This window comes from Glycine soja, chromosome 14 (assembly GCF_004193775.1).
Source record: "Glycine soja cultivar W05 chromosome 14, ASM419377v2, whole genome shotgun sequence".
NCBI lineage: Eukaryota > Viridiplantae > Streptophyta > Magnoliopsida > Fabales > Fabaceae > Glycine > Glycine soja.
The window spans coordinates 12,358,209-12,502,387 of record NC_041015.1 but is presented as its reverse complement, the minus strand read 5'-3'; the positions used below and the strand labels follow the sequence as shown (position 1 = coordinate 12,502,387).

At 35.7% G+C, this 144,179-nt stretch overlaps 6 protein-coding genes, 2 long non-coding RNA genes and 2 pseudogenes across 11 annotated transcripts; 7 read left to right on the top strand and 3 right to left on the bottom strand.

Moving 5' to 3' along the window:
• Window positions 1–35,183: 35,183 nt before the first annotated feature.
• Window positions 35,184–36,590, top strand: LOC114383826. The gene has a single exon (XM_028343559.1). It carries the CDS (start codon window positions 35,184–35,186, stop codon window positions 36,588–36,590), a length of 1,407 nt encoding a protein of 468 aa, XP_028199360.1.
• A 2,217-nt stretch (window positions 36,591–38,807) lies between these two features.
• Window positions 38,808–39,383, top strand: LOC114383825 (uncharacterized protein Mb2253c-like). Its single transcript, XM_028343558.1, has one exon. It carries the CDS (start codon window positions 38,808–38,810, stop codon window positions 39,381–39,383), a length of 576 nt encoding a protein of 191 aa, XP_028199359.1.
• A 10,963-nt stretch (window positions 39,384–50,346) lies between these two features.
• On the top strand, window positions 50,347–68,776 carry LOC114383442 (annotated as a pseudogene).
• A 7,184-nt stretch (window positions 68,777–75,960) lies between these two features.
• On the top strand, window positions 75,961–79,194 carry LOC114383301. The gene is made up of 4 exons (XR_003660458.1): window positions 75,961–76,930; window positions 77,155–77,228; window positions 77,839–77,893; window positions 78,110–79,194. It is a non-coding gene; the product is annotated as an uncharacterized LOC114383301 (long non-coding RNA).
• Window positions 79,195–81,702: 2,508 nt separating this feature from the next.
• LOC114383218 lies at window positions 81,703–88,509 on the top strand. The gene is made up of 4 exons (XR_003660423.1): window positions 81,703–81,862; window positions 85,455–85,528; window positions 86,878–86,952; window positions 88,473–88,509. It is a non-coding gene; the product is annotated as an uncharacterized LOC114383218 (long non-coding RNA).
• Window positions 88,510–90,459: 1,950 nt separating this feature from the next.
• On the top strand, window positions 90,460–91,028 carry LOC114383824. Its single transcript, XM_028343557.1, has 2 exons — window positions 90,460–90,780; window positions 90,861–91,028. The coding sequence occupies exons 1-2, from the start codon at window positions 90,460–90,462 to the stop codon at window positions 91,026–91,028; spliced, it is 489 nt and encodes a 162-aa protein (XP_028199358.1).
• Window positions 91,029–91,404: 376 nt separating this feature from the next.
• LOC114383823 lies at window positions 91,405–92,623 on the bottom strand. The gene is made up of 3 exons (XM_028343556.1): window positions 92,592–92,623; window positions 91,894–92,020; window positions 91,405–91,821 (listed from the first exon to the last, which is right to left on the bottom strand). The coding sequence occupies exons 1-3, from the start codon at window positions 92,621–92,623 to the stop codon at window positions 91,405–91,407; spliced, it is 576 nt and encodes a 191-aa protein (XP_028199357.1).
• Window positions 92,624–94,684: 2,061 nt separating this feature from the next.
• On the top strand, window positions 94,685–98,699 carry LOC114384879 (ubiquitin carboxyl-terminal hydrolase 22-like). 4 transcript variants are annotated; one of them, XR_003660809.1, is made up of 5 exons: window positions 94,685–96,010; window positions 96,716–96,834; window positions 97,169–97,965; window positions 98,063–98,160; window positions 98,299–98,699. XR_003660809.1 is itself a non-coding variant. In XM_028344702.1 (4 exons), exons 1-3 carry the CDS (start codon window positions 95,241–95,243, stop codon window positions 97,942–97,944), a joined length of 1,665 nt encoding a protein of 554 aa, XP_028200503.1. In that variant the 5' UTR covers window positions 94,685–95,240; the 3' UTR covers window positions 97,945–97,965; window positions 98,063–98,699. The 4 variants fall into 4 exon arrangements, 2 of the variants coding, with proteins under 2 accessions (XP_028200503.1, XP_028200502.1); XR_003660808.1 differs by having other exon boundaries at window positions 97,169–98,160; XM_028344702.1 differs by having other exon boundaries at window positions 98,063–98,699.
• A 7,823-nt stretch (window positions 98,700–106,522) lies between these two features.
• On the bottom strand, window positions 106,523–108,411 carry LOC114385091. Its single transcript, XM_028345062.1, has 3 exons — window positions 107,739–108,411; window positions 106,861–106,987; window positions 106,523–106,681 (listed from the first exon to the last, which is right to left on the bottom strand). The coding sequence occupies exons 1-3, from the start codon at window positions 107,768–107,770 to the stop codon at window positions 106,523–106,525; spliced, it is 318 nt and encodes a 105-aa protein (XP_028200863.1). The 5' UTR covers window positions 107,771–108,411.
• Window positions 108,412–111,394: 2,983 nt separating this feature from the next.
• Window positions 111,395–112,965, bottom strand: LOC114383822 (annotated as a pseudogene).
• Window positions 112,966–144,179: the final 31,214 nt, after the last annotated feature.

Genomic DNA, 144,179 nt, shown 5'->3' with positions numbered 1-144,179 from the left:
TCTAGCTCAGTCTAACATTTCTCACATGTTCTAAATGGCATTTCAAGCTAGGGTTAACTCATTTTAACCTCCATTTATCACAGAATTCAGATTTAGTCTTTCAACTCTCAAAGCCTCACTCTTTTTCCACTCATAACACCACATTCTCACTTTCTAACCCTAGGTTAACTCTACCTTTCATCTCTAATAGTTTTCCATAAGCAATTTCAGCACATGAACATCACAAGCATCCTCATAAAAACCCTAAAACAGAATGGGTATGTTTAACTCATCCAAACATGGCAATTTCAACATGCTTTCAACAAGTTTCTTCACAAATAACTATCATGAAGCAGAAAACTAGCAAGACTACCCATCATATCTCCCAAAACCCCATACCCACGAAAATCAAGAGAGAAAGAAGTCCACCCAAACCTGAAATTTCGAAGTCCCACACGTAGAGACGCGCTTCACGACTCCGAAAATGTCCTCCTTTCGCGATTTGGAGCAGAAATGGGCACCAAAGGTTGAAGCTTTGTTGGGCAATAATGGTGGAGGAAGAAAAGAAGAAGAAGGCTGCGTGAGAGAGAGAGAGAGCTTCTGAAATTTCTTTTGGGCTGAGTGAGGAGAGAGAGAGAGGTGCTTTTTGGTTTTAAAAAGGGTTTTCTCTTTTTCTATTATTTTATTTAAGCTCTGCCATATATCCCCATCTGAGTGGAGCAAAAAGGGCCCACTTTCCCTTTTGACTGTGACCCATACTCAGCCACAAAAGTGAGAAAAATATGACCTTTGAAATGCTAAAATCCTGCCTCGGTTCGCGTGCTGTTTCTCTGGTTCCAGTTCCTCGCATTTCTCTGCGTCCGTCGGGGCCAGTTTTCGAAAGTAAGCAATATATATATCAAAACGCTTAGAATAAAACCCCAAGCGTGGTTCAGAGGTTGGTTTCGTTAAATTTTTAAGTCGCACGCAAAACGTTGATTTTTAGACTAATTAATTAAGAATTAACCCATAACCTCCCAGTTGTGGATTTCTCTTCCTTAATTAGCCTAACCCGCGTATCTTGCCCCCACTATTCCTACTTTTACCAAGAACATATATGCATATACACTGAATAATACTTATATATATAATCATTCAAAATACATTGTTTTCAAAAATTCCGGGTAGAAATTTCCAGGATGTCACAGTCAGGATGAAAGGCAAAGCCTGTGGTAACCAAATGCATCTCCTCTTCAGAATCAGGTCTTGTGCAATTGAATAATTTGGGTACCCTGACAGCTTATCGGAGATAGCTTGTCACAACTGAATAAAAGCCTGGTCGCGAGAAAGGTGTTGTTTAAGTTCTTCAAGAAATGTCAGGCAAGGAACCGATAGTAGCAACAAAGAGCTTGAGGGAGTTTTTGGGATTCACGATAAAGCATCCGTGACCATGTTGGTTTTATCGAAACGATATTGGATTGAGTAATCGTACCCAATGAGTTTGGTGAGGTACATCTGTTGCTCCAATGTTTGCACAACTTGGTTCATCAATTCCTTGAAACGACGATGGTCAGTAAGATTGGTGAAGTAGTGGCCCAATAGGTATTAGCACCATTTCTTTACCGCCGTGGTGATAGCGAAAAAGTCCCTAACATAGGTGGAAGCTCGAAGTACTTAAGGGCTGAAAGGTTTGCTGAAAAAGGCGATAGGATGCCCTTTCTATGACAAAACCACACCCATGCCAACGCCAGATGCATCTGTTTCCATGGTGAAAGGGAGGGTGAAATCCAACAAGAGTAGTGGTGAAAGCCTCCTTTAATGCATTGAAGGCATGTTGGGCGTCAGGAGACCAGTCAAAGGAATCTTTTGTCATCGGCCTGCTCAAAGGTGTCGTGATGGACGCGTACCCGTAAATAAACTGATGATAAAATTCGGTGAGGCCCTAGAAGATTACGGTATGGGTGACAACTGGATAGCTTGGACTTTCACCAAAACGGGTTCAACTCCTTTAACAGAGACTAAGTGGCCAAGATACTCGACTTGTGGTTGGGCGAAATTTTTTTTTGACAATTCTAAAAAGAATTGTCCCTCCAAAAGAACCCGGAAGGCCTTCTCGAGATGAGTGAGATGATCATGCAAAGTTCTGCTATAGATTAAAATATCGTCAAAAAAGAAAATGATGAATTGATGAAGGTAAGGCCGAAAAATTGCATTCATTGTCGCTTGAAATGATGACAGAGCATTGCACAAGCCAAATGGCATCACCTTGAATTCATAGTAACCATCATGCGTGTGGAAAGCTGTCTTACAAACATCATCCTCACACATCAGAATTTGGTGATAACCCTAAAAAAGATCTAGCTTCAAAAACCAAGTGGCACTGCCAAGTTCATCAAGGAGCTCATCAATGGTTGATATCGAGAAACGATCTTTTGATCGTTATCGCATTTAGTGCGCGATAATTGACACAAAATCACCATGTGCCATCATGCTTTTGGACGATGAGTACAAGTTAGGAGAAAGGGTTGGTGCTTGGTCGAATGAGACCTTTCTACAACATCGATTCAACCTAGGCTTCAATTTCATGTTTCTGAAAATGCGGGTAAAGATATGGGTGAACATTTACAGGCTCAGAGTTGGGAAGAAGATGAATATGGTGATTGGTAGGTCTCGAGGGAGGTAAAGAGTGGGGTGGTTGAAACAAAGAAGTAAATTTAGTAGTGAGGGTCTGAATTTTAGGGAGAAGTTGATTCAGGGTAGTTTGGGTTGAAAGGAGTTATGTGGGAATAATGCAAATATGGAAGAATTCACTAGCACCAGCCTTGTGGACTAGACGACGAAGTTATGGTGGAGTGATGAAGTGAAGGGTAGAATCTGTGTCGCCCTATAATTCAATGATTTGTCCACCACTGAAGAATTTCATAGATAGTGCATTGTAGTCAGTGAGAACATGGCCAAGAGATTTGAGCCACTGCATTCCTAACACTACATTGGCCCCACATAACGTAAGGATATGGAGGTTGATGGAGAAGGTGACATCTTGAACACATACTGGAATAGCTTCGCACAAGAGGTGACAATGGAGTTGATGTCCATTACCCACCATGACCTTGAGTGAAGGTGTGGTCCAGGTTGGTAGGCCCAAACTATGCACTAAATGCTCCTGGACAAAGTTTTGAGTGCTACCCCCATCAACTAAGATCACTACCTGTTGCTCTGCAATGTGGCCCAATAGACGCAAGGTCTCAGGGGCTAGGTGATCCAAAAGAGTGTGCAAGCTAATTTGGGCCGAAGGCGGAGTAGGGGTATCAGATGAGTTGGGTAAGAGGTCTATCTCAAGGTTATCTTCCTACAAACCCTCCTACTCATCTACAATTATAAGGAAGACCTTAGAGGAGCATTTGTGGCTACGATGGAAATTCTCACCGCAAGGCCAGCTCATTCGAAGACAATCTTTTGACAAGAAGGGAAGGAGGTTGTTTTTAAGGTGTGGGCAACAAAGGAGGAGAGGACGACGCAACAGAGGAGGAAGGTGGTGGTATGGTGAAGGAGGAAGAAATGGGTGTCGTTCGGCTGCACCACGAATGTCAATTATCAAGGAACTTTTCCTCCTGGAGTTGTGCTAGCCCAGCCACTTGAATCAATGTCAGAGGTTGCAAAGCTTGAACCTCATGACGAATCTCTGGTCTCAAGCCTGAGATAAAGCAACTCAAGAGAAATGATGGGGGAAGACCGATAATATGGTTTGCGAGGTCTTCATACTCAAAATGGTAAGCATTGACATTGTTGCGTTGAGTCAATTTGAACAATGCTCCAGTTGGGTCTTCGTATTGCGAAGGAGCAAAGCAGGTCTAAAGAGCCTAAAGGAAAATAGGCTAAGAGGTCAGCTGACCATTACTGGTCATCCACTAAAACCAGGCGAGGGCGTGACCTTCCATTTAGAAGGAAGCTGTGGTTAGGCGCTCGTGTTCTGGGGTCGAGTGGTATTCGAAGAATTGGTTGATCTTAAAGATCCAATCGAGAGGGTCAGTGCCATCGAAATGCAAAACTTCAAGTTGCATGCGATGGAACGAGGAAGGAGAAGCAAGAGGTGGAATGGCAAAAGAAGATGTTGGGGAGTGACGAGGTGAGTCTGGGATAGCTAATTTATGGATTAGCTCGTCTAATTTAAGGGTCATAGAGTGAAGGGTTTCGCTAAGGGATATCTGATGAGAAGTGAGTTTGGTTATAGCATCTTCGAGTCTGTCGAAGTTTGCCTTGGAGTGAATGGATTCTGCCATCAGACAATGACAACGAGAGCACCAAAATTGTTAGAGCAGAAGAGATAAAAGGGGAGAATTAAGCTTGGCTTCAAGGTCCAGTGACCTCTTAAGCAAGAGAGCCAGGATAACTAAATGTATTTTTTCATTATCTTTGCCTTATTACATGGGTTCTATATATAGTGGTATTGTAATAACAAAATTTGTAATTCTGTGATAACAAAATCCTAACAGAAAATAAGTGGAAAATTAAAATGGCAGACAAGATGAGCATAGGGCAAACACGATCAAGCACTACTGCTAGCTTAGCCTAAAATCTGTTAGACATAGTCCCTAAGGTACCTTGGAGTGGTAACCTTCCTCATAGATCTCTCCCTTAGTCTTGGTTGTGCTTGTGGTTCATTCTTTCTATCACGATAAGAGACGACGATTCAAGGAGAGAAGGTGACAGAGAGGAATGCGAAGGAACAAATAGCAGGTTAGGGATTGAAGTTTCACAGTGGCCATTGAAACACAAGATGACAATTTTTTTTTAATTTTTTAATTAAATTAAAATTTCAATTCATTAAAAAACAAATTTTATAATGATCAACGCTAATTATTTAACTGTCAACAAACCAAAATCGTTGATTGACAAACATATATGGACTAAACTTGAATTTTTGTCTTTTTAATTTTATAAAATATGTATTAGTACACATACATATGTGTTGTTGTTATTATTACTGGTGAAATAAAATTTAATTGACATATTAAAATTGTTTCATATTTATAAATGTAACTCATAAACAATAAAGTTTGGAGCAAATTAAAGAATAAACATGAAAATTAACATCACCAGTCGTAGCATCCTAAGCTAATTTATCTGTAACTTGGTTAGCTTTCCTGAAGATGTGATTCCAGGTGACATGTCCTAGATGGGCATGAATTGTTAGGATATGGGACGTGGTTATGCTTTTTTTCTATGGAAGGATATGGTAGAAATGTATGATAGAAATGATGGGAGTAGGAAGAGGATGAGTTTTCAGAAAATTGACACCTTAACTTGAATTATGCTTATTAGCTTCTTGACTTACATTACATGGCTTGCTACAACTTATGCCTTTATATAGGCTACATAGGTGATTTCTACACACTTCTATACTACTTAGTCCTAGAGTCTTCTAGACTCATCTATCATCTACCATCCATCTCTATAATGTTCTAGGTGCTTCTATGACTTTAGATAATAAGATATTTTTCTACATCCATGAAGAAGTTTCTACACACTACAACATCTTCATAGATGTAGAACTCTCTAAATAATGAACCACCAATTATACATTTGTCGCAACGTGCCCTACACGGGCGAGCGAGGGCGAGGCTCACGGGTGCGCTTTCCAAAGGAGGAAAGATGCGCGGAGTTGCCACCAACGTTTATTTGTGGAAAACATCGGAAAAATCGAAGGAAACCGGTCAAAATGAAAATTCTAAGTCCGGGAGTTGTATTTATGCTTGAGGAAGGTATTAGCACCTCTCACGTTTGTCTCAAAGGACAACAGCCTATTCTTTAGATTTGTGGAAATTGTGTTACCTTAACTTTTATTTCTTTTTATTTTTTGAGGTCGACAAAAGCGGGGCTTTTGCTCCTACGTACCCTCCTTTGGAGAGGAAATCAGACCTACGTAGTTCTTCCTTATGCGTGAATCAAGTGATTCTTTTTACTTGAGGGGTGATCATTTTAAGGCGTTGGACCTTAAAAATGATCCTTTTTTACTTAGTAAGAAACTGACATGATAAACTTTCAAAAAACCTATTTTTGTGGACGAGCTTGACTAGGCGAGTTGATCTTAGCCTTAGTTTCACTTTAGTTATTAGTCAATTCAATTAAGAATGAGAAGTCCTAAAGAGAAAACGTTCGATTGATCTTACGCTTTTATTTTACTAAAAGGTATTTTTTTATTATTATATTATTATTTTACCTCTTTTTTGATTTCCAACGTGGTTACGGCACGACCGAACGATCGGAATTCATTTTAACCAAAATTAACGGATGATACGATTCAAATGTTCGGTGGAAATTTATTTTATTTTTAGATTAAGCGAGAAATGACTTAAATAAACGGCTTAAGCACGTCAAAAGGGGGTATAAAAAGTAGACGAAAACAAGAATAAAAATACATGCAACAAAATGTGGACCACCACGGGTACATAGAATGAATTGAAAAGCTTGGTTTGAGGTACTTACCCATTGAAGACTGAAGAAAACGAAGAACGAACGATGAATCTTGAAGAACGGTCGAGAATCTTCGCGTAATTACTCACGGAAACATTACGGAAACGTTACGGAAGCGCCTCGGCTTGGATTTTCTTCACTGAAATAATTTTCCTCAGCAAATTCGAGAGAGAGAGAAGTGCCTAAGGGGCTGAACCCTTTTCTTCTTCACTTCTCCCCCTATTTATAGCAAAATAGGGGAGAAGCTTGCCGCCCAGCTCGCCTAGGCGAGCAAGGTTGCTTCCTCCAGAAGCAACAGCCTTCTGGAGGAATCTTCTGGAGGGCGCAAGTGGGCCTGGTTGCTATTTGCACCCCCATTTTTACTAAATACACCCCTTCTATTTTTTTGGTGATTCTTTTTCCGTAATGTTACGAAACTTTACGAATTTTGTAACGATACTTATTTTTTCTTCCGCAAGGTTATGAACCCTTACGAATTATGTATTTACTCTTTTTTAGCTTTCGAAGAAGCCACGGAAACTTACGGATTGCGCAAAAACACCTCTTTTCGACTTCTGCCACATTACGGAATTTCACGGATCGCGCAAGCCTGCTTCCTTTAGATTTCTGAGACGTCTCGGGACTTCATTTATTGTGCAACAAAGGACGCCAAGTATCTCAAAGCGGCTAACCAAAGATTGCATGTCATCAAGTAATAATCCCCGAACGAAATTAGGGTATGACAGTTGCCCCTCTTTACTTACCTCTCATCGGAGATAAGAGGAAAGCAAAGATAGGACACTGATTTCGTCCGTCCTGCCCCTTTAGCGATGACGACTCTCATCTCTACTTCTTCTTTTTTCTTCTGCACAAAACAAAATACAAACAACAACCAGAACAACGAATATAATACAGATATACACATATACACATACTTGGCGAAGGAACCGATCTGGAAAACAACAGAATAACGTGCTTCCCGGTCACCAAAAGCTTCACACTTGATAATGAAGAACACATGAACAGCGCTAGGCAATGACATTCATGGTGCTCCGAACAAAGGTGGAGTATGGAGGATTGCCTTGAGGGTCCGCACTTAGGCAATCATGAAACTCAGCTCCAAACTCGAAAGTGGAGGACACATGAACAGCCCTAAGCAAGAACATTCATGTGGCTCAGGAAAAGGATGAGAATGGAGGATTTCCTTGAGGGTCCTCTCTTAGGCAATCATGAAACACAACTCCAAACTCAAAAGTGGAGGACACATGAACAACCCTAAGCAATAACATTCATGTGGCTCCGGAAAAGGACGAGAATGGAGGATTGCCTTGAGGGTCCTCTCTTAGGAAATCATGGAACACAGCTCCAAACTCGAAAATGGAGGACACATGAATGACAACGCAATTCATTCATGCGGCTCCGGAAAAGGATGAGAATGGAGGATTGCCTTGAGGGTCCGCACTTAGGCAATCATGAAACTCAGCTCCAAACTCGAAAGTGGAGGACACATGAACAGCCCTAAGCAAGAACATTCATGTGGCTCAGGAAAAGGATGAGAATGGAGGATTTCCTTGAGGGTCCTCTCTTAGGCAATCATGAAACACAACTCCAAACTCAAAAGTGGAGGACACATGAACAACCCTAAGCAATAACATTCATGTGGCTCCGGAAAAGGACGAGAATGGAGGATTGCCTTGAGGGTCCTCTCTTAGGAAATCATGGAACACAGCTCCAAACTCGAAAATGGAGGACACATGAATGACAACGCAATTCATTCATGCGGCTCCGGAAAAGGATGAGAATGGAGGATTGCCTTGAGGGTCCTCTCTTAGGCAATCATGAAACACAGCTCCAAACTCAAAAGTGGAGGACACATGAACAGCCCTAAGCAATAACATTCATGTGGCTCCAGAAAAGGACGAGAATGGAGGATTGCCTTGAGGGTCCTCTCTTAGGCAATCATGAAACACAACTCCAAACTCAAAAGTGGAGGACACATGAACAGCCCTAAGCAATAACATTCATGTGGCTCCGGAAAAGGACGAGAATGGAGGATTGCCTTGAGGGTCCTCTCTTAGGCAATCATGGAACACAACTCCAAACTCGAAAATGGAGGACACATGAATGACAACGCAATTCATTCATGTGGCTCCGGAAAAGGACGAGAATGGAGGATTGCCTTGAGGGTCCTCTCTTAGGCAATCATGGAACACAGCTCCAAACCCAAAAGTGGAGGACACATGAACAGCCCTAAGCAATAACATTCATGTGGCTCCAGAAAAGGACGAGAATGGAGGATTGTCTTGAGGGTCCTCTCTTAGGCAATCATGAAACACAGCTCTAAACTCAAAAGTGGAGGACACATGAACAGCCCTAAGCAATAACATTCATGTGGCTCTGGAAAAGGACGAGAATGGAGGATTGCCTTGAGGGTCCTCTCTTAGGCAATCATGGAACACAACTCCAAACTCGAAAGTGGAGAACACATGAACAACCCTAAGCAATAACATTCATGTGGCTCCGGAAAAGGACGAGAATGGAGGATTGCCTTGAGGGTCCTCTCCTAGGCAATCATGGAACACAGCTCCAAACTCGAAAATGGAGGACACATGAATGACAACGCAATTCATTCATGTGGCTCCGGAAAAGGATGTTGGCGGGACCAAACGGTCTATCGAGTTTTTCCACCTAACAGGATAACATGCTTTTTGCAAAGAAAAATAAATCATTCGCGAGAGCACCACATCTTAGAGAAACAATATACTTGTGCCAAGGGTAATCTTCCTTACAACCGAGAATGAAGAGTAGGACGTCAACTTCTAGCTTTCAAATGAACACGTAGGGGAAACATGGGGCTAAGCTGAAAATAAATCACTCATGGTGTATAAAACTCACAAGGCAAGTGTCTTAACCTATTCCCAAACCAATAACAGCACCAGGACTCTATTTTGCACGCGACTTCCTATCGAATCATAGATCAAACGTACGATCACGGACCAATAGGATTTTCTCGAGGTCAGCGTTTTTGGAGAGGAAGCTGGGTGTTTCGGTCTTTTCCTCTTTGTTCATGTGGGGTGGGATATTGCCAGTCAAGAATGATTCTGAGTAGCAATCTGGCTTTGGAGACTTTCTATCCTCTTTCTTTCGTTGATCGAGAATTGCTTCTTTTCCCTTTTCGCTTCCTTTCGATCTTTGATCGGGAATCCTTCCTTTTCTTTCTTTTGTTCTTTTCTTTATTTTCATTTTTTCTTTTTCCTTCTTTCTTTCCATTTCTTCCTTCTCTTTCTCTTCACTTTTTCTTCCCCATCCCTTTCTTTGGGAAATCGGGTTTTAGCATTCCATTCGCTCTCCCTTGAGGAGATTTCACTGTCCTTTGCTTCGGGGGAAAGAATGAGGATTCCTTTTTTACAGGCCAAGGTTCAAAAAGGTCTAAGGTTGTGTTTAAATGGGGTCTTTTATTGTGGGAACCCAATCTTGATATCTGGGGCACAACAAATTTGGGTGTCAAGGTATCGGTCTCGGGCTGAACTCCCATATTACTCCACAAGGCACGCGTGACAATGATGATTTGAAAATAACGTGCAAAATTAGTCATGGCTACAGCCAGGTGGGCACTCAAGCATCCCGTTTATGGCATTGTGATACTACGGTTGGGAATTTATACAGACAGACCCAACGTTTCCAAATTATGTTCTTTCATCAGTTCAATGCATTCATCCATCCTTATCTCGGTTCATTCCGAAAAATAAACTCTTAGCATCGGTCCCTTGTTTCCAGAAGATGTGTTTGCTCTTTACGAATGATTCATACTTCTTAACTAAATCATGTCGATCTTTGCGGTCTTTCTTTCTTTTTACTTTTTGTTTTATTTTTAAATATGTTCACTAAAACTATACACTTGTGGTTCTTTATGAGGAAAATCTTTCTTTATACATCTATGACAAACTTCTTCCGTACACGCATTAGAACTCTTCTTCTTACGTCACACGGTCTATATACAAACCCTATTTACATTCAAAGATTTTCATTTTTCCCAACACACCCTTATGGTTCACACAAAGGTCTCTTCATATACACTCGTTGCTCACACACACAAGAATTCCTTTCCACGCATCATTTACACACAAGAATCCTTCTATACACATTTCCTTTTACATACATGTATAAATAAAAACCTTTTTCTTTTCTTTATGAACATGACTTTTATTCACAGCGCTTTTTCTTTTTATTAGGATTTTTGGTTCATTTTATTTTATTATTTTTAGGACGACGTTCCTAAAATGAAAAGAAACTCTACGCGGTTCCAGCATTTCAACAAACATTATTGACAACAACGAAACAAATACCGACGTAACAACTCAAGTGATATGTATGTACAAAACAAAAGTCAAAACTTGAAACAAACGTCAGTCCCTTAGTCAAACACAAAATAAGATGATATGTAACATAAAAAAAACAAATGGAAACAAAAAGAAATATGGATCAAGAGATCTCCCAATCATGTGGCCCCGCTCCCTCCTAAGAAATCAAGTAAATCGGTCATCTGTTAGTCCTCGCGGGCCTCATCTGCCTCGTCGGGAGCCTCTGCTGGTGCCCCTACTGGTGCCTCTCCTGCCTGGGCCTCAGGCCAATCTCCAGGCCATGCGACCTCTGCCCTGAACTGGTCCGGAGTAGGGCACAGAAAAGAAGTAAAGCCCTGGCTCTACAGGCTGAGACTCATCTGATAAAGACAATCATGGGTCTGTACATGTGCCCGGTGGTTGGCCGCCTGCTGGCGAACCAAATGCCGCAAATATTGCTCCGTGTCAAATGATCCGGCTGGACCAGCCTGATGAGGTGGCGGCGCGTCCACGGCCTGTGGTGCATCACCCTGGACCTGTCTCTGCGTGCAGTACTTCTCAATAAAAGCTCGGGTGATGGGCGGCCGAATCACCTTGCTAGGTGTGACGGGGACGCTGAACGACTGGCAGAGTCCTATGATCAAGGCGGGAAATCCCAGGGCCCTGTTGGACTTATTTGGATCCAGAGGGTGCCTGGTAGGCGCCATACCTGCAAAAATATAGATGGCATCAGTGATTAACTGAGCCACATGGATGCTCATCCGCGTCAAGATGGTGTACACCAGCTGACACTTCGGCAGGGGGAGGTCAAAATTATGATCGGTGGGCAGGATGTTGCTGAGCAGCAAAGTCATCCATATCTGAGTCAGGGTGGTCATGTTGGTGTGCATGATCTGCACCCGCCTCCCGGCAGCAGTCCGGGCAAAATCTTGCCCCGATATACATAGCAACTGGGCGATGGCCTCCTCATCGAACCCATCAGACTGGTTCCTCCTCTGGCCATACTCGCACTCCTGGCCCTCTTCCAGCACTAAAGGATATCCCAGGAGCTGGCCGATAACATCTGCATCAAACGGGATCCACTGACCCCTCACCCAGGACCTCATATCACGCACGCCCTCCTCTGTTGGCCAAGCATTGGCATAAAATTCGAGGACTATGTCTGGATCAAACTTGGCCATGGGGGTAACCAGTGATGCCCACCGTCGGCGACCTATTTCTTCCTGGAAATTGGTATACTCATCGTCCCTGAGCTGGACGCGTCGCTCTCGGAGAAATGACCATCCCTTGATGGCCTCGAAGCACTGCTGGAGTTCAGCGCTCCTAAAGCGGTGACTGTCATACTCGGGAGCGGAACTGGTTCCTTCAACCGCTTTATCCTTCCTAGATCTCTTTGAGGCGAGCTTCCTCGGGGCCATTTCCTACGAGAACAAACATTTAAAAGTTAGTTTTAGAAGACAACATTTATCTTAACGCAAAAAGGTCGTGCTAATCCCTCTGATGGAGAACGGACTCATGTAATCCATTTATACACACATGTACGTGTAGAAAATATCCCATTATTTATATCAACATACAAGGATATTCGAAACATTCTAGTTACCATACATATACATTTTTTTGGAAAGAATACTTACATGCATGCTCAAGGTATTGTGCCAAAATTACATATGTTCATATCCTAACTATTTTGCTACCACAAACTACCCACACACATTTGAAGTATTTTATTAACATGCAAATTTTGTTGTTCCATTCATATTTATTTATACATATATGCACATTGGAGAGCCAATCTCACATCACGCACACACTTGCATTTGAAAAGGAACTTTCATGTCATCTACCTACTCTTGAGGGGCAATTCCACATCATATATTCATTTGGGAAGCATTCTCGTGCCATCTTTGGCACGGGTACACATTTTTTTTTAAAAGGCTCCTTATGCTACTTATCCATAAATATACATATTTTGAAATGTATTATTTACTATTCATTCACTTTGCAAGGTATTCTTATGCCATATATTCACACACTTTGCAACATATTTTTATGCCATATATTCACATATATCTACACACCATTGAAAAGCATCTCCCACGTTACTTAGGTGCAAAGTGCCAATCATGGGGCAGCTCAAATCCTTACAAAAATGTCCCTATTTTCATGCTTTTCTAATCCTAAAACCAAATTTTGGATTCCTAGCCATAAGCATGTTTCCTTGCATTTGAAGCTTTAAAAAGTTCGGGTTTCTAAGCTTGGGATTACATTCGGGCACCTATTTTGACTTTCCCATGCTATCTCTACATACATAAAACAGCCCCACCATCCCAATTTTGCAAAATCATATTCATATATCATTGGGGCATTTCATCGAGCACTTGGTGGGCGCACGTTTAGACATAAATTGCAAGAGAATGGGAGCAATGTGGCATGCCCCATTGCTTCAGAATACAACCTAGGCTTAAGGCCTTTTCATTCAAATCCTCAATTCAAGAAAACAAGCACCAAAGCAAACCAAAACTGCCTTACAAATATAAGCATGTTCTCACAATTCGAGGCATCAAAAGATGAAGAAAGCACATCAATGGAAAGCAAAAACATCAAGGATGGAATACTTACTTGTTGGAGTGAATTGAAATACCAAAAACGAAAGCAAAATGCGATCAAAAGGCTTAGGGGAGTAAGAAACCGCAAGCCTTCGTGTTCTCTATCTTTTGAATGAGGGGGGGGGGGGGGGAGAGTTTTTTTGGATGCCAAAACATTCCCCTCCCTCGTTTTTTATAATTTAGGTGCAGGGGTTGCTCGCCCAGGCGAGCTAACCTGCCACTTTTTTTTTTTTTTGAGGGGAACATTAACCATGTCCCCTCCTCCCTTACGAGCCAGCGTTTGCCTAACTTGAACCTACTTAAGTTAGAATTAGGCGTTGATTACTTATTTAAAACAAACAAATAGTAAAAGAAACTGCGAACACAAAGGATAATGGGCTGCCTTGCAGCGACGTTCTCTGCTTGTTTAGCGTCGGGAAGGGGCAATGATCAGTCGGTCGTGACCCTAGCCCCACTTGCATCCGTCCCTATGTACCTGCAAGTAGGAAACAAAAATACGCGGCCAATCGTGACCAGTCATCGTCTTACCTTGGTTGATTTCTGCCATTGATTTGTCTTGACTTCTGACCGTGGCCTGAGACGATTCTACTCTTTGCTATCACAAGATATGTATGTGCATGTATGAATGCTTCTAATGCGATGATTTTATTTTAGTGAAGGCTAGTTAGGTTCAATTTTAAATAAGCGTTTGGGGCACCCCATACACCGAGCGAAGAGGGCTCAAGTTATAACAAATCTAAAACACAAAGTTTGAAACACCAAAGGGAGGACTAAAACCCCGCCCATCTTTTCTTTTCAAAGAAACGAGACAAATACAGTGAATGGGAATCCCTAGAGGAAACCAAAAGGAACGAGAAAAAATCAGAAATAAAAAACATGCAACGGTCTTCTCGATTGCCCCAGACTTCAAGCGTAATATCGTTTAACCACATCGGAATTCACTGGCGAGGGCAACTCCTCGCCATCCATGTGGGTGAGTATCAGAGCCCCCCCAGAAAAGGCTCTTTTCACCATGAAAGGTCCTTCATAATTCGGGGCCCACTTTCCTCGGTTATCTTTAACAGTGTGGGACATCTTCTTCAACACGAGGTCCCCCTCGTTGAACTTGCGCGGGCATACCTTCTTGTCGAATGCGTTCTTTATCCTTCGTTAATGGAGGTTTAAGGAGCACCTACTTGAAGCTCTTGTGCTCTGATTACCACTTGATGGAAGCTTGCTTGTGGAGCTTCTATGGAGGCTGGATCTTTGAGCTTCAATGAGGTCCTTTAATGGTGATTTTCCACCATGGAGATGCAGCGGAAGACAAAGGAGAAGAGGTGAGAGGAGGCGTCATCCACTAAGGAATAAGCCATGGAAGAAGGAGCTTCACCACCAAGATGAGCCTTGGATAAGAAGCTTGGAGAGAATGCTTCAATGGAGGAAAAGAAAGAGGGAGAGAAAGAGAGAGGGGGGAGCACGAAATTGAAGGAATAAAAGAGGGAGGGAAGTGGAACTTTGAAGTATGTTTCACAAGACTCTCATTCATCAAAGTTACAATAAGTGTTACACATGCTTCTATTTATAGACTAGGTAGCTTCCTTTAGAAGCTTTCTTGAGAAAACTTCCTTGAGAAGCTTCTTTGAGAAAACTTCCTTGAGAAGCTAGAGCTTAGCTACACATACCCCTCTCATAACTAAGCTCACCTCCTTGAGAAGCTTCCTTAAGAAGATTCCTAAAAAAGCTAAAGCTTAGCTACACACACCTCTCTAATAGCTAAGTTCACCTCCTTGAGATGAGAAGCTAGAGCTTAGCTACACACCCCCTATAATAGCTAAGTTCACCCCCATGACAAAAAACATGAAAATACCAAAAAAAAAGTCCTTACTACAAAGAATACTCAAAATGCCCCGAAATACAAGGCTAAAACCCTATACTACTAGAATGGCCAAAATACAAGGCCCAAACGAAGGAAAAACCTATTCTAATATTTACAAAGAAGAGTAGATCCAACCTTGACCCATGGGCTCAAAAATCTACCCTAAGGTTCATGAGAATCCTAGGGCCTTCTTTAGTAGCTCTAGCCCAAGCCTCTTGGAGTCTTCTATCCAATACCCTTGGGGGGTAGGATTGCATCATCCCCTCCAGCTTGGAAAGGATTTGACCTCAAATCCCGAGGTTCTTCATACTCTAGGCTCCTTCCCTCGACACCTGTAAAAATAATAAAAACATATGTATTAGTGGTGTTGGGTTTGTTAGAGTATGGTAAGGTCTGAAAACCCCTTTCATGGACATCTTCCCATGAGGGAACATGGCTCCTCACCAACTCAATGAGTGGTGCTACAAGTATAGAAAAATATGGGATAAAACTTCTGTAAAAGTTTGTTAAGTCATGGCAGCCCCAGATTTCCCTTATACCTGGTGGAGTGGGCCAATCGGGAATGACCTTTATTCTCTTAGGATTCGTGGGAACCCCTTGATCACTATTTAAAAAATTAAGGAAAGTAATGCAATAAAGTGTACCTTTTTCTGTATTTTATGTTGATTATTCCTACAAAAAAATACGACAAACCTAAGGTGTCCCATATGAGTACCTAAGTTTGTATTGAAACTAAAAATAAGAACAAACCTACCTAATGGGTCCCTATGTACACACACCATGAAGATGTTAGGTGCACGAGTGATTTTACAAAAGAGGGTTGCACCACTCAAAACATTCATCATACCACTTATTTTAGGGACTTGGTGCCTAATAATACCTATTTTGGGCACCAACAAAGCACAACGATTTAAGCTCTTGCGAACCAAACCATCATCCAACAACTTCTTTACTTGAGGAATAAACTCAAGCCCAAGAGGTGTGGCAATGCTAGCAAGTGTCTTTTTACAAAAGAGAAAATGTGGAGGTTGTCTAAGAGGGAAAGTTTCTTTAATGTTTGTCTTTATTGTAAAATGAGTTTCCTTCTTAGCTAACCTCTTGGAGGAGACACTTACCTCCTTACACTTCTCTTTAATCACTAATGGTTGTCCATCTTCTTGGGGGTAGATTTCTTCACTAGATTCTTCCCCTTTTGCTTCTTCACTTTCACTAGAGGAAGGTGAAGTAGTAGGCTCATCTTGGCTACTATAAATGTCTTGGCCCCTCATAATCATGGTTTTTGTGGTGGGGCATTGAGAAGTAATGTGTCCTCTTCCAAGACATTTAAAGCACTTTATAGAGCTAGTTTTCTCTTGTATACTAGCCTTAGGGGCTTTCTTTTCTATTGTCTTCCCCTTATCATCTTTGGGCTTAGAAGGTGTCACCCCTAAGATGCCTTGACCTTGGTTTTTCTTTGGATAAGAGTGAGAGCCATAAGATTTTGAAGTAGACTTCTTTTTAAGTTGTTGCTCTACCCTTATTTCCCAATCTAAGTTAGCCTCTACATTGTCCTTCCCATGGAAGTATGAGAGGTTAATGTTAGCCTCTTGAGGCTTTCTTTCCTTTTCTCTTCTATGGGAGTGAGGTCTAAGATGTGACCTATGCCTTCCTTCGTAATAGTCACGAAGTTCTTCACTTAGGCTCTTGCAAGAGTTATGACTACTATAGGAGGCATGTTTTTCTCTTTTCATTTCTTTCATTATTTTTCTTCTTTCTTCCTCTCTTATTTTCTTTCTTTCATCTTGACTTATTTCTTCCACTCTTTTTTTTCCTTTTTCTTTTCTCTCTTGTTTTTCTTTCCATAACTTGAGGGAACTCAACTCATCTAAGATTCTAGATAAAGGGTCTTTATGACTAGTACCCTTGCCATTAACACTAGATGAATGATGACTCATGTTGGTTCCTAAGTTGTGGTTCTTTCTTGTTGGAGGTTTGAAAACAAAAGGTAAAAGAAACTATGGTTGAAACTAGCCAAAATAAACACTAAAAGAGGTGACATACAAGGTAAACAACTAATTGGTAAAAGGAAAGCTATCTAGGCGGTTTGACAATGGAAGGTAAAGGAAATAAGCTATGAAAGTAAGCAAGAAAAGTAAACTATGTGAATCCTAAGAGTGTTTGGATGACCACATCAAGGTTCCCAACAAAACACTCACTATCCTAAGGAAATATTGCCTAAAATTATTACACACAAATGGAAGTTTGGTAACTTATTGGAGGCTCCCAACACACTTCCAATGAAAGGCCTTTTTGTTACAAAACTTGAAAGCAATAAAGGTAAGTAAATTGAAAATTAAAAAATTACAAAACATCCTCAATTTTGGTGGTTGTTATCTCTTTGGTGATTCACTCAATTTGGAGTGCTTCTTAGTCCAATAGCTCTTAAGGTGGTTGGCCCCTTACTTCTTGACTCAAATTCTTCAAGGGATGGCACCAATCCTCCTTTCCAATTCCCTATATGGCAACTCACAAACAAGGAAACAAAGAGACAAGCAATAACCAAAGACCAAAAAAAATGAAATGAAAGCAAAACCAATGGAGTTTTAACAAGACAATTTTTCAAGGATTATTCAACAATTAAAGCAATGAAAAGGACGTAGAAGCAAGCTAGGACTCAAAGAGAAACTTAGAATGGCTCTAGAGTAGAGTAAAAAAAACTGAAAAAAAAGACTCAACAAACCTGTAGCTTTGACACTTGTCTTCACACTAATTTTCAATATAAATTTCCAATTATAGAATAAATTTTGAGCCAAAACAACAAGCACACTTCCCTTTCACCTTTTTTTTTTTCTGGATACTGATTTTCCTGCCAACTTGTGTGATTTTTCTTATTTTTTCCTTTTATCCAAATCACTTTTTTCTTTTTTATAACTTGTTTCCAGATGTCTAGAAAATTCAGTAAAAATTTCAGCTCAAAATTCGAAGTAACCAATTCTCAGTAATTTTTACAAGTTTGTATCTCTAAGCTGCCAGCACCAGCGATTTGTTTCTTTAAGCATGGTATATTGATTGCCTTGGGCTTACTTTCAACCTTCCTATGTATGTTGAACTCACTAGGATTGTTTACCACAGTTTTAGGAGTTCAATATTCACTTAGGATCAACATTTCAGCCAGCAATTCAATCACCAAAACTCAAATTCACAATAGACACAATCATAAGGAAACCTAAAAGTTCAAGAAAAGGTTCACAATCAAAGACTCTCTAAGAATTTTGCATAAACATGTTAAGGACTAATTAACATGAAAGATTTGACTCAAATCAAATAATAGGCTAAAATAATTTCATACACTCATGAACAAATGAGTTAGACAAAGAAACAAGAAAATAAAATTCAGCACAACATAAGAAATCTTATGTGACAAGTTTCATGACTAGACATGACTTCTATGACAAAACTACAATAGGTGAACAAGTCACTCTAGATTTTTGAGGTTTTCTTCTACTTTAATATTTTTGTAAGAATTTTATGATTTATTTTTCATCCACAAAAATAACAAGACAAAACTCAAAGGAACCTAAACTCAACACATTTCATGGTTCAAGAACAAGAACAAGAAATTTGAACCATAGAAAATCAAATCTAGCTTTTATAGCAAGTTTAATCGGTGGAAACTCTAAAGAATCATGTTAAAAAAATTTAGCACAAGACATGTGAGGAGATACATGGAGAAAAAATGAAGAAACAACAATGGAAGAGAAGGTAAAGCAAAAAAATTAATGGAGGTTTAAGGAGCACCTACTTGAAGCTCTTGTGCTCTGATTACCACTTGATGGAAGCTTGCTTGTGGAGCTTCTATGGAGGCTGGATCTTTGAGCTTCAATGAGGTCCTTTAATGGTGATTTTCCACCATGGAGATGCAGCGGAAGACAAAGGAGAAGAGGTGAGAGGAGGCGCCATCCACTAAGGAATAAGCCATGGAAGAAGGAGCTTCACCACCAAGATGAGCCTTGGATAAGAAGCTTGGAGAGAATGCTTCAATGGAGGAAAAGAAAGAGGGAGAGAAAGAGAGAGGGGGGAGCACGAAATTGAAGGAATAAAAGAGGGAGAGAAGTGGAACTTTGAAGTATGTCTCACAAGACTCTCATTCATCAAAGTTACAATAAGTGTTACACATGCTTCTATTTATAGACTAGGTAGCTTCCTTTAGAAGCTTTCTTGAGAAAACTTCCTTGAGAAGCTTCTTTGAGAAAACTTCCTTGAGAAGCTAGAGCTTAGCTACACATACCCCTCTCATAACCAAGCTCACCTCCTTGAGAAGCTTCCTTAAGAAGATTCCTAAAAAAGCTAAAGCTTAGCTACACACACCTCTCTAATAGCTAAGTTCACCTCCTTGAGATGAGAAGCTAGAGCTTAGCTACATACCCCCTATAATAGCTAAGCTCACCCCCATGACAAAAAAACATGAAAATACCAAAAAAAAAGTCCTTACTACAAAGAATACTCAAAATGCCCCGAAATACAAGGCTAAAACCCTATACTACTAGAATGGCCAAAATACAAGGCCCAAACGAAGGAAAAACCTATTCTAATATTTACAAAGAAGAGTAGATCCAACCTTGACCCATGGGCTCAAAAATCTACCCTAAGGTTCATGAGAATCCTAGGGCCTTCTTTAGTAGCTCTAGCCCAAGTCTCTTGGAGTCTTCTATCCAATACCCTTGGGGGGTAGGATTGCATCAGCAGCTATAGGCAGGATTTATATCCATTACTTGAAACACCACATTGCAAGTGTGGGGGCCTATCTGAATGGGAATGTCGATTTCCCCCATTACTTCCCGCCGAGTACCATCAAAGGCTCGCACCACCATCGAGCTCGGTTTTAAACGTGACGCACTAAAAGGAAGCTTTTCCAAAGTGGTCTTCGGCATTACATTTAAACTCGATCCGTTGTCGATAAGTACCTTTGCGACAACGTGGTCCATACATCTCACCGACACATGTAGAGCCTTGTTGTGTCCTTTCCCCTCAACGGGAATCTCTTCTTCCATAAACGCGATGTAGTTGTTGGTGGTTATATGATTAACAATGCCTTCGAAACCCTCCACTGAGATATCATGTGCTACATGGGCATCGTTAAGAACCTTCATCAACAGCGCACGATGAGGCTCAGAGTTTATGAGTAGTTCAAGCAAAGAGATCCTTGCTGGAATTTTATTCAGTTGCTCGACTACCTTAAACTCGCTTTGTTGGATGAGGCGGAGGAACTCATGGGCCTCTTCCAAAGTCACGGTTTTTCCTTGAAGCCCCTCTTTCTTTTTGACTCCTCTTGCCATGGGAGGATCTACTTCCTTCGAGGGGGTGGCTATGTTTGTGGGCTCTTGGACCATGGGCGCCTTCCCTTTAGAGGGCAATTCCGCCGGGTGAGGGGAAGCGAACACCCGACCACTGCGGGTTACGCCACTGAGGCCGGTGATGTTGGTTATCTTAGCTGATAGGGAGTCAACTTCGGTTGCAACTCTTTCGCTGGACGCGGGAGGGGTATACTTCCACGGAACGGCCTTATCACTTTGATATGCAAATGGTGTTGGCTTGGGCGCCGCCCGCGGGTATATGGGTGTGGAGCCGGTCCCTTTCCTAATAAAACATATCACTAGGGCCTTGGGGGTTAGAGGAACCTTCTTCTCTTCTGACTGCATGCAAATTTGTGGTTCTTCCTTCCCTCCTATGAACACTTCAAGCTGCCCGCAATCCATGAGCCGCTGAAGCAATTCTTCCACCACGCGACAGGTTTCCATGTCATGCGACTCTCCGAGGTGAAACAAACATTCATCCCTTTCATCTCCACCTCGGGAGACCATGCACGCCGCTTGTAGTGATTGATAGATGAAACGTCTAGAAGTAGCCACGTCTCCCAACCTCTTTGTCCGTGATGGCCCGTCCTCTTCGACGGCGTTCACGCTAGCACCTCCATGACTAGCTAGCGGGTTGGTTTTAACATTTGGGCCTTCTTCCTGAAACGCTAGCCAGCCGGCACTAATCAGATGCTGCACTTTATACTTGAACGGGATGCAGGAGTCAATATTGTGTCCGGGAACTCCACTATGGTACACACACTTGGCACCCGGATCATACCACTTGGGGTAGGGTGGCTGGAGAACCTTCCCGGGTATGGCCACCACCAAGTGATTCTCCAATAATGAAGGCCATAACTCAGAATATGCCATGGGAATAGGAGGGAAGTTGTCTTTCGGGTGCTGTGCATATTTATGGGTCACGCCGGGGGCTGTATTATTAACTGGCCGAGGTGTGGCTGGAGCTGTGCGTTGGGCCGACGCTCTTTCTGTTGCGGGTGGTCCTTTTACTTGAGTCAGGAGGGAATTCCCGGCTCGGATTAAAAAATTTGGGGGATTGGGCTGGTATGAGCTTTGGATATTTTGGGGTGCTTTCATCCATGTTGGGGCAGTGGTGACCGCGTGGGCGTCTCCTTCCTTTTCCCTCGCGCCCACTGCTGGGGCTCTTCTGTTGTTGTTGGGGGCCATATTGGCAGCATATTCAAACTTGCCTTTTCGTAGCCCGGATTCAATCCTTTCTCCGGCGAAGACGAGGTCCGCAAAGTTAGCTGGCATGTAGCCTATCAGCTTTTCATAGTAGAACGTGGGTAACGTATCTACCATAATTGTGATCATCTCCCTTTCCGTCATGGGCGGTACGACTTGGGCTGCAAGATCTCTCCATCTCTGGGCATATTCCTTAATGGACTCATGCTCTCATTTAGTCATACCCTGAAGCTGGTTCCGATCGGGAGCCATGTCCGTATTGTACTGGTACTGCCTAATGAAGGCAGTTGCCAAGTCCTTCCATGATCGGATCTGGGAAGCTTCCAGATTGGTATACCATGCTACAGCTGCCCCGACCAAGCTGTCTTGAAAGAAATGGACCAACAACTTTTCGTCCGCAGAATACGCCCCCATGTTCCGGCAATACATCCGGAGATGCCCTTTTGGACATGTCGTCCCTTTGTACTTATCAAAGTCTGGTACTTTGAACTTGGGAGGGATGATGATGTTGGGCACAAGACATAAATCGGCCAAATCCGAGAATGGGTAATTACTGAGGCCCTCGACTGCTCTTAACCTCTCTTCAAGCGCCTCAATCTTTCCCTTATCTTCCGCAAAGGGAAAAGATTCTTTTACGGGTGTGGGTGAGGCCGGGATATGGCAGACTATGTTCGGCTGGGGTAGTTCATGCGGGGATGGATCTTTGAGGTGGAGCAGGGGGCCAAGATGGGTATCTTCTTCCCCATCGTCTTGTCCGGGATAGTCTTCATAAGGTGCGAGTTGCCCCTCAAAAGTAGGGGCTTGGCTTAAATCTTCCGGAGTGGCACGGGGGGTGAAGTCCGGAGGCAGGCCATAAGGATAAGCTTGCGGACTATACCTTCGACCGAACACGGCCGTGTTTCTGTCTAGGCCCGGATTCAAGGCGGGCTGCAGCACCGGCTCCCCTTCCCTAACTGTACTGGAGGCGGTTGCGGTGGCTTTATCCTCTATGGTTTTCTGGAGTTTTAACATGACCTCCGAGATGGAAGCCATTTGATCTTTTAAGGCTGATAGATCGGCCTTCATCTGTTCCTGCACGCCCTCTTCATTATCCATTTTTCTAGATCGAGTGTTATAGGGGTGCCTTGGTGTTTTCTTAGTTATGATGAAATTCCTAAAGAAATAAACAACGGTGAGTATGCCACCAAAACATGAGTATGCAAATGGATGATCGGAGCACTTGGATCCACCCCAAGATTTTTAGATAACGTAATGAGTCCAGAACTTCTCATTTTATAAAAAGAACAAAGCTTTCATCTAGCCAAGATTATACAAAGGTGTTACAAAAGAACCTAACGATTCCTAATTATATGGGCCATCAAATCTATCATGTGTTGACAGTAATTGATTAGCCCATGAATCTCCTCGGGGGCAGTACACACTTCGGCCATGGCTTTTGCTTTGGCTAATAGACGCGGGAGGTCTTGACTTCCATTCAAGGTCAAGGCGAATCTATCCATCCACATAGTCGCTTCTTGATGCAGCGCATCAATCACCCTCCCTTTTGCTTCTTTTTCGGCATACACTTGTGCAAAATCCTCCACTAGCTTTTGTTCATGGGCCATGGACTGGTTCAATTCTTTCTTGTATTGCCCTATGATGGCTAGCATGCTTTGCTCCGTGGCTTCCAAGTGTTGAGCCAAACTCCTTTTGGACCTCGCGCAAGCAACTAACTCTTCTTTTAAGATCATGCCATGCACCCGTGACCGATCTCTCTCCTCTCTTCGGAGCTTGAGCTCATTGTTGCTACCCCACAATGCTCCTCGGAATTTTTCTCGGCCATGTTCCTCCTTGCGGGCCCTTTTGGTTTCTTGTTCAAGAGCTCTTGCAGTGGCAGCGTTTTCCTCTTGTAACTCGGTGCACTCCTTCCGGATGTGTGTAGCAGCTGATTTGAACTTCTCCTTGGCGAGTCTCGCCTTCCCTAGCTCTAACTTTAGAGCTCGGACTTCTTCATCTTCCTCCGGAGCTTCGAAGTTCTGCTCATCGACAACTTTCAATTTGGAGATCCAACCTAAGCCCCGCGTGTGAATTCTTAGCCATCCATGATAACCTCCAATGACGCCGTTTCGGATTCCCCTAAGCTCCTTATCTTTCCTCAACGGACTCCTCCACGCCTTGTGGATTCTTTGTATAACCTTGAGACCTTGCGCGCCTAGATCCCTCACAAGGAAAGGCGAGAGACTTTCTTCGGTTGGCGCTCCCCTCATGGGATACCCTAGCTGTCTTATGGCGAGTGCGGGATTATAATTAATACAACCCCTAGTCCCTATCAGTGGAACATTAGGATAATCCCCACACGAGAAAAGAGCTCATTCCTTGCCTTCCTTCCAATGAGGAAACCAATTGATCGTGCTACCCCCTATCTCAGCCAAATGTGTGTCCCAAACGACTCTTCCTTTTTCGGCGCACAAGCGATAACTTTGAAGCGGACACGGGTGTCTCGTGTCTTGTCGGAACAGGTGTGAAATCAACCATACACAGAGAGCGGGTAAACAACAGACAATCCGTGCACTGTTTTTCTCGCACCTCCGGTCAAAGGTGTCGAACAAATCTGCCAAGATAGCCACCACTGGACTTTCCTTGCCATGGTGATATGCGAGGAAAGCATCAATGGCGGCTAAGTCTACCAAGCCGTCAACGTTCGGAAAGAGGACAACCCCAAAAATTAGCAAAGCTAAAACATCCGCAAACGGGCCCCACTTCTCTTGGCTCGCCATATCCCTTGCCTTGTCTTCCAAGTATTTCCGAGACAGGCCCACTACGCCGTTCCGAATTTGCTTTATGCGATCCAACTCTTTTGCTGAATCTCCAATCACAGCCGCAACCTTGCTCAAGGAAGGAAGAAAGCCGGAGAAAAGATACGGTTTTCTCCCCCCGAGAGGGCATCCTAATATCTCTTCAAACTCCTCAATAGTTGGCACCATTTGGAAGTCCCCAAACGTGAAACACCTCAACGGCAGGTCGTAGTATTGGGCGAGGGATACGACGGCTTCCGTAAATACCTCCGCTACGGTCAAATCTAGAATCTTCCCGTAAACTTTGCGGAAGGCTTGCCTTTGGAGGGGTCCCATCAATCGTCCCAATTCCTTGAGGCTAGTGACATCTAGACCTTTAACCTTGACTTGATAAAAACCTTTTGCCGTTTTGATTTGTCCCCATCATTTTACCTAAAAAAAAAGGGTGGATCAAGACTCCGACATGAATGATGCAATGCGTATGCATGAAACGGAAAGAAAACAACACAAAAGGGGTAATTCACACATACGAGACCGCAGAGATCCAATTTTAATGCTACGTTTTGGGCATGATGGCGCCTCAACGTAGCATTTAAAAAGGTTACGTATCACTCCAAAGAAAACAACATCACTAGCAAAACTATAAACTAGTGCTATTTTACAAAAAAAAATGCATGAGAACGAATGGCACGGAGCGTGTTTGCTCTTTGCCCCTATTTGGGAACCTAGGACAATATCTAGGGGTCTCTAATAACTACTCCCCAACAATTCATAACTCACACGGCTGTTTTCTAGAGGTATCATCACTCAAGATAACAATATTGTGGCGGTATGGAATACCAGCGACAACACATTATAAAGAGAGAAAGCTCTAGACGAGGTTTCACTATTATCAAGCAAGTCGGAGACCTAGCATGATGATAGATTCACCTCCACTCCTTAAATTCCCATGAACCCGGGTGTAGGGCCCCTTTTTTACTCAAACCCGTGGGTGCTTAGAATGCAGTGTAAAGAATGTGAATAGACAACAATTATTTACATTTTACACAGTTCAACAAATGCACACACAAAGTTTCACAATTCCACAATTCCTAAAATAGGCCTAACTCACAAAAAGGTCCCCAGTGGAGTCACCAACTGTCGCAACGTGCCCTACGCGGGCGAGCGAGGGCGAGGCTCATGGGTGCGCTTTCCAAAGGAGGAAAGATGCGCGAAGTCGTCACCAACGTTTATTTGTGGAAAACGTCGGAAAAACCGAAGGAAACCGGTCAAAATGAAAATTCTAAGTCCGGGAGTTGTATTTACGCTTGAGGAAGGTATTAGCACCTCTCACGTTTGTCTCAAAGGACAATAGCCTGTTCTTTAGATTTCTGGAAATTGTGTTACCTTAACTTTTATTTCTTTTTATTTTTTGAGGTCGACAAAAGCGGGGCTTTTGCTCCTACGTATCCTCCTTTGGAGAGGAAATCAGACCTACGTAGTTCTTTCTTATGCGTGAATCAAGTGATTCTTTTTACTTGAGGGGTGATCATTTTAAGGCGTTGGACCTTAAAAATGATCCTTTTTTACTTAGTAAGAAATTGACATGATAAACTTTCAAAAAACCTATTTTTGTGGACGAGCTTGACTAGGCGAGTTGATTTTAGCCTTAGTTTCACTTTAGTTATTAGTCAATTCAATTAAGAATGAGAAGTCCTAAAGAGAAAACGTCTGATTGATCTTACGCTTTTATTTTACTAAAAGGTATTTTTTATTATTATATTATTATTTTACCTCTTTTTTGATTTCCAACGTGGTTACGGCACGACCGAACGGTCGGAATTCATTTTAACCAAAATTAACGGATGATACGATTCAAATGTTCGGTGGAAATTTATTTTATTTTTAGATTAAGCGAGAAATGACTTAAATAAACGGCTTAAGCACATCAAAAGGGGGTATAAAAAGTAGACGAAAACAAGAATAAAAATACATGCAACAAAATGTGGACCACCATGGGTACATATAATGAATTGAAAAGCTTGGTTTGAGGTACTTACCCGTTGAAGACTGAAGAAAACGAAGAACGAACGATGAATCTTGAAGAACGGTCGAGAATCTTCGCGTAATTACTCACGGAAACGTTACGGAAGCGCCTCGGCTTGGATTTTCTTCACGGAAATAATTTTCCTCAGCAAATTCGAGAGAGAGAGAGAGAAGTGTCTAAGGGGCTGAACCCTTTTCTTCTTCACTTCTCCCCCTATTTATAGCAAAATAGGGGAGAAGCTTGCCGCCCAGCTCGCCCAGGCGAGCAAGGTTGCTTCCTCCAGAAGCAACAGCCTTCTGAAGGAATCTTCTAGAGGGCCCAAGTGGGCCTGGTTGCTATTTGCACCCCTATTTTTACTAAATACACCCCCTCTATTTTTTTTGTGATTCTTTTTCCGTAATGTTACGAAACTTTACGAATTTCGTAACGATACTTATTTTTTCTTCCGCAAGGTTACGAACCCTTACGAATTATGTATTTACTCTTTTTTAGCTTTCGAAGAAGCCACGGAAACTTACGGATTGCGCAAAAACACCTCTTTTCGACTTCTGACATATTACGAAATTTCACGGATCGCGCAAGCCTGCTTCCTTTAGATTTCTGAGACGTCTCGGGACTTCATTTATTGTGCAACAAAGGACGCCAAGTATCTCAAAGCGGCTAACCAAAGATTGCATGTCATCAAGTAATAATTCCCGGACGAAATTAGGGTATGACAACATCTACACTTTTTTAGATTAATCTTCAACATGAATAGCATGTACCAAATTATAACAAGGATGCAGACTGCAACAACCTTTATAGTTAATAGGTTCATCGCCAAGTGAGAATTAGAGTCCACTCGAATAATCCTAAAACCTTTATGCCAAGCCATCCTTAAACCAATAAGGATAGCTGTTAACTCAGCTATCAAGACTGAACAAACCTCCTAAATTCGATATGAAAACACATATAGGCACCTGCATGATCCCTCAAAGCGCCACCACAAACTGATTTCGTTCCACCTTCAGCCACGACACCATCACAGTTAAGCACCACTTCACCTTAATTTAGATGAACCCACTTGATATTCTTATTAGAATTCAAATGCTTAGTCTTTGCCACGGGTTTATACAAGACTACACTTGTTTCGAAAGCTCTTGCCATATTGCAAGCCTTATTAATGATATCCTGTATGGACCAAACATCCCCCTGAAAAATGAAAGCATTCCATCTCCACCACAACACACTAAGAATACAACCAAACAAAAGATTCCAGCACACACCATTGGACCGGAACCTCGTTAGAAGCATTAAAAGTCAATCATCAGCAAAGTAAAAGGCATCATAATTATCAACACGAATAAAATAATGCCATACTATAACGAAACTGTGACAATCTCTGAAAAGGTGAAACAGGGATTCCTCTTTCTCCTCACCTAGAGGGCACATGTTTGATTGAGTCAATCCCAACCGACTTCTCGTAGTATTGGTGAGAACACATTCATGGTCATGGCCGTGTTCAAACGTTTCAAAGCCTGAGGCGATTATATTTAAAGATTTATTTAATATAATTTGTTTATAAGGAAGTGTTTCTAAATTTTTACTATCAATATATAAAACCTTAAAAAACATTTAATTTATCTTTTAACATAAATTTTTAGTAGTTTTAATTTTGAAAAATAACTTTCAACAATAACAATAATTACAAGTATTACCAAATAACATTTTACAAAACATATATATATATATATATATATATATATATATATATATATATTTGAACAATATTTTTTTAAAAAATAACTAATATTTTTTAGTGAAATACAAATTTCTTTTCTCTATACTTTATGCAATATATTTATTTTAAAAATAAATCTAAATCTTTGATATTATAATACTTGATAGAACTTGAAATATTTTTAAGAGTAATACAACATTCTTCTCAAATTCATATTCATTCGAAGATTTTAATTGTTCACAGTCTTACTAATAAAAATATTAACATGTAATAAGTTTAACATATCATCGTTTTAATTACTTTAATGCAATTTTAAAATTAGAGTCTTACTAAAAAAATAGTAACATGTAATAAGTTTAGCATATTGTCAGAACCTAATTTCATCCGGGTATGATGTTTTTATAAATTACAGTGTTTGTCACCAGTTGCAGTGCAAGCTTGAGGGATCGCTCAAATTGATGTTTGATTGTTAGATCCGGGAACAAAAACCACAAGGAAAAGGGGCAAAATGATCATTTTCTAGAAATTTCTGGACCCTAGCTCGCCCAGCCTAGCATTTGGCTCGCCTGGGTCGTGAAATACCTTCAGCCTTAAGTAACCAGCTCGCCTGGGCGAGCTGATGCCTTCAGTGTTAAGAAACCAACTCGCTTGGGCGAGCTTTCCCTGCACCAAATGGCCTTTTCCTATAAATAGCCATGCAGGGGAAGGGTTTCAAGGGCTGATTCTCTGAGGAACAAAAGGAAAAACACAGGAAGAGGAAGAAAAGAAGCAAAAAGCGAAGCCGAGGTGCCGTCGAACCACGACCGTGGATCGTTTCCTACATCATTTATCTCGCTAGCCTTGTACCTTGTGCAACAGTCGGTTAGTTTTTCTTAAGATTTTGATGTAATCTATGTACCTTTATTAGGTCCTTTGTGAGATTATGTGTGCATTTATTTTCTTCACTTACCGTTGGTAATTTCATTTTATCTATAAGGCTTGATTCTAATCGGTCATTAATGTCATGAAATTGTTTTTTTAGTATGAATGGAAAGAAATAAACCAAACCAAGAATGAAAAAAAAAACAATTCACAATCTAGTTTCTGTGCACCAAATATCACTTAAGGTTGGTTCAAGGTCCAATGCTTTAACGACTTTTTTTTGCATTTAAAATAAATCTTTCAAAAGGAAACATGAGTATTCTTATTAAAGAACTATGTAGGTCTAATTTTCTCATTGCACTCGGGGATACGTAGGGGCAAGGGCAACACCCTTGTCATTAAAAAAAATAAAAAGAATAAATAATAATAATAAATATATATAAAAGAGGGAAAATAAATAATTTTGAAGTCATGTTTTGCACACTCGACCAAAGACTACCGTCCCTTGTGACGGTTGCGTGAGGTGCTAATACCTTCCCTACGCGTAAAAAACTCTCGAACCCTTCTTTTCAAAATTTGCATACCTCTTTTTAGTTTTTCTAATGTTTTCCTTAAATAAACGTTGGTGGCAACTCCCACTCGTTTTCTCCTTGGGAGATGAACACGCTTTTATTTTGTTTATTTGATTTTGCTGTCCCGTCGTAAGGTAGGTTGTGACAGATGGCGACTCCACTGGGGAATTGTTAGAGAGTTAAGCCATTTGGTTAGTTTGCAATTTTTTATGACTTTTTCTTTATTTATGTTCCCTTTTGTCTTTTATTCTTATGTTATGCTCACGTTCATGATCGTTTCATTCTATCGCAGTTCTTTTTGTGGTTTTTGCTTCAACCTCATTTCTTTTATCCTTTGTTTGTTCATACTTGTATATAACCTTTGTCATGTTGTTATCTCTTGGTGTGCATCTTTGTATCTATTACCCTCATAGTTAGAAATAATTTATGTCATTGAATCCTCGGGTAGACGACATGATGTACTTGTTGTATTTACTCGGGATTTGTCTGCTTGCTTGATCGGTAGGGTTTGTTAATTCTTAGGTTGCTCCGTGCACACATGACACCTACACTTTTTGCACACACATTGAGATATTAGGCCCTATGCCCGGGTCTATGTGAGCCATAGGGACTGGAGGTTGATCTGTGGTCATGCTGGGTCTCCAACTCGCTTGATAACAGTGAAGCCTCATCTAGTGTTTTCTTCTTTTGGTGATGCACTATCGCTGGTAGTCCCTACCACCACAGTGTTGTTACTAAGAGGATGATATCTCTAGAGGCTGGTAATGTTACATGAAACTGCCCTTAGGATTTGTTACTAGATAGTGAACTTTTGGATCCTTTCCATTAAGTTCCTGATTTAGGGACATGGAGCAAACTCACCGTGTTTTGTTTCCCTGATCGCATCATGCATCTCTTCATAACGTCATAATGGACATATCATTCATGTATTTACCACTTATCGTATTTACGCATTGCGTTTTGCATAAGTCATTACATTGTCATACATATTCGTTTAGCATGTTTTTGTTCTGCCAATCACATACCCTCTGTTGTCATCAGTTGCATGTTATGTTCACTCATGCATACTCCTGCCATATATTTGCTCATGCTTTTTGTTCTTTTCTTTGCCATCAAAGCCTCAATGAAGCGTGAAAGTTTGCACCGCGTTCTTAGTTGCATGTGTTGGGTATCATGGAAATGATTATAAACAAACCATGTTGGGGTTATACATTTCTTTCTGCCGACGATGATTGAAAGTCACATGAACATGGTACCCAATGCATTGTTAATAGGAGAGGGCGGTCTTTCGGGCATCTTGTGTCAATTTGATAAATACGTTTGTTATGCATAGCATAACTATGTCCTGATCATTCATCATATCTTCTCTATGATAGGGTGTTGAAGTATTGGAAATCAAAATTTTTATTCTTATGAACACGGGGTCGAACCAAGCGCAGTCTTTTAAGAAAAGGTTATATCAGGTCAAAGTCAAAATTCTAGAAGTAGCTAGTTTATGAAAGTTAGGGCAGCAGATGGATCAAATTCAACGTCAGTCTTTTAGCAAGATATATGGAAAGATATGGGATCTGGCAATGATAGAAGTGTCAGTTGAAGCCATTGCATCTCTTACCCAAAACTACGACTAACCGCTCAGATGCTTCACTTTTAGGGACTTTCAATTAGCACCAACCATAGAGGAGTTCGAGGGGATCTTAGGATGCCCGATAGGAGGAAGGAAACCATACTTTTTTTCTGGATACTACCTTTCTATGGCGAGAGTAGCAGGAATAGTCAAGATCTCGGAATGAGAATTAGATTGAGTGAAGCAAAGTAGGAATGGAGTAGCGGGAATACCGAGGAAGTGCCTAGAGGAGAAGGCGGAAACCTTGGCAAGCCAAGGAGAGTGGGTATCATTCATGGACGTGTTAGCACTACTAGTGTTTGGGACACTACTATTTTTGAATGTAGACGAACTTGCAGATCTAGCAGCGATTGATGCCTTTCTTGCTTATCACCACAGCAAGGAAAGCCCGGTCATTTCTATTTTAGCATATGCGTATGATACATTCGACTTAAGATGCGAGAAAAGTAGTGTGAGAATTGTCTGTTGTACGCCTACTCTTTATGTATGGTTGGTATCCCACATCTTTAATCATGGAAGTAGATCTGTTTGTCCCCTATAAGGTCATCGCTTGTGTTTGGGAAAGGATAAAGCAAATTAGGAAGAACTCTTGGCAAGCATGACAGGAGCATCCATTAATTGGTTCCCACGATGGAAAGAAGGGGGGCCAAGAGTATTATGCTCATGTGAAGGATTTCTAAATGTCCCTTTGATGGGGACGAAGGGTTGTATTAATTATAACCCTATGTTGGCCATAAAACAGTTTGGATTTCTAAATGTCCCTTTGAGAGGTGCGCCATCGAAGGAAACCATCATGCCTTTCATCGCACGAGGGTTCAATGAAGCTAATACGAAGATACTTCAGAAGATCTGTAAGGCATGGAATGAAGTAGGAAGAAAAGATAAAGAGCTTAGAGGAAGAAACAATGGTGTCATAAGTGACTATCACAAATGGCTGAAATCTAGAACGCAAGGGATAGCTTGGCTAAAAAAGCTAAAGGGTCTGAATGGGGAAGAAGGAGAAGTGCCCGAGGAGAGTGAAGAGGTGCAAGCCTTGAAGGCTGAGCTCAAAAAGACAAAAGTAGCAAAGGAGAAGCTGAAGGTGGCAGTCACTAGAGTTAGAAAAGAATGCGATAAGCTGAAGGATATCAACATGACCGCCGCTAAAGCGCTAAAGCGGGAAACAAAGAAAGCCAGAAAGGAGGAGTGGAGTAGAGACAAGTTTCGAGGGGCTTTGTTAGGCAACAATAATGATCTCGAACTTAGAAAAGCCGAAAAAGACAAATCAAGGATGGAGAATGTGATGTTAAAGGATAAGTTGAGGAATTGTCAGAGGTCAAAGGGAAGTTTGAAAGAGCAGTTGAGCAAGACGGAAGATAATATGTTGATAGTCATTGATTAGTACAAAGAGAAGGTGAACCTAGCTGCTAGTCATGGGCAGATGCTGAGAGATGAACAGGCAAAGGTTTCAGCCTTGCGGGTTGAAAGAGAGGTAAGGGAAGAGGTGATAGAGTTATTGCATGAAAAAGGCATGGAGTGGATGGATAGGTTTGCTCTCACTCTGAATGAGAGTCAAGAGCTTCCGAGGCTGTTAGCCAGAGCCAAGACGGTGGCTAACACATACTCTACTCCCGATGAAGTTCACAGTCTTTTCAATTACTGCCAACACATGGTTGAACTAATGACCCACATAATTAGGAATCGCTGATGTGTCCATGTTTTATTTGCGCTTTGGCTCTGACAAGATGAACAATGTTGTTTTTAATGAAAATTAGAATTGATTCGACCCTATGTTCTACTAAATATCCTATGTAAAATTTGCAATACTTCAACGGCATATCATTTTCATGCATACACTTTTATTGGTCATTGCATTGCTCATTGCATTATTTCCTTGAAATCAGAATTGTAATCATTGTAATAAAAAAGAAAGAACGCATTTTACGGCACCCATACCAAACGCGTGCTAGAGCTAGAATAATGAGTGAGATAGAAGAGGTACAGGAACAGATGAAGGTCGACATGGAGGCCATGAAGGAGCAGATGGCAACGATGATGGAAGCATTGATAAGCATGAGGAAGATGATGGAGGTTAACACTGCTACAGTTGGTGCTGCAAGCACTGCTACTAAGGTGGACCCGATTCACCCGTCCGATTTCAATTGAGTGGGTCATCCAGTCTTGGATGTAGTAGGCCAAGGAGGCGAGGCGGCGGAAAATGAATGTGGGCCCCATTATGTTCAGGTTCAGAGCAAGCATTCTTTTCCGCCACATGGTTTTTTGCCTCCCAATTATACACCACCCACTGTTGTGTATGCTCCTGGTGAGAATTTCAACAATTCTACACCCATACTTATTGAGAATCAACAACCCCAACCTAATCATGCCCATACTTCTTAACCCATGGGGGAAACACATGAAGCTCCCCAAGACCACAATCTGGACGATTTCAGGCCGCACCTTGGATATACCACTGAAAGGCATGCATTTCCTGGTGCCCCCACGCCAAACGCTCCGGGGGGGCCTCAGTATCAATCACCACCCCAACCCTTGCATTTTGCGATAGAAGGAGGGCCTTCCATAGTACTTGAGAAGGAAAGGATTGAGCATATGGAAGAGAGGCTGAGGGCCATTGAAGGAGGATGAAATTATGCCTTTGCTGACATGGCGGAATTGTGCTTGGTACCCGACGTGATCATTCCTCCAAAGTTTAAGGTGCCAGATTTCGATAAGTACAAGGGAACTACTTGCCCAAAGAATCACTAGAAAATGTATTGTAGGAAGATGGGGGCATATGCGAGAGATGAAAAGTTGTTGATGCATTTCTTCCAAGAGAGTCTTGTTGGGGCAGCTATTACCTGGTATACCAATCTAGAACCTTCCTGGGTCCGTTCCTGAAAAGACCTAATGGCTGCTTTCATTAGGTAGTATCATTATAACTCTGATATGGCTATAGATAGAATGGAACTACAGAATATGTGCAAGAGAGATAATGAATCTTTCAAAGAATGTGCTCAAAGGTAGAGAGATTTGGTAGCTCAAGTAGCGCCCTTGATGATCGAGAGAGAGATGATTACCGCGATGGTGGATACATTGCCAATGTTCTACTATGAGAAGATGGTAGGTTACATGCCTTCAAGTTTTGCAGATTTAGTGTTTGCTGGCGAGAGGATCGAAGTGGGTCTGAGAAGAGGGAAATTTGATTATGCTTCTACTACGACTTCTGGTAATAGGAGGCCTGGGGCGAATGGAGCAAAGAAAAAAGAGGGAGAAACCCATAACATGACTATAGCGCCCACATGGTCGAGCCCCCCGCAAACCCCTCATAACCCCATGTATCAGTATCCCCTACACCAATACCATTATTACTCAGCCAATATCGGTCCTCCCCCCTGCCCAACACCCCTCCAACCAAGAGCACATAACCAACCGCATAGACTTCCCTAACATCACCCACAAAATCCATTCCCTACACAACCCAGGCCAAATGCAACTCCCAATCCCAACATAAGCACCAACCCGGGAAGGAATTTCCCAGAAAGGAAACCTATAGAATTCACCCCAATCCCAATGCAGTACACCGACCTACTACCATCCTTACTTAGCAACCAACTAGCAGTAGTGAGCCTGGGAAGGGTTTATCAACCTCCATTTCCCCGATGGTACAAGCCCAATGCTACATGCCCCTACCATGGTGGCATCCCGAGGCTTACGTTTCAAGAGGATAGTCCCAATGTAAGAACTAATCTGCTTGCAAATCAAAGAAGCTCATTGGTGAATGCCGTTGAAAAAGGGGAGTCTTAGGAGTTGGAGAAAATAGAGGATGTGTTGACCCCAAGACGATTCATCTTGGAGGTTTTCCGTAAGGCTGGCATGGTTGAATACAACGGTGATAAGGGGGATCGGTCCCCGCTGCATCCATGGGAGTTGCATGATGTAGAGACGTGCTTAGTATCCAAGGAGCTGTTGCAGGGATTGATAGATGAAGGGCGAATTGAAATTGGCCGCGTAATGAGGGAGGAAGGAGAGGTGTTCATGCAGTCAAGTGACACCAACCTGGGTAAGCCTAAACCTTTGGTAATTCATTTTACCAGAGATGTTACCACTCAAGTGCCTCGAGGTTTCCAACCCGTTGTGGTGAGAACACCATCTCCATTCCCTTACAAAAGTGACAAGGCGATGCCATGGAGGTATGACATACAAGGATCCTACGGAAGGCAAGACGCGTCTGTCATGTGTGTTGGGGCTAGCATGCCGACTACTAAGATTACGAATATTTCTAGTATGAGTGGCATGATGAGTAGTGGGCATCTTTTTGCTCCTCCCGAACTACTGGCAAAGTCGAATGACAAGGGAAAGACGAGGGAGGATGTGGTCGAAAGGGAGAATGTAGGCCCTGTGATGAATAACAAGGCCCCTGTCAAAAAGCCCATGGAGGAAGAAGACAGTTTTGGCAAGAAAGAGATATTTACTGAGGAAGCAACAAAATTTCCGAGAATCATTCAGCAGAGCGAATTCAAGGTAATTGAACAGTTGAACAAAATGCCGGCCAGGATCCCTTTGTTGGGACTACTCATGCATTCTAAGCCTCATCGGAAGTTGCTGATGAAAATTTTAAATGAGGCCCATGTGGCGCATGACATCTCAATGGAGAAGTTTAGGAGGATAGTCAATAATATCACTGCAAGTAATTATTTGACTTTCACTGAGGAGGAGTTGCCAATTGAAGGGAGAGGGCATAATAAGGCTCTGCATGTGTCGGTCAAATGTGTGGATCACATGGTGGCTAAGGTGCTTGTGGAAAATGGCTCTTCTCTTAATGTCATGCCTAAAACGACATTAGACAAGTTGTTGTTTGACGCCTCGTACATGAGGCCAAGCTCTATGGTGGTCAGAGCCTTCGATGGCAGTCGTCGTGATGTGAAAGGGGAAATTGATCTCCCGATCCAAATTGGCCCATGCACATTCCAAATCACCTTCCAAGTCATGGACATAACTCCCACTTATAGTTGTTTTCTAGGTCGACCTTGGATCCATTCTATTGGAGTAGACCCATCATCTTTGCATCAGAAATTGAAATTTGTGGTGGGGGGTCAACTTATTATAGTATTAGGTGAGGAGGACATACTAGTAAGTTGTTTGTCTTCTACGCCATATGTTGAAGCAGCGGAGGAGTCACTAGAAACATCATTTCAAGCATTGGAAATTATGAATAGTGCTTATGTGGAGTCTCCTCCAATACAACCACATTTGCCTGATACCTCTTTGATGGTAGCTTGAGTTATGCTAAAGGATGGGTATGAGCCTGGAACGGGTTTGGGCCGGAATGGTGGTGGCACGGTAAGCCTGTTGAAGATTGCTAAAAACTGTGGGAGGTTTGATTTGGCGTACAAGCCTACAAGTGTGCTGACAAAAGGAGGATTGCTTTGGAAAGGAAAGAGAAAAGCTTAGCTCGTTTATAAGGGCGAGGACCCCAAGTGGAGAGGGTCCCTATTTGTCACATTAATGAGAGCTTTGTAAGTGCAGGATGGATGCATGAAGGTCGGGTTGCTATGTTGGATGAAGAGACTAATCAAGATTAGCCGAATTGGGTGCAGCCCTGTTCCCCAGACTTTGAACTAAAAAATTGGCAGATCATAGAGCAACCAAAGATTTCTGTTTCGAATCCGATGTAATCAAGTAGTTTGGATCCAATTGTCGTGCCTAGGCTTTAAGGGTTACCTTCTTTGTTGGGCATTCTCTTCTTTAATGCTCTAGTGACCATTAATATACAACCTTTTATTGATATATTTCCTTTTTCACTTTTTTTCGGTTCATTTCTCCGCATATTTATTTTTGTTGCGATTAAATGATTTACCACAGATCCTATAATGAGTCTTGTGAAAGTAGCGGAGGACCTGGATGTTGACTTTGAGTAGCCAGTCAATCAAGCCGAGGAGGAAGAAGATGAGGATTGGATATTCCCCCCAAATTTGAGGAGAATAGTGGAACGGGAAGAAAGAGAGATAAAGCCGCATCAAGAGAAGACAAAGGTTGTTAACTTGGGCACCAGTGGAGAGAAAAAGGAAGTCAAGATCGACACTTGTGTGTCTACTAACATCTGAGATGAGTTAGTGGCTTTGTTGTGAGACTACCAAGACATCTTTGCTTGGTCTTACCAAGATATGCCTGGTTTGAGCTCAGAAATTGTGCAACACAGGCTACCATTGAATCCCGAGTGCTCCACGGTGAAACAAAAGTTGAGCAGAATGAAGCCTGAAATGTCCCTAAAATAAAAGAGAAGGTGAAGAAACAATTTGATGCAGGGTTTTTGACCGTCGCCCAGTACCCAGAATGGGTTGCCAATATCGTGCCAGTCCCAAAAAAGGATGGAAAGGTACGAATGTGCGTGGACTATTGAGATTTAAATTGAGCCAATCCAAAAAGGATAACTTTCCTTTATCGCACATTGACATTCTCGTGGATAACACAACCCATTTTTCCCTATTCTCTTTCATGGATGGATTTTTGGGTTATAATCAAATAAAGATGGCACCAGCGGACATAGAGAAGACAACTTTCATTACTCTATAGGGAACCTTCTGTTATAAGGTAATGTCGTTTGGACTGAAGAATGCTGGGGCAACATAATAGCGGGCCATGGTGGCATTATTCCATGACATGATGCACAAGGAGATTGAGGTCTACGTGGACGATATGATCGCAAAATCAAGAACGGAGGAGGATCACTTAGTCAATTTGTGAAAATTGTTCGAGCGACTACGTAAATACAGGTTGAGATTGAATCCCGTAAAGTGTATGTTTGGGGTAAAATCCGAAAAGTTGCTCGGTTTTGTTGTTAGCCAGAGGGGAATAGAGGTGGATCTGGATAAGGTGAAAGTAATTCTCGAGATGCTCGAGCCACGTATAGAGAAATAAGTATGGGGTTTCTTGGGAAGGTTGAATTACATTGCTAGATTCATTGCGAGCCTCTTTTCAGGTTGTTGCATAAGAATCAGTTTTTTAAGTGAGATGATGATTGTTAGGTAGCATTTGAGAGAATTAAATGGTGTTTGATGAATCCTTATGTGCTCATACAAACAGTGCCTGAAAGACCTCTTATTCTGTACATAACAGTGTTAGATAAGTCGATGGGGTGTGTGGGGGGGGAGGGGGGACAGTACAATGAATCTGGAAAGAAAGAATGGGCCATTTATTACTTGAGCAAGAAATTTACAGCATGCGAGATGAACTACTCGTTACTAGAAAGGACATGTTGTGCCTTGGCATGGGCAACTCACCATTTGAGGCAATATATGTTGAGTTACACTACTTGGTTGGTATCCAAAATGGATCCAGTTAAGTACATCTTCGAAAAGCCCGCTCTCACTGGGAGAATAGCTCGACGGCAGGTTTTGTTGTCAGAGTTCGATATTGTTTATGTCACCCCAGAAGGTAGTAAAAGGGAGCCCCTTAGCAGATTATCTAACTTAACAACCCATAAGTGATTATTAGCCTATGCATCCAGAATTCCCTGACGAGGATATTATGGCCCTGTTTGAGGAAGAATGTGAAGATGAAGACATAGATAATTGGATTGTATGGTTTAATGGTGCATCTAATGTGCTGGGTCATGGAATTGGGGCAGTGTTGGTTTCGCCAAACAAACAATGTTTGCCTTTCACGGCTAGATTGTGTTTCAATTGTACAAATAATATGGCGGAGTACGAAGCATGCACCCTAGGGATCCGGGCAGCAATCAACTTTAGGGTCAAGTTGCTTAAAGTGTTCGAAGATTCGGTGTTGGTAATCCATCAACTGAGAGGTGAATGGGAGACCAGAGACCATAAGTTGATACCTTATCAGGCTTACATCAAGGAATTAATGGAACTCTTTGATGATATATCATTTCACCATATTCCTAGAGAGGAAAACCAAGTGATTGATGCTCTTGCCACTCTGTCGTCCATGTTCAAAATAGGCCCTCACGGAGATTTGTCATGCATAGACATCAGAGGCCACATTAAGCCTACACACTGTTGTTTGATAGAAGAAGCGGAGGATGGTAAGCCTTGGTATTTCGATATGAAATGATACTTCAAGGACAAGGAATACACACCCGAGGCCTCTGACAATGACAAGAGGACATTACGAAGGTTGGCAGCCAGTTTCCTCCTGAGTGGGGATGTCCTATATAAAAGAAACCATGATATGGTATTGCTTCAGTGTGTAAATGCAAATGAGGCCGAGCAGATACTATTGAAGGTGCATGAAGGATCCTTTGGCACCTATGCCAATAGGCATGCCATGGCCCGAAAGATTCTGAGTTGGGTATTACTAGATCACCATGGAGAGTGATTGTTGTGTTCAGGTGAGAAAATGCCACAAGGTCCAAACCTTTGCAGATAATGTTAATGCTCCACATGTTCCATTGAAAGGGTTGTTAGCATCGTGGTCATTCTTGATGTAGGGCATAGACATGATTGGGGCTATCGAACCCAAGGCTTCGAATGGGCATCGTTTCATCTTAGTCACCATTGATTACTTCACCAAATGGGTGGAAGTGGCCTCATATGCTAGTGTGACTAGGAAAGTGGTGGTCAGATTCATCAAGAGAGAAATAATTTGCAGATATGGGTTGCCCAGAAAGATTATCACCGATAATGCCACCAATTTGAACAACAAAATGATGAAGGAAATGTGTGAGGATTTCAAAATCCAACACCATAATTCAATGTCTTATCGGCCCAAGATGAATGTAGCAGTTGAGGCCGCCAATAAAAACATCAAGAAGATCGTTTAGAAGATGATAGTGTCATACAAGGATTGGCACGAAATGCTACCCTTTGCATTGCATGGTTATCGAACTTCTGTACGTACTTCTACTAAGGCAACCCCGTTCTCTTTGGTGTATGTGCTTCCTTTTGAGGTGGAGATTCCTTCTTTGAGAATTCTAGCGGAGTTAGGATTGGAAGAAGCGGAATGGGCCTAAGCACACTTTGACCAATTAAATCTTATTAAGGGAAAAAGATTGGTCGCCATGAATCATGGGCGGCTATATCAGAGCAGAATGAAGAGCACATTCAACAAAAAGGGTGCACCCGCGTGAGTTCAAAGAGGGGGACTTTGTTTTGAAGAAAGTATCGCATGTTTAGAAAGATCATTGAGGGAAATGGGCCCTGAACCATGAAGGACCATTTATGGTAAAGATGGCTTTCTCGGGTGGAACACTATTACTCATGAACATGGATGATGAAGAGCTACCTTTGCCTATGAATTCTGATGTTGTCAAGCGATACTAATCATAATGCTTGGGGCAGTTTAAAGGCTCGATGTTTGGGCCTCTCCAAAGACTCATTAGGATCTTCATGTTTTAGGCTATCATTGTAAACAATAAATCGCAACGTTAATAAATATGGATTGATGTTTTGTATCTTTCTCTCTTTAATGTGTCTTTTGCATTTTTTATCATCATTGGATATGAATGTACGCTCTCGTTTTTCTTGCTCACATGACTCGCACTCCGAAGCCAATGGACAAATCTGTTCGATCAGAAATCGCTCGTTCGGCACGTTCGGTAAGGGTGCCATAAGCGTTGATTAAAATTGAACAAAAACACTTGGTTAATTGTTGCACTAAATGAATGTTCAATATAAACACGCATGCGATTGCATCTTATCATCTCTAAAAATTTTGCAAGAAAAAAATGAAATGAAGAATGATCAGTCATTAGGGTTATGATAGGCGCCACGCGTGAGGCTTGAGTAGACCTAGGGGCAGATAGGAAAGGCGATACGAGCATTTCGTAGCATTTTACATAGGGCTCTGAATTGGATTGGATTGACCAAGTGTTTGACAACATATTCACAGCCCTATGTGATATCAACTCAAATTAATAATTTACATAGGGTTGTGAATTGGATTGAGAAGATTATTTGAGTTGTTAATGGGCAAGTAAACTTGTTAGGTTTGAATCACCACATTTTTCTTGTGAAGATTGGAACACTTAGGTAGATTGAATTTGTGCTTAATGTTGTTTAGGATTTGTGTTTTAAGACTGTTCTAGAGTGAACTTGTTGACATATTAGCTTCTTGATTGCTAGAAAAATAATATATATATATATATATATATATATATATATATATATATATATATATATATATATATATATATATAAAAGAAAAAAAAAGAAAGAAAAAAAATTCATTGGCTAGCTATTCTTTGAAGAAATAAAATTTTGCTAAAGTTATAGTTTCTATTTGTCTTTGTCACAGATGGCCTCGAAGAAACTCCCTGCTAAAAGAGCTAGGAAGACCGTTATAGGAGAAGGATCAAGTACGGCTCCACCTGTAGAAATCTAGTTTGATGGGCACTACTTTCGAAGTGAGGAACACCAGTGCCGTTTCGAAGTGATTAAAGATTGGTCTTTTCTCAAGAAAAGGTGGATCTAGCTAGCTGAGGGTGAGTATACAAAATTTCAGACGAAAATTGCTAGGAGGCATTAGACGCAACTGGTAGAGCCCATGGCTAAATATGATCCTAAATTAGTCATGGAGTTTTATGTTAATGTCTGGCCTACTAAAGAAGGCATCATGGATAAGTGTTCCAGAGTGCGGGCCCAATGGATTCCTTATGACACAGATGCTATCAACCAATTCTTGGGGCATCCATTGGTTTTAGAAGAGGGACAACGATGCGAATACACTAAGAGAAGAAGTCAATTTTCAGGTTTTGATGAAGAGGCCATAGGTCAACTACTTTGCTCCCCCAGACATGATTTTGCACGAAGCGTAGTAGGGAAGCGGATGCGAATCATGCGCACTAGCATGAATTTCTATTTGTCATAACATATGATTCATGGAAGTGATCTGAGCATTCTTTCTTTCTTTGCATTTTAAGCCATTGGCCAAATAGTTGTCCCAATGTACATTATTTTTGCCATTTGTAAGCCCTTTGAGCTAGACACTTGATTTTTATCGGAACACTAAACCTAGGATGAAAGTTTTCTACCTTACCTTAGGATAGGAGAGCATGAGTGTTTTCAGGGGAGATTTCTATCATTTATGTGGCTAGTTGTGGGTTTTGAAGGAAGTTAGGTATTTATCAAAAATAAAATAAAATCAAAAATAGAAAAGAGCAAAAAGACGAAAGGAAAAACAAGTTCTTTGTAATAAACAAACATCTAAACCATGTATAGAGTTGTTGTAAAGAGTAATAAGGAAGAAAAATAATTATAACTTGGTCAAGACATGAAAGGATAGGAAGTGATCGCTCATTTAAGTTACTAGCCAAATCTTTATGTCTGCTCTCCTATTCACACACACACAAAAAACCAAAGCAACCAAAGCCAAAATCTCCTACAAGTCCAACCTCAAAAAGACCTACTGATCCTTGATGATTATGTGAATTATCCATGATTTGGTGGAAAATGACTTGCAAAATCAATTTATGACATATCTGTGATTTGGAATTGAGATTAAACACTTGTTTGTGTGAAGTTTTGCACACCTTTGAGCGGTTTTCCTCTATTTGATTGAATCCAGTGTTTCTTCTGATGCTCTTTAGAAACAAAATGCAAAAATGTCTTAATCTCATTCTAGGTTCTTAGAATTCTATCTTTGTGCTTTCATTCCTCATTGTTGCTTTTTTTTGAAAAAAATGTTGTTCTAACTAGTTAGGAGGCTTGGTTCTTTGCCAATTATGTTCATATCTGTTGAAGCATACTTGTTTTATACTCATGCTAATGTCTTCTATTTTTATGCCTTACAAGACTTCAATGTCTTCCATTTTTATGCTTACAAGACTTCAATGTCTTAAGTTTTTATGCCTTACAAGACTTCAATGTCTTCTTTCTTCTACACTTTCAAAGACTTCAATGTCTTTTGTCTTTTACACTTTCAGAGACTTCAATGTCTTTTATCTTTTACACTTTCAAAGACTTCAATATCTTCTGTCTTTTACACTTTCAAAGACTTCAATGTCTTTCGTCTTTTACGATTTCAAAGACTTCAACATCTTCTGTTTTACAATTTTCAAAGACTTCAACGTCTCTTGTCTTTATCTTTCATAGGACTCAATGTCCTCTGTCTTTATTTTTCATAGGACTCAATGTCCTAGTCTTGGTGTTTCTTAGGACTCAACATCCTCTGTTTTTATGCTTTCAAAGACTTCAAGTGTCTTATGTTCTTATGCTATAGGACTCCAATGTCCTCCATTTTATGTTTTTAGGACTTCAAGGTCCTCTTTTGATGTTACAGGACTTCAACATCCTTTTTCTTTTTCGATTTTGCTTCTTTTGTTTTCTCTGGCATCTGGCTAAAAAGCTGGATCGCTCGAGTGAAATTAGTGTCATTATCTTTACTTATCTCTTATTTTTAATAAAAGATAAGTAAAGAGGGGCAACTGTTAAACCCTAATTTCATCTGGGTATGATGCTTTTATCATCCACTTGTGATTTTTTTATCATTACTAACTAAATTACGGTGTTTGGCACCGGTTGTAGCGCAAGGTCGAGGGATCGCTCAAATTGATGTTTGATTGTTAGACCCGGGAAGAAAAACCACAAGGAAAGGGGGAAAATGGTCATTTTCTGGAAATTTCTGGACCCTAGCTCGCCCAGGCTAGCATCTGGCTCGCCTATGCCATGAAATACCTTCAGCCTTAAGCAACCAGCTCGCCTGGGTGAGTTGATGCCTTCGACTGTAAGAAACCAGCTCACCTGGGAGAGCTTCCCCTGCACCAAATGGCCTTTTCCTACAAATAGTCATGTAGGGGAAGGGTTTCAAGGGCTGATTCTCTGAGGAACAGAAGGAAAAACGCAGGAAGAAGAAGAAAAGAAGAAAAAAGTGAAGTCGAGGCACCATCGAACCGCGACCGTGGATCACTTCCTACATCATTTCTCTCACTAGCCTTGTACCCTGTGCAACAGTCAGTTAGTTTTTCTTATGATTTTGATGTAATCTATGTACCCTTATTTGGTCCTTTGTGAGATTATGTGTGCATTTATCTTCTTCACTTACCGTTGGTAATTTTATTTTATCCGTAAGGCTTGATTCTAGTCGGTCATTAGTGTCATGAAATTGTTTTTTTAGTATGACTGGAAAGAAATAAATAAAACCAAGAATGAAAAAAAAAAAAAAACAATTCACAATCAAGTTTCTTTGCGCCAAATATCACTTAAGGTCGTTTTAGGGTCCAATGCCTTAGCAACTTTTTATTTGCATTTAAAATGAATCTTTCAAAAGTAAACATGAGTATTCTTATTAAAAAACTATATAGGTCTGATTTTCTCATTGCACTCGGGGATACGTAGGAGCAAGGACAACACCCTTGTCGATTCAAAAATAATATATATATATATATATATATATATATATATATATATATATATATATATATATATATATATATATAAAAGGAAAATAAACAATTTTGAAGTCATGTTTTGCACACTCGATTAAAGGTTGTCGTCCCTTGTAACGGACGCGTAGGGTGCTAATACCTTCCCTACGCGTAAACAACTCTCGAACCATTCTTTTCAAAATTTGCATACCTCTTTTGGTTTTTCTAATGTTTTCCTTAAATAAATGTTGGTGGCGACTTCCACTCGTTTTCTCCTTGGGAGACGAATGTGATTTTATTTTATTTATTTGCTTTCGTCGTCCTGTCGTAAGGTAGGTTGCGACACATATCATCGTTTGAATTGCTTTAAGATAATTATTTTAAAAGTTAACAAACTTATCATACATGATAAATTGTGATTGAATGATTGTGTAAAATTTTTACACTACCAGTTATAACATTTTTCTCATATTTATTGTATCATATAATAATTCAAATTAATAAATAATATATATTTTTTCAAAAAATTATACAAAATTTTAAGCCTTAAATAATTTGGAAAACTAAGACAACTTCCTAAATGGTCTTGCAAGTACCATGGGGCCCTATTCATGGCACAACTTCCACGACAAGCCTTTAATCCTCTTTGGACCCTTCCATTTGTCAACAACTTTAAACACTAAATGATTTGGAAAACTCATCGCATGACAAACCACTTCATATCCATATTTCATGGAGAAAGAACCATCACTTGAATGACTCAAAGCCATCACATCTTTATTGTTTGAAACCTGGGGGCAATCAAAGTGGATATTGCTTGCACAATATGACGAAGAACATAACCTTTAAAATTATTGCTCGATGGTGGTGGTTAAAGTGACAATCTTTACGTAAATTAAATATTTAAAATATTTAGTTTTCTATTTGGTAAATTTTATTGAGATTTTATGATTAAATAAGACTTTAATTGAATTTAAAATATTTTAATTTTGACCTTTCATTTTAATCTAACAAATGAGAATGACTGTTCTCATTCTCACATAAGAGAGTCATTCTCATATGATACGTCTTATATATATATATATATATATATATATATATATATATAGAGAGAGAGAGAGAGAGAGAGAGAGAGAGAGGAGAGACCAAATTAAACCGGTGTATCTTAAACAACTATTATATCATTCAATAATTTGATATAAAATGTGATTTTTATTGATCTAACCATTGAATTATATCTATATATTATCAATATTATTTGTGTTAAATTTTATCAAAATTCAATAATAATAAGAAGGTAATGAAATTATTTATACTTTAGTATATCTTGAAAAGTTTATATTAGGTCGATTTTGATCCATATAAATGAGGTAGCAAATGATTTGGGATTAATATAAAATTTTGAATATACGATCTATGTGAATGAACTTTCAATCCAACAATAAGTTTTAATAAAATATCATGAATTTGATATTGAATAGTATAATAGTTGGTCAAAGCTATTAGACCGGTGTATGTGTGTGTGTATATACACACACATAGAGAGAGAGGGATCAACTTACTCCTAGAGTAACTCTTTTTGAATTACTCCTCATTGCCTTCATTCATTTTCTTGAAATCTAATGGTTGTAATGAGTAGTTCACCATTAGATTTCAAGAAAATGAATGGTTAAGATGAAGAATAACTCTTTTAAAGTTACTTTTAGAGTAACTTGATCCCTCCACACACTAGTGATTCACTCATCCAACTAATAACCCATTAACCAAGTACACTTACTAGGTTAATGACCAGTCTAATTTTGATAGAGTTCTCTAAAAGTTAGGATACATTCCAGTACCTCTTGGGATGCACTTATTAATTTGATTCACTTGCATTTAATATTTGAAAATTTGGATTGATTTTTTTCATAATTCCCTCTCTCAATTAAAATTTTTTTTCAACACCTACACCATTGAAGTTTGTTGCAAGCATCTTCAATTCCCCCCCCCCCCCCCCCAAATCATGTTTCTGCTTCATAAATTTTGGCATTCTCCTTGCCATACCTTTTTATCTCATTATTCCTCCATGAGTATTGGATGATGACACTTCTTGTACTTGCACCATTGTTAGTTACCGCTAATATGATATGCCTCTTGACTTTCATATCGTCAACGAGACTTTCACACAAGGATCCCCTTGAATCCACCATTAGTTTCATCTCACTTCAATACTCATTTGAATGATTGTCTATTAATCACACCAATCAACTCTGATACCACTTTTTGGAAGAAATTCCCATCACGCAAAATGAGAATCAAATGATATAGAGAACTCAAATAACATCAAAAATAAAAAATGACGAAAGATGTATATTTAATGTTGTTCATCACTTCTTGCCTATGTATATAAGAACAACTAAACAAATATTCTCTATTTCAAACAAGCTTTTTGGGAAAACTTGAGAAAAACCTCCCTATTACAAGTTTTTTAGAGAAACCTTCCCAATTACATGACTCTCCTTTGGGTTGAATGATTTTCCAATTCTTGAGACCCTATATTTATAGTGAAGATTTATGACTCCATTAATAAATGTCTCACCTCTCCACTTACCCTCTCATCATTATGGTAGTGGAATTCTAAGAGTCAAGATATATACACTGCCTCTTAAAATGCACATATTCAATTTTATTCACTTGCATTTAGTATTTGAAAATTTGAATTGGTTCTAATAACAATTCCTTCTTTAATTAAAATATCCAAATCTCGTTGCCACCTTTTCAACTCCTTCCACCATCGAATTCCCCATAAACATTTTCACTATTCTTTTTGGCATGATTGCTACCTTCATATTTAACTAAATTTAATGTTCCAAATGCATTTAATGAAGAATTAAGTTACTTACAATAATATTATATATATATATATATATATAATTAATTTTGATTATTAAATATTAATTTTAATATTAGGTAGTAATATTCCATTTATGATAAAATTTTATTTTTAATTAAAAATTAAGAATACAAATTAAGTAATAATTTCATTATTATTATAATAATTACTTTATTATTATTATTATAATTATTATTATTGATAAAATAATATTAATAATGTACTATTAGTTTTATTCTTACCAATAATTAGTTTTCGAATGAGTTTTTTTTTAATTTTTATTATGTTATTTTATTAAAATCTTAAATATTTTATAGATATATAAATATTATAATAACATTGAATATTATAATAATTTAGTTAAATTTAAATAATTCATAAAGTTTTATTGTATTTATAACAACTAAGGATATATGTTAATAAATAAATTATATAAAAAAATATTTTTTAAATTTAATTAATAAAATATATTATATAATCAATTGAAATTTTTTTATATATATTTAGATAATTTAAAAGTAATATTTAAAAAAGTAATATAAAACTATATATGTATGTATATAACTCTTTACTATAGATTTTTTTATAGAGAATTACATCAACTACATTAATAATAATTATTATATATTTTTATAATAATAAATTAAAAGCAATAACAATAAATAGTGTTTTTTTAATTCATATAAAATTTAATTTTAATATTATATATTTTTTATTTTATAAATTCAGAGAATATTCTTTTTTTTACATTATAACTTCAGAGTATGAAATATTAAATATTCATTACGTATAATAAATATAAAATAGTTGTAAAGTATGCATTAATAATATAATTATTATTATAATTAATTAATAATTTTGTCTTTTTTAATATAATGAAAAAATATTAGCATATAAAACTAACATGTTAAATATTAAAAAAAATAGTAACATATATCAATAATATTTCTTATACATAAATAATACGTAAAATAATTAAATTATAAGATATAAAATTTTGATCACTTCATAATATTTTATATATAAATATCTTTTTTTTAAGCAATTATAGATTAATAAATTTAAAATATAGTAAGTAATAAAACTAAAATTAAAATTAAATAATAATAATAATAATAATAATAATAATAATAATAATAATAATAATAATAATAATAATAATAATAAACAACCATTACATTAAGAGAATATTTAATGCAAGCTGTAATGAGGTTAAACAATTCAAAACATTACCAATATCACATAATTAGAATCAATATCTTAAAAAAAAAAACAAATTACTGGATCTTCAAAATTATTAAAATATCATTTATGAATTTTTTTAAATAAAAATATTTAGACAAAATTCAAGTAGATATAAAAATAGTATTCATAGTAATAACACAAATTACATGGTTTCAAGTATATTGTTTATAAATTTATTAATGTTTCAATTGAAGTATGTAAAAATACTAATCTATTAGATAAAAGTCATTTTTTTAATAAATATTGGATTATAACCATATAATTGAATAATATTATATAATTTATTGAATTTTTAATAAATTATTCATATTAATATTTATATTTAAAACTAAAAATATTAAGAAATATTTATATATTTTCTTAGTCTATGACCCTGGTGTGAAGTATTTACCAATTTTTTCAATAAGAAATATCAATATTGGGAGACTAATTTCACACCCATATATTATAACTAAAAACATTAAATAAGGAATTGTTGATTCCTAGTTGGGTGGCCGTTTACTTGTAATTTTATTTTTTGTTTTCATTTTTTAATTACAAAATTGTCACTTTATTTTTAATTGGTTTTCTGTTTACAAGTATTTGTATAAAAAAAACACTGAAAATAAGTTGATAGTTTTGTAATTTAAAAGTAAAAACAAAAAATGAAAAATAAAGATAGAATTACAAGGGGTTCTTGTTTTACCGATAAATTTTTTCAGTCCCGAAAAATATAAAAGAGGAAAAATACATCTCACCTTTGTTATGAAGTAATAAAACAATTAACTCTTTGTATATTTTAATTCCGGGTAAGTCGTAATCTCAACTTTAAGCAATGTTTTATTATTCCCATGGGACATAAATAACTTGGGGAGCAAAAATATACATATATCCTCCTTATACCACCCACTATCCAATTATCCTCTTAATGTTCCCGTATGTTTTGGTAACAAAATCTTGGGACCCTGATGGGTTGTAGTGTCAGTTTTTGGATACTGTATTTTGTGGCTTTCTTGTGAATATTTTTACATTTGTAGTTACTTTGAACAGTTTGCATATTATTTTTAAAAAAGTTTAACAATAAGGATATTTTAATAATTATCATACATATTCCTAATAAAAGAATGTCAAACAAACATGTTTTAATTATTCATAGACATATAAAAAATATTTCCACTGTTTTTAATAGTTAATCAAACATATTTTTGTATAATATATCAAAAATAATATTCTCATTTTTTATTTCCAGAAATATTTATCTTTGAACTAAAAAATTATCCGTGAAATAAATATGGCCCCGAGGAAACCACCCCTAGTTTCCCGATTAAACAAGCCACGTTTATAATATCTGTCATCGACAAATTAATACGAGGCGTGTCCTATATTTCAGTTCTAAATTAGTACTTTAACTGTTACTATTCTTTTGTAGTTCCTGAAAAACGGCCTGGAGAGAACTGATCGGTGGAGGACCGAACAAGACTGAGCACTAAGTATTAGCAACATTTGTAGCTGTTCCTTGACCCTGTCTGAATCAACCTCACTAATCATATCATGTCATATATATATATAGACACACATAACCCAAAGTGCAAACCTCAAATCGAATCACTTGTTTATTCAAAATGGCTGGCAGTGGCACCTTTGCAGAGATTATAGATGGTGATGTCTTCAAGTACCATGCACAAGGCCAGTGGAACAAGTCCTCTTCTGGAAAATTTGTTCCCATTATCAATCCCACCACTAGGAAGATCCACTTCAAGGTCCAAGGTAATAATGTTAACACACCCTTTTGACCACAGAACATGAAAACCATGTCTTTACCATATCAATTCTTGGTTTTTGATCCAATACTTTAATTGGCAGATAACAACACACCTATGTATGTGATCATTTTGTTTTTCATGTTTTGTTGTTGGAATTCATTAGTAATAGCATGATGGTAGTCTTTTTTTTTTTTTAGTTTTGGTTTCAAGGGTGGTGACTTTGGGATATTAATCCACTTTAATTGAATCCCAAACAGCATGTACCCATAAAGAGGTTAATAGGGTCATGGAATCCACAAAAACAGCTCAAAAATCATGGGTCAAGACTCCACTGTGGAAAAGAGCAGAGTTGCTTCACAAGGCCGCTGCAATACTGAAGGAGCACAAAGTGCCTTGTTCAGGAGATTGCAAAGCCAGCTAAGGATGCTGTCACTGAAGTATGTGCATGTACAAATAGAAATTTTGATTTAGCGAGTATTTATCAAATTCAAGACTTTTCTTGCTTCCCTCCCCCCTCTTACATTCATGTTTAATTTTAGCATTCAAATATTATGCGAATAACATGTTAGGAACTCTTGATGGGAAATTAAGGGCTTATGTTGCATGTTTATAAGATTTGGCCATTTGGGTCTTGGCTTTCACTTAATTTATTAAATGCTGTGATTTATCTCTTGGTGTTGGTGGTCAGATCAGGGGATTTGGTGTCATATTGTGCTGAGGAAGGGGTGGGAATTCTTGGGGAAGGAGAATTTCTCATCTCTGATAGTTTTCGGGGCAATGAAAGAACCAAATACTGTCTAACTTCCAAGGTATTTTTAGAGGTGATGGTTCTAATACTTAGCATTGACTATGCTGTTCTTTTCCCTCACAAAATGTTGCATTGTCTAAAATTTTAGTCTCTAATATCATGTTAGAATTTAAACTTCGGACATAACTTAATCCTATAAATCAAACTTGTAAGATGAGGACTATTCATACTGTATAAGGACTATCCAAACCTTATGATGCAAGCTCCATTGGAGCTTGTAGGCCTAGGATCTTCTTCATCAATGGATTCCTTTGCTTCTTCGAAGATAAATGGCAGCGGAATGGAGAAGGAAGAGAGAGAGGAGACGCCACTTCAAGGAGAAGATAAGTCTAGAAGAAACTCACCACCATAGGAGGCCATGGATAAGAGCTTGGAGGAAGAAGGAGATGAATGAAGGGAGGGGGAGAGAAGAGCACGAAATTTTGTGCTCAAAAAGAGCTCTGAAATCTGAAGTTAATATTCAAATGATCAAAGTTGAAAAAAATGCACACACATGACCTCTATTTATAGCCTAAGTGTCACACAAAATTGGAGGGAAATTCAAATTTCACTTGAATTTGAAATTGAATTTGTGGAGCCAAACTTTGGAGCCAAAATTTCACTAATTATGATTAGTGAATTTTAGTTATGGTTCAGCCCACTAATCCAAGATCAATTCCAAGATTCTCCACTAAGTGTGCTTAGGTGTCATGAGGCATGAAAAGCATGAAGGACATGCACAAAGTGTGACTATATGATGTGGCAATGGGGTGTAGTAAGCAAATGCTCACCTCCCCCTCTAAAATTTAATTGGATTGGGCTTCTACCAATTCAATTAAATTTATTTCCAACCACACACATCAAATATCCACTTAGTGCATGTGAAATTACAAAACTACCCCTAATACAAAAACTAGTCTAGGTGCCCTAAAATACAAGGGCTGAAAAATCCTATATTTCTAGGGTACCCTACCTACATTATGGAGCCCTAAATACAAGGCCCAAAAATAATGAAACCTTAATCTAATATTTACAAAGATAAGTGGGCTCGTACTTAGCCCATGGGCCCGAAATCTACCCTAAGGCTCATAAGAACCCTAGGGCCTTCTCTTGCATATCTGGCCCAATCTACTTGCAGTTTTCTATCCAATGCCCTTGCGGGGTAGGATTGCATCATTCCCTCCCCCTTGAAAAGGATTTGACCTCAAATCCCGAGGTTCTTGAAACTCTGGGCTTTTTCCCTCAACACCTGTAAAAATAACAAAAACATATGTATTAGTGGTGTTTAGTATGCTGAAGTAAGGTAAGGTCTGAAAACTCATTTCATGGGCATCTTCCCATGAAGGAACATGGTTCCTCACCAACTCAATGAGTGGTGCTACAAGTATAGAAAAATACGGGGCAAACCTTTTGTAAAAGTTTGTTAAGTCTTGGAAACCCCAAATTTTTCTTACACTTGGTGGAGCGGGCCACTCAGGAATGACCTTTATTCTCTTAGGGTTCATGGGAACCCCTTGATCACAATTTAAAAAATTAAGAAAAGTAAAGCAATAGAGCATACCTTTTTCTGTATTTTCATGTTGATTATTCCTACCAAAACATATGACAAACCTAAGGTGTCCCATATGAGTGCCTAAGTTTGTATTGAAACTAAAAATAAGAACAAACCTACCTAACGAGTCCCTATGTACACAAATCATGAAGATGTTGGGTGCACGAGTGATTTTACAAAAGAGTGTTGCACCACCCAAAGCATTCATCACACCACCTATTTTTGGGATTTGGCGCCTAATAATACCTATTTTGGGCACCAACAAAGCACAAAGATTTAATCTCTTGCGAACCAAACCCTCATCCAACAACTCCTTTACTTGAGGAATAAACTCAAGCCTAAGAGATGTGGCAATGCTAACAAGTGTCTTTTTACAAAGGAGAAAATGTGGAGGTTGTCTAAGAAGGGAAATTTCTTTAATATTTGTCTTTATTTCAAAATGTCTTTCCTTCTTAGCTAACCTCTTGGAGGAGACACTTACCTCCTTACACTCCTCCTTAACCATTAAAGGTTGTCCTTCTTCTTGGGGGTAGATCTCTTCACTAGATTCTTCCCCTTTTGCTTCTTCACTTTTACTAGCGGAAGGTGAAGTAGTAGCCTCATCTTGGCTACTATAAATGTCTTGGCCCCTCATAATCATGGTTTTCTTGGTGGGGCATTGAGAAGTAATGTGTCCTCTTCCAAGACATTTAAAGCACTTCATGGAGCTAGTCTTCTCTTGCATACTAGCCTTAAGGGGTTGCTTTTCTATTGTCTTACCCTTATCATCTTTGGGCTTAGAAGGTCTCACCCCTAAGATTCCTTGACCTTGGTCTTTCTTTGGATAAGAGTGAGAGCCATAAGATTTTGAAGTAGACTTCCTTTTAAGTTGTTGCTCTACCCTTATTTCCCAATCTAAATTAGCCTCTACATTGTCCTTCCCATGGAAGTATGGGAGTTTAATGTTAACCTCTTGAGGCTTTCTTTCATTTTCTCTCCTATGGGAGTGAGGTCTAAGATGTGACCTATGCCTTCCTTCATAATAGTCACGAAGTTCTTCACTTAGGCTCTTGCAAGAGTTATGACTACTATAGGAGACATGTTTTTCTCTTTTCATTTCTTTCATTATTTTTCTTCTTTCTTCCTCTCTTATTTTCTCTCTTTCATCTTGACTTATTTCTTCCACTCTTTTTTTACCTTTTTCTTTTCTCTCTTGTTTTTCTTTCCACAACTTAAGGGATCTCAACTCATCTAATATCTTATACAAGGGGTCCTTAGGAGTAGAACCCTCACCATTAACACTAGATGAAGAATGAAGACTCATGTTGGTTCCTAAGTTATGGTTCTTTCTTGTTGGGGGTTTGAAAACAAAAGCTAAAAGAAACTATGGTTGAAACTAGCCAAAATAAACACTAAAAGAGGTGTGAAAGATAAGGTAAAAACTAATTGGTAAAAGGCAAGCTATCTAGGCGGTTTGACAATGGAGGGTAAAGGAAATAAACTATGAAAATAAGCAAGAAATTAAAGTGCAAGAAATGCAAACTAGGCGGATCCTAAGAGTGTTTGGATGACCTCATTTAAGGTTCCCAACAAAACACTCACTATCCTAAGGGGAAATTGCCTAAAATTATTACACACAAATGGAAGTAGGGTGACCTATTGGAGGCTCCCAACTTACTTCCAATGAAAGGCCTTTTTGTTACAAAATTTGAAAGCAAAACAAATTGCCAATTACAAAATTACAAAAAAAAAAAGTCCTCAATTGTGGTGGCTATTATATCTTTAGTATTTCACTCAATTTGGAGTGCTTCTTAGTCCAATAGCTCTTAAGGTGGTTGGCCCCTTGCTTCTGGACTCAAATTCTTCAAGATATGGCACCAATCCTCCTTTCCAATTCCCTATATGGCAACTCACAAGCAAGGAAACAAAGAGACAAGCAATAACCAAAGACCAAAAAAAAATGAAATGAAAGCTAAACCAATAGAGTTTTAACAAGACAAATTTCCAAGGATTATTCAACAATTAAAGCAATGAAAAGCACAAAAAAGCAAGCTAGGACTCAAAGAGAAACCTAGAATGGCTCTAGAGTAGAGTAGAAAAAACTAAAAAAAAAGACTCAAGAAACCTCTAGTTTTGGCACTTGTTTTCACAATAATTTTCAATTGAAATTTCAGAACTAGGATTGGTATAAAATAGGCACCAATTATAGAACAAATTTTGAGCCAAAACAACAAGCACACTTTCCTTTCACTTTTCTTTTTTTTTCCTGGACACTGATTTTTCTGCCAACTTGTAATATTTTTCTTATTTTTTCCTTTAATCCAAATCGCTTGGTTCTTTTTTTATAATTTTTTTCCAGATGTCTAGACAATTCAGTAAAAGTTTCAGCTCAAAAAACGTAGTGACCAATTCCCAGTAATTTATACAAGTTCGTATGTTCAAGCTGCCAGCACCAGCGATTTCAACCTAGAAATCAAGAGTAGTGTTTGTGTTGCTTAAGGCTTGGATAGTTACAATTTGTGTTTGCTTATGCTCAATTATCTTGAGTAACACAATTAAAGAGAGCTTAAGACTTATTTTGATTCACAAATCCAGCCACAACTCAGCACCAAACCTCAACTTCATCATAGGCATCATGTAGGAAACTTAGAAAGCAAAAAAAAAAGTTCAAGAACAAGACTACCTCTAGGAATTGATTTAGAACATGTTATGAACTAAATAACATGCATGAATTAGACTCAAAATTCAAAAGATAGGCTAAGAATGACAAGAATACATGAACAAATGTATCTAGAATTCAATCAACAAAATAAAATTCAACACAAACTTAGAACATAATGTGACAATTACTATGACTAAACATGACTCTAAGACAACATGGATTAAGTGATTTACACTTAGATTTTTGTGTTTTTTTTTCTAATCAATATTTTTGAACAAAATTTAGATCTAAAGGTTCAGCACAAGAATATTATGAATGAAAATTGATAGAACCTAAAATCAATCACAAAAACAAGATTCAAGAGTAGATCTACAAAATTTGAACCATAGAAATGCAAGAACAATTGTAGATCTAAGATTTAATCGGTTTTTTTTTTTTAATCTACTCTAAACAGCACCAAACCACAAGACAATGGAGGATATACATGGAGAATAAGATGAAGAACAAGGAATTAAAGAGAATTCACCGAACAAAAAGATAGAGGAAGCAAAAGAACATCACCTAGATGAAGATGCTCTTGATACCACATGATGCAAGCTCCATTGGAGCTTGTAGGCCTAGGATCTTCTTCATCAATGGATTCCTTTGCTTCTTCGAAGATAAATGGCAGCGGAATGGAGAAGGAAGAGAGAGAGGAGACGCCACTTCAAGGAGAAGATAAGTCTAGAAGAAGCTCACCACCATAGGAGGCCATGGATAAGAGCTTGGAGGAAGAAGGAGATGAATGAAGGGAGGGGGAGAGAAGAGCACGAAATTTTGTGCTCAAAAAGAGCTCTGAAATCTGAAGTTAATATTCAAATGATCAAAGTTGAAAAAAATGCACACACATGACCTCTATTTATAGCCTAAGTGTCACACAAAATTGGAGGGAAATTCAAATTTCACTTGAATTTGAAATTGAATTTGTGGAGCCAAACTTTGGAGCCAAAATTTCACTAATTATGATTAGTGAATTTTAGTTATGGTTCAGCCCACTAATCCAAGATCAATTCCAAGATTCTCCACTAAGTGTGCTTAGGTGTCATGAGGCATGAAAAGCATGAAGGACATGCACAAAGTGTGACTATATGATGTGGCAATGGGGTGTAGTAAGCAAATGCTCACCTCCCCCTCTAAAATTTAATTGGATTGGGCTTCTACCAATTCAATTAAATTTATTTCCAACCACACACATCAAATATCCACTTAGTGCATGTGAAATTACAAAACTACCCCTAATACAAAAACTAGTCTAGGTGCCCTAAAATACAAGGGCTGAAAAATCCTATATTTCTAGGGTACCCTACCTACATTATGGAGCCCTAAATACAAGGCCCAAAAATAATGAAACCTTAATCTAATATTTACAAAGATAAGTGGGCTCGTACTTAGCCCATGGGCCCGAAATCTACCCTAAGGCTCATAAGAACCCTAGGGCCTTCTCTTGCATATCTGGCCCAATCTACTTGCAGTTTTCTATCCAATGCCCTTGCGGGGTAGGATTGCATCACCTTATAAGGCCTATATTGACCATATCTCTAGTCGATATTAGATCTCAATGATATGCTAGACCCTATGCTTGTGATTGTAAATAAGGCATTATTTTGAGATATTTTCTGTGTGCAGATTCCACTTGGAGTTGTTTTAGCCATTCCACCTTTTAACTATCCTGTTAATCTGGCTGTTTCAAAGGTTGCTCCAGCACTCATTGCTGGAAACTCAATTGTGCTTAAACCCCCAACCCAGGTATGTGACTATTTATAGAGCATATACGTATTAATAGTTATAGTCTTGCTACTATATAATCTAAATTAAATCTCAAGTGCTGCATATGTTTGAAAGGCTTTATAAGTCGGACAACTTGCTTAGTTCTTTATCTTTACAGGGTTCTGCCGCTGCACTACATATGGTGCATTGCTTTCATTTGGTTGGTTTCCCTGAAGGTCTTATTAGTTGTGTGACAGGAAAGGGTTCTGAGATTGGTGACTTTCTTACAATGCATCGGGGGATTTGGTGTCATATTGTGCTGCATTAACTCCTACGACAGCTTAGTCCTAAATCCTAAACAAATGCTGTGAAATCTTTTGTGCCAGTGGTCAAAGATGCACAACTATAAAGGTTGCTTTGGTCATGGAATCGGTTGCAAACACTCTTGTTATGAAAATCAATGATAGAATTGCAAAGTTAACTGTTGGACTTCCTAAGATTGACACTGATGTCACACCAGTTGTCACCAAATCCTCTGCTAACTTCATTAAAGGGTTGGTAATGGATGCTAAGGAGAAAGGAGCAACATTATGCCAGGAATACATATGGGAGGGAAACCTCATTTGATCATTTACTACTAGAAAATGAGTTTTTCATGATGATTTTTTGACATATTCAAAGACGATTTTGAACCATCTTTAAAGTTAACATTGTAAAAAGTTAAAACTTTTCACGACGATTCTTAAAAAATCATATAAAAAAAACTATCATTTTAAGACAGTTTTTATGTAAATAACCGTCTTAGAAGAATAATATTCGAAAATGATTTTTACCGAAAATCGTCTTAAAATGTCATTTTTTTCAAAAAAATTTAAAAAATTTAAAGTAATGAATTTGAGTATAACGCAATGTATTCTTATGGTCATTCATTTCATATCACAAGTTTTATAAATGCTAAAATAATAATAATAATAATAGGCAAAATGTATGAATAAGACATTTAATAGATGGAGTTTGCCAAGCTAGCAATAAAATTCCAAAAGGCAACAACCTAAGCCAAGACCTGAATTTGAATTGCTAACATCCGTAGAAGCAACTCAAAATTTGAAACCTTGAAAAACATGCACTTAATTTGAAAGAAATATATCTATTACAATTGTATAATAGATTTTGTTATTAGAAAGAAATGAACTAGTGAGTGAATGATATAATTTATTCATTAGCACTAAATCCCATTTCTCTTTTTCTTCGTTATGTTTTTTCGTTCTGGACAAAAAAGCTATGAAACCATTTTGTTCATTCAGAAGAAATAATCATCCCACCAAAATCTACAGTGTAGTACAAAGGCATGCTCCATGCATGCAAAAATTAACTCTACCAATCATTATGGCTGATAAACCTCGAAAAGTTGAAGATCAACACTAGAAGCAAATTTTCCAAGAGTCCTTTTTACTTCATCTTACTTATCCACAACAATGTTGAATGAAAAAAGTAAATCCTGCAAAAATGTCAACAATGATGCATGGTCAAAAAGCCAGATGGATAAAACGTAGTTTTCTTGAAAAATATATTTATTCACAATAAAATGAGTAAAAAAAATGATATCAATGATAAGACAAAATCTATAGAGGTTTTCTCCAGGCTCAACCACTCCTCAGTGATGCTGATCACTACTCAAAAACCACATCCTCTTAGTCTTCTGTGCTTATTTTAATTTAACAATATACATACCTTAACTAAAGTTGTTAAGTGTTGACACTTGACACCTTGTTTATAACTAAACGAGTTTGTGTAGATCTCATTGTTTGGCCAATAACAACAGTTCAATCAAACTTCTTACCCACGGGCACAAACAAATGACTATTTGAATCTTGAACGAAAAATGAAATAGAGAGCAATACCTTGTGATGGTGTACACTGTTAAGAAGAAAAGTATAATCACAAGCAAGCTTTATTTTTTGTTGGATAGCCACACAATCATACAAATTTTGGTTGTTACGAAACTTTGAGGTTACAAATTCTATAAAACGTCTCCTTTTCTCTTCCTTCACAATATGTTTCTTGACCGCCTTGAGAAGAAGGCGATAAATGTTGTTTGGAAGGTGTTGGATCTCATTTGTTTCTATTAATATCCACAACCTACTTCCCTGCATAGGATGGCACACATTATAGAAATCTTGTTAGCAAAAAAAATCAAAATTAGAAACCTAAATGATGGGAGGAAGAAGGTATAAGAGAAAGATTACTACAGAAAGAGGAGTGCAAACTTACTTTTATTGAGACCCTTTTCAGTGGTATGAGCTGCTTCCATGGCATCTACATGGTAATTGTAGCGTCCCCAAAATAAGGACTGGTTAAATAGTAATGATTTAATTAACAAAAACCATGGTAATTTTTTTTTTCTTTTTCTTTTTCATTTCTTTCTCTTTTCACCATAACAAGGTTTAGAAGGAAAATCCTCACTATAGAGTCCTGAATGGCCAGTTCACAACTCTATTCGAAGTCATTTCTTTCTTACCGCTCATAATCTCTAAACTATTTTGTTGTTTCAAAAGGAAGAATGTACCAGTCATTACTTTAGGTCGTCACGTGAAAATAAAAGAATAAAATACAGTCGATAAACTCCTTTACAAATAAAGTTGCTAATGCTTTCTTTTCAAATAACAAGATTTATCATAAATGCATTCATCATTTAAAGCTGTCCAAAATATGGGAGTTTTACAAAATACATAGTGTCATCCAGAGCAAAGGTGTCCATAGTGGTGGTTTCAGCCACATGTATACAATCATCAAATTCCTATACATCAGGTCTACCCATACAAAAACAAAAGAGTAAACCTAACAGTCAGTCCTAGATACACCCACCCTCAAAAGTATATAAAACTAATCCATGGAACTGTCCACTCTACAGTGCGCTGAAGCGTACGCGCCGGTTCATCTGGATGCACCAATGAAGTAGCCGTGAATCGAATCGTGCCCCGAAATCAGCACCTTGTGTTGCCTTCGAGGGTCTCCCAAGCTCCATCTCACTCGATCATGGGTTAGCTGCGCCGCCATCACGATCTACAAGAAAGAAAAGAAAGGGGTAGACTCTTTCACAAGAATCTAACCATGCCGCAACACAATACTTCTACAAACCATTACATGCAAGTAAGAAGGGTATCTTAAGGCTTTTCATCTCTGGTAATCGATTACACAGCCTTGGTAATCGATTACCAGAGGCTAAACTTGAATTACACAGCCTCAGGACATGAAATATGCAAAAATGCACTGTGTAATCGATTACACATACCTGGTAATCGATTACACAGGCTGGTAATCGATTACTAGAGGCTTCCTTAGCTTCCTGACCTCGTTTTCAAGCCTGGTAATCGATTACACCCCGTGGTAATCGATTACCAGAGACCATCTTATCCCCCTGTCTTCATTTTTAAGCCTTGTAATCGATTACCCACCCTTGGTAATCGATTACCAGAGGCCATAATCCACATATCACACAAAATTCACAGCTGGCCAGCCACCACAAGCCTCCTTGCTTTGTGGTCTTTGTTCCTTTTATCTGTTGACTGCCAGGAGCTCGCCTATTTAGGTACATCACAGGTTCTCACTGACCGACTATGCCTGGGTTGGGTCGGGATTGGTCAAGCTTGGTTTTGGGCAATAGCACCCCACCTGACGTCCCCAAGGTCTCCTGACCCCCGCGACATATCTCCAGGTACCACTCTGTGGTCAACAATAAAAGCAGGAAGTTTCACCCTTTAACACTTCCTCATCTCAAGCTTGTAGGATTATGGGGTACCCATCACATGTGGTACTAGGTGGCGGTCGGGCGATGGTGCACAACAAGTTTTCCACATCCACAATGCGCGCATAAACCCACCATCCCCTGTTGCCCACCTCCAACTGAGCTCACGTACTCCCACGTAGCCCATATCCTCGTTTCTCTCAACACCGGGTCCCCATCAATCCTCCCAAGCTTCCACAACATCCAAGCAAAACAAAATTCAAACAGCACAAGCTATCACAGCCAAGCAAAACAGGGCAAAGCCAGAAAACTCTGCTCAACACACCACAAGCATTTTTCTGCACAAAGCCAAAATTCTGCTGCACCTATTTTGACAGCAAAATTATGCATAAGTGCAGATTTCGAAAATCACACTTCCTCTCATCCAATCTTGCCCAAATCAATTCCTACAAGTCCCAAATCATGTATCAACCATGTCTAACCCAAAACCAAGCTTCAAAACACAGCAACACAGAATCTAGGTGTCCAACACCCCTCTATTCAATGGGTTTTCTAGGTTTGAGAAGTGAAATTTAGAATGAGGTAAATTTGAAGCAAACTCTCACCTCACACAAGTCTATAACATCTATTTAGACTTGTTCAAACTGGATTTACACCTAAAATCTCACCGAATCAAAATTTGACTCTTCAACACCCAAATTTGCCCTAGAAATGGCTCTTTGTTCACTTTGGTCATTTGTTTTTCTCTCTAGCACAATCCAAGCTTTCTCCCAAGTCCTAATTGACATTTCAAGCTAGTATTAACTCACTTTAACCTCCATTTACCACAGAATTCAGACTTAGCCTTCCAACTCTCGAAGCCTCACTCTTTTTTCCACTCATAACATCACATTCTCACTTTCTAACCCTAGGTTAGTTCTACCCTTCATCTCTAACAGTTTTCCATCAGCAATTTCAGCATATAAACATCACAAACATCATCACAAAAACCCTAAAACAGAATGGGTATGTTTAGCTCATCCAAACATGGCAATTTCAACAAGCTTTCAACAAGAGTCTTCACAAATAACCATCATGAAGCAGAAAACTAACAAAACTACCCATCATATCTCCCAACACCCCATACCCACGAAATTTAAGAGAGAAAGAAGTCCACCCAAACCTGAATTTTCGAAGTCCCACTCGTAGCCACGCACTTCACGACTCCGGAAATGCCCTCCTTTCGCGATTTGGAGCAGAAATGATGGCCAAAGGTTGAAGCTTTGCTTGGAGCTTCAATGGAGAATGAAGAAGAAGAAAATGGCAACGTGAGGGAGAGAGAGAGCTATCTGAAAAGTGTCGGGGCTGAGTGAAGAGAGAGAAAAGCTTTTTGGTTTTAAATAAAAGGGTTTTCCCCTTTTTCTATTATTTTATTCAAGCTCTGCCACATGTCCCTATTTGAGTGGAGCAAAAGGGCCCACTTTCCCTTTTTACTGTGACCCACACTCAGCCACAAAAGTGAGAAAATCTGACCTTTGAAACGCTAAAATCCTGCCTCGGTTTGTGTGCCATTTCTCTGGTTCCAGTTTCTCGCGTTTCTCTGCGTCCGTCGGGGCCAGTTTTCGAAAGCAAGCAATATATATATCAAAACGCTCAGAATAAAACCCCGAGCGTGGTTCAGAGGTTGGTTTCGTTAAATTTTAAGTCGCACGCAAAACGATGATTTTTAAACTAATTAATTAAGAATTAACCCATAACCTCCCAGTTATGGATTTCTCTTCCTTAATTAGCCTAACCCGCATATCTTGCCCCCACTATTCCTACCCTTACCAAGAACATATATGCATATACACTGAATAATACTTATATATATAATCATTCAAAATACATCGTTTCCAAAAATTCCGGGTAGAAATTTCCAGGATGTTACAGTGATCACAACAAACCTACTTATTGTTGCCAACTGAATTGATAATTATATAATATACATGTTGGCAGAGATCATAAGATTACATATCCATTTCTTTTGGAAACAGCTGTTGTCATTCATCACTTACTTCGGAATATAGAATCACTTACTTCTGCCTTATAATTTCTTACCTTTACATTATTAGACTTGCATGTTGGGAATGACCCGAAATCTGCACCATCCATTCTGGCACTCATTTCCATCTTATGCAGAGTTTCATAAATAAATGAGTAGGTTGAATAACATTAGAACAAGTAATGTTAAATCATCTTATTAGTCTTCTAATACTCCACGATAAAAATTAAGTGTAACAACTTTAAAAAATTCAATAGATTTTTGGTCTAACCAATAAGAGAATTAATAGAAAGATATTGTAAGAGGATTTAGATTTACTCTATTGCAATATAGTTGAAGTAGTTTGACTCACCGAAGGAAGAACGTTTAGGCTACTGGGCTCCAATTGCTTCATAGAGTCATTATCAAGTAGAACAATTTATCCATGTTGTGGCTCAGGCTGCAGAGGTTACACCATGCAAGTGAAAGGAAATCCATAGTCATGAATGAGTTTGAGATAAAGGCATTTATACATTCTGAGAATTATCAAGTAATTTTCATCCCTCTCATTAAGGGACAATTAAAAAATTAACACTTCAAAAGCAAGATGATAAGTCATTGAGCAAAATCCAATCCCTAGCTAAAACCTAATCTGCACCAATTTGGTCGTACAATCTAACTAAGGGGAGCAACAAATGTCTTAAAAAACTTTACCTGTTTTCTATATCATTCCCCCCAGCAAGAAGAGCAAATGGCTGTAGCACTTGAGGGAGAGCGACACCTCCGACTTCTTTAGGTCTGGTGCTCATCTTGTAGATGGGTTGCACCAATCTAAAGGAATTCGCGCCACGTGGCACAATTAGATTCGACATCATTGTGTGGATTTGGTTTGCCGCTGATCAATTCTTGGCCATGCTCCACGACAGTGACTTGCATTTAGTGGTGGTGGTGGTGTTTTCGGCGTTGTGGCCGAAGGAGTGGCTGTGTTGGGTTCCCTTGACAGCGGCGTTGTTGTTGTCATGTAGCATGGCGGCGACGAGGGAGGAGAGCGCCTTCTAGGCGCGGTGGACCTGGCAATCACCGAGGGGCGTTTGTTTGAGGGCCACGACGGTGATCTCAGCGAGGCGTTGAAGATTCTTGATGGCGTCGTGGCCAAGGGTAACGACATTACAAACATCGAGGGACTTGATGAGGCGGTCGAGAGAGAAGTTCAACCTCTAAAACCTTCAGCGGAGTGAAAATGGCCTCATTCAAAGACGGAGTGAGCGGAGGCCAAGAGGGCTAGGGTGCAAGCTGAGCAGTTTGAACAAAAATAAAAACTCGCCTCATTCAAAGTTTCTGAAAACAACCGTCTTTGAAATGTTCCTTGTATTTACAAAAATGTCACTGATTAGAAAATAACGACAAGTATGAGAGAACCGTCATCGAGCATCAGTCATTGAAACTACTTTTTTTAGGTCGTTGCCCGGAAGCAACGCGCTGTATGGCTCGAGTACAGTGTCAAAAGAGCAAGGGCCGCTGCATCGCCGCCCGGATGTAGTGAAAAGTAAGCAAGGGTTCCCACATTTTCGTGAACGGGTGTAGGTAAAGAAGCTAGTTCATGACAGGAGGATTCGCTTTGGTACATGGAATATAGGCACACTTACTGGAAAATCTATGGAAATAGTGGATGTTATGGTGAGGAGGAAGATCAATTTTATGTGCCTACAAGAAACTAAGTGGACAGGTGAAAAAGCGAAAGAATTAGACAACTTGGGATTTAAGCTGTGGTATACGGGAAAAATCAGATTAAGAAATGGGGTAGGGATTATTGTGGACAAGGAGTGGAAGAAGGATGTCGTGGATGTAAGAAGAGTAGGAGATCGTATCATAGCCTTAAAATTGGTAGTGGGACAGGACACCTTTAATGTTATTAGTGGGTACGCACCTCAGGTTGGGTTAGCAGAACACTTTAAGGTAAAATTTTGGGAGGATTTAGAAGGGGTACTTCAGGATATACCCCAAGGAGAGAAAGTTTTCCTAGGAGGGGATCTCAATGGACATGTAGGTAGCGTGGCTAGAGGTTTTGAGGGGGTGCATGGGGGTTTTGGCCTAGGGGAGATGAATGGGGAGGGTAAATCCATCTTGGAGTTTTCGGAGGCTTTGGATCTTTCTATAGCCAATATATGGTTTAAGAAAAGAGCGGAACATCTTATCACTTACAAAAGTGGAGGGACATGTTCTCAGATAGATTTCTTCCTTATCAGGAAGCCTGATATGAAGTATTGCTTGAACTGTAAAGTTATCCCGGGAGAGAGCTTGACTACCCAACATAGAGTTTTGGTCATGGATGTAAGAATTAGAGATAGGGCAAAGAGAAGAAGTCCTATGGTAGCACCAAGGATCAAATGGTGGCACTTGAAGGGTGAGAAACAAGGAATCTTCCAACAAAAGATATGGGAGGGATGGTGTGGACAATCACAAGGAAGTGCAAATGATATGTGGAACAAGATGTCCCAAGAGATTATTAATGTGGCTAAAGAGACGTTGGGTGAATCTAGAGGTTTTGGACCTAGGGGTAAAGAATCGTGGTGGTGGAATGAAAGTGTTCAGAGCAAAGTTAGAGTAAAAAAGGAGTGTTTCAAGGAGTGGTCTAGGTGTAGAAATTCTGAAACTTGGGATAAGTATAAGATAGCTAGAAATGAAACCAAAAAGGCAGTGAGTGAGGCAAGAACCCAAGCTTTTGACGGACTATACCAAGCTCTAGGAACCAGGGACGGAGAAAGATCTATATATAGGCTTGCTAAGGGTAGAGAGAGGAAGACTAGAGATTTGGATCAAGTAAAGTGTGTTAAGGATGAAGAAGGCAAAGTCTTAGTGCATGAAAAAGATATCAAGGAAAGGTGGAAGGCGTATTTCCACAACTTATTTAATGATGGATATGGATATGACTCTAGCAGTCTAGACACAAGAGAAGAGGACCGGAACTATAAGTACTATCGTCGGATTCAGAAACAGGAAGTAAAGGAAGCGTTGAAAAGAATGAGTAACGGTAAGGCGGTGGGGCCAGACAACATACCTATTGAAGTGTGGAAAACTCTTGGAGATAGAGGTCTTGAGTGGCTCACCAAACTCTTTAATGAAATTATGAGGTCAAAACGCATGCCGGAGGAATGGAGGAGAAGCACGTTAGTTCCAATCTATATGAACAAGAGGGATATACAAAATTGTGCAAATTATAGGGGAATCAAGCTCATGAGTCATACCATGAAATTATGGGAAAGAGCGATCGAACGGAGATTAAGAAAGGAGACTCAAGTTACTGAGAATCAATTTGGTTTCATGCCGGGAAGGTCGACCATGGAAGCGATCTATTTATTACGGCGGGTGATGGAGCAATATCGCATGGACCAACAAGACTTGCACTTGATTTTTATTGACTTGGAGAAAGCGTATGATAGAGTGCCTAGAGAGATTTTGTGGAAAGCTCTAGAGAAGAAAGGGGTTAGGGTTGCATATATTCGAGCTATCCAAGATATGTATGATAGGGTATCGACTAGTGTTAGGACACAGGGTGGAGAGTCAGACGATTTTCCCATCACAATTGGTTTGCATCAAGGGTCAAGCCTTAGCCCCTACCTTTTTACCTTAATTCTGGATGTCCTCACGGAACAAATCCAAGAGATAGCACCGAGATGCATGCTTTTTGCAGATGACATAGTCCTCCTTGGAGAGTCGAGGGAGGAGTTGAATGAGAGGTTGGAAACTTGGAGACGAGCTCTAGAAACACATGGTTTTCGCCTAAGCAGAAGCAAATCGGAGTATATGGAATGTAAGTTCAACAAAAGAAGGAGGGTTTCTAACTCAGAGGTGAAAATAGGAGACCATATTATCCCTCAAGTCACACGGTTTAAATATCTTGGATCTGTAATACAGGATGATGGAGAAATTGAAGGGGATGTGAATCATCGCATTCAAGCAGGATGGATGAAATGGAGAAAAGCATCGGGGGTGTTATGTGATGCAAAGGTACCGATCAAGCTAAAGGGAAAGTTTTATCGGACTGCGGTAAGACCGGCGATTTTGTACGGAACAGAATGTTGGGCGGTCAAGAGCCAACATGAGAATAAAGTAGGAGTAGCGGAGATGAGGATGTTGCGGTGGATGTGTGGTAAGACTCGACAGGATAAAATTAGAAACGAAGCTATTAGAGAGAGGGTTGGAGTAGCGCCTATTGTAGAGAAAATGGTGGAAAATAGACTTAGGTGGTTTGGGCATGTAGAGAGAAGACCGGTAGACTCTGTAGTGAGGAGAGTATACCAGATGGAGAGAAGGCAAACAATTCGAGGCAGAGGAAGACCCAAAAAGACTATAAGAGAGGTTATAAAAAAGGATCTCGAACTTAATGATTTGGATAGAAGTATGGTACTTGATAGAACATTATGGCGGAAGTTGATCCATGTAGCCGACCCCACCTAGTGGGATAAGGCGTTGTTGTTGTTGTTGTTGTATTGTATTGGATAATGTTTGTCCCGATATGAGGATAGCATGAGATGAGCCATTTGGACCGGTTTTGCTGGTTATCAAAATATTTTTTGTTGAAGAAGGAATCCTCATTGTAATGCTAGCAATTTTGGCTTTCTAGTTGATCAATATGCATGCATACATGCAAAGGAAAAAAGAGTACCATCATTTAAAAAGGGGTTACACTTTTGTTTCCCTATTTTTCTTTTTACATGCAAAAGGAAGTGTCAGTTATAATCAGTTTTTCCTTGATGAATTTGAAACTTTGAACAGTTTTTTTTTAAAAGTAGGACCATCTTGTGAATCCTATGTACCCTTGACAGTTAAGTGAGATTGCCCAATTTGTTCAAAATTTGTTTTCATCATATTGATGATCAGTTAAGAGTGTCACAGCAAAATCTTGACTGTGTTCTCATCAGTCTAAAACGCGCCACTTATCCATTTCAAGGCAGAAAAGTTTTCATTCATCTTATGTATAATGCAGGGGTGTGTCTTCACAAGAGACATTAACAAAGCAATGTTGATCAGTGATGCAACGGAGACAGGAACAATTCAAATTAATTCAGCACCAGCCCGTGGACCTGATCACTTTCCTTTTCATGTGAAATATTTGTCCTCCATCTTGCTAAGTAGCTATAAAAATTTTGAAGGTTGTAATACTAATTGTAAAAAACACTTTTTATGGGAAACAAATTCTAAGACTTTTACGAAAAGAAAAAAAAGGAAAGCATTCCTCCTTTGTTCCCACACAACATCATTAATTGATGAGTTTAACTTAACTTATATAACTGCATCTGCTTAAAAAAGTAATTTTTTACTTATTTTAAAATTATATTTTTTAAGTTTAACTGGTCCCTAATAATTTTTATAAAGATTGATAGGTCATTGGACCCAAATACACCATTCACCTTGACCCGTTTGCTGGCGTAAACCAGCAAAGGATTGTTTGTGCCCAATGGCCTATCACATACATTCAATAAGGTTGGATCACTTTATCATGTCCTCTTATTAATTAATATTATGTGGCAATGAGGTAACTCAACTGATTATGAACTTCGTACTAATTAAAACTGTATGAAAAAAATTAAACTCAATTGATAGTATGAAATTTAAGAATGAATATAAAACCAAGCAGAGTCATAAATGTCATTTAGGAACATTTTTCTGTCTAAACAAGCAAATATGATTTGTGGCAGGGTCTGAAGGATAGTGGAATTGGTTCTCAAGGAATCACCAACAGTATTAACATGATGACAAAGGTTAAGACTACAGTAATCAACTTGCCAGCACCTTCTTATACTATGGGATGAGAATAATGAGATGTCTAACAAATAGTTTAGTTACTAAAAGTAGTAGTAATCACCATATAAAGGAGGTGTTTCCAATCTCCCACGTTACAACTTAGCCCTATAGAGTTGAGTAGAGGGAGCTGCTTGCATATACAAATATTATTTGTTGCAGTGCATGTGGATTGTTTTGTATGTTTCTATGGAGAAAAGGGTAATCACTATGTATAAGTAGGATATGAATCTTGAATAAATTATGGTTCTCCAACTTTACATTTAATCATGCATGGGTGTATAGATTATCGTGTGATATTCCCACGAAGATATATGTGTTATAACTTAAATATTGAGTTTAATTAATGGACATGTTGATAGTAAAACAGGAGTGTCCCAACATGCGAAATGGAAAAATAAGATATATTTTGCATTCAAAATATATTATAACAATAATAAAGAGAAAATTTAGAATTTTGTATCCGGATGTCAATTCTTGAAGTGTCAAAATTTTCTCCAATTATATGAAAACTCTACATGTATCCGTATTGAGACTAATTTCTATTATCTGATGAGTGAAACTCTAAATAACACTTTCTATTCGCTTTTTAGGTCTAGAAACTAAGTTTGAACTTTTCTAGTTTGTGTCTAATAAACTTTACTCTTGGACAAATGCTTTTGTTTATAGTGTTTAGCGATATGGATATAGGTTTTTTTAAAATGAAAGATTTGATTTTTATAATAATTTTGTATCTTTGTATCATTAATTTAAAATAATATATCTCATATCTCTTTATCTTAAAAAAAATTCCTGATTTAAGCCAAATATAATTTCCAAATAATTATATGACTAATTATTGTAACTAATCACATGATTTGATCCTACAAAATCTTTTTCTTATTTTGTGGACAATCTCCACATTTATGAAGAGGATATTTTTATTTATATTAATTATATTTTTGTTGCTAGCAAAGAGTATAATAATATTCAACTAAAATATTTATTTGATTAAATCAAGTTTCTTAATTTAATTATCAAATAAATTATTTTCTTATGTAAACATTAAAACACTCGTTTGTCTGTGTGTGACCATGTAAGTTTAATACCAAATCAGTAGTAAATAAATCATCCTTAATTTACTAATCAAGCTAGACGTCTAATAACACTTCTTAACGATTGTATAACATGAAGTAACATTATTTACATTCAAGAACCGACAGAAGAATAATGTAATATTTTCTTCTATCATTTACCACTCAAGGTTAACTCTAAAGTATAGTATTTTTTACAAACTCTAATAAGTTAACGAATTATATTTAATCAATGAATGGCTTAAAAAACTTTTTTCTTCTTTCATTCAATTATCCTGATCAAGGTGTTAATTATATCATAGAGTTCAAATTCATTGTCAAGAGTTGATGAATTTCTTCATGGTTAATCATTAATTCTATGAATATTTAATCATATCCAATATTTATTTAACTAATGTTTTAAGACTTTAGATGCCTGAAATTAAAATATAATAAATAACTATTAATAGTTATGATAATCTCATTTCAAATGAAATTATTAAATTTCTTCTTGAGAATTTTTTATTGACATATTACAGTAATATTAACTACTAGAAATTCTTAATTATTGAGTTAGTTCAATAATAACATCTACATGTGCATCATCTATACATGTAATTTAATAAATGAGATATATTAATTTTTTTTCAATAAAGGCAATCACATATATATGTTGGTCGATCGAGATTATTAACATCTTGTTCACAATAATTCTATGATCAAGAACAAATTAGATTAAAATTATAAAATACTTGTTTCTCATTATTATAATCTCTATCATTATAACAAGTTTTTAATTTTAATCAAGAACTTGTCAAATAAAAAAACTTAATTAAAAATTTAATAAAGCAATAAATATAATAATGAAATAAAGAATAGTTCTTCACTAAAATTGATAATACGATGAATTTGATTTTGGACATACACATTTATCCCCAACACATACACAATTAGTGTAAAAGTTTTTAACCAGTTAACCAATTAAAAATCATGTGTTTATAATTTTTAAGATAATTATTATCAAAATCAATAAATTTATCATAATTTGTGATTAGATTAGAAGACACTATAACAAAAACTTCACACGATCGGTATATATATTATTGTCTCTTAAATAAATACAAATAGAATGTGATGTATTAATCATAGAGAAAATCTTTCCTTATAATAACGGAGAATGCTATTTGTATACCAAATTAACAGTTTCAAGGTGAAGATTTCCTCCACTTTCATAGAACTGGTCCGTGGATGGAAACAAATAGCAAAGATCTTGTGCATTGTAAAAGTTTTTTCAATTATTCGCAAAACAATACACACACATATTGTCATATTGATTTAATTTATAATAAATGGATGTTTAAAACGTTGAATATTAGAAATTTATAAAAATCTTTTTTTATATATATAAATTGGTGTAGTAGCAAATCTCCTAGAAGGGGGAAAGATATAATACTTGGGGGACCAAACCAAATCCCAGGACAAACAAGGATACGAGAACCTATAAGCAGGAAGTTCCTATCTATACCTAAGAAACTTTTGAGAGATCAAAATGGATGGGTAATCCCACCAATTATAACCTAAATGTTGTGCACCAAAAGAGGCTAATCTATCAGCACGATCATTTGCCTCAAAAATTATTTTAATTGATAGAAGATTATTTTAATTGTGATTTACAAATGAGTTTAATTTTTATGCACTGTGAATATAATTTTTTTTTAAGTTAAAATGTACTAACAATATAATTTTTTTACAACTAATCTAATTACATTTTGACATGTATGATAAACTTGTTAGCTTTTATAATAATTATGTTAAAAGTCACACTTAAGATTTTTACATTATCAACCAATTAAATATGATTTTGAGTGCGAATGTTTCAAACACTCTCTCTACTTAGCCCTACGAAGAAGCATCGACTTGCCACACATTGTTATTCACTATTGGCTATTATGCATGCTCATCTTTTATTAGTATCATATAATCCACAAAACAATTTGTGCAATACAATATGATTCTAGGGGCCTACAACTCATTTTAAAGCTCAAATCATATTATGAATTGCTTACATGGCAAAAATCTTAATTTTAGGATGAATCACACAATTCCACGACTAAGTCACACATCTAAGTAGGTCAAGTTATGTATGGTCGGGTTCTAAAAACCCTAAAAAATTAGTCCCTCCCAAAATGTAACATTTCATAATAATAATAACAACAACAACAATAAGGCTAAAATATGTTTTAAGTTCCTAACAAATTAACAAATTTTGTTTTCATCCTAATAAACCTAACTAACCCTAAACCAAATTGAAGATCCAAATCTACAAGCTCCTCGATGGCCAAGGACACAAAGGAGAGGATGACAGAAACCTACATCAAGTCTTCATGCAGAGGAGGTCGTATTTGCATGTGATGCCTTGGTGGTGGTGCAGTGTGTTGTGTGTCGCACCTCCTCTGATGATGGCAAACCTCTCAGATCTCTCAAACCCATGTCTAAATCCAGATCTAAAGTTAGAAGCAGTAATGGAGGTTGCAAGAGAGGAGGAACTACAGGGACTCATCGAAGGTAGGGCCATTGTCGGCCAATCAAACGACGAGGTTGCTGTCAATGATGGCATGTGTGAAGTTGGAGCTGTAGTCGAAGATTTGGCTGTCGTGGGCGATCTAGATTGGGAACTGGAGAGAAAGGAATAAGTGTTTCATTCATAAAATTGAGATGCAAGGTCCCCAATAGTGTACTCTATTTTGCATGTGTTTGTATTTCTTCATATCTTAACTTTGTTATGAACTTCGTGGGTATGGTGATGTCACAATTGTTTACAGAAAGTTTTTCTTTAACCTCTATTTTTTATGAAAATGATAAGGTTCATGCCTTCATGCAACACTGGTTATGAAATGTTATTGGATCTTGATGAGGGAAATCACCAACATATTTGGTGCTAGACAGAAAGGAATAAGGGTTTTGAATGTGTTTTTTAACAATTTGTTTTGATTTAATTGACTGTGGAGATCTTGAATAGGAGAAAAATAAGATGTTGTGAATTATTTGGTTTATCTTGAATTTTTTTTAGCACTTCAATTCAGAGATCATGTTTATCTATTCATTTTTTGCTTCGATTGATTCAGGTGGTTTATCCACAAGAAATTGTATTTTAAATCTTTAAATTGATACTGGTGATTTTAAAAATTGCCACAAATCATTTTTTAAAATTTTTAACAGACACATCATCACTTTATGCATGCATTTTAACAACATGGATCTAAAACAAAAAAAAGTTAATATATCAGGGACCTAACGTAAAAAAACTATTAGGGGTCTAAAACAAAATTTGATTATTTATTAGGGATCTAAAACATATTTTAGCCTAATAATAATAATAATAATAATATGTTGATTTAATAAATAAAAAGTGTTAAAATTAAAATGATAAGAAATTTGGCTTGAGTGAGAAGAAATAATAGGATGTTATGAGACAATCCCATTAGGTACCCAATAGGGAAAGGAACTATTATGTTAAACCTAGAGACGTCTAATACACATATTCCACTTGCCATCTAAAAGGAGATAGAGAAATAGAAAGAAAAGAAGGATAAGGTGTAACACCTAAAGTTTCAAGTATTAGGAATATACCTCAAGGAGGCCCCTTATTAGGGCCATTCTGTAACATTTCCTGAAAATCAGTAATTACTACTAGTATATTATTGGTTTATGTCTTAAGCATGTGTCTGCGTTGTAAGATTGTATGTGTTCCTATGCGCTTATGTTTTTCATATTTATTAGTGTTATTAATAATAATAATAATAATAATAATAATAATAATAATAATAATAATAATAATAATAATATTATTATTATTATTATTATTATTATTATTATTATTATTATTATTATTATTATTATTATTGTAGTATTATAATGGTGCGAATATTATCTTATGCTTTTTGTGATTATCATTATTGTGATATTGTGTTTATTATTATTGTTAATATTGTTATCTTATATTGTATTAATGTTATCGTTAGTATGTTGTGCATGTGGTTATGTTATTATTATTATTATTATTATTATTATTATTATTATTATTATTATTATTATTATTATTATTATTATTATTATTATTATTATTATTGGTGTTATATTGTTTTTATTGTTATTGTAAGGTGCTTTAGTATTAGAATTAGTAAGCATAAGATACTAAGGCTCAATAAAGCTCCTAAGACCCAATAAGGAGCTAAGTCCACACACCCCTTACCCACCTAAGTGTTATAAAAAGGGAGAAAATAAGGCATTAGGTTTAATTAGGTGGAATAGAGAAAGAAGTAAAAAAAAAAGATAGAAGGAGACAAATAGAAAAGTAAAAAGAAGAACATTGGAAACTTAAGCTCGGAGCTCTCTTTTGTGTCTTAGTCTAGGTGAGTGCTTTCTCTCAGCTTTGTTTCTGTGTTCCTCTTCTTTCCCCTATGTCTTCACCACCCCTTTGGATGGTTTCTTCCCTTTTCTCCCTTTTGATACCCTAAGTTAGGAATTGATGTTTTGGGGTTGATTGTAAGCAATTACAACTCGATTTGTGTTAATTGATTGATTGGGTCCTGATGTTGGATAGCTCTTTAGTTTTTCCCTTTTTCTTGTTCTTTAAAATTGGGAATGTGGGTATTTAAGATTAAACGAGGAATTAATAATTGGTTATTTGGGATTTTAGCGGTGTTTGATGTTTTACACCTTTTCGATATTCTTGAAATCGAGTAAGGTTTTTTTTTTGTTGAAATGCCATGTGGTCTCTTTATGCAATGTGTTTTGGGGTTTAGGAACCTATTGTCTTCATGTTAAAATGAAAGAGTTTGTAAGTCCATGTTTGTCGCGTGCCATAGGCGTGATCCATGGATCACAAGTATGACCTAGTATGTCCATAGGTGTTTGTCAATGTTCACAGGTGTGATCCATAGGTCACGATCATGACTCATTCTGTCTAATTATTTGAAATGTGAATCTATCACCACTCATGGATGTGAGCCACAAATCACAAGTGTGATTCATCCTGTTTAGAAATCTTAAGAAATGTGTCTTCCCAATCTTAATACTAAGTGTATCATTATCATACTACGTGAACTTTATATGGAATTAATACATGAGTTACTTTCCTAATTAAATGTAATGCCTTGATTGGTAATCGTGTGTAAGAGTGCTTACTTCGATTAGGACATTATTGTGATTGCCACCTTATAATGATATGATGATATATGTGTGTAGATGAAATGGAACAAGTGATATTATGGTAATGTTTTGAAATGACAAGTATATGATCTGAATCTATGTGGTGCAAGAACCACCAGGTGATGAAATGTGTGATGGCATGGTACATGAGTAAGATTTGTAATGTTAAGAACCAAATAGATAGGATTCTCCAAGTGTCGTGTCAAGTAAATACATGTGCATCCTATGTGATCATGCATCATAAATGTCATGTTTTTAAGACGGTGGATGTGGTAAGGCTTCATTGAGGAGGACATGAGTGAGTTGAAGTATGACTTTATCCTTAGGATATTATTTAGTTTAGAATCTCTATATGGCTCATGTTGATCCCATGGGTTAGAATATCCTTGCAAGACATGGTAACCTTAATGTGTTCTCGACAATCTTGTCTTGGTGAGAGTGTAGTAATGGGATCTAGTGGTTTTGTTGCTTCATTCGTTTAAATTACAGTGTTTCATTATGTTACAACTCATTATGTTACAACTTTTATTATATCAGATTGTAGTTAAGAACCTTCAACGTGAGGCACAATTGTTTATGAATACAAATTTTGTTTAATGTATAAAGTTTAATTATTTGTAATGTCTTAATTATTTCTCTTTTATGTACAATAATATATATGGTAATACCCATGAAGGGAGTTACACAAAAAAATATTAATAAAAAAGGGAAGGGATTAATTGATTCTTTCCTTCCATTCAAACTCAAGGTGTCTCATTCTTAATGAGCATCTCTTTTACCCATTTCTTGTTTTTTCTCTTTGCCTCTCTTCTTCTTCCTTGTCTATTTATCCTTCTAGATATTTTTTTGTGGATTTTGGTCATTCACATGTGTTTCTCCTTCCATACTCTATATATGTTTTTGCTTTCGATATGTTTCTTAATGTTAAAATGCTCCTACCTTTATGTCTTATAATTATTAATTAATCAAGAATTTTTGCTTTTATATGTTTTAGTTAGTTATATGTGCATTTTTTCATTGATTGTGAATGTTAGTCCAATTCACAACTTGAAAACTAAACCTTAGACTTTCTGATTTACCATTTAAATCCTAATTCAACTACCAAGACCTATTCTATTAAGTCAAAATATTGACCTATATTCTGTAATTCCAATTTGTCGCTTCCACCCTTTTCTATGTTTCACTTGCCTTTCTAGTTAACTCTTGTGTTTGCAATTGTAAGACCTTTGACTTCATTATTGAAGCAGCATTGACTAGCCCCACTAATGCCCACAACCATCTTTCGTTATTATTCTTGGTTCTGTTTTGTTTGTTCTCCTTCTAAGTACATAACCAATGGAGAACTTCTACTTTCAATGCAATCACAACAACACCCACAATGCTTTTTTTCTTGCATACTCTAGTGGTTTCAGAATACTCAAGTAATTTGATCACCACCAATAAGTCCCTTCAAATAAAATCTTGCCATCATTACAAATTTATCACCATTTGATGGAAATCATGTATCTTTACTAAGAAAAAAAAAGGATTTCACACACTGAATACATTGTATAACTTGCACAACTTTGAGGGTCTATTTGCACATCTCAATGCCCAAAGGCCCTAATTCTCTCACAAACGACAAGATTTCCCTCTTCTTCTTTTTAGGAACCATGCCTTAAATCTTCAAATAGTCTTGTCTCAATTGACAACCTCCCTCATTTTAAGAATTAACATTTACTAACATGCTCAAGCCTTATGAACACTTAACAATTTTTTTCACTATGGACAGGTTTTTTGGGAGCTTTCTTTTTAAGTATATAACACAAGTATCCTTTGTTGGAGACAATCTTTCTTGAGCTGAATAGGACCACTATATGCAGGAAAGTTTTCCTCCAATTATTTCAAGCACTTGCATGCACGGTACTCTTTGTATGAGGTCTTCCTATTTTGCCATATTATCTTTCATTTGTTTTTCCTTTCCTATATTATTGCATAGAAAGTAATTATTTACTTTAGGCTCAAATTTATCTTATATGCTGATAATTTCATTTTTGTTATGTAGTTCCTAAACACATGGTTTTTGATGTTTCTTACTAATTGTAGAATGTCTCACTTGATTATTAATATTCTTGATGTTATTTTAGATGTCTAATGCCAAGCAATATGGTGAAGAACTTGTCGGTAAATGGATCAAAGTTTGGTGGCCACTGGATCAAATGTAAGTACATGGTTTTCTTGATTTTGTTACATGTTATGACTAAGATTTGGGTTAATCAATGAAAGCAATGTTGTGTGTGTGTGTGTGCGCGCGCGCTAAACACATTTTGCATTGTATCTTGTCTATATGTTTGGTGTAGTTGTTCCTATGTCACTTGATTTTGGCATATTGTTGCAAACATCATTGAATTTATCTAATATTAATTACCTTGATAAGTATTCATTTTAAGAAAAAAAATGACAAGTCGTCATGGCTAATTGGTTTAAGCTCATCATTTCCCCTTTATGGTTTATTTTGAACGTGTTTTTTTTAACTCCTTATTAAAGTTCACTATGCCTTATTGTATTTAGACCAATGTTACATTTAATGAATTGTGGCTATGTTACTTTCAATGAACTTTGCTTTTAAAAAACCATTAGAATTTGTTGGAGTTTGGGAAAGATTTATATTTAAATTGAAGTATTGAACATGAGGATATGCTTATTTGTTGGTTTTTAACACTATTGCATGCATATTATTTTTCTTCACATCTTATCTTTACTTTCTGGTGGAGTATAGTATAAAAATATATATTATACATGTATTATTGTCTTCACATAATATTTTGTAGGTTTCATGAGGGTGTTATCAATGACTTTTATGATGCTCCTCATAACATGCACAAGGTGATGTGGAAGCTATACTATGATATATCTATCATCCCTTCCTCTTATATGCATTATAGTATAACTTTTTAACTTTTGTTATATTGTTTTACTCATTTGAATAATAATGTATTTTCTTCTATTACAAGAAACCCAAGATAGCAAAATTTTTTACAGGTTTACATTTCCATTACCACTAGCCATTTTATTCTTTTTTGACAGTTTCCTCTGTTTTAGATTGTGTATGATGATGGTATTGCAAAATGGGTATCTCTTAAAGAGGAAAGGTGAAAACCCATCAAAACTAGTGATAATTTAGACAAAGTGAGTCTTTACCTTAACTTTTGTATATTAAACTTTTTTACATTTATATTAATGCCAACATACAATTTAACCACAATTGGGTTACACATGTAATTAAGTAGGTCAAGTTATGTGTGATCGGGTTCTGAAAATCCTAAAATACTAGTCTAACTACCCATGGTGTCTTATTCTTCATGTGCATATCTTTTTTTCCATTTCTTGTTATTTTTCTTGCCTCTGTCCAACTACCTTGTGTGTTTCTTTTTCCACATTATTTTTATGGATTTTGGTCATTAAATGTGTTTCTCCTTCCACACTATATATATGTTTTTGCTTTTGATATGCTTAATAATATTAGAATGCTCTTACATTTACAATTATAATTATTAGTTAATAATGATTTTGAGCTTTTATATGTTTTTGTTAGTTGTATCATTCTATGTGTATTCTTTTTACTGATCATGAATCTTACTCAAATTCACGATTCAAAAAATAAATCTTAGACTTTATGATTCACCATATGAATCCTAATTCAACTACTAAGACTTGGTCTATCAAGTCAAAAGATTGACCCATATTCTATAATCCTAATTTGTCACTTCCACCCTATCCTTATTTTGAAGTGAATTAGTCGGTCACTAGAAGGGGGATGAAAAGTGACCCTTTACCGATCTAGCTCTTTTTGCACTAGCACACTTTCTTATGAACTTCTTTTCAAGCTTTTCAACTTTGAGATTCAGAAAACTAGTAAGAGCAATCTATTCCTTTACGAGTACTTGGATATAATGATATGACAAGTCACCAAGAAAACTTGTTCGTTACTACTTCAAAACCTACTAACAAATGATACATAATCTATTAATTGTAGTTCCTGGTTCTCACTTGGTTGCACTGACTTAAACAATTTTATAAAAACACCTTGATCAAGGTTCAATTTTAAGTTCAAAACAAGCTTTTGTAAAAATAGAATTAAGTGCACAACAAAAGTAAATAAGATGCAATAAAGAGGGACACTGTAACTTCCCATTTTTCATAAATAAAATTTTAGAGAATAATGATGTTTTATAATTAAATAAATAAAGAAAAATAGTTATAATAAAATAATGGTTTAAGAAAAAATTAAAAAAAAATATTTTATTCATTCATTTGATAGAGAATAAAATAGAGTTTTTTTATAAAATAATAAAAATAAAAAATAAAGTAAATAATAAGTTGTAAGTACCCTAGGTATAAGTAGAGACGTGTTAGGTCAGTTTTGAGACTGACATGCTCCCTCTTTCCTTCATTTTCGTTTTTCTCTCTTCTCCTCCCAAAGCCCTCTCTTTTTCTCGCAGACCACCAAACCTATCTCAGAAAAATGACGATCTCGGATGCATTCACCGTTGGATCGTTGTGCAATTTAAGCACCAGGTTTGCAACTCAATTCCAAGCATTCTCACCGTTGGGAATTATAAAAAGATATCGGATATAAGAGAAATATTATTCGCATCGCGACTTTTTATTTTCCAGTAGTAACCCAGAGCTGTCTCGATAAAATTATGAACCCAATTTCGTTAACCTTTGGATTTTCATGAAATTTTGATATGTGGTTTTAGATTCAATTACTCACACCTTCATCGTTTGTATTTGGGAGATAATATTCCTGGAGAGAGAAAAGGAATCACACAAAGAAAGTTCATATGAAGGCTTCAATCCTTTCTCCATCTCTCTGACGTTTGAGAACTCTATCGGAGTAGTCGGAGGAAAAATTGGAGGAATCTCAGGGAACCGCTAGAGATGCCGCTATCGCTGTCGGAAGACACGTGAGTCCGCTTAGAGGTAAGGGATAAGTTATTCACAATTGGGGATTAGTGAGAACATGTATAGGGATACTTAGAGGACTAAATTGGTATTTATTTTGAGGTGTTTATTAAATTATAATTTTTCCTTTACAATTATAAATACAATATTATTGTCCTTACGTACCAATTGATGTTCTGATAAGAATTAATTGATAAACTTGAGTGTTCTTGATGTTTTGTGTTTTGACCCATGATTTTGATATAATCGTGTGAAATTATTTGAGGGGTTTTACTATCCATGTTGTGATAAATCTTTTGTATAAATTGTTATAGTGAGATTATGAAATGGTGATTCAAATTGTGAGTATGTAATAAATTAAACCTGTGATGAATGGTGAAATAAATGTGTATTGAGATGTGTGTATTGAGTTGTGAGCTGTGAACTGGGCAATCACACAATTGTAAGACCCTTTAAGGGCGACGAGTATTATGATGGGATCACTGTGGGAACTCGATGAGATAAAATGATTTTAAAAAAAATTGAGTAGTTGTGTGTATTGCATAGTTCATAGGTAAAGTGTATATGATTCATGAGGTGTCATAACATGTTAAATTGATATTATACCCATTGTGATTGAGATCAAGTGTAAGTGATAAATTGAGTATCTATATGATTGAGATATATGTGTGCATTGAGATGTTGTGTGCATTGAATTATGAACTATGAATTGTACAATCACACGACCATAAGACCCTTTAAGGGCGACGAGTTAATGCTAAGCCCTTAAAGGGCGACGAGTTAAAACTATTTTGAGAACAATTGAGGAGTCCTGTGTTTTGTATAGTTCATAGATAGAGTCTGTGTGCTAAAATATTTTCTGGGTTGGACCTGAATTAGGAGGGAGAGGCCCTGACGGACTCTTCGGAGTGCAGGCCTTGGGGGTCACCCGGTTTGAGTGCTCCTTTAAGCCTATGTTGATCTCATATGGTTGGAGCATTCTCGCAAAACACTGTGACCCTGACTGGTCTCCCTATGATCTTACCTAGTGAGAGTGACCTGACTTGCTAGTGTGTGGTTTGTCTTGTCATGTACTCCTAGGCGCCTAATGAGGTTTTCACTAACATGGTACCACATTGCATATAGGATTGAGTCTTAGTGTATGTGTTGCATAACGTTTGTGTATTGATCGATATTGATTGACTTAGTGATATTGTGTGTTGATCCTTGAATACGTGAATGTTGTGAAAACGAATGAGACGTGTGGTGTTACAATGTAATGTACGACAAAGTGGTGAAATAACGTGAGTGATGCTTAAGTAAGTTGCATTTTGTTTATATGATATTTATACCTACATGTTATCTTGTTTCTCTCCATCAGTTAGGAATGTGATAACTCACTCCCTGTGTGTTGTTTGTGTTTAGATCCTGTGATGATCTTGAACTTTTTGTTCGGGGGAGCAGATGACTAGGTGAACTGCTTTAAGGAACCTTATGCTGAAGGACATCAGAACACAACACTCTGATAGGATGTGACATTGGAGTATAGGGTTTTATATTAATTGTATGAAGTCTTAGACAGTCTTGTTTGAGTCGAGACGACTTTATTATTTATTTGGACAAGTTTGAATATGATGTAGAAGAAAGTGAATGTGAGCCTTTTACCCCTTTGAAAAGCTTGTATTTAAAAATGTTTTAAAAATACTTTTAACTAATATTTGAATTTTTATTCCTTTATCAGTATATATGTGAGGGGTAGAGGATGTCACAGACACAACACACCAAGGAGTTATACTGGTTCTTCCAACTTGGGTTATGTCCAGTCCCTACAACTGTAGGCTTTCCACAAAGACCAAGCCCCTTGTGGTATTCTTATTTTCCTGAAGCCTCACAAGCTCTTACAACTAGGTATTCTTTCTTTTTTGAAGCCTCCTCAGGCTCTTATAACTAATATTCTCTAAGCATTAACATGCTCACCCAAGTATTATTTTAACAAGCTTCTCTAGGCTTCACCCTTAGTAGAACTTGCTACTAGACACACACAACTATATGTTGTGTTCCCTAGGCTCTAAGAAGCCATAGTTACTTGATTGCACTTCCTAGTCCTCTTCAGTACCACCTTAACTAAACACATACATCCATCTTTTGTATTCTTAGAACTTCAAAATAAGTAGTCATATCACTACTCTTTTAAGTTATCTTCAATAGCACCTAACACTGCCTACGCACAACAACTGTTGTGGTCCTTTCATACCAAGTCGCATAAATAGTATAAAATGGCAAGTCCGAGTATCATATTCACAGGGACTTGCGTAATACTCAAAAAAATAGAAATGTTCACTAACTATGGCTTTTGGAAACAACAATTATAATGATTGGATTGCGTAAATCTAAATAACAAGAGTATAAATAAACAAACTATTTTTGGCAGTTTTACGAACACATGGAGTGCGATAAAAAGAAGTAGAATAACAAAGGATAAAAGAGTTGAGATTGATTTCACTAAACCACCTCCTCATACAAACAAAGGTCACTAATCTAGTTCAAATCCCAATTATTATCATCAACTCACAAAAATACTCAAACCCCGATCCCTCGGATGGAAAAAATCTGAGTCCTTTGATCAAATTGTCTATCCCTTGGCTAGTCAAACCATATAACTTGCTTTAAGAGCAAGAGTTAAAAAGATGACTAACAAGCTTTGCTCCATCCCTAGACACAAAACCCATTAGGTGTTCCTCACCATTTCTAGGTTTAAAAGTATTTTCTAATGACAATTCAAACCATAACATCAAGCAAAGGGTGATCAAGCCAACACAAGCATTAATGCATAGAAAAGAATACTTAATAATGAATAATAAACATAGATTAATAATCAAAATGTAAACATAAGGATGGGTTCAAGTACATCAACCCCAAAATGGATAAACCTAACTGCATGACTACAAGAAGAAAAGAAGAAAATAGATGAAAAAGATGATGAGAAATGGTAGGGAAGCCATAGAGGGCAAGGGAAAGCTTCCTCGCTGCAACCTAAAACCCTAGATAGTTCTCCCAACTAAATCTATCTTTTATTCACATCCTTGGCGCTTAAAATGAGCCAAACGTGTTACATTGTCGTTTCTGCATAATTAAGCTATGCGTTCCGCACGCACTTGCTCGTTGAGCGGGCATACAAAAGTTGCAGTGGTTCAAGTGGCTACAAGCTAAGCTTGAGGTGTGCGTTGAGCCTGAGGTGCACATTAAGCTTGACATGTCAAACCCCTTCATCCTAGAAAATTTCCTTTGAAAGGGCCTTGAATTGGGTCCCAACACCAACTATTTTCTTTCTTCATTGGTTTCTACAACAAAATAAACTAAAACTAGATGCAAAATCAAACATTTAAACGATTTCAAAGTTATTTCAATTTATTTAAAACTTAATTATAAAGAAGGCCAAACAAGCTTAAATGTAATGAAATATTGACATAATTCCCCCAAAATGGTCATTAAAATAAGATTTATAATGCAATTATCAAGTGGGCAAAACACTTTTGGGTTATGTACCAAGGCATTCACCTAGAGTGTTTTAGGCTAAGGAAGTTCCTTTAGATAGGGGTTTTTCAACTGACCTTAACTTAGTACTTTAACAATCTTCCTTGCACTTAGCTCTTTCGCAAGTGATCAAGGAGCTAATCATTTGTGGTCATTGGAGATTCAATTCAAATACTACATGAGTTGTCCATGTCTATGTAGGTAGTCGTTCTGCCTGATTTATTCTCCTCCATACAACTCCATTGAGTTGTCCTCTTCATATTTGCTTTTACTCCACTATCACCAGCTTTCACCTTTTAACTGTTGAAGGATCCATTGAGAAAGATATTTTGGTTCTTAGCTTTGATCTTGGTGGCATCCATATGAATTCAAATTTTGAATCATGGGAAGTTTTCTAGAGATTATTTATGCATCAAGTATTCTTGAGAAAGTTGATTACTACTTTCTAACATCTTTCTTCTACTATTGGTTGTTGGTTTTTTTCGGCTATGACAATTGTCTCATTTCAGTTCCTATGACTTAGACTATGTCAAGGATCACAAAGAACAATAACATTAGGACCAATGTTGTCCTAGAACTTATGCATCTTGACTAGTGTGGGCTTTTGGAGTGCAAGACACGTCTGTCTTCATGTTCCAATTGCAATGCATCTTTCAATGATCCTTAAGCCACATGTAGCTTTTGATATGTACCCCTTGACTCAAGTTATCCTTAGCATCATGCCTCTGAGATATACAGCTTCTGATATTTTCACTTTAACCTAAAAAAACATGATTGTATTTCCAACTTCTAAATAACCCTCATTCTTGTAGTCCTACTTCTGATTACATTGAGAAGCTTCCACTATAGGCTTATGCTTCACACTTGTGCTATGCTTTTGAATATTTCATATCTTAATAAGAACACTTAAAGCAACCATTAGTAGCTAAGTTCAAAAACTTTGATTTTACTTCATAGTGGTTTGTCATCATTAAAACATTTAGTTCCTTGAGGGACTTGTCTCAACATATTTCACATGCCTTTTAAATTGACTATTATGCATGCAATTGAAAGACGTTTGACTTCATTTTTAAAGCAACATTCACAAGCCCCACTAATGTTAACAACCATCTTTTGTTACTATTCTTGGTTCTTTTCTGGTTCTCTTTAAGGAATATCACTATTAGAGAGCTTATCCTCTTAATGCAAGCACAACACCAAAATATTTTTTCCTCACATACTCAAGTAATTTGATCACCACCAATAAGCCATCTTCCCATAAAATCTTGCCATCATTGCTAATTTAATACCATTTGATGGAAATTTTCTATCTTGACTAAGAAAAATAAATAAATTTTGCCCATTGAATATTGTCTAACTTGCACAACATTAATGATATAGATTTGCATCTTAATTCTCAAAGGTTCCAATTCTCTCACAGATGACAACATTTCCCTACTTTCAATTTCTTTTCTTAATTATAGGCAACATGCCTTAATTCTTCTAATCATCTCATCTTAACTAACAACCTCCCTCATTCTAACAATTAAAAATTACTAATATGCTCGAGCCTAATGAACACCTAATAGACTTCATCACTATGGACAAGTCTATTGGGAATCCTATTTTTTTTTAAGTATAGACCATAGATACCTTCCTTTGGAGACAATTTTTCTCAAGCCAAATAGACTCACTATAAGTAGCAAACCTCTTTGTATGGAATCTTTTAAATGCACAATTTTTGTTTTTGAAATATTGAGTCATTTAATGTTCCTTACTTACATTTCTTAATACACCATATTATCTTGCTTTTGGCTTTCCTTTCCTTTATTATGGCATTGGAAGTATGTGATTTAGGCTCAAATTTATCTTCTATGCTTATAATCTTCATCTGTTTCATATAATTCCCAAACAAAAAAAAAATGGATGTTTCTTACTAATTGTAGAATGTCTCACTTTGATTGCTATATTCTTGATGCTATCTTAGTTGTCTATTACCAAGGAATATGGTGAAGCACTTGTTGGTAAATGGATTAAAGTTTGGTGGCCACTAGATCAAATGTAAGTTCATGGTTTTCTTTATTTGTGACTTCTTGTGACTAAGATTTTAGGTTAATCAGGGATTAGAGAAATTAGTGTTGTGTGCTAGAAACATTTTGCATTGTATTTAGCTTACATCTTTGGTGTAGTTGTTGCAATGTCATCTATTTTTAATTTACTATTGCAACATTTTTAGATTTATCTAACATTAATTACTTTGATTAATATTTATTTCTAAATTTTTTTGGACAAGTTATCATGGCTCTTTGGTCTGAGCTCAACATTTTCCTTTATGGCTTATTTTTGTATGTTTGTTCATTTTAACTCCTTATTGAAGTTGTTAACTATTTCTTATTGTAATTAGACCAATATTACATTTAAATAGCACGTGGCTATGTTGATTTCAATAATGAACTTTTTTTAACAAAAAAGCTTTCGATTCAATTGATGGGAGTTTGGGAAAGATTTATATTTAAATTGAAGTATTAAACATGGTTATATGCTTATTTTGTTGACTTTTAACACTATTGCATGCATATTATTTTTCTTCGCACCTTACCTTTACATTTTTGTGATGTATACTATTGAAATATAAATTATGTATTATTGTTTACACATAAGATTTTGTAGGTTTTATGAAGTTGTTATCAATGATTTTTATGATGTCCATACATGCACGAGATGTTGTGGAAGATATATTATAGTCTCTCCATCCTCCCCATCCTTTTATATGTATTACAATTAAACTTTTTAACTTTTGTTGGTTTTATGAAGTTGTTTTATTGTTGAAAAAATATCTTAAAATTATTTTTGTTAGTGTGTTACCCTCTTGTGAATAATGTTCACGCTTATACATGATTTGGTTGGTTGATTGTCTTTGTTACCGTATCTACATATATGTTTTTGTCTGTGTCTCATGCTGAATTTAAAAACAAGGATTCCTCATATGATTTTTGCTATGATATAGTTCTCAACAAATGATTTGAAGTTGGTTTTCAATTTGTTAGTCCATTTGTTGTGTTGTTGTGTATTATGATGTTTTAGACATTATGTGTGATTTTTAAAGTGCCTTTGTTATTGCTGCAAATGGAAAACAACATAAGCATAAAAGTCTTGTCATGTATTTCCAACTAAATATGGTGTATGTTTAGTGTTATAAAATCATTATTATATATGTAATATTTTAAAATTAAAATAATGTAGTGCATTGAGTGTTGCTTTAGAATTTGGGTTTGTTGTCATAAAAGATTCAATTGGATATGACCTATTTGTTGTTGTATTTAGTGATTGTGCTATCTAGCTAGTTTTGTATTTATCTTCACGTTTTGAGTTTGGCCTTGCTAATTCACATTTTTCTATTATTATATTAGGCCCCCTAAAAAGAGAAGGAAAACAAGTGTTGGTGAATTCAAAAAGGAATGAAAGAGGGATTCTTTTTTTAGAAGGTTTGCTAATGACATAAATTGCTATATGTTTCATTTTTTTGTTTGATGTCTTACTTTTTACTTTAATTTCTAGTAGTGGATGAGCCTCTTTAAATAAATCAATAGGGGTATCCGTGAAGTCTAGCAAGTCCAAATATGGTAGAAAACCTCATCGTAAATCTAAAGATTTCAATACTGATGTTAGCAGACCAAAAACCTCTACCAAGTCTATGCAAGAAACTCTAAAGATCACTTTTCCCTCCAAAGCCAAAATCTACCAAAAGTGGTGAAATTGGGGCCAAGAGTGGAAAGAAACATGGAAGAAACTAGTTCACATTTACTTTCTTTTTATACTCTCTATTTAAACGACTATTTGTAATCCCTAATTATTAGTAGCATTTTTTTATTTGTTGTCTAAGTGGTTCTAGTGCTAGTAAGGCCAATATATCAAATTTTTTTCAACTTCTAGGTGGACTTTATTTAAGGAGGTTGATGAGAACATTTGGTTAGCAACCTTCATAAAAAAATATTTTGGCTCTTCGTCCTAGTAACAATAGGTTGTCAATACTTTACTATCTTGTATGAAAATGTGCATTGTGGAATATATACACATTAAAGTTGAGGCACTAGCCATGGAGGATAACTTTGTCCAACTTATTTGGTTCTAATGCTCATGTCTGAACCCAATCTAAATTAGTAAATAGAAAGATCGTGTTAGCACCGAGGATTGCTTCTTAAGGAATGCTCCTCCCTAATTTGAAGATAGATCATGCCAACACTGAGGAAGCCAAGACAAATCTAAATGAATAAGGACGTTTCTTGTCCACTTGTTCTCCCTAATCCAAAGACATATCTAAGTGAATAACCGAAGGGGTGTCAAAAAAATTTCATCCTATTCGGAATAGCTATTTTAGAATATGATTTTTCAGATCCTTGTACACTTTTGGAATAGCTAGTCCAGAATATTGTTCCAAAATAGAATACTCTTCCAAAATGATCATCGGTAACAAGGGTGCCTGGATGAGGGGTATTTTTGCCTGTTGCAGTCTTTTGGAGGAGGAGGAAGCAAAAGGAGGTGGATGAAGTAAAAGCCTTATTCCAATTGCCATAACTTTCTTACAGGATATTCTTCCTACACTGTTCAAAGTTCTTCTACACCCAGCATAATAAGTGAAATTCCAAAAGCACCTTTTAGTTAAAAATCAAATACACTCAACCTTTCCACACACCATTCATGCGACATAAGTCCTCCTTTGCTTCCTTGCTCCACCGCGACACAACTCCTCCTTTCCTTCCCTGTTACATTGCGAGCCTGTCCCCTCCCCTCCATTAAGTTTCACCATTCATCTCACCTCCTCGCTATGAGTATCTGTTTGTGTTTTTTTTAATTTTTTGACTGCGTGATGTGCCATCATTTTCTTTTATTTTCTAAACCCTTTTTGCACCATTTTAATTACTGATTGGTCTTAATTGTCAATTAATTAGGCAATTTTATTATTTGGGCTCATTTAGCTAATTTGATGTTTTTAATCTAATTTCAGGAATTAATGAAACATTGGGCTTAATCCGGATTTTGGTTATGGACTTGAAGAGGGCAAATAAAGCAGCGCTTACCTTAGTTAATTTCTAATTAGGAAATTTCGTAATTTTATTTTATGTTGTTCAGTGTTTATTTCGTTTTGGGCCAGAGTATTGTAATAGGACCCAGTGACTTTGAGTGACTCTTTTTAAATAGCATCCTTGGGATTCGTGCAAGGCTATTTTGTTATGCTATTTTATTATTCAGAGCTTTTGTTTTAGGTTTTTACGTTTTTCTGTTCTAAGGCTACTGTTTTCGTTCTTAATGCAATTTTCCGTTTTATGCTTCTAATTACAATTTCGTTCTTGCTTCTTCTTCTACTTTCATTTACGTTTCTGTCTCATTTACATTTCTGTTCATTTGCGTTTCTGCTTCATGTTTCATTTGCGTTTTCTGTTTGAATCTATGGAAGGCTAGTTTTTCTGGTGTTGTTTCCTTTTGAGGATGAAGCCCAACTCTCTTTGAGGTTTCGTTTGTAATATGGTTTCCTGGCAGTTTTCCCTTCACCAGTTAACCCAAATTCGTGAACATTAATCAGTGCACGCTTTGTGTTTGATTAATTGCCTCTGAGCCTAACTTGTGTTCATGCTTAATGGACGAAGGGCTAACTGGTGTATGTGGTGCCTAATCACGTATTGACAACCCTAAGTTGATTTTCGCTTAGTAAATTGAAATAGGGTTGGATTAAGTGGTTGACTGTTAGGGACGAATTCTCCATAACCCAGGATAAGAGAATGACTTCTGAACCAGAGGAAACAACCCGTTTTTAATATTAGTAGTTTCATATTCCAGTTTACTTGTTCTGCTCTTTAATCACAAAACAAACAAACCCCCCCCCCAATCGTTACTGTTACTGCGCAAGTATATTATGAACATTTGGTTTGTCATTGCTCGTTGGGAAACGACCTAAGATCACTTCCTAGTTACTGCATTTTCATGTTTATTTGATTCGGGTACGGCCTCGATCAATTACTGCGTTAAATCCATATGGAATCCGTGTGAATCATACGGATTGACAATTCATATGAGCATTCCGTATGATCCATACGGATTGTCAATCCGTATTTTTATTAATTATATATATATATATATATATATATATATATATATATATATATATATATATATGTATGTATGTATTTATTTAATAAATAATTTATTTAATAATTTTGTTTATTTAAAAAATATTGTATAAATTGTGTTGTTTTATAATTATTTTATAAAAAATATTTTAATACTTTTATATTTTTTAAATAATTATTTGTAAAATAGTTAAATAACAAAAATTTTCAACTTTTATAATGTATATTTTTTAAAATTTATTTAAACAAAAAATAGGTAATATTGTAAAATGAAAATGTTTTTTATTAATATATTTGTATAAATATTATTATATTAATACTATTAAATATTTATATATATAGTGATTTGAAGTATAATAAATATATAAATCAATTTCTTCATTCATATATAAATATATAAAAGTATTCAGATAGTTATTTATAAAATATTCAAATAGTCATTTATTATTAATTAAAAATAAAATTATACTTTGATTTTGCTCATGTATTTTAGTTTGCACGAAATAGTGATTTGAATTCTAAAAAATTTAAAAATGAATTTTTACATTGATTTATAAAATAATTAAATGTTTATTTATGAATTTTTAAATAGTAATTTATAAAATGTTAAAAATAAAATTGTAGGTTTATTTTGATGATATATTTTAGTTTGCTAGATTAATTATTTAATGTTAATTTAAATTTTTTATTACAACTGTTAAAAATATACTACATTTAATAATACAATAGAGCTTTAGTAGATTTATTAGTGAATTTTTTAGTTTTTTAGCAATAGAATGGAAAAAAAAAAATTGTTATGAAATAGGATACTAAACTATTATTTGAACAATGACATTAATTGATATTAATGTGTAAGTTTTGTAGATTATGGTTAGAACCAGAGGATTGCGTTGGGCTTTAGGTCGAGTTTTAGGAAGAGCCTTAGGTAGACAAATTGTTGATGATGAGAAAAAAGCCCCTCAGCGTCAGAGGCCGACAACATCAACATGTAGACAACAGGCAACTGTGGCTGTTGTGGAGTATGTTGAGCATGTGGATCATGTTGCTGGCGACGTTCATGAGGAGCTTCAGGAACCAGTTACGGATCATGTAGGTGCTAATACAGAGGATTTTCCAGGCGGGTCCCATGATACATCAGTGTTGGCGTTATATGCTAATCATGTGGCAGCCAGAGTTTGGGCAAGAGAGGTAGTTATTTATTTAATTATATCATATTTGAATAACTATTTATCATTTTATTTTAACTAATTAATTTTAATTATCTGCAGAAACGCACTGAGTTGAAGTTGGCCTCTCATAAGAGGAAGGTAGAGAAATTCGGAACGCCTACACCTAAGATTAAAGGCATAGTGGCTGCTATAGGATTAAGTTCTCTGATTACATGTTCATTGGAGAAAGGTGATAGGGGAATTTTATCTGCTTTTGCAGAGAGGTGACACAAGGAAACTAGTAGTTTCCATCTATCGATAGGAGAGTTGACTATAACCCTCGATGATGTGGCATCCTTGTTACATCTTCCCATTACAGGTGCCTTCCATCAATGTTGAATCTCTATCGGTAACAATAACTTGAGGGATTACATCACGTCTCAGAAAAATATCAAGAAACCATTTCATAACCTAAAAAATATTGTTTATATGTTCTCCCACCAAATAAGCAAATGCAACTGAAAATGTCATCCCAATAGGTGTCACACTAACATTATCAAGTAAAGACAGTTTGTATATGTTTGTTTTGTAGGTACTATCTATGAGAAATACCAAATTACAGGCATTGGTTAATTGCACTGCATCTGGATGACTCCAAAATATGTCACGTACAACATCTTCGTCTTTCATTGTTGGCATTGTGTTCCTTCAAAGTGAAAAGAATATTCTTTGATTTGACCATTGACTTTGTCATATCACCAATAATAATATTCTCATCCTCAATCAGTTGACCAACATATGGATGTTCAATGAATGACTTAGCCAATGAATGATTATGATTCTCACATATTAACTTCACCATCCACCTTTCACCTCCCAACACTGGTTTCACTCGCAGCTTAAACGAACACCCACATTTTCTACTACTATATTTTCCACTTTTCTCATAACCAATTAAAACATATGAGGTCATTCCTCTCTTTCCAGTATTTGTGGCTAACCTCATTATCACCACCACAAAACCAATATCATACGCAAGAGAGCGAGCCCAATGCAAAACGTCATCATGGGTAACAAACACCTACAAAAGGGATAGTACATGTTTAGTTTGGGTATTCATTTACTTTAACAAAATACAAAATCATATCAATACCTGAGAAGTATTGAAGGCATCAGAACCATCAATATTTTTAAACACAACAGGTTCCTCTCCATTGTCTTCATTCATATTAATTTCTTGAGACATTATGTTATGCATGTATCCACCTATCTTCGTCCATCTTAACAAAACATTAAAAAAAATTCAATGACAAACTAACAACACCTAAAACACCATACATAATTCTAATTATTTACAAATAAATTTATTTATTTTAAAAAACTTCCATGTTGAAATTTATTTTAAAATCTTCTACACTAGATAAGTATGCCTATATATCAATTAATATATTTTTTAATATATACTATCACACAATTTTATTATTTTTTTACTGCATATAGTAATATATTACATTGAAATTGATAAGCATATATATGAAAATTTATATCTAAATTTTCATATTTTATACGCTTGCATAAACTACTTAATATAATAATAATTACACAAATATATTAAAAATATATAACTAAATTTATAAAAAAAATTCAAAATATATTTTTTTAATTTTTTTTGGGTTATACGGATTAGCAATCCGTAAGGTTCATACGGATGTCCGTATGAATCTTACTGATTATCAATCCATATGGTTCTTACGGATTATCAATCCATCTGAAACTTACGGATTGTCAATCCATATGTTTATTACGGATTCGCACAGATCCAACTTTAAGTTGCAAACAGAAAAAACTTACCTCCTCTGTCGTTGCACCGCAACACCCACCATGACGATAATCACGAACTACGAATGAACCACCGCGATGATGCACCTCCATCAAACCAACCACAACAACGAAGGAGAAGCTCACCCAAAATGGAGAATGGTGTATGAAGAAAAAAACACAGCGAACCAAAGAAGAAGAAGAAATAAATTGGGGGAAGGTTGGAATTTTAAAAATTATGTTGGGTTCAGAAGAATTTTTGTTAGATACAAGAAGACAAACCCCTTTCTTACTAAGCCGTGAATGTGGCCCTTAAATTGACCCAACCCAACTATTAGTAATAGGTCGGGAGCTAACAATTGCTTTGGGCACCCAACATTTTTGCTGGGACACCCAACAACACAATGAAAGAGCTAAAATGCTCTTCACATTTTCTATGGATCGCCGATCCGTATAACTCATATGGATTGACGATCCGTATGAGTTTTTTTTTAACTCATGGATTAGTAGGAATTGAACTTGTGCCTCCCGCATTATTAATAGAACACTAAACCAATTGAGCTAATAGATACATTATGTTATAAATAAATAGTGTCATTATATATAACACTAAAATTTCTAATTAATATTTAATGTACATGTAAATTTATATAATAAACTTTTTGATGATTATTTTTTATCTAATAATTAATTTGTTTACATATATAAATTATAAATAAATATCATAGGTTTAATAAGTATTTACATATGTAGAAAAATATCAAATTTATTTAATTATCAATTGCTATAAAAAAACATCTAAATACATCATTCAATTAAATATCAAATTTGTTTAATTATCAAATTTTGTAAATAAACTAAATGAATAAAAAATTTCTAAGTGAATATGATATTTAATTGAATGATGTATTTAGATGTTTTTTTTATAGCAATTGATAATTAAATAAATTTGATATTTTTTTACATATGTAAATACTTATTAAACCTATGATTTTTATTTATAATTTATATATGTAAACTAATTAATTATTAGATAAAAAATAATCATCACAAAATTTAGTATGTAAATTTACATGTACATTAAATATAAATTAAAAATTTTAGTGTTATATATAGCGACACTATTTATTTATAACATAATGTGTCTATTATATGGATTGTTAATTTGTATGACTCATGCGGATCAATAATCCGTATGAGTTAAAAAAAATTCATACAAATCAATAATCTGTATGAGTTAAAAAAAATTCATATGGATCGTCAATCCGTATAATTCATACAGATTGCCAATACATAAAAAAGATGAAGAACATTTTAGTCCTTTCAATGTGTTATTGAATGTCCTAACAAAAATGTTAAATGTCCAAAGCAAGTGCCTAACGAGTCACGTAACTATAAAAAAAGAGACAAATGGCCCACAAATAGGATCACTAACAAATTTTTACCCTAAAACCAAGAAGAATAGGAAGCAAAGACACGCAAATATCTATCTATCGATCATCACCTTCGTCCACTACCCCCTCAGATTCCTCTAGAATTTTATTTCCTATTCCTATTCCAAATAATTAAAAAAATACTGTTAATACTTATACTAATATTTATTTATCATTAAGTAACTTCAGTAAAATTCTATCTTGTCAACTTTACTACATAATCTGGTTTCTTTATAAACTATTGAAAGTAATATAAAGAAAAACTAATATAAAATCTCTTTCAATAATAAATTTTATAAAGATATCAAAAAATTCGGTTTCTATTTTTTGGCATATTATTATTTTACAAATATTTTTTTTATCAAATACAATCATATTCAAATTAAATAAACTTGTTGTCAATGGCAAAAAATTCTAAATATTAATACAATACAATTATATATTTAAGATTTATATTTAATACAATTAATTAATAACTTAATATTATTATTACATGAATTTAGTGTGATGCTTTTTTTTAAACCGTATTGATAAGAAATAACTCTTATTAAAAGCAATGACTAAATTTTGTCCACACATGTAAATATAAGTATTCTTTGATAAAAAGAGACATGCTGATTTCAGTCGTGTGAATAGCTAATACTTGTGAGTTGCGACCGTGGTTGGTTTTAACGGCATGCTTATGGCTAACACCCATCTTGATTCTTGATCCAAATTCATTATACTTTTCTTTTTGTATTATTACATTACTTGCAATGTTACTATTATTATAATCTTCTTATATCTTAGATTATACTATATGACCAATGACTCAATACGCTACTGAGTCGGTTTCTTTTCTCTATTCTTTTTTTCTTTCTTTCTTTTCAATAGTAAACGCAAAAGCTCACAAACAACACAATTTCTGCTGGGTCTTCTCTTCGGGGTCAGACTCTAAAAGCAAGCATCTATCTAATTGATGGAAGCGTGTTTTCGTAATTTTATTTCATTTTAGTTTTTGTTATTATTTCATGAATCATGATCATCGTCTTCTTCTCTCGACAAAACCAATAAGTGTCCACTTCTTTTCACGTTTTCAATCGTTCTAGTCTTTGTTCTTTGATCTTCATTCATTCTTTTTCGATCACATCATTCTTAACGACACCATTAATTACCACCTTCAGTTTCGTTAACAATCAATATTTTTTTTTTTCAATTTTGTTTTCAAACATTGAAGTTTAACCTTCTTTGAAATCCCATCACCACCGTTATGTTGCCAAGAAACCCTTCATACACAAACCCAGAACCCTGCCAGCACCTTGCTGAGTACAAGCTCAAGCATGGCTTCAATGGCTACAAAGCCATCCAAAAGCTCCTCGTGACCTCTCCAATTGGGAAAACCAGTGTGAAGAAACCCAACACAAAGGTACCCAGATGCGGTTTCTGTAATGGGTGTGAAGGGAGGTTCTATCTATGCCTGATTTGTTCTTCATTTTCATGTTTGGATCACACCCTTTTGCACCCTCAATCTGAATCTGGTCATGCTGTATTTGTAGACATTGAAAGGACTGAACTTTATTGTGGAGTGTGCCGTGATCAATTGTATGACCCTGATTTTGACCAAGTTGTGATGTCTAAGCACTCAATGGGGGTGGCAGGTGGTGCCACTGGGAATGAAAGCATTGGCCAGAGATTGATCAAGAGGAGGAGATTGGTTTCTGGGATTGTTGGATTGGATTTGCAGAAATCTAAGTGCAGAGTTTCCACCAAAGATCTGAGGGGAAAATCGTGTTATCCTTTGGGGTTGAGGGGGTTGAACAATCTTGGTAGCACGTGCTACATGAATTCTGTGTTGCAAGTGTTGCTACATGCACCTCCTTTCAGAGACTATTTCCTGAGTGGTGGACAACGTTTGGAAGCTTGTCATCATAGAAGAGCCACGGATCTGATGTGTTGTTTGCTTTGTGATGTCAATGCTATTTTTTCGGCAGTGTATTCGGGGGATCGAAGTCCGTATAGTCCTGCTCAGTTTCTCTACAGGTCTGATACTGCTCTCTGTCATACTCATACTCTTGCATTTTAGATTTTGTGTAATGAAAATAGTGGCTGGCATTTATCATAGGGATCTAACGATCTGAGTCAGTATGCTTTTATGGCACTTTTAAATGCTACTGACTAAGAAAAATTGGTTCATTTGTGAATTACTTGTTTTCGAGTTCTCTGATAGTTGTTATGAGATATATTTCATGGTGAATACAGAATCGTATCTTTGATAAAATGCAATGGCATCAGGTGATCCATGTAGCGGACCTCGTTTAGTGGGTTAAGGCTTTTTGTTGTTGTTGTTGAGTTTTCTGATAGTCAACCAGCTGGAGATGAATTTGTTTGAATAAGTTTCAGAAAAGAGGAAATTCATTGATTCCATGAGCTGGTCAATTGTTATGAAAACATGGGATTTGGTCTAACTGAAGTAACAAAAGTGGCATGTTCTCTAGTGAAGGTTTCTGTGACTTAAGCATGCATGTTTTTTTAGCACATATGCTGTCTGTTGGCTTTAACTTGTTGGTTTTCATGATAAGTTTGTAGTTGATAATCTGTTTGTATGAATATAGTTGCAAGTTAGCTGGAGCAATGCCAATTGAAACCAAAATCTTTTATGATTTTGGATTTGGACCTGTTGTGTTGCTTTGGTGCTCAAATTCTTGTTTCTTTTTGAATGGTGAAACTTTTTGTTTTTGTTTCAAGCTGGTGGCAGCATTCAGCAAATTTAGCATGTTATGAGCAGCAGGATGCTCACGAGTTTTTCATTTCGATGTTAGATGCTATCCATGAGAAAGAGGGCAAAACAAGGAATGGAAGCAAAGGTAATTAAATGCTGAGATTTGGTGTTTCCCTACAACTTTGTTGTCCTATATGCACAATGCTACTTTGTATTATAATTGTAGCTTTTCCATAATGATGCACGTTATCTAAAATAATAATAATAATAATAATAATTAAAAAGAGATGATTTAACTGGCTGGGAGGTTCAGTCTGTGAACACATGAACAACTTTGACGCCAAATTATTCATTCTGAATTTTTTGCTGTCTGGGAAACGTTGTGTGTATATATCTACTTTTTCTCTTAGAAAATGTAGTCTTGTCACATTGCTCAGTTGTTATGTTGTACTCAAATGCATGATGTTTGTTGTATACAGGTAATGGAGACTGTCAATGCATTGCTCATAAGGTGTTCTATGGGTTATTGAGATCAGATGTTACCTGTATGGCCTGTGGATTCACCTCAACAACCTATGACCCTTGTGTGGACATTTCACTTAACTTGGATACCGATGTCTCTTCAACTGAAAAGGGTAAAAAACTTACCAAACAAAATGAGGATGGCAGTATGTCTACACTTTCGGGTTGTTTAGATTTGTTCACAAGACCAGAGAAGTTGGGGTCAGACCAGAAACTTTACTGCCAGAATTGTCGGGAAAGGCAGGACTCGTTGAAGCAAATGTCAATTAGGAAGCTCCCATTAGTACTTAGTTTGCATGTAAAACGATTTGAGCACTCTTTTGTTAAAAAGTGTTCAAGAAAAATAGATCGCTACCTACACTTCCCATTTTCCTTAGACATGACTCCATATCTGTCCTCCTCAATCCTCAGAGCCAGATATGGGAATAGAAATTTTACTTTTGGGGGTGATCAATCAGATATGTTTTCTGAGTTCGAGATTTTTGCAGTGGTGACACATTCGGGGACACTCGAGTCTGGCCATTATGTTTCTTTTGTGCGTGTAAGGAATCAATGGTACAGATGCAATGATGCTTGGATAACTGTGGTTGATGAGGCTACAGTCAGAGCTTCACAGTGTTACATGATTTTTTATGTGCAAAAAACTCTGCACAATAAAGCAAATGAAGACCTGAGTCACGTGCCAAATTCCCCTGGAAGAGACCTATTTCTTCCTATTGCTGGATGTTGCTAGAAAAGAGGATTATATTGTAAAGTGAGTACAAGTGGATTATAATGTGTGTTTTCTGTAGCCATTGAAAACAAGCTTAATGCTCGGCGAGGGAATTTATTTTCTTCTGATTTTCCCTCAGGTTTGGAGAATCACAGTTCACAGTTAACAAAATTGATTTGCAATATGCATCTTAAAGGTTCAGACTGCTAAAACCCGGATATGAGAATGAGAAGCCAGGTTGCTAATTTGATTCTAATTGAATATTTGCATGTGGTTATGTCATAGGCAGCATTGAAACAAAGAACAAGGAGCCAGAAGTGACTCGACTCCTTCAAAAAATTTCACAACATGCTTACTCAGATTCTTTAATTGCAGGTAGTCGTGTACATAACCCTTTTCAACTGATGCTAACCAAAGTTGTTCAACAACCATTATTACTCTTCTGTCTCCACCAAGTGAAGCGTGGAGAAAAAGAAAGTTAAGGGCAAAAAGGTGATTGTGTGGATGACTGTCTCCGATTCCTGTGTCTAACAAGGACATTGTAATAATACTCCTAGTCCAATGTGCACATTGCATTATGTCTGTCTTTTATTGAGAGTGCAGATTACTTAAATGGGTTGCTTCTTTGGTGCACAATAGACAAGGGTTTTGTTGAAGGCAAGTTTATTCTTTTAAAGATGATGTGAGAAATATTATCGCTCTAACTTTTAAGTTATGTTTGCTGGTTGAGTGAAAATGCTGCTATGTGATTAATAAATATCTGATATTGAAGTCAATCATTCATAATAGGATGACATGATGTCACTGTATAGATATATTGAAATTCAAACATGCAAGATAATTTGGAATCAAAGGGTGAAAAATGGATTTCACTATTTCTGACTCGCATTTAATCTTCCACCTATGTTTATACATATTTTGAGAACATAGATCTTTGGATGGGTTTTAGGATATGGACCAAAAAACAAACATGGGGTTTTAGGACATGAAAAAAGCCGTGCTAAACAGGATCCCAAGTTTTAAGCTATAAAAGTAGCAACTACTACAAATATTCTATAGACTAAGCAAGCCTACATAAGTAGCAATAATTAGTAATATTGTTGAGTGGGTGAATCAAATGGTGTAGAGTTATTCTATATTGACAAAAGATATACAACTATGTTGAATGCTCAAAAAGTAAATTTGAGATTAGAGAATTCTTGTATTCGTACATAAGGCTAATCACAACTATTGAATGAAAAATAAAAAATTTATATTTTATCTACATAAATTTAACTTAAAAAATATATATTTGAATAGTGTAGAGTTATTCTATATTGACGAAAGATATACAACTATGTTGAACGCTCAAAAAGTAGATTTGTGATCTAAAGCCTGACTCAAACAAGATTAGAGAATTCTCGTATTCATACATCAGGCTAATCACAACTATAGAATGAAAATAAACAATTTTTATTTTATCTACATAAATTTAACTTAAAAAATATATATTTGAAATGTAAATTATCCAATTTTCATTCAAATGTGTACAATGACGAAAATAAAAATTCGAATGTGTCACAGCAGGTAATCCAATTCCTTGTTTATTTTTGTGTACATCGACGACAATAAAATTTGAATATAGAATTCATGCAAATTTTCTAATTATATCAAAGTAACCAAGGCACTAAATAAGAAAAAATATTTAAATAAATAGGACTAAATGTTGACTATACAATCATGCACAAATTATCAAAATAGAAGACTATTTAAAATCATCTAATCACTTAAAAGAATTATGAGCTGATAATTTAATTTTGATTTTGTTGCACTATTTAGGTGACAAGAAAAATAACAATGGAATTGTGATTCCGTCATACTGTCTTAAGAAAATTGAAAAAAATTAAAAATGCATCTAGTATTTTTTTATTGATTGAACATTGTAATAATTGATTGAGCACACAACAGAGTATGTATTTTGTTGCACTGTTTGCGGTGACAGGAAAAATAGCAACAAAATCATGATTCTTCATACTTTTTTTTAAAGTTGAAAAAAATAAAAATATATTTGGTGTTTCTTTATTGCCTGAACACTGTAATAATTTATTGAGCGCACAATGGAATATGGACCCTGTTGCACTATTTGGGGTGACATGAAAAATAACAACGAAATCACAATTTCGTTGTACTGTCTTATAAAAAAATTGAAAAAAAAATACATTTGGTATTTTTTATTGACAGAACACTATAATGTGCGAACTGCTTTTTATCATACGTATTGTCTGAACACAACTTTTTTCTAATACGCATACCAACCATATTAAATATAAACACAATCTAAATCATTTATTTTGTTGGTCCGATCTCAATTGTTATTATGGCTCACGAGGGAGCAGTAGCTCATCTAATATAAATAGATAAGTAGAAGTTTGATGCAACTCAATATCTTTGTTTGATATTCACCATATTACTGAAAACATAGAGAGAGAATTTGTTATTATGTATGGTGATGGTGACATGATTTCATCATCTGAAGGGATATTGTTTGAATGTTCTAGTGGTCTTAAAGTTATCACAATAAGTGAGGACATGTCACTTGATGCTTTAAGGAAAACAATTATGGACCTTTTTACGTCAACCTGTTTACTACGAGTGTATGGAGCTTAAACACGACGATGATGTGGGAAAAATAATCTTTTTTTACTTTAGTAGTAAAGGTCCAATTGAGTTACATGCAATGTTTGACTGGTCTCCAGATAAAATCCTTGTCTTGTTGTGCAAAACAAGGAAACCAAGATCTGTTGATGATATCATTACTCTAATGTGTGATAAATCTTTGTAGTCATTTTTTAAATAATAATAATATATGTCTAATACAATAATAATAATAATAATAATAATAATAATATATGTCTAATACAATAATCAACTGCCTCTATCACCCTTGACAACATCCTTGGCAGCCCTCTTCCTGGTTCTCTAAGAGTCTGAGTTGCACCCAATAGGTCCTGCAACAATTGAAAAGTTTTTTGTATGACCTAATGATGACTTGTGCCCTCTGGTATAGCTCTAAGGACCAACAAGCTTTGCATAGCTTCTCACGCCATCCGGAATCAATCTTGCACTAGCAATTACAATTAGTAACTATTTTTTCTGTGGCGATTTGGAAAAAAACAATAAAATTCAATTTGTATCACCTGACAAGAGTAATCTTCACCTAGTATATAGTCTGACAATGACTACCCAGGCTGTGGCTGTCATGGGATGGGCGATAAATATATAAGGCGACGTGGTAGTCCTCCTTCCTCTGGCAGAATGACATAAGGGTGGGAAATTTTGAAAAACCAAGGAAGATAGTCAGAGGTGAAAGCCCAACGACCCTAAGGTGGCACAGCGTTGCGATATGTTGTTGCCACTACACCCACACCTAATCACAAAGCTGATACAAAGGACGAGGAGGTGTCTAGCGTGGAATCTGTACATGGCCAAATTGCTTTCAACACCCTCTCTAGACGATAAGGCTCCACGTTAGTCCCACATCCTATGAAGTTAGAGAAAAAGGTCTCTTGTGCGAAAGGGCTCACCTGCTTATGCTCCTCATATGGACACCAGATGACAACATCTATCTGTAGGTCATCCAATCTTTCCCTGATTGGAAGGGCATACCCGATACCTCTCATTGCCTTCTATTTGGTGGCTAGTGGTTCCTTCACAACATAATTCGTTGGCTCTAAGTAGCCAACAGTGGGCAGATGCACAAAAATTCATGATTGTAAAAAAATATTAATAAAATAATTGCAATACTAAAATAACTTCATTACCATAAGTAACACCATATAACCTCTACACTTCTTGTTATCATACTGGCTCGTATAGAAGAGATGGTTGTAGAGGTATGCCAGTGCAACTACTCCCCATGTGTATTAGGGCAAGCATTCAAGTTGTCGAGGTACTGGAAGGAAGATATCTCCTAAGGCCACCTCACCAAAAAGGCATTAATGAAGCCCTTGTTTGGGTAAGAAAAAACATCGTAACAAGAGTTGATATCCCTGATGGATCCATATAAGCCCTAACTTGAAGATGAGTAGAGTGCAATAACACCTGGCATTATGGCTAACAAGCTTTAGCTCTAGATGCTCCTGACAGATCCAAACATGACCAACATAGTGGTCCATGTACGATTGAATAAGTGACAAATCAACTAAACCTCCTTCAAATAGAGATCCAATGATCTTACCAACAGTTGGTTGTGGCTTTACCACTGGTTGCTGCTACTACTGTCGTGGCTCGTCATCACGGTGCGTCTGTGCTGCCACAGTCACTCAACGATGCCTCTCGTTCGCATCATCCCCTTCATGGGGGATCACATCCAGCAATGTATGATGTCTACTTCGTGCAAGTAATCACAAGTCAGAAATAAAATGAAAAAATAAGTCAATAATCTTTCATGATAAACAATTATATTTAACTAGGAAAACAAAATAAAAAATATTACATTAGTCTAAAAAAATTATAAGCATGAATAAAAATCAAAACGTACAAGGAAATCATGATTTCATTGTGTAATTCAAAAGTTAAAAAAATTGCAACATAATCGTGATTCCGTTGTGACATTCAATTTTTTTTTATAAAAAAAGTAACATAATCACAATTCTGTTGTGTCAAAAGACACAATGGAATCATGATTCCACTACTGAGTCTTATTTTTTATTTTAAAAAATCAATGAAATCGTGATTCCGTTGTAGCATTATCTACAACAGAATTACAACTTCGTTGAACAGAAAATTGCAACAAAAAAAAATCGTTGCAGAAAGGGGTGCTAAAAGGAGAGAACAAAGGAGGAGGAAGGGTTTTTGGAAAAGGGTCTTGTGTTTTGGGGAAGGGAAGAGTTTTTGAATAGAAGGAGAATGAAAAATGGTTTCTGTGTTCTGGGGGAGAAAGGAGGTGGGGGACACAAATAGGGGGAGAAAAGAGGGAGGGGTAGGAAATTTGGAAGTTGGAAGCAAAAAGATAATTTCAAGGAATTGTATAACATTTTTTTATAGGGATCAATAGTTACTCTGCTTAGTTAATTAATGTAGTGAAAAATTAAGTCCAAGTTAAAGAAGCCTCTTTTTTTTTTTTTCCTTTTAGTGAAAGAAGGTAAAGGTATGTTAAATAAAGAATTCAAAAATAAAAGATTTTATCCAAGTGTGATAGAGCGCAAGCGACCCTTAGAGGTTTGCATCCATCTCTTGGAAGGAAATCCATATGGCCAGGCGTCAACGGCTAAGAGTACTTCTATTTTTATTTTTTGTTATCACATAGATGAATACTAGAATCAGATCTAGAAATATATGCATAAAGGATCTTAGTTAATGTTTATATGAATCTTGACATTATCAATAAATTGTTTATATGAGTTAATTGAGTTCAGTCCCTTCAATAAAATATGAATTCAAATTTTATAAATAAAAAAACATATTTGAGAGGATAAACCTCTTATTGAAAGTAGTAAATATTCATTATAAGTAAAATTGATATATATTAATATTATGGTTAAAAAAATATGAATCTCAAAATTTAATTCTTGATTATGCTAATATATATATATATATATATATATATATATATATATATATATATATATATATATATATATATATATTATTGAATATAAATTATCTTATTCAAATTATTTTTTGTAAAACAAAAAACCTCGATGTTTTCTAGACAGAATATTGAAAAAAATAGCACAATAAACTAATTGAAAGCTAAGTGCCTAAATTAACATTTATTTATATAAGAATGACATTTCCTAGAACATAGGATAAAACTTAATAATGTATTAAAAAGAACAATTTTGGATGGATTTCCTGTTTTTACCAATTTACTAATGCTTACCTAATGTTATGAGCTATTTAGAAAAAGAAAAAAAAAACCTTAATACTACTACAGAAACGAATTTTTAAGTCGATTCTAAAGGATATTTTACAATGGTTTTTAACCGTTGTAAACTGCGGTGTCGTAAAATCAACGAACATTTACAATGATGATTTCACAACCATCTTACTATAACCACTTTGAATAACCGTCTTAGAATGTGTTACTTTTCAAAGGCGGTCTTTGGTACAATCTGTCCTAGTATAATAGACTTTTTATGACGGTTATACATATAACCGTCTTAAAAAGTCTTACATATATAGACTGTACTAAGACAGTTATGGAAAAACCATCTTAGTAAGTGGACTTTCTACGACGTTATACGCGTAACCGTCTTAGAAAGTCATAGATATACAGACTATACTAAGATGCTTACGTGTATAACCGTCATAGAAAGTTCACTATATTAAGACGGTTTTCCCATAATCGTCTTAGTATGTCTAGTCTAATTTTTTTTGTACATTTTTCTGCTTGATTTTTATTTTTTGTAATTTCTTAGAATTTTTTTAACTTTAATACACTAAACATTTGAAACAAAAGTATATTACTCATCTATTTCAACAATTGTAAAATCATTTAATTATATAATACAAGAATTTATATAGTCTACATTTTTGCAACAATTTACATTACCATACAATAGAAGTTTCAACTAATTGACATTAGAATATGTAACATTGTTAGCATGGTAGAATATATCTAATAATGGTTCTTAGAATATTAACAACTAATTTGAAGCTAACATATAAGTTTCTGTGTGACACCCTCTACCCCTCACATATATATTAATAAAGGAATAAAAATTCAAATATTAATTAAAAGTATTTTTAAAACATTTTTAAATACAAGCTTTTCAAATGGATAAAAGGCTCACATTCACTTTCTTCTACATCATATTCAAACTTGTCCAAATAAATAATAAAGTCATCTCGACTCAAAGAAAATCATATAAGTCTCATACAATTAATATAGAACCTATATCCTAATGTCACATCCTATCAGAGCGTGGTGTTCCCGTGTCCTCTAGCATGAGGTTCTTCATAGTCATCCACCTATTCATCTGCTCCCCCGAACACAAGTTCAAGATCATCACAGGATCCAAACACAACAACACACAGGGAGTGAGTTATCACATTCCTAGCTAATAGAGAAACAAGACAACTAGATATACATATCATATAAACCAAATAAAACTTACTTACACGTAATTCATGTAATTCCACCACTTTTTCATTCAAGGTTCACTTTTCATCCATCAATCACACTTTTCAATCATCAATCACATTACACAAGAATCACACACTCTAATCAAGACATAATAACACCTCAATTTCATAATAAACAATTAGCAAGCGCATGGGACAGTTATGCTAAGACTCAAGCCTATATGTAATGTAGTACCATGTCAGTGAAAAACCACCCTGGGGCGCTTAGGAGTACATAACAAGACACACCACACTATGGGTTTGTCAGGTCACTCTCACTAAGTAAGATCATAGGGAGACCAGTCAGGGTCACGATGTTTTGCGAGAATGCTCCAACCATATGGGATCAATATAGGCTTAAAGGAGCACTCAAACCCGGTGACCCCCAAGGCCTACACTCCGAAGAGTCCGTCAGGGCCTCTCCCTCCTGATTCAGGTCCAACCCCTAAAATCATTTTTGCATGTAGACACTGCTCATGAATTATACAATACCCACGACCTTACACTCGTGTTTTAAACACGTTCAACACAATCGCACTATGATTTAACACTGGCTCCTAAATAGGAAACCTACATTTTCTCTTTAACACTGCGCATCAACGCTTTTCTCAAGATAACACTGGTCGGGTTATTGTACAATTCATAGCTTACAACACAAGTAATTTCACATCAAGTGTTAACTACACACTTATCCACAACTAGAACTCATTCACAATTTCACTTCTCATAGTGTGACAATCCACCATCACATGTTTACACGTATATCACAAATTAACACATGTTCAACTTTACACTTATACTCAATCTCAATAACAATATTATAATCTCAAAGCAACATATTCTTCTACAATTCATCACATACTCACAATTTGAATCATCATTTCATATCCTCAATATAACAATTTATATAAAACACTATCACAACATTAGGACTAAAACCCCTTAACTAATATTACACAATTATATCAAAATCATAGGTCGAAATATACAAATATCAAGAGCACAATTTATCAAGCAATTTTCATTAGGACATCAATATTTTATTTATAATCATAAAGGAAAAATTGCAATTTAATAAACATCTCAAAATAAAACCCCAATTTAATCCTCTAAGGATCCCTACACATGTTCTCACTAATCCCCAACTGTGAATAACTCATCCCTTACCTCTGAGCGGACTCACGTGTCTTCAGCCAGGGATAGCAACATCTCTAGTGGTTCCCTGAAATTCTTTCCGTTATTCCTCCGACTGCTCCGATAGAATTCCCAAACGTCAGAGAGACGGAGAAGAGATTGAAACCTCCACTTATACTGTCTTCATGCGATTCCTTTTTCTCCCTCCACGAATATTATCTCGCAAATTCCAACGGTGGAAGCGTGCGAAATTGAATTTCGAACAACATATCCAAATTTCACAATAATCCAACGGTTAACGAAACCGAGATCGTAGTTTTACCAAGACAGCTCTGGGTTTCTGCGGGAAAGAAAAAGGCTACAATGCGAAGGGTGTTTCTCTCAGTTCAGACATGATATCGAAATTCCCAACGGTGAGAATGCTCGTAATTGTGTTGCGAACATGATACTCAAATTTCACGACGATCCAACGGTGAACGGGTTCGAGATTGTCGTTTTTTGAGACTGGTTTGGTGGGCTGCGGGAAAAAGAAAGGGTTTTGAGAGGAGAAGGGGAAAAACGAAAATGAGGCCAAAAGGAGACAGCTGACTTAACATAACTATTTATACCTAGGGTACTCAGCCTATTATTTGCTCTATATTTATTTATTTTACTAAAAAACTTTTTAAATTTATTTACGAAAAATTGGGATATTACATTCTGACCTAGAGGGCATCCATGAATAAACCTAACTTTCCAGATGGCACATAATGCGTTCCAAGGCCAGCATATATTACATCTGAGGGAGTAGAAATCCTCTTTCCAATCAGTCCAAGATAAGTACCTGCAATTAAAAACAATATTTAAAGTAACATGAATCAGAATCATATTTTAGCATGACCAAGTTACCTCCCACCATAACAGCACCTTAAGCAAGTTATTGACCTGCCTATATTATTTCGGCTTCTTAGGCAGCAAAGCTAAATTCCCTTTACCCTATACTAAAGCTATTATCTCTACATCCCTTTCATTATAGTAATTTCTGGAAAATTTGGATATATATTTATGGGGTATTTCACCATAACACATGTCATCCAGTTCTTTACAAGTTACCGCTTTAAATTGTTCGTCAACAAATTCTTTTCCAAGGAAATCCTAGAATAATAATGAAACTCAAAAAATAAATAATTGTAGACCGACTACAATAAACTTGAGAAGAAATTGAAAATTTAACATCAATTTTCTAGGAATTAGGGAAAATCAATTCAGAAATCTTCTCATACAACTTTATCTAGTTCCTAAAATTCATATGTTTATTACCTACTTACATTCATTTGTTGGGCGAAATGAAAGATTCACCGAGCAAATAAAGCTTTTGAAAAGTGGTGCTTCTAACTTCTATTTTCTAGGCTCCAAAACCTTGACCTTGAGCTACTCCAAATTCCTTTATATTAAAAAGACTTCAAACGTTAATAATTTATCTTAAACTTTAAAAAACTAGTTAATTAAATTCCTAAATAGTTACATTCTAACTAAAAATGGGCCAAACATAGTTTTAAATTAAGGTTAAATGAAATAATTGATCTCATACATACCTAGAAAGGTAGACATAAAATGCAATAATCATACATCATGTTTTTCATACAACACATGTTCACCATTTTTTAAACAAAGCCTTAAAAATAAGAAATAAAAATAGACATTTTTGTAATTATTTGTAAACAACAAAACTGGAAAATAAACTAGCTTTGTTGGTGTCAATGGTAAACTCCCATTTTGATAAACTACATATGTTCACCAGTTTCTATACAAGTCTTTAAAATAGGAGATAAAATAAAAATAATGCCATCTTTGTAATTATTTATAAAAACAAAAAATGCAAACAAAAATATTTTAAAAAATCAAATATGCCCATAGCTACTAGATAAAGGCTCAATGGTTTTGTACAGTGTATACGAATTTCTAAGCAAATTTCATTTTACTATAACAATTTCAGTATTTCCTTCCGTTGACTACATCAGTATAATGCACCCTTGGGTCATTGCTTTGCCTTTTGGCATTTAATGGCCTCAATATTACCCGTGCCATATATTTTTACATAGTACAACTTCTCATCATTGAAATTTATTTTCTAATCCAAAACAAAGCATGCAATGATATCTATGATTATTTTTACATAGTACAGCTTCTCAATATTACCCGTGCCATATATATTATTTATTATATTTATTTTATTATTTATGTTACTATTATATTTAATTATTATTAGTATTAGTATTATTTACTATTATATATAGATATAACAAAATAACATAGATGAATGAAAAATAAAATAGAAATGAAAGATATTTGAGGAAGAGATAGATAAATGAGTGAAAATAAATTAAAAAATACTATAATTTATTTCACAAGTCACACAAAGGTTCTGCAACGGCAATGGGACAATATGAAGTCTACAAAACTCAAGAAACTTAACTAATATATATATATATATATATATATATATATATATATATTTAACTAACTCACCCATACTAAAAACATGGTAGTCCCGGTCTCGGCCTTTGACATGATCTGTATAGATCCCTCTAACATACTTGACATCTCCAAGTTCCACCTATATATACATACACACATCACTTCACACAAAAAACATAAAGATCATTTGAAATAAGCATACCTGTGAAGGTCTTCAATCAATCTAATAACATGAGATTTGACAGTGTAATTAGGAATGACATTTGTAAGAGTAAGTCTCTGATGAGTTTTTGGACAAACATTCAACCCATGATCAAGCCACTTTTGGATGGATTGCCTCTCATATGTTTGACCTGAAGCCACAATGAAGCCACAATGACAGGATCCAACATGAGTTCCAATGATAAAGGACAGCGGAAGTATGGAGGGATTGTCATACCATTCTTGACTACAGGACACTCAGCCATAATAAATTTAAGTTTAACACTAATAATTATCTAAGACCTAGTAAAGTCTAACTATAATAATAATTATTGAATAAGATTCACTGAAATTAAACTATAATCAAAATTTGTTATTAGTTATTAGAATTTTTCTGAGATAATTATTGTCCCGATTTGTAATTAGAAGAGTTTATTGTGAAATTCTTATCTCAATTTTTTTTAATGTCTGAAAGTACTTTTTTTCTATTATCTGAATTAAGCAGTAACATTATCTTGGTAAATTATTTTTCTGATGAATGATAAAGAAAATAAGTATGACTCTATTTGCCACTATGATCAATGAATATTCATAGACAAAACCTAAGAAACTAGTCTAGATAATTTATTAGCAGAAATGTCAATTCGAAACAGCTTTCGAAGTGTGGTAAAGTAAAAGAAACAAAAAAACAAAGCAAAGGAAAACAATAGAAGAAACAAAAAAGAAAGGAAGAAAAAAGAAAAAAAATGCGAAAAAGCCAAAAGGAATAGAAGCAATATAATACTAACATTTTTCAGAATCTCTAACTGAATGTGAAAAAGCCAAAATAGAAATAAAACATGTTTATAATAAGAAAATAAATTAGAGAGAAACAAAAATTTCAAATGCATTAGGTAGAATATGTTTGCAGCAACTGATCATAGATAGAATTCATAAAACAACATTATTCATAGCCAAAGAAGAAAAATTCATTCCTAATTACAAAATGCTACTGATTGTTATCCTATAGATGAATGAAAAGGGCTACAGAGAAACAAACTATGGAAAATGTGTGTAAATTAATGATTGAGACATCTGAGCATTGCATTGCAAGAAAAATCTTTATCCATATAAAAAAACAAACAGGACTGCAACATGATGCCCATAAAGGCATAAAGGAATGGGAAACATATGATACCAATGATATCAAGTCCAACAATGCAATCCTGGCATAAAATTATTGAGTTGTAACATGATACTACTTATTTCCTGACATTTAACAGAACAAAGTGGATGGACATCCCTGTAGAGAAAGTACGCATTATACAAACTTAAAAAAGTTCATTATTAAATATTAAATCCAGAAGTTTCCAGTTTAATTTTGCAAAGAAATAGTAGTGGTATATTACTATTCTCAAATAGTCAAGTGACTAGAGACATAAATAGTTAAACATCAGTTCATAATAATGTATATATTATCAGAGCAGACCACAGTGCTAAAAGATGTTATGTAGTTTGCATGAACTGATGTTATGTAGTTTGCAACAAAAATAGAGTAAAATTGAATTGTCAGAGCAGACCACAGTGCTAAAACATTAGTAAAACACTGGGCAGCTAAGAATCCATCAACTTGGATAATATATATATTGGTACATAACACTCCCTATATTTAATTTAGTACTTATTTTAATATGAATTTTAAAAATAAGACAGAGGGAAAGAAAAATATGTTAAACGTGCCAGAAAGTCCTGATTGTTTAAATAGCATAGGCAAATCCAATCACAATTTTGGCTTCATAAAAATTATGAGGGTGATGTAGGTACACCCATAATTTTGGCCCTTTTTTTTATCTGTCAGAAATAGTTATGCTGATACGTAGCCAATCTGTGCTAAAAGATCCCAAGATAGCCGAACATATGCCAATTCAAAAGATAAACCAAGTGCAATTAGTATAGCTCAATTTGGTGTGATTTGACAATTTATGAATGAATTGTGTGACTATGATTCAGAGGACAGAAAATGGTGGTTTCTCAATCATGTTGCAACAGATTCAAATCTGATTTCAAATTTTCAAAACCAGCATGAGAAGCCTGCCTACTTCAGCTTCATTGAAATTATTTTAGTGCAAAAATAAGCCTTTCATGTTTATTTCACAATAAGTATTTTACAAATACATTTTTCTAAATTATACTTTTCCCCAATTGGAATTTGTGCCTCGACTGAGAAGCATAGTTGGAGGTATAAGCAGAAACAAGAAATCAAAAGGTTCAATGTACATGGGACCTGTGAGTAAGGTGAATAGCAGAAATCAGGAGACAGTGGACTCTTATAGCATGCCAGAAGATACTTGGAAGTTTGAAGCCAAAAGCATGAATTCAACAGTTTATAAATTATTGCACAAGAATATCATTCAAATGATATCACAATGAATTTAACTTTGCATAAGGGGCAAATATAACATTTACACACAGTATAGAGCCAACTGAATAACAAGCACATACATATGCTTTAACAATTGAATTCCTTAGTCTGCTTTAAGGATAGCAAATATGCGGCCATGAAACACGCAATACCCTCCACTATATCTTCTTGTTCTGAGTCAAAACGTTCACTTTCCCAAGAATTACTTTCTTCTGCCACAACCAATAACTTTTTTCTTTTATTATCATTCTAAACTTGAAGCAAATAAAGAGAAAACACTCATTATTTGAAATCACCAAAATGCCAAAAACCATTTCACACTGCAGAAGATACCATCTATAATCTATGAAACTGAAGCCCGAGCACACTCCAACTGTTGAAGAAAGGCCAGACATTCAACTCTAGATTTCAGCAGATCACATAACTGCATTCAGGCCATAACATTCCATTTGGCCGTGGTTTTATTTTTTTTTTGAAAAATATTTGTTAATTATAAACTAGCTCTGATCAATTCAACAAACACATAACCTACCTCAACACCAGCACCCCGATGATAATCCATGGCCAACGTCTCCACAATCCTTTTCCCTTCATCGTAACAACTCCTCTCACCTGAAATCACCAAACCAAAATCTCAACAAACCAAACCAACAACGAAAAGACAAGTTATTTATGTTAAAACTTAAAAGCATGGTCCATTCATTCACTCACTCACCAATTGGATTCACATTTCCCCAGTAAGTCTCTTTCTGAGGATGCTCCAACGGATCACCGTAAACCTAACTAGTACTAGTAAGCAGAAACCTAGCCCCAATTCTTTTCGCAAGGCCAAGCATGTTAAGCGTGTCCATCACATTCGTCTTCTAAGCCAACAATTAAGGATCACAAAATTCAACACAAAACACAAAAAATTACGAAAAAAGAGGGCCGAAACTTAAAAACACAACAAGTTAGAGTTAGAAGATAGAGAGAAAGGATATGATGGTCTTCATGGGGTTGTATTTGTAGTGCACCGGCGACGCGGGACACGCGAGGTGGTAGATCTGATCGACCTCCAACAGAATCGGCTCAACGATGACGTGGCGAATGAGCTCGAACCTAGGGTTCCCGAACAGATGCACCAGGTTCTCTTTTCTTCCTGTGAAGAAATTTTCGATCACGATGATGTCGTCACCGCGAGTGATGAGTTTGTCGACGAGGTGGCTCCCCACGAAGCCTCGTGTCGTCGGTGACGATGATTCGCTGCCTCCTGCCGCTGATCCTGACCAGAATACGGCCCGTGCGAGGCCTTGTGCCGCTGAAGCGGGCAAGCCCGGTTCGAGGGAGGAATGTGTGGGCCGCCTCGGATGGGCCCATGCGGGAGAGAGTGGGCTGGATGATGAAGAAGGTGGAGTCGATGAGGATGCAGACGAGGATGAACAACGGACTCGAGCTTCTTTTTTTGAGACTTCCATGGCTAACGTCGTAAGACAACAGAGGAGAGGGGGCGGCGTAACAAAGTAAAGTTTTCTGCTTGGGCTAGCTAGGGTATACTGCAATTATTGAAGAGCCTGTACAAAGACCGTCCTTCGTGTCCTTCGTCGTTGTCTTAATTAATCGTAATTACTATATTGCCACTAAGTGACATTCTAAGACGGTTTTTTATAACCGCCTTAGACAGTGCGACGTTAAAAACAATTTTTTTCTTTTATTACAAAATTTCCACCGGACCGTTTCCTAAGACGGTTTTGCACAACCGTCATCGAATACGCGTCGTAAAAAGGTGCTTTTGTAGTAGTATACTATGAGCTGCTTTTAACTGGCAACAACATGACCCGAAAATAACTATGATTAGACGCTGTGAAGAAGTGATTAAAAAAAGGGAACCAAGTTAGGTTAACTACAACCTAATCAGTAATGACCTAATCAAGTCAAAGTTTTTTTTCTTTTCCATTTACAGTTATCTTCAACAAAATAAATATTTGTTTGAGATAAGTTTAGACGCTGATTATGTTTGAATATATTTCTTCATAACATTTATAAGAGAAATATATAAGAATAAATAAAATATTTTTTCATAAAAGAAAATTTAACTTATATATAAGTTAATAATCACCTTTTAAAAAAATTAATATGAAACAACTTTTACAAATTAATTAATTAATGATTTGTTACTTTTTAAAGATTTAGGGTATGTTTGCGTAACAGTTTACATTTGCAAACAAATGTTGGCAAAAACATTTAGACTCTTTTTTTTTTTTTTGCATTCAATTTGTATCGGACAATTAAATATGTCTTGAAATTCGTGTGCGATAACATGCACTTATCCTTTCATCACCCAGATATTATTTGGATTCTGTGTTGCATTACATTCAAATTATAATCTTACGAGATTACATTTCTCTGCATTATTTCTTTAATATCTTCGTTGCAATAAGGATGACATTATTTGTTAAGTTTCATATGTTTTTCACACCATTTACATAATTTTATTAAAAAAATTTAAAGGTAAGGTGTCTTCATATCTAATAATTATGAGGCTAATTCTTAAATGTAAAAATTATCGAAATAAATTTTAGTCTCTTAAAAAAAATTCATCAACTTAATAACAACATCCGTTTAATTGTACAATTTTTATCCTAAAAATATTTTTTCACAACTAGATGTCGATTGTATTTGATGTGTCAAATTATAAAAGGTAATATATACAACTTTTAAACATATAATGAGTTATGTAATAGAAATATTTTGTAGCGTAGAATAATAAGTGTGATATAAAATATAGAAAAATTATAGATATTATTTTCATGTCATAATAAATGTTTTGTTACGTATTTTATTTTTTTAAGTATAACAACAATAGATGCAATACTATTATTATATTACAAGTGCCAGTGGATGACGTTTTGTTTTTATCCATTTAAATAATATTTTATTTTATTTCTTTCTCTTTTATTTCCATCTTTTCGATTTTATTAAATTTTTTTATCTAAATAGATAATCTTGTAGCATTTATTAATTGTTACTAGTTAGAACTTATCCTAAAGTAGGGTAGTTGACTTTTTTAACACAAGGGCCCCAGAGGCCACTGAAGAGAAATTTACGGAGATATCTCACCCCTACAAAATCATCCCAAATAAGGTAGGTATTCATTCCTCTAGGGGATATTGACACCATTGTGTTCCTAAGTTAATATTATGCCCATTGGAGGCCAAAAAATTAGCAACATAATTACATTCATTATACATTTGTTTCATTTCCACTTAGGGTAATTGATTTTGCTCCCCTAGATATTCTCTCCACTAATTTCAAGGTATTCTGGCAAACTAAATTTCTTTAATTATTGGCACGCTATAGGTATCCAAGGAACTCATTCATCTTCAACGTGTTGAGATGACAAGCTTCATGGATGGGTATAATCTTTAGTTGTCACTCGAGATAATGTTTTTAGGGTTTGTTAGAATCAAAGATATTGAATGATATTGAACCTCTAAAAAAATTTGATGATAACAAAAGTATTAAATTTTGTATAAATTAATGAATTACATTGAGTTTCACATAAATCCAATCGTTCAAATCAAGTCTGGTAATAAAATCTTGACTCTATGTTTTATTATTATTACATCTCTAAGAGTCCAATGAACTAGAACTTGTTTTAACAAAGGAACAAATCAGTATCCAATGCATTGTATATGAATAAGTGTCCAAACTATTGAGAAAACCAACATCCAATATGTAGTGTTTGTATAACCGTCCCAATGAAGCTAACTAACTTGTGCTATAGTTTTATATATGAGTTAGTTAACGTCTAATGATGAGATCATACTCTTGTGCACATAACAAGGTTGATACATATTCTAGGATATATGAAATATTTTGTATTTCCCTTTTGATATTTGAAATTGCTAATATTTGAATTTTAAATGTGTACCAAGGAAACAGAAAAGAAAAGCACATTCTTTATCAATTGTTTTTCATACAATTAGTGGAGACATGATTTTCACTGCACAAAAAAGGATTGTATTGTAGTCACTTTTCTCTCTCCACCCCAAACTACCATGTTGCCAAAGTCAACAAATGTGTGATAACGAATTTTTTTTGAAAAGGCTCCAATCCAGTAACAGATACTTTTTTGAAGCCTATAAATAAAGGACCAAGGCTCTATAATCAATAATGAAGCAATCTCATAATTTTCCTAAGTGTTGAAACTATGCTGAAATTGTTGGACGATCCATACAAGTGCTTAAGAGAGTTAATCTTTGCATATCATAGTTCATTTGTAATATGTGCATAATTGTGTATCCTCTCTTTAAAGGTTAAGTCTTTTTATTCATTCAAACTATCGTTTGTAAATCCTACAGTGGTTAGTCATCAAAGAATACTTGGTGTTTGTTAATCTCAGGAGAAGATTAAGGATGAGTCAGAAGTGACTTAGAAAATACTTGTTGCAGTTAGAAGTCATCTGGAGAATACTTGTTGTAGCCAGAAGTAGCAAGGTAGAATACTTGTTTTGTAATAAGTTTGATTAGTGAAATCCTTCAATATTTTTGAAGGAAAATTGGCCGTAGCTCAAGAGGTTGAGTGAACTAATATAAAACAAGTGTTTATATTCTAACTTTGAAGTTCTAATTTGTTTTTCTTTTGGGTTCATTTTAACTCACCTTGGACGCTCGAGGTCTTTGTAAAAACTGCTTGTGAAATCTATTTTGATTTTTGGACAATCTTTTAGGAACATTGTTTTCAAAGTCCTTTGTGAAATCTATCTTAAGAAAGCCACAAACTTTGGGGAAAAGATTTTAAGTTTAAATATACATAATATTCAACCCCTTCTAATGTGTTCCTTTTATTTCAAGGTTAAGTAACTTTTAGTGTCAAAGGAGAAGATTTGCAATTTGGCATGACAAATATAGAGAATCGACTGATAGTTGAAAGATCTTCATTTCACAATGCTTCGACCTTCTTTAGAGATGATTATATCTATTGGCAATATAAGATAAGGATATTCATCAAATCCACACATTATAGTTAATGACAAGTAGGAATGACAAAATGTATCCAAATCCTACGGTTCCAACAAAAATATCTGTAAGTAAATAGAGTAAATGCCTATTTATTGAAGATGAACATGGGGCGAGTACTTACCCACAAATATGAATGGGGATTGGTACAGGAATAGGTACTATAATATCTATCGACACTTATATATTAACAATCATTTGCAATATGGGACAAAGAAAAAGACTTAAAAGTCTCGATTTGTCATATATATATATATATAGTTACTATAAAATGAAATTCTTTTTAAATGAAAATGTTAATGTTAGAGTTATGATTTTTATTAAACACTGATTTTTTCCGTCATGAAATACATCCAAAGAATATGTCTTTGTTTTTTTTATAAGATTAATTTATGAATCACTTAATTTGTTTGAAAAACTTATATGTAAAAGTGTTGGTATAAAGACAAGGTCATTACGTATTTAATATACGGTTAATAGAATTGTGAATTAATTATAAATCAATCTTTATATAATTTTTAAAATAATTGTTATAAAATTTAATCAATTTATAATTCTAGTAATATATAAATTAAAAATATTTATGATTAAATAATAATATTAAAAATATAATATATAGATTAAAAGCTCCCTATACTTATAAATAATAGATGTTACCTTTGCTTATATTAAAAAGACAAACCAAGTAAGGCTGGTCAACTCATATCAATTTGTATGCTCTTGTTCGAGAATCTGCTGCGTTCGGGCTGGAAGCACATGATGGAATATATTTATATTATTAATTTAATGACTAACACATTACTTTTTTTCTATATTCATGAGTGATGTGTCTATCTTGATTTTCTATAGTTAAAAGTTTAACCTTAATCAATTACTCATCATAACTTTTTGGTTCTTTAATAGATAAATCAATTACGTACATAAAATTTAATATATAAAACACTACTTATATAAAATTTAGTATAAGTCAAGGCATAAATGTATTCAAAATTCACTAATAAAAAACAGGAACGCTGATATGTGCCCTAACTACTTTACTTTTTGAGGCAAATATCTTTCTTTATCCCTAGTTGAAGTGATGTTTTAACTCAATTAGTTGATTTCTAGGCTAGCTGTTTAGTTTCTTGCTACATTTTAGTAATTTGTCCCTTTTCTTTTGTAGAAAAAGGAGATTAAAGATGAAGAGCAAAATATGGAAGAAAAAGAAGAAGATGAAGATCACAATTTGGAGCTAGAATCTAAAGTTTTGAAGCTTTAAAGGGTCATCTAAGGTAACAATTTGATGAAGTAGTAGAATTTGTCCGTCAACGAAGCCAGAATCAATGTCTAGGTGAGTTATCGCTTAAAACAGAAAATTATGCTTGTGTATATATAGGCCTGATCCTCATTTACAACAATTATCTCCCTCAATTTGATTTGTATCATTGTGAATCTGGACTGCTGTATTAGGAGAAAAGCTCTCTCTTTTGTTCTTGGTGTTCTTCTTCATCTTACTCTCTTCCATGCATGTTTAATTTGGAGTTGCCCCATGGTCATGAGTGGCTAAGTTACACAACTGTACCGGGTTAAATGTAACCAAAACTTACTCTCTTGCATCTTTTGATATGATTTAATATATATATTCCACATATTTGTATTTTATGCTAATATTTTATTTCTTTACTTAATGCTTGTTGTGGATTGACCACCCATGGTATGATTTTTGACATGAATGATGTTAAAAAACACTTTTATTGTCTTGAAATGAAACAATATTTTCAATAAGTTCGGTGTCTAAGAATGAAACTAAGTTTGTTGGTTTTCATTTGTCACAAAGCTTAAAGCTAGTATCTTTGTTAAGTTGTTAAGGGATCAAAGCTTAGGAAAGACACTAAAACTCTTTTTACCTAATTAATTAGGATTAAGAACACTTTTATTGGCTTATCTTAACATAAGAATACAAATGGAATATGTATGACCTATTTATGCAACAAGAAAATTAAGATTTGGTGAATCTAACCCCTGCAACATTTCTATCATTTGTTTTGACTTCTATCACAAACGTGTTATTGCTATAAAACCACAAAAACATATTTTTAAATTCTGTCCAACATTTAATCTATTTTCAAACTTCACAAAATCAACCAAAGTTCATGTTTTTGCCACTTTCTTGTGTTATTCTTTAGCTTATGTTAATATCTACACAAACATTGTTTATATAGAATTCAAAAATCACTATCAAACACAAAGAATCTTAGACAAGAAGGTGAAAGAGGTGAGGGTTAGAGAAATTTACTCAAGAAGTGTATACTGGTTTAGTTTCAAACGAAACCTACGTCCAATCTGAACAAAAGCAACCTTAGCTTGGATCTATTAACTAACAATTCAAGTTTTATATATACAAACTCACATGCACATGAAACCACACATGCAGCCTCCTTGAGATCCTATCAAGAAGAACATAACCACATGTAGAAACCTACTACATGAAAGAAAACTTGAGTAACCCACTCAAGAACCAAAACTTCAATACCCAATTAATGGAAAGAATTCACCAGATTAGTGAAAGATATGAAAGTTAATATTCTTCCTAATGCAAGATCCTAATGTAAAAAAAGATATTGCTTCAATGGATCAAAATGATAACACTATGGGGTTTCTAAGTTTTCTCTCATAGGAAAACAAAGTGAAAATATGAGAGAATTGATGTCATACATGAGACCTTTCATAAATATTATTTTTATAGACACAGGAAAAAAATAATCGATTATTTCAAAAAAGTAATCAATTAATTTGTTGATCGTATCATCTAGGCAACCTGAAGAACATATAATCAATTATATCATCATATAATTAATTATCTGTGATAGTAAAATTTGTTTCAATTCCATATAATTAATTATTCACTCAAGATAATAGACTAATTTTGAGTCTTTCTCAATTATGAAAAACAAAGGCATCATCATCAAGATAATCAATTATATCATCATATAATCAATTATTTGATGCGGGATAAAAACTTAAGTATTTTCCAAAACATGTTTCGAAAGATTTCAATCCTTAACCATGGATCAATATTATAAAAGTTAAATGAGTAAGTTGAAATGCATATTCAAGATTATCACACAAATTCAAGCATTGTAAAACTTTAAAGCACGCATCCTAATTATGACTAGAGTTCATACTAAGGAGCTTATTACAATTACACATACTCGTCATTAAAACATAAGCTTTTACAAAATTATAAAGCCTTCATGTTCTACATAAAAAGTGTAATATGAAAACTATTATGATGATTTTACTTTTTTTTATATATTGGTTGTAGATACTACACCTTTTAAGTAACTTTTTTAGTATTTTTTTTTCAATTTTTGTAAAAAAATAAAATAAAATAAGTCGACCATTGATCCCTTTAGTTGAAAATGAAGGGACGAGATAAAGTACAAATCACAGGACGCATTTAACTAAACGCTCCAAAGGATTTTGATCACCTAATCACATTTGATCTATGCATTGGACAAAGCACATATGATACCCCAACATAATAATATAATATTATTACAAACATAGACAGTAAACCAAATAAGGCAAAGAGAAGAATGTCGAAAAGTAAAGAATGGGAGAAAGAGGAACAGGAGAAAGAGGAACAGGAGAAAGAGTAGAATCGTCAAAGCAAACACAATTAAGTAGAGCAATAATAAGGTAGCATGTCTCAGATTAAATATAATAAATAAAATCATTTTTTTCTTTTTATGGAAAAGTGAGGGAGGGGGTGCTAAAAAAATTATTTAAATTTATAAATATTTCTTTTAAAATTTTGAAGGTAACTATTGGCCCAAATCCCAATATTAGAGTAGCACTTTCTATGCCCAATTTGTAGAGGTGTGTGTGCTTAAGTAAAAAAAAAGGAATAAAAATAATTTTGTGGTACAATAAATTAATTTTAAGTAATATAAAAGCATATAATTTTTAATCAAATAAAATTGATTAGAAATATGAAATTTATAAAAGAGTAATTATATTTGGATACTTGTGAAGTCTCATCAACAATTTGTAAAACATATCATCAATCTTATCAATCACATACATTCTGTTTCTATCTATCATTCTGAAGGTATACACATCTAGAATGATGTTTGGATATCATTTTCTTTATGGTTTTACTAATTTTACTTCATCATTGAAATAAAATTAATTTTATAAATCAATTCTAAATATATTATTTTAAACACATATTTTTTCACTTTTAATTATTTAAATTATTTTCTAACGTAATATCTTTCAAAATCAATTCTATATAATAAAATCTAAATAAAAACAAAACCTAGTATCTTTTGTTGAGTTTACCTAAGGGAACCAAAAGTGAAAATGAAATTAAACAACCCCATCTTTAATAACTAATAGAATTTAACCACCATTTGTCTTATTATGAATTTTATCAATTAATAATGTCATGATTATTACATTTAATGCATCATTTTTAATTTTTCTTTCATATCATTTATGTATAAAATTAAAAATTTATAACTATTAATTAAAATTATAATAAAATACATAAATATATGTAATAAAATTATAAAATATTAAAATCTGAATAAATATTTTTTAATTAATTAAAAAAACCTATATTCTTTATTAGCTTTAGGTAAATAGTTGTGATAAAAAAACACTTTAGGTAAATAGTTTTGATTTATCTTAACTTTAGAAATTTTAATTTTAATTTTTTAACTGATTGAAATATATAAAAATTAACTTTAGTTAAATAGTTCTCATTTTCCATTCAACGTTACAATCCTATTATTGTTATGTATCAACATATATGCACAAAAAAAATATGTATTGACATATATTTATAGCATATCTTAGTATGCAAGACAATTTGGGACAAAATGATAGAAAACTATTATTACTTACTAAATAAGTCTTGAAATTAATAGTCCTAACCATATTACACTTCATACTTTTGAACTACAAACAATAGCCTACTTGTTTAGTTTGAGAGATGGAGATCTATTTCAGAGAAGATCGTTCTAAGATTCAATTGTGAGAGTGATTCCTGACACAACGAAGCTAGGTGAGTTCAATGGTGGCATTGTGTAGCTTGCAAACACTCCAACGCTTAAGTTAGTAGGGATTTTAGGTCGAGTAAGAAAGTGAATTAGAGTTAGTTACATACTAGTAATTTGCACCCTTTATACCATGTCTTTCAGTTGTCATCGGCTAGGGCATACGCTTCTGTCCTGGGACCATACTTATAACATGTCCTTCCTTGATTCTATGCCAAGAAGGTCAACATCCTAGTCTGAGTATCAAGTATTCTCGGCTCAACTATCTCGATTCAAGCTTCTTGATTCTTAGTGATTCGGGCCAAAATAATATCCCAAATTATCGTTAGATTACTTTCAGAATAGTTTCCCCCAAGTAGGTTGTTATTATTGTAGAAGCTACCAAATTACAAGATTCAAAATATTCAAAAGTCGGCTTTACTTATTGCTAGATTCCTTCGAGAACAGTTGCCCCCCAAGCTGGTTGCTTTTATTGTAGAAGTTCCAAACTTACAAGATCTGATTCCATCATGCATATGCTCTTAATTTTGGGTTCATTCTATTTATTTTCAATTGCCTGGTAGTTATTGTTAGGCTCAACGTATCTTTAATTATTCGTATTTTAAATATTCACATTCCTATTCCTATTCGCTCATGTGTTATAGTAGTTTAAAATCCCATTAATATTATTCGCTCATGTCTAACGACAATTTCACACGCCTCAGAGTCATTCATATACCATCATCTTTCCCCATTTTATTTTTTCAACCATTGGATTTCTCAAAGAAAAAATATCCCTTTTCTATATCACCCAATTATTGTCCCTTGTTCTTCAACCTTCATACTTTGATCCTTGCTCTTGTTGCACTTCCATTCGTTGTTAAAGCTTTCTTTGTATTCCAAAGTTTTTACCCTGGGTGATTGGTCCCATCAATAGGAACCTTAACTTTCCTAGATGCATGATCCTTCTTAGTAAGGACATTATTTGCAAATTTTGGGAAAGAATCATCCTTCTACTCAAAGTCCTCTTGAATCCTCTTGCTTCTAGTCACCACATCCTTGACATCTTGTCACTTAGGATTTGGCTCAAGTTGTGAAGGGAGGTTTCCTGGCTATCTTTGTGACAAGAGGGATTGAATGTTGGTGAGTTGAGACTCCACCAGCTTCATTCTCTGATCATTCTTGGCCATATATTGAAGCATGGTCTCTTGAAGAGTAGGTTGTCTCTCCTCTTGTCTAGGCCTCTGATTTTGCATGGTTTGGGGCCTATACATCCCTTGACTTTGCCTGAAGCCTTGTCCTTGATTGAAATTGTTAGGGTATTGATTGTAAGAATTGTTTTCTCCCCCAACAAAGTTAATCTCACCCATGGCTGCAGCTAGCTTGTCATCAATAGTGCATTCTCATGGCTCATACACAATCCAACATCTATCACAAGTTGGAAATGAAGGTCTAGTGATGGGAACTTGGGCTTGAGATCTCATGAGTGTCTCAATCTTCGATATCAGAGCTTGCATCTGTTTTCCCAATTCAGTTTGGAATCATCTTCTCCACTTGGTCGATGCCTCTCTTCATAATCTTTCTATCCCCTGAGTTGTTATAGGAGTTGAAACACATATCTTAAATGATCTTGATGGCATTAATGAGGGGTTTTAACATGAGGTTACCTCCACAAGCAACATCCAAACTTGTCCTGTTGTGTGAGGATACTCCACCATAGAATATATGAACTAGCCTTTGTCGGGAGAAGCCATGATGAGGAAAACTTCTGATCATTTCTTGCAACCTTTCTCAGGCTTCAGGTAGACTCTCTTGTTCCCTTTGCACAAAGTTTCCAATGTCCTTGATGTATTGATTTGTCTTCATGGGAGTGGAATACCTCCTTATGAAGACATTTGTGCATTGGTTCCATGTAGTGATGTTGTTCTCAGGTAATGCACGGTTGCATTGGTTGCATTGTCTACTAGTACACGGTTCTATCTCACTGTGTTGGTCAACTTAATGAAATTCCTCAAGTGCTGCAAAGGATCTTCATGGGCAACACCATTAAATAGTTTGTTCTCCAACAATTGTAGGAACCCATGCTTGAAGTCAAAAGTGACTCCTTTTGGCGGCTCGGGCAATAAGATGGGATTGATGTCCCCCAAGGTAAGGGTGAGGTAATCCATAAGGGTCTGAGCCTAATTAACTGCTTATTGCTCTTTCTCTCTCTTTTCGGACTTTTGCACGAAGTTTTTGAATTATATTATCGATATTATGTTCGTATTGTAGTGGTGGATTTTGGGACTTGGTTTGCACTACAAAACATAGGAGAAGATCTAGTGCAATGGGAAATAAAAGATCAAAATCAAAATAAAAATAATAGAAAATTAAATAAATAATAAAAAAATTATAAAGAAAATTGTTTGGTTTAACAAAATTAAACTATTTGGGAATTCCACAACTAGTCCTTGGCAACAGAGCTAGAAACTTGATGCGTAAAATATATTAGGCTCGCACAAGGGCAAGTGTACCTTATGCAATAGTCACAGTAGACTCAAAAGTTTGGATATCAAACCCAAAGGACCAGTTGTATTCTCAATCAGTTAAGTTCATTAAACTAACAATAGAGATGATTAAATGAAGATTTGAATATTTTTTGTGGTTTTTGATTTTATAAGAAAATAATTAAATGAATATAAAGTGAGGTTTTGATTTATGGTAAGAGTGACCAGGGGTTACGACTTACTAGTACCAATTTTTTCTCAATCCTAGTCCTAATGAAATTTCTTCCCCACTTAATTACCGATTCCCAAAATCAACTAAAGTCTATGATCAAGGTCAGAAGATGCTTTTTGTCTTAAATCAATACCTCAATGATCACAGATCTATCAATTTAAGTCAAAGGATAAGATCAATTCTAGGGATGATTGATTAAAGATTAATTAATCTATTGAAGGTTACCCAAACAGTTTGATCATGCAATTCGGTGTAAAATATTCTTTACCTAGATTTACCAATTACATGCAGATGATCACTACTAAGCAATCAATTTAGTATTAGAATGGCATGTTCCAAATAAACATTAAAATAAGGAAGAAAATTAATTAACATAAAAAATAAGGAATTCCATTCAGAACAAGAAAATGAGTACATTTGGACAGTTATGTCATAACCCCTAAACTAGGGGGTCTAGGCACTTACGATTAGAGAAAAACTAGCGATCCTATAAAGAGTAAACATAGACATACCAAGGCAGGAACAATGATTATGATCCATCCTAACAGTGTTATCGACGTTCTTCAATTCTAAAAAACCTTCAAGGTTCTCTCAAATTCGTAAAAGACAAGAATAAAACTCAATCCTTTTTACAATGACAAAGACCTCTATATATAGCTTTGAAAAGATAACTACACAAAAAAGCACACTACGACCATGGTGAATCCACCACTATCATGTTCGGAAGTGACGCTATGGCCTTGGGTCATGGTGGATTCACTATGGCCTTCTTGGTTGACCACAACCCTCATCAATTGACCCCTCTTGGTGAACCACAACCCTCATCAATTGACCACGACTGTTGTCAAATTTTGACGTTGTTCTGGAGGATTATTATCACTTTATTGCGACTATGTTGATTACCACAACTTTGGTAAATGAATTATGACCATTATCAAGTGTAGAGTCTTCAAATCTCCATAAATTTGTGTAATTTCTAACTCTTTCACTCAATTGAGCGATTTTGCTTCTACAATACAAAACTAGTGTCCAAATGTGAGTTATGTCGAGAAAATACATGGAAAATTGCATAAAAACTCATACAAAATTACCACTTAGAAAATGGTATATCAATAGGGATAATGTTTCAACAATGGGTGGAAAGGGTAGTGAATCAACTTCCAACTTAATGTAGAAGCAAGCTTCATGATGATGAATCAAGTTGATTCAAGTAGTTTTGATAATGTCAAAGATGATGACAAAAAGCCCAAAGAATGATTTCAAGATTGAGTCAACAAATTCAAGATCAAGTTTAATTTCAAGTTTCATGAGAAGAAATCAAGAAGATTCAAGAATCAAGAGAAGTTTGATTTCAAGATTCAAAAGAAGATGAATTCAAGATTCAAGAGAAGAAATCAAGACTTCACAAGGGAAGTATTGAAAAGATTTTTCAAAAAACAAACATAGCACAATTTTGTGACGTTCCAAATTTTTTTTAAAAGGTGTAATCGATTACAATATATTGGTAATCAATTACCAGTGTATCTGAACGTTGAAATTCAAAATCAATTGTGAAGAGTCATATCTTTTCATAAAAAGCTTTGTGTAATTGATTACATGGTTTTGGTAATCGATTACCAGTGACAAGTTTTGAATAAAAATCAAAAGATGTAACTCTTCCAATGGTTTTCAAGTTTTTCTCAAGGTTATAACTCTTCCAATGGTTTTTCTTGACCAGACATGAAGAGTCTATAAAAGCAAGACCTTGACTTGCATTTCAATAACTTTTTCATATATTCTTTTACAACCTTTGAATCTCTTTGAACATCTTCTTGAACTTCTTCTTCTTCTTCCTTTGCCAAAAAGATTTCTGAGTTTTCTGGTTTCCAAACTTTGTTCTTTCACAGAAAACAAAATTGTGCTATTCATCTTTTTCATTCTCTTCTCCCTTTGCCAAAAAGAATTCGCCAAGGACTAATTGCCTGAATTCTTTTTGTGTCTCTCTTCTTCATTTTCCAAAAGAACGAAGGACTAACCGCCTAAATTCTTTTGTGTCTCCCTTCTCCCGTTTCAAAGAATTCAAAAAGACATAGTTTGAGAATTCTTTTGATTTTTCCCTTTCCCTTAAACAAAAGATTTCAAAGGACTAACCGCTTGAGATATCTTTTGTTTCCCCTTCACAAAGTTTCAACGGACTAACCGCCTGAGAACTTTGTCTTAACACATTGGAGGGTACATCCTTTGTGGTACAAGTAGAGGGTACATCTACTTGGGTTGTTGTAACTGAGAACAAGAGAGGGTACATCTCTTGTGGATCAGTTCAAGTGGAGGGTACATCCACTTGGTTGTTCAAAGAGAACAAGGGAGGGTAAATCCCTTGTGGATCTTTGCTTGTAAAGGATTTTACAAGGTTGATAAGAAATCTCAAGGACCGCAGGTCGCTTGGGGACTGAATGTAGGCACGGGTTGTTGCCGAACCAGTATAAAATTCTTGTGTTTTTCTTCTTCTTCCCTACACTTTTAATTTCCGTTGTGCACTTTAATTATCGTTTTTACTTTTGGTTAAGTTTCTATTTCTGTTCTATACTTTCTTAACATTATAGTAAAAGCCTAATTGAATTTAGTAATTAAGAAGGATAGGTTTTTTTTTAATTAGTAAAGGTTCATTAATAATTAATTCAACCCCCCTTCTTAATTATTCCAAGGCCACTTGATCCAACTCTTAATAGTTCCTCCCATTACCCTTAGAATGGAATGGGCTGGCAAAAGCATTTGGGGAATTAGATTGATTTGTAGTCCCTATCATATGGACCAATTAAGATCTTTGCACCTTTCCAGAGATGGGGATGACAAGATTTGAATCTTAGCGCCTCCCAACCTAGATGACTGCATTTGTTCTCAAAGACCAAGAAATGAAGACGTTGGTCAGGCTATTGATGAAAACATGTTGGACTCTGACTACGATGATTCATTAGATGAATCTTCTAGCTCATCAAGTAATGGTGATGACAATGAAGATTTAAATAACAATGGCTATCCCTTAAAGAACAAATCTGGTTCTCCTCCACGATTTTGATATCGAGACTTTCTTCCAGCGTATCGCACCTTCTTCAAGGATCTTGGAATGACATTGCCCTTTATGAATTTTCAACTCAATGCTTTTAATTTCTATTTCATTTGCCCCTCACAATTACACACAAATGGTTGGGCTTTTGTTTTGGCCTTTGAAAAATTTTGTGGTTGGGTCAACGCATCTCCCTCCATTTCTTTGTTTAGACATATTTTTGTTCCTTATCGAAACAAACAAGACAACAAAAGCACTAGGGAAAAACTACATTGAAAATTTGTAGCTCTTTCCTTCAAGGCTTCTGACAAGTGTAAGCTCTTGGAAGCTTATGAAAGTTCTTACAATGAATTCAAGGATGAATACTCTTGGATTTGTCCTTTGAAGATATAATGGGCTTATCTATTCGAGATAGTGGGAAAAAGGAAGGATGGTAAAAACTTGTTTGCTTCTAAGTTTCCCCTGTACTGGACTTGGGATCATTCTAACAAGCCCGTGAAGAATTATAACACACCCAGTTTGTTGCCTTGAAGAAAGGAAAAGTTGCTAGTTCTAACATTGAACAAGGAAAGATCAATAAGAAAAGGAAATTGGATAAAAAGTTGTTTAGTCCCAAGGCATCTAACTTTGAGAATGTCCCAATTTCAAAGACTTTCCTGGAAAAAGAAAAGGATGTTGTAGGCTGCGAAAAGAAATCTCGATTTGACGTTCCTCTTCCGTCCAAGAAGACCAGAAATGGTGGTGCCCCTGGAGACCATGTAAAAGCATCTCCTATCTCTATGTTGATGGGGTGAATTTGTCAAGTGTCGACTCGAGTATCCAAATTGCAACCGAGAAGGTTATTAGAGCCAACTCTATCCTTTCGATATGGGAGAGCACCGATAACATCTTCACCAACCTCAAAGCTATGTTGGAAGCCACAATTGGGAGTCCATCAACAAAGATTCCCATTTTGTGAAACCCTTGACCAGATGATTATTTCCAACAATCGAAGAGTCGTATTCCTTTGTTTTCTCAGAGAAGTTTTTCTTAATCTAGCATCTTATATGCCAATTAGGAAAAAGCCTTGGAGACGAAGATCCTTTTAAGGTGTTGAAGGAAAAGTCAAATGCTTTTTCTGTCTCCAAGAAATATCATGAAATCCTCTGATCTGAAAAGGCTAAATGGCTAAATAAAAAGTAGTCTTTGAACCAGCTTGTGAAAGATGAATCGAAAAATAAAAAGACTGTTGAAGCTGAAGTGCTAACTTGAAGAGTTACAACTCATGATATTTTTAAGGTAAAAAAGCATAAAATCCTCCTGGAAGGAGCTCTAACCAAAGTGAAGCTCACCCAAGAGAGTCTTTTTCAAGTAGATGAAGAGAAAAAAGCCTTGGAAGAGAAAGTTCAACAATACAAAGAGAAAATTGACAAAGACATGAAGCTTTTTGGCAATGCCACCGAGGATTCATTTCAAAATGCTTTTGACCAAGTTAAGTTCTGTAATCATAATATAACCATGAGGGTTGGTCCACTTGGTCTTGCTAAGCTTGAGTCTTCCATTGTAGATGGCAATTTTTGTGAATATGACTTATAAACCACTTTGTTGGTGGCGTTTTGTGTGAGTTTTGTGGCATTTTGTGAGTTTTTTGTGTCATTTTGTATGCATTTTCTTGACAAAACTCACGTTTGGACACTAGTTTAGTATCACAAAAGTACAATCGCTCAATTGAGTGAAAGAGTTGGAAATTGATAACTACTAAATATGAGTTATTTTTATGATAAAATAAATTGAAAATATCTTTGAGAATATTTATTTAGCAGTTATTTTTGTATTAAATGATAAGAATTGATATTTTTCTTATTAAAAGAGAAACAAATTGAGAAAATATCCAAAATATCAGGAAGTCTCAGGAAGATATGATTAAAAGCAAAACAAATCCAAAAGATATAAAAAATATCAAAAAGGAAGATTTCTAGCATCAGGCCCAAGTCCACTACAACAACTATAAAAAGGGAGTCAAGCCAAGCTGAAAAACAACACCACAGAACCCCCTCTAGTAAGGGTTTCATTTACTCCCTTTCTTTCACCCCTCTTATCCCATCAGTTCTTATACCTCGTAAAGCCCTCAATAGCCATGAGTGGCTAAACCCCTAGTTAGGGCCTGACAGGCCTAAAAGTCAAGCGATGTATGATGTACTCACTATTTATCAATGCAAAGGTGTTTTCTATTTTATTATCTTTTCCTCTTTTATCTTGCATTATTCATCTTTATATTCTGTTAGGGGTTAGACGCTAAGGAAAGGGTAACTTCTAAATAAGATTTAAAGAAGGTATGCATGCATTGGTTTTATGGGTTAGACACTTGGAAGAGGGTAACTTCTAATAGAACAAAAAGAAAGGATTTCATAGGAAAGCCATTGCTTGAAATAGAATGATAATTTTATGCCCATGCATTCTTGAAAACATCTAGAATTCATACTTCATGCATTTTATTTGTTGAGTCTTTGCAAAGGAATTTGGGAGATATATAAATAAAATAGGTTTGTCATCCTGAGGAATCAGGGGCAAGTAAGTGAACAAATGTGGGTAGAATAGAATCACCTAAATTGATAAAGAAAAATCATAAACTCATACATTATAGGTAAACAAGACAGACTAGGTCCCAACATTATCACGTTCTGATTTTATTTCTTTTATCTTCTATTTTTATCTTTTATTTTTCTTATCTTATATTTTCTTATCTTTATCTTAATATTTTATTTTTCTTATCTTTTACTTTTATTTTCTTATTTTCTTTATCTTCTATCTTTATCATATTTTAATTTAAATATTTTATTTTCATCTTTAAATCTTTATCTTATCTACTATATTTTCTTATCTTTATTTTAAATTCTTTATCTATTGCTTTTAAATTGAGTTTGTATTAATCTAAGTACAAACAAAGTCCCTGTGGATTCAACACTCGGACTTCCAAGTACTTTACTACTTGTGACAAATTTGGTACACTTGCTAACGAGTTAACAAAAATTACACAAATTTGTAAAGATTTGAAGACTTTTCACTAGATGATGGTCGTAGTACATTTACCATGGTTGTGGTAATCATCATGACCGCAACAAAGTTATAAAAATCCTCTAGCACAGTGTCAAAATTCGATAACGACCGTGGTCAATTGATGAGGGTTGTGGTCAACTGATGATGGCCATGGTCAACTAATAAGGGCCATGATCAACCAAGATGGGTAAATTCATGAGGGTCGTGGTCAACTGATGAGGGCCATGGTCAACTAAGATGGGCCAATTCATGAGGATTGTGGTCAATTCATAAGGGTTGTGGTCAAATCATGAGGGTTGTGGTCAAGCAAGAGGGTCATGGTCAATCCATAATGGCCTAAGGATTCAACGTCACTTTTGACCACGACTGTGGTGGATTCACCATGGCCGCAGTGCACCTTTTCATGCATATATCTTTAAGAAGCCATATATAGGTCACTAGACTTTGTAAAAACATTGGACTTAGTTTTATTCTTGTCTTTTACAATTATGAGATAACCTTGAGGACTTTTGAAAGTTGAGGAGCATGGACAACACCGTTAGGACAGATTGTGATCATCATTCCTGACTATTGGTATGTCTATGTTTAATCTTTATAGGATTGCTAATTTTTCTCTAATCACGAGTAGCTAGTCCCCCTGGTCTAGGGGTTATGATGTAATTGTCCAAATGTACTAATCTCCTTGTTCTTAATGGAATTCCTCATTGTTTTTATGTTAATTAATTATCTTCCTTATTTTAATTTTTATTTGGAACCGGCCATTCTAATACTCAATCAATTGCATAGTAGTGATCATCTGCATGTAATTGGTAGATCTAGGTAGAAAATGTTTTTATAGCAAATTGCATGATCAAACTGTTTGGATAATCTTCGATCGAATAGTTAATCTTTAATTAATCATCCCTTTAATTTATCTTATCCTTTGATTTAAATTGAGAGATCTATGATCATTGGGGTATTGATTTAAGGAAAAGAACATCTTCTGACCTTGATCATAAGCTTTAGTTGATTTTGGGAATCAGTAATTAATTGGGGAAAGAATTTCATTAAGACTAGGATTGAGGGAAAATTGGTATCGGTGAGTCATAACCCCTGGTCACTCTTATCATAACTCAAAATCTCTCTTTATTTTCATTTAATTGCTTTTTTATAAAAACCAAAACCACAAAAATATTTAAACTCTTTTTTTAATCAATTCTACTATTAGTTTAATAAGTTTAACTAATTGTGAATACAACTGGTCCTTTGAGTTTAATATCCAGACTTTTGAGTCTACTGTTACTATTATGTAAGGTACCATTGCCCTTGTGTGAGCTTGACATATTTTACGCATCAATGACGATAACCACTGGGTTGAAGTTGAGCCCAAAAATGGCAATGAAGCTTCAGATTTGGAGGAAGAAGAGAAATCCCCTTAAGATGAAGATCAACCCGAGAACAATGCTTGCCCATCTACTATCAATCAAGTTGAGCTGAAGGAGGCTGACAAGGTCTAACCCAACATTGTGGGCATAGTTATTGATGACAAAGATTCTCAAAAGAATGAACCAGAAAACACAAATGACATCATCATTGTTGAATAACGTTCCATGAAGGGCCAAAATGTTGATTTTCTCTATATTGGTCTCTTTGAACAATTTATTTTCCTAAGTTACATTTTCTTATTTTTGTTCACTTTATAATATTGTTTATTTGTGTTAACTGTTATAACATTTTTTACTTATACCTTGTTCTATCTATGGCCTGTCTTCACAAGTCAGCCATGTTTACTTTTCTCTTTTGAATGTCTACTTGCACTTATATTGAATCCCATGTGATTGCATTTCTATATTTTTGCATTTATTGTTCCTAGCCATTTTGCATGAAACTTGTGCATCATTTTCAAAACTTTGTATTTATTGTGCATCGTTATTTATGGCTAATATCTATTTTGACTCAATCATAAAAACTCTTTATTGTTTTTGTGCTCCTATTAGTTGGGTTTTAGGGCATTAGGTGAGATATGTGAATTTAAATATCCTTCTTGCCATCACATTGGGGAGCATTCCTCATCTTGGAGTTTTCCTTCATCATCTATTCAAAGTTTCTTAAACTTCTAATAAGCTATGAAGCCTTTGATATTTGGCTTCATCACATTTAAGGCTCTTGAATGAATGGATTTCCCTAAACTCCTAAATCCTTTTATTAAGACACTTTGTGTAGAAGCTGGAAGACCTGTGTTCCCACACAGATCTATCCTTTCTTTGCATTCACATGCTACTTTGCATCAAAAGGTGTCACCGACGACCCCAACAAAAGACCTCTAGTGACTCCTATAATGTAGGTGATCATTTTGTTGCCTTCTGGTCACTCACTAGGGTTCGTCTTCTTGGCCCCCTATTAAAGTCAATTAATCAAGTTAACCCAATAAGTCATTTTCAGTATCTCAAGTTACTTGGTTAATTGGTGTTTGTATTCTGTTAGAATTCTTGGGTTAACTTGATTAATTGATGGGAGATCACAGACATTGGAGTTCTCAGGTAGAGCATCACTACCCATTTAGCCTTTGAATTGGTTGTGGACTTCAACTTGGTGCTTGAACTCCTTTGACTTATGCACCTATTCCACACTTGTTGGAGTAGACATTCGGGAAATCCTTGCCCCCGAGCTTCTACTATACCAACTTAGTGGGATTTGGCTCCCAATATTGGGAAATTTACTCCTAGTTTGTTGGAGTAGACACCAAAGGAGCCCTTGTCCCCAAGCTTCTACTATACCAACTTAGTGGGATTTGACTCCCGACACGTCCCTCACAAATGGCTATGCCTTCTCGAGTTAACTTGATTAATTAACCTTTGCCTTTGTGCTGAGAAGCCTCCACTCGAATAGTACCTACATTATGGAATCCAAGGTTTGTGAGTTTTTGTTTGGCGACATGGACTTCTTGGTTCACACGCCTGTTTTTTATTAGGTTAGTTGTTGAGAACCTTCCTTCGCCTTATGGCTGCCTAATCTTCCATATCTGACCAAATTTGATTCTAGATGTACTTTTTGGGTTAGCTGGAATAATTGATAGGGTTTTGCAGTCTGGAAAGAACTTCAACAAAATGGCTATGCCATTTCGGCGTGCTTGTTCTACTATTGGTCATGTTCTAACTTGCTTACAACTCGGCCTACATTCGCCAGTTGTTGATGACTCTACAACTGGAACATTATTTGCCCAATCGTGGGTGACAGATTGACAAAGGCACCTTTTCTCTTTTGACCTTGTAATGATACATCTTTGCTCACTCTCTTTAGGGAGAGATGTTTATGCTCAAAATCTTGTTTGGCATTAGCCTTCTCTTTACATATTCCTTCATTTCTTCTGAAGCAAAGAAGTACTAGTTTGTAACACTTATACGAGAATGTAATATATCTCGAGATGTAACTTTTACTATTTTCTTCTTGTACTTTCTCTTTGTAACTTATCCTTTAGACGAAAATTTATCTTAAATTGAATTAAACTATATGCCAAGAATTTTTTCGTGAAAGTTGGAGAGTATCCCACATCTCCTTTGCATTTGTGCAATTAGACACTCTAAAATACTCATCTATTCCTAGGGCTGAAGTAATAATGTTTGTGGCTTTAAGATCATACTGGTTTCTTCTTCTAACTTCTTCAGTCCACTTGTCTCTAGGTTTTTGTGTTGTGGTGCTAGTACTTACATCTACTACGGTGGGTATGTAAGGTCCTATTTCTATTGCTTCCCAAATGTTTAAATATATGGCTTCAATGAAAATCTGCATACGGGTTTTCCAATAGTGGTAACCCTCACCATTAAAGATAGGTGGCCTATGGATGGAATTTCCTTCAGGAAACAAAGAATTTGAAGAGGCCATGAATCTTGAAGTGGTTAAACTTTCTACAAGATACATGCTCTCATACCACTTGTTGGATCAAGTGGCCTCGGAATAATTAAGAAGGAGGGATTGAATTAATTATTAATGAACCTTTACTAATTAAAAATCTATCCTTCTTAATGTTACTAGATTCAATTAGGCTTTTACAATAATGTTAAGAAAGCAAAGAACAGAAATAGAAACTTAACCAAAAGTAAAAACGATAATTAAAGTGCACAACGAAAATAAAAGAGTGTAGGGAAGAAGAAGACAAACACAAGAATTTATACTGGTTTGGCAATAACCCATTGTTGGATCGAGTGGCCTCAGAATAATTAAGAAGGAGGGGTTGAATTAATTATTCCTAAACCTTTACTAATTAAAAAATTACTCTTCTAAGGCTTTTAATAAATTGTTAAGAGAATGAGGAGTAGAAGAGAAACTTAACAGAAAGTAAAACGAAAATTAAATGCACAACGGAAAGTAAAAGAGTAGGGAAGAAGGAAACAAACACACAAGAGTTTTTATACTAGCTCGGCAACAACCCGTGCCTACATCCAGTCCCCAAGCGACCTGCGGTCCTTGAGATTTCTTTCAACCGTGTAAAAATCCTTTTACAAGCAAAGATCCACAAGGGATGTACCCTCCCTTGTTCTCTTTAAAACCCTAGTGGATGTACCCTCCACTAGAACTGATCCACAAGAGATGTACCTTCTCTTGTTCTCAGTCAAACCCAAGTATATGTACCCTCTACTTGTACTACAAAGGATGTACCCTCCAATGTGTTAAGACAAAGATCTCAGGCTGTTAAACCTTTGATACTTTGTGAATGGGGATACAAAAGAATTCTCAGGCGGTTAGTCCTTTGAACAATTTTGTATTAGGAAATGGGAAGAATCAAAAGAATTCTCAGACTATGTCGTTTTGAATTCTTTGACAAGGGAGAAGGGAGACACAAAAGAATTCAGGCGATTAGTCCTTTGTTATTTTGGAAAAGGGAGAAGAGAGACACAAAAAGAATTCAGGCGGTTAGTCCTTGGCAAATTCTTTTTGGCAAAGGGAGAAGGGAATGAAAAAGATGAATAACACAAGTTTTCAAGGTTTGGAAAACCAGAAAACTTCAGAAAGATTTTGGTACAAAGAAGAAGAAGACATTCAAAGAGATTCAAGCCTTGTAAAGGATTGTATGAATAAGTGTTAAAGATTGAAATGAATGATATATTTTAAAAGCAAATCAAAGCCTTGTTTTTACAGACACTTCATGTTTGACCAAGAGAACCATTTAGAAGAGTTACAACTTTTAGAAAAACATAAAACCAATTTGAAAAAGTCAAAACCTTTTTGAAGAGCTATGGTCCTCTTGTAGAAGCAAAGATTTATGGTGAATCAAAGGTGATTCAAAGGTGTTTTGATGATAACAATGATGATAACAAAAGATGATGACAAAAAGCTCAAAGATCAATCAAGAAAAATTCAAGAGTTCAAGATAAGAATCAAGAAGAATTCAAGACTCAAGAAGAAAGTCTAGAGACAAGAATCAAGATTCAAGGTTCAAGATCTCAAGAATCAAGATCAAGATTCAAGACTCAAGATTCAAGAATGAAGAGAAGACTCAATCAAGATAAGTATTAAAAAGTTTTTCAAAACTTTGAATAGCACATGAGTTTTTGACAAAACCTTTTACCAAAGAGTTTTTACTCTCTGGTAATCGATTACCAGATTGTTGTAATCGATTACCAGTAGCAAAATTGTTTTGAAAAAGTTTTCAAATTGAATTTACAACGTTCCAATTATTTTCAAAAAGCTGTAATCGATTACAATGTTTTGGTAATCGATTACCAGTGCCTTTGAACGTTGAAATTCAAATTCAAAAGTGAAGAGTCATATCCTTTCACACAAAAGCTTTGTGTAATCGATTACACTAATTTGGTAATCGATTACTAGTGACTGTTTCTGAATAAATCAAAAGATGTAACTCTTCAAAAGGGTTTTTGACTTTTCAAATTGGTTTTAAGTTTTTCTAAAAGTTATAACTCTTCTAAATGGTCTTCTTGATCAGACATGAAGAGTCTATAAAAGCAAGGCTTTGTTTTTCATTTCAATCAATCTTGAATACTTTTCACATTCATTTGATCAATCCTTTACAAGCCTTGAATCTCTTTGAACTTCTTCTTCTTCTTTGTACCAAAATTTTCTGAAGTTTTCTGGTTTTCTAAACCTTGAAAACTTGTGCTATTCATCTTTTCATTCTCTTCTCCCTTTGCCAAAAAGAATTCGCCAAGGACTAACCGCCTAAATTCTTTTTGTGTCTCTCTTCTCCCTTTTCCAAAAGAGCGAAAGACTAACCGCCTGAATTCTTTTGTGTCTCCCTTCTCCCTTGTCAAAGAATTCAAAACGACACAGCCTGAGAATTCTTTTGATTCTTCCCATTCCCTAATACAAAAGTGTTCAAAGGACTAACCGCCTGAGAATTCTTTTGTATCCCTATTCACAAAGTATCAAAGGTTTAACAGCCTGAGATCTTTGTCTTAACACATTGGAGGGTACATCCTTTGTGGTACAAGTAGAGGGTACATCTACTTGGGTTTGACTGAGAACAAGAGAGGGTACATCTCTTGTGGATCAGTTCTAGTGGAGGGTACATCCCTTGTGGATCTTTACTTGTAAAAGGATTTTTACAAGGTTGAAAGAAATCTCAAGGACCGCAGGTCACTTGGGGACTGGATGTAGGCACGGGTTGTTGCCGAACCAGTATAAAAACTCTTGTGTGTTTGTTTTCTTCTTCCCTACTCTTTTACTTTCCCCTGTGCATTTAATTTCCGCTTTTACTTTCTGTTAAGTTCCTCTTCTACTCCTCATTCTCTTAACAATTTAGTAAAAGCCTTAAAAGAGTAATTTTTAATTAGTAAAGGTTTAGGAATAATTAATTCAACCCCCCCTTCTTAATTATTCTGAGGCCACTCGATCCAACAGCCAAGAGGACCATTTAGAAGAGTTACAACTTTTAGAAAAACTTAAAACCAATTTGAAAAAGTCAAAACCTTTTTGAAGAGTTACATCTTTTGATTTATTTAGAAATAGTCACTGGTAATTGATTACCAAATCAGTGTAATCGATTACACAAGGCTTTTATGTGAAAGGATGTGACTCTTCACATTTGAATTTGAATTTCAACGTTCAAAGGGACTGGTAATCGATTACCAAAACATTGTAATCGATTACAGCTTTTTGAAATTAATTGGAACGTTGTAAATTCAATTTGAAAACTTTTTCAAAACAATTTTGCTACTTGTAATCGATTACAACAATCTGGTAATCGATTACCAGAGAGTAAAAACTCTTTGGTAAACATGTTTTGAGAAAAATCATGTGCTACTCAATTTTTGAGAAAAACTTTTTATACTTATCTTGATTAAGCCTTCTCTTGATTCTTGAATCTTGAGTCTTGAATCTTGATCTTGATTTTTGAGATCTTGAACCTTGAATCTTGATTCTTGACTCTTAACTTTCTTCTTGAGTCTTGAATTCTTCTTGATTCTTATCTTGAACTCTTGAATTATTCTTGATTCACTTGAGTTGTTCTTTGATTGATCTTTGAGTCACTTGAGTTGTTCTTTGATTGATCTTTGAGTCACTTGAGTTGTTCTTTGAGCTTTTTGTCATCACCTTTGTCATCATCTTTTGTTATCATCATTGTTATCATCAAAACACCTTTGAATCACCTTTGATTCACCATGAAGCTTTGCTTCTACACTCGTGCCTACATCCAGTCCCCAAGAAACCTGCGGTCCTTGAGATTTCTTTGCAACCTTGTAGAAACCTTTACAAGCAAAGATCCACAAGGGATGTACCCTCCCTTATTCTCTTTGAACAACCAAGTGGATGTACCCTCCACTTGAACTGATCCATAAGAGATGTACCCCCTCTTATTCTCAGTAACAATAACCCAAGTAGATGTACCCCCTACTTGTACCACAAAGGATGTACCCTCCAATGTGTTAAGACAAAGTTCTTAGGCGGTTAGTCCTTTGAATCTTTGTGAAGGGGAAATAAAAGATATCTCAGGCGGTTAGTCCTTTGAAATCTTTTGTTTAAGGGAAAGGGAAGAATCAAAAGAATTCTCAGACTATGTCTTTTTGAATTCTTTGAAACGGGAGAAGGGAGACACAAAAGAATTCAGGCAGTTAGTCCTTTGTTCTTCTAGAAAAGGGAGAAGAGGGACACAAAAAGAATTCAGGCGATTAGTACTTGTTGAATTCTTTTTGGCAAAGGGAGAAGAGAATGAAAAGATATAACACACTTTTGTTTTCTGTGAAAGAACAAGGTTTGGAAACCAGAAAACTTAGAAAGCTTTTTGGGCAAAGGAAGAAGAAGAAGAAGTTCAAAAAGATGTTCAAAAAGATTGTAAGAGTTATTGAAATGCAAGTCAAGGTCTTGCTTTTATAGACTCTTCATGTCTAGTCTAGAAAATCATTGGAAGAGTTATAACCTTGAGAAAAACCTGAAAACCATTGGAAGAGTTATATCTCTTGACTTTTTATTCAAAACATGTCACTGGTAATCGATTACCAAAACCATGTAATCGATTACACAAAGCATTTTTGTTGGATCAAGTGGCCTCGGAATAATTAAGAAGGGGGGGTTGAATTAATTATTACTGAACCTTTACTAATTAAAAATCTAATCCTTCTTAGGCTTTTACTATATTGTTAAGAAAGTAAAGAATAGAAATTGAAACTTAATCAAAAGTAAAAGCGCTAATTAAAGTGCACAACGGAAATAAAAAGTGTAGGGAAGAAGAAGACACACACAAGAGTTTTATATTAGTTCGGCAACAACCCGTGCCTACATCCAGTCCCCAAGCGACCTGCGATCCTTGAGATTTGTTTTCAACCTTGTAAAGTCCTTTACAAGCAAAGATCCACAAGGGATGTACCCTCCCTTGTTCTCTTTGAACAACCTAGTGGATGTACCCTCCACTAGAACTGATCCACAAGAGATGTACCCTCTTTTGTTCTCAGTCACAACAACCCAAGTAGATGTACCCTCTACTTGTACCACAAAGGATGTACCCTCCAATGTGTTAAGACAAAGTTCTCAGGCAGTTAGTCCTTCGAAACTTTGTGAAGGGGAAACAAAAGAATTCTCAGGCGGTTAGTCCTTTGAAATCTTTTGTTTTAGGGAAAAGGAAGAATCAAAAGAATTCTTAGACTGTGTCGTTTTGAATTCTTTGACAAGATAGAAGGGAGACACAAAGGAATTCAGGCGGTTAGTCATTTGTTCTTTTGGAAAAGGGAGAAGAGAGACACAAAAAGAATTCAGGCGGTTAGTCCTTGGCAAATTCTTTTTGTCAAAGGGAGAAGAGAGACACAAAAGAATTCAGGCGATTAGTCCTTCGTTCTTTTGGAAAAGGGAGAAGAGAGACACAAAAAGAATTCATGCGTTTAGTCCTTGGCGAATTTTTTTTGGCAAAGGGAGAAGGGAATGAAAAAGATGAATAACACACTTTTTGTTTTCAAGGTTTAGAAAATCAGAAATCTTTAGAAAGCTTTTGGCAAAGGAAGAAGAAGAAGAAATGTAAGAAGATGTTCAAAGAGATTCAAAGGTTGTAAAGGATTGTAATGATTGTTTTGAAATGAATTGAATGTTTTTAAAATGAAAATCAAGGTCTTGCTTTTATAGACTCTGCATATCTTGTCAAGAAAACCATTAGAAGAGTTATAACCTTTAGAAAACCTTGAAAACCATTGGAAGAGTTACATCATTTGATTTTTATTCAAAACTTATCACTGGTAATCGATTACCAAATCATTGTAATTGATTACACAAAGCACTTTTGTGAAAGGATGTGACTCTTCACATTAGAATTTGAATTTCAACGTTCAAATACACTAGTAATCAATTACCAATATATTGTAATCAATTACACCATTTTGAAATTGATTGGAACGTTGTAAATTCAGTTGAAAGCTTTTTGAAAACAAAACTTGCCACTGGTAATCGATTACAGTAAATTGGTAATCGATTACCAGAGAGTAAAAACTCTTTGGTAAAAGCTTTTGTGAAAACTTCATGTGCTACTCAATGTTTTGAAAAAAATTTTAGTACTTATCTTGATTGAGTCTTTTCTTGATTCTTGAATCTTGTTCTAGATTATTCTTGATTCTTGATTCTTGATTCTTGATTCTTGAAAACTTGAAACTTGAAACTTATCTTGAATCTTTCTCTTGATTCTTGTGTTGGACCTTGTGGCCTAAATAATCTTAAGAGGGATAGGCTTAGAATGCAGAAGAAGCAACAACAATCAATTTAATAATGTTCTATAAACATGCAAGGCAAAATTGATTGCAATAACATAAATGAGATAAGGGAAGAGAGAATGCAAACACAGTTTTATATTGGTTCGGCCACAACCCGTGCCTACGTCCAGTACTCAAGCAACCCACTTGAGATTTCCACTATCTTTGTAAAATCCATTACAAAGTCTGAACCACACAGGGACAACCCATCCCTTGTGTTCAGGAATCCTTTACAACAAGAGACTCACAGTCTCTTAACCAATCTCATTGAATAAGAAGAATGGAAGAAGAATTCTCTCTTCAAGAGAAGAATATTACAATGAAGATCATGTAATAATCCTTATAGATTTTGCAAGTGTTTGATCAAGGATTTCTTGAGAGAGCATTTGACAATGAAGTTCTTTTGGAATCTCTCTTATTGTCTTTTGAGAGGATAAGACATTTTTGCCAAGCAAAACTCTCTGCATAAAATTCGTGCCCAAGTCACCTATTTATAGGCCTTTGATGGCCATTCACAAATCTAATGAAAAGATGTGACTGTTGGCGATATTCCTTGAAAATCCTCTCTGGTAATTGATTACAGAATTAGTGTAATCGATTACACAGTTGTTTTTCTTGAACAGTTGTGACCCTTCATTTAAAATTTGAATTCCCAACGTTCAGAGTCTCTGGTAATTGATTACATATGATGTGTAATCGATTACACACTTTCAAACCATTGGTAATCGATTACATGTATTGGTAATCGATTACATGTACCTTGAATGACTTGAAACCTTTCATTGTGAGGCAAGGCTTGATCTTGAAGAAATCTTGAATCAAGGCTTTGTTTGTTGAAACAATCTTGTATTAATCTTGAAGCAAAACGAGCCTTGTTTAATTCTTCTTTTGACATCATCAAAATCATGTATACATACGCTCACATCTTGAATTGTTCTTGACTCAATCTTGAAATCATTCTCTTGGGCTTTTTGTCATCATCTTTGTTATCATCAAAACACCTTGAATCAATCTTCATTCATCATCATGAAACTTGCTATATGACTCTTCACAATTTAATTTGAATTTCACTTTCAGATACGCTAGTAGTCAATTACCAAGATATTGTAATCGATTACACAATTTAAAAAACAATTGGAACATTGCAAATTCAGTTAAAAGCTTTTGAAATCAAACTTTGCCACTGGTAATCGATTACAGGTAATTGGTAATCGATTATCAGAGAGTAAAAACTCTGGTAACTTGGAAAATTTTGAGAAAAACTCTTTTGAAAAACAAAATTGTGCTATGTTTGTTTTTTGAAAAATCTTTTCAATACTTCCCTTGTGAAGTCTTCTTGATTTCTTCTCTTGAATCTTGAATTCATCTTCTCTTGAATCTTGGAATCAAACTTCTCTTGAATCTTGAATTCTCTTGATTTCTTCTCATGAAACTTGAAATTAATCTTGATCTTGAACTTGTTGACTCAATCTTGAAATCATTCTCTTGGGATTTTTGTCATCATCAAAACTACTTGAATCAACTTGATTCATCATCATGAAGCTTGCTTCTACAATCTCCCCCTTTTTGATGATGACAACCCTGAAATCAAGAAACACATACACATTCTTTTTCCTAGTCGACCACTCACTTAATTCTCCATATTCTCCCCCTTTGTTTTGAGTTTAAGCTTCACTTGAAATTAAATTACTTAATTATATGAGTTCTTGATTTAATCCCTATTTTCTCTCCCCCTTTGGCATCAACAAAAAGCTAAAGTGCGTAAAGCATACATGATTTAAAAACATACACTTATTATCCATTGTAAATTAATCATAATAGATTCTAAACTAATCATGAAGCAAGACATGAATAAACCATATTAAAATGTAAACCACATAGTCATATAACATAATTCATAAATGTTCAGTCATACTAAGCAAATACTAAAAGAAATACTAAATGTTCAAATGTCATAATAATATAGCCAAATACACGGCTAGAAATCAAAGTACTAATAATACTAAAGATTAATAAAGTCTAAGACGATGGTGGTGGTGGTGATGGTAGATCAAAGCATGTGCGGATGTAAGTGACATCTCCTTCAACCTTGGTGATCCTTGAGTCCATCTCATCGAATCGCATGTCCACTTGTAATTCCAAAGCATCAAACCTTTCACCATCATAGGTTTGAAGACCATCAAACCTATCCAAAATCCTCTAAAGAAGAGAGGAATCCTCTCCAACTGGCAAGTGTCCTTCATCATCAATGGGTTGAGCACACTTTTTTACCCAAGAGCCATCATGCTCTTTGTGGTAACCAAAAGATGCAATCATAGCAGCACTGATTAAGAAGGATGTCTTGATTGGAACATAAGGTTCAGAATCAAGAGGGATGTTAAAGTGTTGAAGGAAAAGAGTGACCAGGTGTGGATATGGCAATGGAGCATTTAATCGCAATGCCTTATGCATGCGATATCGAACTAAGTGTGCCAAATCAATTTGTCGGCCGGTATGAAAAGCCCACATGACTATAAGATCTTCTTCAGAAACCTGAGCAAGGTTTGAAGATCTTGGAAGTAAAATACACACAATGAGATAGTGAAGGATATGGCTTTCAAAAGCCAATGATCCAGCAAGAAGCCTTCCAGTCATATCCTCTTGGTTGGTTCAAACCAACCGGCGGGCATCATGCACAGAGAAATCAAATTTCCAATCATCATTCAGTGTACCTTCAAATGGTACACCTTCACTAGATAATTGGGTCAAGTCATAGAAAAGGGATTGGTCAATGACCATTTTTATCCCATAAACCTCAGAGATCAAAGTGCTTTCTTGAATTTTGACATTAGTATAGAAAGCTTTAACTAATTCAGAATAAACAGGCAATTTTAAAGACATGAAAGGAATGAGGTTTGAGTTCTGAAATGCCTGAATGCATTCAAAACTCTCATTGGAAAAGAAATCCATGTCAATGAATTTTGGATCTATAATGGAACAAGAAGAGAAAAGATTTGTGTACCGTATCCGTTGTTCTTCTGATGAGAACAATGAGGAAGAGGAAATGGAGGAGGGAATCTGCGTTTCTTGAGCCTCGGAATGTCGTTGGCTTCGACTCGAAGAACCCTTGCGCTTCTTTGATGGTTCAGGCATTTGAGGGAGTTATTTGAATTTTCAATCGGTTTAAGTGAAAGAGAATGAAAAAAGATGAAGTTTGGGCTTTGTGGGGAGTGATTTGGACAAGAAATGAGTGAGATGTGGCAGAAAGATGAATTGGGAACGAGGGTTCGCGAGAAAATGAGAAGTTGCAGATTTCTGATTTTGAATTTTGAATATATAGGGGCAGGGACGCGTTATAATCGATTACAGTATTTGGTAATCGATTACACCCTTCTTAACTGCCTGTAATCGATTACACTATTGTTGTAATTGATTACTAGAGAGTATTTCAGCCAAACCTAAATGCTAAAAGACTCTTAAGGAAAAAGGATTTGAATGAAAGTCAAAATACTTTTTTTAAAATAAATATATATAAAATTAAATTCTTGAAAACATTTTTAAAAAAAAATTTAAGCAAGTAATTAACATATCACATTCAAAATCATGCATAATCATTTTAAAAAAATTATTGTATATATTCAATTATATCAAAATAATCAACACAAGTATTGAAGAATAATGATCATAGACATTATCAAATATTTGAAAAGAAACTTCATGCTTTAAGAAAGAAAATTAACTCAATCAAAAACATATAAACACATACTCACAATTTCAATCAATCAAGACAAACAAATAAAATTTTGTTAGTCATCATAATCAAATTAATTGAAAGGAAAATTTCAATCAAAATAAATTTTAAAAGAACTCACAATTTCAATCAATCAAGACAAACAAATAAAATTTTGTTAGTCATCATAATCAAATTAATTGAAAGGAAAATTTTCAATCAAAATAAATTTTAAAAGAGAATGGTTTTGATGTTACCTTTTAATTGAT

Excerpts from the sequence above, each read along its gene's own strand:
- LOC114383826 (XM_028343559.1), top strand. The coding sequence starts at position 35,184 with ATGGTTGAATACAACGGTGATAAGGGGGATCGGTCCCCGCTGCATCCA.
- LOC114383825 (XM_028343558.1), top strand. The coding sequence starts at position 38,808 with ATGCATCCAGAATTCCCTGACGAGGATATTATGGCCCTGTTTGAGGAA.
- LOC114383824 (XM_028343557.1), top strand. The coding sequence starts at position 90,460 with ATGGTTAGAACCAGAGGATTGCGTTGGGCTTTAGGTCGAGTTTTAGGA. Across the intron at positions 90,781-90,860 it reads CCAGAGTTTGGGCAAGAGAG|AAACGCACTGAGTTGAAGTT; the intron begins GTAGTTATTTAT and ends AATTATCTGCAG.
- LOC114383823 (XM_028343556.1), bottom strand. The coding sequence starts at position 92,623 with ATGGTGGGTGTTGCGGTGCAACGACAGAGGAG. Across the intron at positions 92,021-92,591 it reads GCGGTGCAACGACAGAGGAG|ATGGACGAAGATAGGTGGAT; the intron begins GTAAGTTTTTTC and ends TGTTTTGTTAAG. Across the intron at positions 91,822-91,893 it reads ATGCCTTCAATACTTCTCAG|GTGTTTGTTACCCATGATGA; the intron begins GTATTGATATGA and ends TCCCTTTTGTAG.
- LOC114384879 (XM_028344702.1), top strand. The coding sequence starts at position 95,241 with ATGTTGCCAAGAAACCCTTCATACACAAACCCAGAACCCTGCCAGCAC. Across the intron at positions 96,011-96,715 it reads CCTGCTCAGTTTCTCTACAG|CTGGTGGCAGCATTCAGCAA; the intron begins GTCTGATACTGC and ends TTTTGTTTCAAG. Across the intron at positions 96,835-97,168 it reads AACAAGGAATGGAAGCAAAG|GTAATGGAGACTGTCAATGC; the intron begins GTAATTAAATGC and ends TGTTGTATACAG.
- LOC114385091 (XM_028345062.1), bottom strand. The coding sequence starts at position 107,770 with ATGATTATTGCATTTTATGTCTACCTTTCTAG. Across the intron at positions 106,988-107,738 it reads TTTTATGTCTACCTTTCTAG|GTACTTATCTTGGACTGATT; the intron begins GTATGTATGAGA and ends TTTTAATTGCAG. Across the intron at positions 106,682-106,860 it reads GATGCCCTCTAGGTCAGAAT|CCCACCAAACCAGTCTCAAA; the intron begins GTAATATCCCAA and ends TTTTTCCCGCAG.